At 32.3% G+C, this 106,061-nt stretch overlaps 14 protein-coding genes and 1 non-coding gene across 22 annotated transcripts; 8 read left to right on the forward strand and 7 right to left on the reverse strand.

Moving 5' to 3' along the window:
• The first annotated feature begins 652 nt into the window (after nucleotides 1–652).
• LOC137815178 (ATP-dependent RNA helicase DEAH12, chloroplastic) lies at nucleotides 653–7,528 on the forward strand. 2 transcript variants are annotated; one of them, XM_068618249.1, is made up of 3 exons: nucleotides 653–1,704; nucleotides 2,398–5,521; nucleotides 6,153–7,528. In XM_068618249.1, the coding sequence occupies exons 1-3, from the start codon at nucleotides 853–855 to the stop codon at nucleotides 7,367–7,369; spliced, it is 5,193 nt and encodes a 1,730-aa protein (XP_068474350.1). In that variant the 5' UTR covers nucleotides 653–852; the 3' UTR covers nucleotides 7,370–7,528. The 2 variants fall into 2 exon arrangements, with proteins under 2 accessions (XP_068474350.1, XP_068474351.1); XM_068618250.1 differs by having other exon boundaries at nucleotides 662–1,704; nucleotides 2,385–5,521.
• A 90-nt stretch (nucleotides 7,529–7,618) lies between these two features.
• LOC137815179 (uncharacterized) lies at nucleotides 7,619–8,514 on the reverse strand. Its single transcript, XM_068618251.1, has one exon. It carries the CDS (start codon nucleotides 8,369–8,371, stop codon nucleotides 7,790–7,792), a length of 582 nt encoding a protein of 193 aa, XP_068474352.1. The 5' UTR covers nucleotides 8,372–8,514; the 3' UTR covers nucleotides 7,619–7,789.
• Nucleotides 8,515–11,432: 2,918 nt separating this feature from the next.
• LOC137816265 (E3 ubiquitin-protein ligase RING1-like) lies at nucleotides 11,433–12,731 on the forward strand. The gene has a single exon (XM_068619342.1). It carries the CDS (start codon nucleotides 11,487–11,489, stop codon nucleotides 12,486–12,488), a length of 1,002 nt encoding a protein of 333 aa, XP_068475443.1. The 5' UTR covers nucleotides 11,433–11,486; the 3' UTR covers nucleotides 12,489–12,731.
• A 2,500-nt stretch (nucleotides 12,732–15,231) lies between these two features.
• Nucleotides 15,232–20,846, forward strand: LOC137815183 (probable glucan 1,3-beta-glucosidase A). 2 transcript variants are annotated; one of them, XM_068618257.1, is made up of 10 exons: nucleotides 15,232–16,004; nucleotides 16,105–16,220; nucleotides 16,324–16,443; nucleotides 17,676–17,861; nucleotides 18,261–18,419; nucleotides 18,913–19,082; nucleotides 19,184–19,339; nucleotides 19,576–19,928; nucleotides 20,304–20,483; nucleotides 20,580–20,846. In XM_068618257.1, exons 1-10 carry the CDS (start codon nucleotides 15,929–15,931, stop codon nucleotides 20,663–20,665), a joined length of 1,602 nt encoding a protein of 533 aa, XP_068474358.1. In that variant the 5' UTR covers nucleotides 15,232–15,928; the 3' UTR covers nucleotides 20,666–20,846. The 2 variants fall into 2 exon arrangements, 1 of the variants encoding a protein (XP_068474358.1); XR_011081717.1 differs by having other exon boundaries at nucleotides 15,250–16,004; nucleotides 20,272–20,483.
• A 1,527-nt stretch (nucleotides 20,847–22,373) lies between these two features.
• On the reverse strand, nucleotides 22,374–23,513 carry LOC137815184 (protein MIZU-KUSSEI 1-like). The gene has a single exon (XM_068618258.1). It carries the CDS (start codon nucleotides 23,307–23,309, stop codon nucleotides 22,623–22,625), a length of 687 nt encoding a protein of 228 aa, XP_068474359.1. The 5' UTR covers nucleotides 23,310–23,513; the 3' UTR covers nucleotides 22,374–22,622.
• A 15,863-nt stretch (nucleotides 23,514–39,376) lies between these two features.
• LOC137816122 (putative clathrin assembly protein At4g40080) lies at nucleotides 39,377–41,565 on the forward strand. Its single transcript, XM_068619212.1, has 3 exons — nucleotides 39,377–39,599; nucleotides 39,679–39,879; nucleotides 41,043–41,565. Exons 1-3 carry the CDS (start codon nucleotides 39,377–39,379, stop codon nucleotides 41,522–41,524), a joined length of 906 nt encoding a protein of 301 aa, XP_068475313.1. The 3' UTR covers nucleotides 41,525–41,565.
• Nucleotides 41,566–43,392: 1,827 nt separating this feature from the next.
• On the forward strand, nucleotides 43,393–45,670 carry LOC137815188 (uncharacterized). Its single transcript, XM_068618264.1, has 2 exons — nucleotides 43,393–43,876; nucleotides 44,395–45,670. Exons 1-2 carry the CDS (start codon nucleotides 43,817–43,819, stop codon nucleotides 45,478–45,480), a joined length of 1,146 nt encoding a protein of 381 aa, XP_068474365.1. The 5' UTR covers nucleotides 43,393–43,816; the 3' UTR covers nucleotides 45,481–45,670.
• A 3,411-nt stretch (nucleotides 45,671–49,081) lies between these two features.
• Nucleotides 49,082–51,990, forward strand: LOC137815189 (uncharacterized). Its single transcript, XM_068618265.1, has 2 exons — nucleotides 49,082–49,327; nucleotides 49,409–51,990. The coding sequence occupies exons 1-2, from the start codon at nucleotides 49,132–49,134 to the stop codon at nucleotides 49,690–49,692; spliced, it is 480 nt and encodes a 159-aa protein (XP_068474366.1). The 5' UTR covers nucleotides 49,082–49,131; the 3' UTR covers nucleotides 49,693–51,990.
• A 3,573-nt stretch (nucleotides 51,991–55,563) lies between these two features.
• Nucleotides 55,564–56,234, reverse strand: LOC137815185 (probable E3 ubiquitin-protein ligase XERICO). The gene has a single exon (XM_068618259.1). The coding sequence runs from the start codon at nucleotides 56,167–56,169 to the stop codon at nucleotides 55,792–55,794; it is 378 nt and encodes a 125-aa protein (XP_068474360.1). The 5' UTR covers nucleotides 56,170–56,234; the 3' UTR covers nucleotides 55,564–55,791.
• Nucleotides 56,235–59,364: 3,130 nt separating this feature from the next.
• LOC137815187 (uncharacterized) lies at nucleotides 59,365–64,399 on the reverse strand. Of its 3 annotated transcripts, none has more exons than XM_068618261.1 (15): nucleotides 63,940–64,399; nucleotides 62,754–62,890; nucleotides 62,532–62,643; nucleotides 62,249–62,392; nucleotides 61,925–62,029; nucleotides 61,633–61,716; nucleotides 61,422–61,537; nucleotides 61,187–61,288; nucleotides 60,978–61,091; nucleotides 60,827–60,883; nucleotides 60,675–60,741; nucleotides 60,471–60,524; nucleotides 60,258–60,332; nucleotides 60,008–60,043; nucleotides 59,365–59,819 (listed from the first exon to the last, which is right to left on the reverse strand). In XM_068618261.1, the coding sequence occupies exons 2-15, from the start codon at nucleotides 62,771–62,773 to the stop codon at nucleotides 59,706–59,708; spliced, it is 1,200 nt and encodes a 399-aa protein (XP_068474362.1). In that variant the 5' UTR covers nucleotides 62,774–62,890; nucleotides 63,940–64,399; the 3' UTR covers nucleotides 59,365–59,705. The 3 variants fall into 3 exon arrangements, with proteins under 3 accessions (XP_068474362.1, XP_068474361.1, XP_068474363.1); XM_068618260.1 differs by having other exon boundaries at nucleotides 62,754–62,887; nucleotides 63,940–64,303; XM_068618262.1 differs by lacking the exon at nucleotides 62,754–62,890 and having other exon boundaries at nucleotides 63,940–64,294.
• A 3,231-nt stretch (nucleotides 64,400–67,630) lies between these two features.
• On the forward strand, nucleotides 67,631–67,703 carry TRNAR-ACG (transfer RNA arginine (anticodon ACG)). The gene has a single exon. It is a non-coding gene; the product is annotated as a tRNA-Arg (tRNA).
• A 7,611-nt stretch (nucleotides 67,704–75,314) lies between these two features.
• LOC137815190 (uncharacterized) lies at nucleotides 75,315–81,394 on the reverse strand. Of its 3 annotated transcripts, none has more exons than XR_011081719.1 (15): nucleotides 81,199–81,394; nucleotides 80,408–80,567; nucleotides 80,048–80,305; nucleotides 79,682–79,856; nucleotides 79,208–79,269; nucleotides 78,929–79,092; nucleotides 78,693–78,790; nucleotides 77,860–77,918; nucleotides 77,609–77,743; nucleotides 77,283–77,524; nucleotides 77,038–77,185; nucleotides 76,465–76,540; nucleotides 76,295–76,345; nucleotides 75,600–75,942; nucleotides 75,315–75,415 (listed from the first exon to the last, which is right to left on the reverse strand). XR_011081719.1 is itself a non-coding variant. In XM_068618266.1 (14 exons), exons 1-14 carry the CDS (start codon nucleotides 81,258–81,260, stop codon nucleotides 75,728–75,730), a joined length of 1,905 nt encoding a protein of 634 aa, XP_068474367.1. In that variant the 5' UTR covers nucleotides 81,261–81,394; the 3' UTR covers nucleotides 75,480–75,727. The 3 variants fall into 3 exon arrangements, 1 of the variants encoding a protein (XP_068474367.1); XR_011081718.1 differs by having other exon boundaries at nucleotides 75,315–75,500; XM_068618266.1 differs by lacking the exon at nucleotides 75,315–75,415 and having other exon boundaries at nucleotides 75,480–75,942.
• A 1,449-nt stretch (nucleotides 81,395–82,843) lies between these two features.
• On the reverse strand, nucleotides 82,844–88,238 carry LOC137815193 (protein PECTIC ARABINOGALACTAN SYNTHESIS-RELATED). Its single transcript, XM_068618270.1, has 11 exons — nucleotides 87,723–88,238; nucleotides 87,293–87,343; nucleotides 87,089–87,179; nucleotides 86,510–86,586; nucleotides 85,942–86,030; nucleotides 85,468–85,587; nucleotides 84,694–84,810; nucleotides 84,469–84,612; nucleotides 84,257–84,380; nucleotides 83,975–84,166; nucleotides 82,844–83,595 (listed from the first exon to the last, which is right to left on the reverse strand). Exons 1-11 carry the CDS (start codon nucleotides 88,017–88,019, stop codon nucleotides 83,236–83,238), a joined length of 1,662 nt encoding a protein of 553 aa, XP_068474371.1. The 5' UTR covers nucleotides 88,020–88,238; the 3' UTR covers nucleotides 82,844–83,235.
• Nucleotides 88,239–91,268: 3,030 nt separating this feature from the next.
• Nucleotides 91,269–98,851, forward strand: LOC137815191 (coilin). Of its 2 annotated transcripts, XM_068618267.1 has the most exons (14): nucleotides 91,283–91,591; nucleotides 91,790–91,854; nucleotides 91,962–92,216; nucleotides 92,869–93,066; nucleotides 93,457–93,663; nucleotides 94,058–94,094; nucleotides 95,529–95,612; nucleotides 96,219–96,408; nucleotides 96,501–96,538; nucleotides 97,122–97,316; nucleotides 97,511–97,582; nucleotides 97,676–97,831; nucleotides 98,170–98,365; nucleotides 98,451–98,851. In XM_068618267.1, exons 1-14 carry the CDS (start codon nucleotides 91,400–91,402, stop codon nucleotides 98,639–98,641), a joined length of 2,076 nt encoding a protein of 691 aa, XP_068474368.1. In that variant the 5' UTR covers nucleotides 91,283–91,399; the 3' UTR covers nucleotides 98,642–98,851. The 2 variants fall into 2 exon arrangements, with proteins under 2 accessions (XP_068474369.1, XP_068474368.1); XM_068618268.1 differs by lacking the exon at nucleotides 92,869–93,066 and having other exon boundaries at nucleotides 91,269–91,591.
• Nucleotides 98,103–102,214, reverse strand: LOC137815192 (protein-tyrosine-phosphatase MKP1-like). The gene is made up of 2 exons (XM_068618269.1): nucleotides 99,548–102,214; nucleotides 98,103–98,857 (listed from the first exon to the last, which is right to left on the reverse strand). The coding sequence occupies exons 1-2, from the start codon at nucleotides 101,498–101,500 to the stop codon at nucleotides 98,840–98,842; spliced, it is 1,971 nt and encodes a 656-aa protein (XP_068474370.1). The 5' UTR covers nucleotides 101,501–102,214; the 3' UTR covers nucleotides 98,103–98,839.
• Nucleotides 102,215–106,061: the final 3,847 nt, after the last annotated feature.

Below are 106,061 nucleotides of genomic sequence, written 5' to 3' on the forward strand. Positions count from 1 at the left end.
AAAGTTTCCACACGAAAAAATACATTTGAATTTGGATTACAATATATATTTAATAAAATATTTTCTTAAAATAAATAAAATATATTTAAATTTAAATAATACAGTTATATTTTATACAATATTTTATGAAATTAATCACTGGATTCTCATGCGAAAAGATAATATCTTTTTATGTACACACCCAGAAAATGATATATTAATTTATTAAGAATAAAGTAAGAATTTAAATATCAACAGACAAGTTTAGAGAATAAAAAAATAACAAACATGTTTACTCATAAAAAATAATAAAAATATCTATTTATAACACTTAAAATGGGATAAAAAATATAAAGTTTAAAGAAATTAGATTATATTACTTAATATTCGGAATATAACTTGACTAGGTGATTTTTGTTAAATAAGGACAATGTATTCATGATTGTGTAACAGTAAACTATTTAAATTTTAAAATTAAAAGAACTATCCTTTAATCATTCTTATTTTTTTTTATATAATTTTTGTTACTAATATTATTTATTTTAAAATAATTTTAAATCTTATAAAAGATAAAAGATATTTTTAAAAAAAAAACTTTGGTTAAATTAAATAATCAGATATTATGATTATTTGTTCCTAGTTAAAATTCCGGTATAAAAAAGGAAGAAAAGGAAAAAGAAAAGAAACAGAAACTGAAGCAAAATGGAGTCAGAGAGACTCAGTGACTGAAAGAAAGCGCGAAGAGTCTTTGACAAGACAAAGACCACACACTCCGCCGTTGTTATAAAGCACCGTTCTCTCTCACTTCGCTTTCAATCGATTAGGGTTTCATATTTCAAATTTCAATTTCAATTTCATCGCTATTGCTTCCTCATGAAGAAAACTTCGTACCCTAACCCCACTTATCGTCGCTGTGATGCTCATTCTGACGCACCACCGCATGGCTGTTCCACTCCCCGCCCAATCTTCCACCGTCCCTTCCACCAATCGAGACCACGCTTTTATCCACATCCCGTCCGCCTCCACCGTCCTCCGGAGCCTTATTTCAAGGTGGAGCTCCGCTTCAGCCTTCGCCCTCCTAGCCGCGACGAGGTGGAGGCTCTGATCAAAGAATGTGAGCACGAGCCTCAGTCGTTCGCTTTCTACCCCGGAGACGACGTCGCCGCCGCGCTCAGTTACCGGAACTGGGAGGAGGCGTGTGACGCGGCCGCTTGGTTCTGGGAGTCGCTGCTTTTGGAGAAACACGGTTACACGCCGGCGCTGGACTCCAACGTTGCGGTCACGGGCGATCTCGATGGCCGCCTTCGAGTGTTGTTCACGAGGCACGTTCAGAGGGTGATGGAGGGGAGAGAGGTTAAGCGGTGGGTGGAGGAGAGTGAACGGTTGTCGAAGGAGATTGCGAGGGTTTCAACTTTGCTTCGGAATGGCTTGCATATTGACTTGAGTAGTCACTATATTGAGCAGAAGAAAGGACTCAATGTTGAGAAAAACCAGGTTGAGAGGAGGTTGAAGGAGTTCGAATCTGCGATGGATTGTATACTGAAGTATCTGGCGGAGGGTGATGACGAGGAGGGTGGTGGAAGTGTGAATGTGTTCAAGTTTGATGGATGTTTTGATTGGAATCGCATTCACTGTCTGATCAGAAGGGAGTGTCGAAGACTGGAGGATGGATTGCCCATTTATACTTACCGGACAGATATTCTTCGGGAAATACATTATCAGCAGGTATATCTCTCTGTTGCGATTTCAATTATTCTTTAAACTATGATCATTGACAGGAATACATAATTTATATCTATGACTTTATTTTCCCTTTATTGTTGTATAGTTTAAATTGGTAGGATGATGCTTACATGCCTGTATATAAGGAATAATTTAAAGCAATTGGTTTTATATAAACAATGTCTTGAATTGCCAATACGGTTGTAGCGTGGGAAATTGTGGTGAAATGAGGAATAATTTAATGCAATTGGTTTTATTTAAACAATGTCTTGAATTGCCAATGCGGTTGTCGCAAACTGTTTTTTGATATTTTGATTTTAGATGAAATTCATGGACATTGTATTAGGTCCTACACCGTTTTATGTTCCCTGTCTAACAACTTAATTTGATGTCAATTAGTATTTTAGTGTGTTGCCTTGTTTGGCAGGAATATATGTATGTGAATGTTTGAAAGTCTCATGTTACCTACTTCAATAATTGGGTTGTGGTTTATGTACTAGTTGGAAAAAATCTGTTAATGCCAGTTGGTTTTAGGATTAAATCTAACATTTTAGGATTAAATCTAACACTTCTCTTACGCTTGTGTATTTTTGACTTCTATTGCCAGTGGATTCTAGAAATTGCGATTCTATTTTGAATTTATATATCTTCTTTTTTGGATGTCATTCTAATTAGTATATTAGTATATATATACAGATAATGGTGTTAATAGGAGAGACTGGTTCTGGAAAGAGTACACAGTTAGTTCAGTTTCTTGCTGATTCTGGCATTGGTGCTGATGAATCCATTGTATGCACCCAACCTCGCAAGATTGCTGCCAGATCAGTGGCTCAAAGGGTCCAGGAAGAAAGCAGTGGATGTTATGAAGGGCAATCAATCAAATGTTCTATGTTTTCATCCTTGCATGAGTTTGATTCCAGGATAATATTCACGACAGATCACTGTTTATTGCAGCACTACATGCGTGATAACAATTTGTCTGGGATCTCATGCATCATAATTGATGAGGCTCACGAGAGGAGCTTAAATACAGATTTACTGATGACTTTGTTGAAGAATTTACTTTATAGAAGGGGTGAGATGCGGCTTATCATTATGTCTGCTACAGCTGATGCAAAGCAGCTATCTGATTTCTTTTATTGTTGTGGAATTTTTCGTGTGACTGGGAGAAGTTTTCCAGTGGATGTCAAATATGTTCCTTCTGACCATGCCGGGCATTCTGGTTCTGTTGGTGTTGCCTCGTATGTTTCTGATGTTGTCAGAAAGGCAACTGAGGTTCATAAAACAGAGAAAGAGGGAACTATCATTGCCTTTTTGACCTCTCAGATAGAAGTGGAATATGCCTGTGAAAAGTTTCAAATACCTTCTGCAGTTGCCCTGCCATTGCATGGAAAACTTTCATCTGAAGAGCAATTTCGTGTTTTTCAAAACTACCCTGGAAAGAGAAAAGTGATATTTTCAACAAATCTTGCGGAGACATCACTGACAATTCCTGGTGTTAAGTATGTGATTGATTCTGGTTTATTTAAAGACTGCAGATATGATCCTGGCAGTGGGATGAATGTACTTAAGGTTTGCTGGATTAGTCAGAGCTCTGCTGATCAAAGGGCTGGTCGTGCTGGGAGGACTGAGCCTGGTGTGTGCTATAGACTGTATTCAGAAACTGATTATCAATCAATGGACCTAAATCAAGAACCAGAGATTCGGCGAGTTCATCTTGGTGTAGCCGTTTTGAGGATCCTAGCTTTAGGAGTGACGAATGTGCAGGATTTTGATTTTGTGGATGCTCCAAGTTCTAGCTCGATTGATATGGCAATCAGGAATCTAATTCAGTTACGAGCAATTGAGAAGAAAAATGATGTTCACAATTTAACGCCGGAGGGTTGGTGCCTGGTAAAAATTGGAATTGAACCCAGGCTGGGTAAACTTATTCTTGGCTGTTTCAAAGATGGTTTGGGCAGGGAAGGTATTGTTCTTGCTGCTGTGATGGCCAACGCCAGTACCATATTTTGCAGAGTTGGCAGTGAATTTGATAAACAAAGATCTGATTGTCTTAAAGTGCAATTTTGCCATTGTGATGGGGACCTCTTTACTCTTCTCTCTGTGTACAAGGAATGGGAAGCTTTGCCTTTGGAAAGGAGGAACAAATGGTGTTGGGAAAACAGCATCAATGCCAAATCTATGAGGAGGTGCCAAGACACAGTTTTGGAGTTAGAAAGTTGCCTGGAACGTGAACACGACCTTGTTACTCCGAGTTGTTGGCGATGGGATCCATGTATGCCCTCTAGTTATGATAAGAATTTGAAGAGGGTTATACTGTCCTCACTTGCCGAGAATGTAGCGATGTACTCTGGCTGCAATCAACTTGGTTATGAAGTGGCACAAACTGGGCAACATGTTCAACTACATCCATCTTGTTCATTGCTTGTTTTTGCTCAGAAACCAAGTTGGGTGGTTTTTGGTGAGCTTCTTTCTGTCTCTAATCAATATTTGGTCTGTGTGAGCACATTTGACTTTCAATCATTATATGACCTTCGCCCTGCTCCCTTGTTTGATGTATCTAAAATGGTGGAGCGGAAGTTGCAAATGAAGACCTTGTGTGGTCTTGGCTGTATTCTTCTCAAGAGATTTTGTGGAAAAGCCAACTGTAATTTGCTTGCACTTATTTCACGTATAAGGAAAGCTTGTATGGATGAACGTATCTACATTGAAGTGAATGTTGACCAGAATGCAATCCACTTATTTGCCACTTCAAATGATATGGATGCAGCCCTTGTGTTGGTTAATGGTGCTCTAGAATATGAGAGAAAGTTGCAACGCGCTGAATGCATGGATAAGTGTTTGTATCATGGGTCTGGTCTTTCTCCACCTATAGCTTTGTTTGGTTCTGGTGCTGAGATCAAACATTTGGAACTTGAGAAACGTTCCTTGAGTATTGATGTGTGTCATGCCGACATAAATGCAATTGATGACAAAGAGCTCTTAATGTTTTTAGAGAAGAATACCTCTGGTAGTATCTGTGCTGTGTACAAATTTTCAGGCAATATGAAAGATGAAGATAAGGATAAGTGGGGCAGGATATTGTTTACGTCCCCTGATTTTGTTGAAAGAGCTACTGAACTAGATGGACATGAGTTTTGTGGCTCCTCCTTGAAAATTTTACCTTCGCAGTTGGGAGGGGATAAAATGTTTTCGTTCCCTGCTGTTAAAGCAAAAGTTTCTTGGCCTCGTAGGTCTAGCAGGGGATTTGCCGTAGTTAAATGTGATATAAAAGATGTCAACCATATATTGAGAGATTTCTACAACCTTGCAATAGGGGGAAGGTATGTTCGATGTGAAGTTGGAAAAAAGAGTATGGACAGTGTTACTATAAATGGGCTTGGCAAAGACCTCTCGGAAGCTGAAATACTGGATGTGCTAAGAACTGCTACAAGTAGAAGGATTTTGGATTTTTTCTTGGTAAGAGGGGATGCTGTTGAAAATCCTCCATGCAGTGCTTTGGAAGAGGCACTCCTAAAAGAAATTTACCCCTCTTTGCCCAAAAGGAACCCTCACATTAGTTCTTGCCGAGTTCAGGTGTTTGTACCTGAGCCTAAGGATGCCTTTATGAGAGCTCTAATCAGTTTCGATGGAAGATTGCATTTAGAAGCAGCAAAAGCTTTGGAGCAGATTGAAGGAAAGGTGTTACCTGGATGTTTATCATGGCAAAAGATAAAGTGCCAGCGGTTGTTTCATAGCTCCTTGATATTTCCTATACCAGTGTTTCGTGTGATTAGGGAACAACTGGATGGAGTACTTGCAAGGTTCAGGAATTTAAAAGGTACTAGACCATTTTTTTTTCTCTGCTCTGGATGCTTTGTAAGTTATAATTCAGTTTTCTAATGATAAGCATTTTTTTTACTCACAAATCTTGCATAACTGCTTCGGAATATTTTTTTTTGAAAAATATTGTTGATTCTTTCGAAGTCTATGTCTAGTTTAATAATTATTTTTTTAATCACTTTAGTTGTGGGATTCATGTGTAGCATACCTCAGTGGAAAAGTAGAACTATTATAATTCTTGTAGTCAGTTTAGCATTAGCAGCATGTATAGTTACTTTAAACCCCCTCTTCCAAAAATGGACTAAAGAATGAGTTTTGGAAGGAAAAATGGAAGAAAATATTGTTGAAATTTCATTGTTGGATCTCTTTTCTTTTAAATGTTTTGCAGTAGTTCATTTCATCTCTCAAATCTGATTTCTCCCTTGATCATCCCTTTTCAAGTCTTAACAAATTAATGGACTAACACTTATTATTTTTCTGTTGAAAACATTGATGGATTTTTTGAGGAATGGGGCCGTTCATATTTGTTGGAAGCTACATAGTTATATCGAGATAATTTCAATTGAACAATTTCAAATGTTTTCTTATTACATAATGACATCTGACAATCATTGGTTTTCTTGATTAAGGTGTTGAATGCAACCTGGACAGGACAGTTAATGGTTCCCACCGAGTGAAGATAACTGCGAACGCAACAAAGACAGTGGCAGAAGTTAGAAGACCTCTGGAGGAACTATTGAGAGGGAAAACTGTTGAGCATGACAGCCTCACCCCTGCAGTTCTCCAGCTCCTGATGTCCAAGGATGGCTTTAATCTTAAAAACTCATTGCAGCAAGAGACAGGAACCTACATTCTTTTTGACAGGCACAACTTGAATTTACGTGTGTTTGGTTCCCCAAACAAGGTTGCCTTGGCTCATGACAAGTTGATTCAATCCCTCCTTTCTCTCCATGAAGAAAAGCAGTTAAAAATCCATCTGAGAGGAAGGGATTTACCTCCTGATTTAATGAAGCAAATGATTAAGAATTTTGGGCCAGATCTCCGTGGACTGAAAGAAAGGGTACCTGGGGTAGATCTTATGCTCAACATAAATCGCCACGTAATCAGTCTTAATGGTAGGAAGGAGTTGAAACCCAGGGTAGAGGAAATAATTTTTGAGATTGCTCGTTCAAGCCATCATTTGGTTGGGACATTTGATAATGATGGTCCTAATTGCCCGATTTGCTTGTGCGAGGTTGAGGATGCATACCGGCTTGAAGGCTGTGGTCATGTGTTCTGCCGGTTGTGTCTGGTGGAACAATGTGAATCTGCTATTAGAAACCAAGGCACCTTCCCAATATGTTGTACTAACAAGGACTGTGGAGATATCATCCTGCTTACGGATCTGAGATCTCTCTTAGTTGGTGATAAGTTGGAGGATCTTTTCAGGGCTTCTTTGGGAGCTTTTGTGACTACGAGTGGGGGAACTTACAGGTTTTGCCCATCTCCAGACTGCCCCTCAATTTATCGAGTTGCAGATCCTGGAACTGCTGGTGAGCCATTTGTTTGTGGGGCTTGTTATTCAGAGACATGTACCAGGTGCCACTTAGAGTATCATCCATACCTTTCATGCGAGAGATATAAGGAGTTCAAGGAAGATCCGGATTCATCTCTGATACAGTGGTGCAGAGGGAAAGACGAAGTTAAGAGTTGTTTGGCGTGTGGATATGTAATTGAGAAGGTGGATGGGTGCAACCATGTTGAGTGCAAGTGTGGAAAACATGTGTGCTGGGTTTGCTTAGAGTTCTTCAGCGCTAGTGATGAATGCTATAGCCATCTGAGAAATGTTCACAAGACCATCATATAATAGCCATTTGTCCACTATTTTTCCGAGATATGTAAATTTAGCGTAGCGGTATATAACACTGTATATGGAATTAGCAAAATGTACAGTTTTCTTAAACTATTATATATATATATATATATATATATATATATATATCGTAACTGTTTTGCTTCTTCACCTGTATATCTAATATAAGTTGCATAGTGTATGTTGCTTGTGACTTTTCTGCAATGTATGCTTATTTGTTTTTTCAAAACAGTTCAATAAGGCTGCTGCAACTGTATTCATATATTAAATTAGCGGAAATAGAGAATTGATTACAACTCGATTTGCACGAAATGATATATTTTATTGGTTACAAAGTTATATAATATATTTGTGTATTAATAATTATAAAGCAAAAATTGAATGTGCAGATCCAAATGGCAGCAGATGGTCTATTTACAGATAGTATCTCCAAGAAAGGGCAGCGGTGACTCCAATTCCCAGCGAAAAAACCAAAGCCAGAACCCATGCAACACTAGTAGTTTCTTCTTCATATTCATCTCCCTCTGGTTGTTGATGCAGCCAAAGGGATTGTTGCAGGTGCAAAATTTGAAGCTCAAGCAATCTCACCTGTTGGCGATATGCAAACAAGTGCATGGCCTCCCCCAACAGAACAATTTTAAGACACTCCCTTTCTTTTTGCAGAAGTGCAGCTTTCTTTTCTGCCTCTCTGGCCCGTGTCTGAGATGCTTGCAGCGCCTTCAGAAGTTCCATTTTATTCCTTTCATCATCGCCATTTCCCGTCCTGTTAGCACCAGAGTGTTTGCTATCTTCCTCTTCTCCTTTGCCTGCAATGTCATACACCCTATTCATGGACAATATCACACTTTTATCTGGACCCATGAAAAACTTGGAAGGTGGAGGAAGATCACAGTTCTGCATGAGGTCAAACCCCGAAGGCTTGAGAGAAACTGAGAAACCCATAATTTCGTTTTTTCTTCTCTGAGTTTGACTGTCCTTTTTCTGTTGCCCCCCCATGAAAAATCCAATCCTTTTGTGATTATGAAGGGGTGCTTTTGCTGGTTCAGGTAGTTATGTGGGTTAATTTCTTGATGAACTAAAGTGGAGAATATGAAGTAGTTTGAGGCGTGGAAGGATAAGGTAGTTGGTACGTGAGTTGGTGGTGGAGTGGGAGCATTGAACTCGGGGAAAAGCGTGATTAAAAAGGCAGTAATTTTCGTGATTAAGAATTTGATTGCTGTGTAAGTTTGCCTCTAATTTGATGGCTCGGGAAATTCCTTGCGTGCGTGTTTGGTCCAAATTATAGATTAAATTACAACTTGCCACACTCAGAAGAAAAAAATGATTCTCATCACTCGTTTTTCTTTCTATCATTCAACCCTCTCTTCTTTGAATACATAACTCAATTTTAGATTTAAAATATAAAACAAAGTATGAGAATTGGCTTTTGAGAGACACGGATTTGTTTTGATTCTACGATTGAAGAAATAATTGAGAACAGGTCTAGTAGAAGACTTCCTCGAATCCAAAGCTAAGAAATGTTCTGCTTTTCTTGTCTGACTAAAGCAAATTATTTTAAATTTCTTCTCAAATGGTGATTTAATATAAGAATTTAAGATAAAATTAGGAAAATTTCCACGAACTCCCAGAAAGAAGAGACAAGAAAAAAAGTGCAATATAAAGATTTAAGGATGTATACCTTATAATTTCGTAGAAGTTGCTGTATATAACGACTTCTAATGACTTCAAAAAAAATAACTTTAAAATAAAAGTGATATTACATCTCAATATTTTATTTTATTGAAAATTTTATATAAATATAAAAATTAGTTATTTAAGTTTTTTTTTTTAAATAACTATCATCATTTTTAAAAAATAAATTATTTTTTCTCTGTTTTTTCTGGACTTGTACTCACATATTTCATCAGCTTGATGATCAAATATCATATTTGAACTCTTAAAAGTGAACAAAGTAAAGTTTATGATCAAACTTTTAATTAAAGTAAGTTTAATTATGTTTTTTTTGGGTTAGTTTTGAGTTTTACTCTTTACTAGGTAGACATGCTTTGTATCTGGCGTATATGACTCGAGGACTAGTTTTTGGTAGTTTAGGATCACTGTTGTGATAATTGATCAAAATTATGTGGTACATGTTAAGTTATCCTTATTTCTTTAGGAGTTGTATCTTTTTGTAAGTACTCATACTTCTAATTAGATAAGAGAAATTAGTTTTATCTTTCAATGAAACTCAGTTAAAAGATTTGGATGTTAAGATGATGTGGTTACAAGTTCCAAATTTATTTTGTATGATTGTTTTATTTAATGAAATAAATGTTATTTAATGAAAATTATTTAAAATTTAAACAATTTAAAAAGTAGGGTAATGTTAACAGTGTTGTTTGATGAATGGTGATAAACATTATATGTTTTAATGATTACAAGATATACATCACACAATTGATGATAAAACGTGAATAAATGAATGTGAATGTGATTGATACTTGAGATATTCAAACTATAATGATATAGCAAGTTAAATAGACAAGTATCATATGGTGAAAAATTAATTAAGTTTTTGTCTACTAATTTGATGGGTGACACTCACCAATACTCTCTTATAAATGTAAAAATCACATTTCATTCAAGGTTATGAGAATAATCTACACGAAGTGAGATAAATTGTTGGACTTTTAGAGATTTTGACATGTGGTAATCTTTAACCTAATATTAGTTTTATGGAAATCGTCAGTCTTTAATTATTTTATTCGATGTAATTTGTGATAAAAAATTATTAATTATTATTATAGGTAATATTAAAGAAAAAACCCATTAGACCTGTCTGTAATACCATTAAATATAATTGGAGATGTTACATTACATGATTTTTATTTCTCACACTAAGCATTTACTCATCAAGTAAGTTTTTCTATATTTTTTCTTTTCCTCACTAAATGACCATAACAATCCTTCATAACTCAAAATAAAAGATTGTGTCAACATAAAAACATTCCAATTTCTCTGTTTTCATTTTAACAGAATACAATGGATCCATTAGTTAATTCAACATACCTTTTTAACAAAAAACCCATTAGACCTGTCTGTAATACCATTAAATATAATTGGAGATGTTACATTACATGATTTTTATTTCTCACACTAAGCATTTACTCATCAAGTAAGTTTTTCTATATTTTTTCTTTTCCTCACTAAATGACCATAACAATCCTTCATAACTCAAAATAAAAGATTGTGTCAACATAAAAACATTCCAATTTCTCTGTTTTCATTTTAACAGAATACAATGGATCCATTAGTTAATTCAACATACCTTTTTAACAAAAAACCCATTAGACCTGTCTGTAATACCATTAAATATAATTGGAGATGTTACATTACATGATTTTTATTTCTCACACTAAGCATTTACTCATCAAGTAAGTTTTTCTATATTTTTTCTTTTCCTCACTAAATGACCATAACAATCCTTCATAACTCAAAATAAAAGATTGTGTCAACATAAAAACATTCCAATTTCTCTGTTTTCATTTTAACAGAATACAATGGATCCATTAGTTAATTCAACATACCTTTTTAACATCTCAATAATTTCGGTACCAACATGAATAAAAAGTTTGTTATTGGTACCCTTTTCACCTGAACATACCGAGAATAGTCAAGTTTGTAAGTAATTTGAATTCTCAAAACTTTTCCCATATACACAACATTTTTTAACAGTAATCTCACATTTTTTATACAACTATATTATAATCTCAATATTATTATTTTAACAATTTTTATATTATTTAATTATAAATTTACTCTTTATTATATATATTAATATCTAAATCTATCACATAAAAAATTAAATTATATACAACTGTCAGTCAAGTGAGGATTGTCAAAGTATATTTCCCTTTAAACTTAAACATTAGAGATACATTCACACTGACAAAAAATCACCTTTCTTTAATCTGCTACCACATAAGAGAACACGGAAACGACCCAACAAAAGTCCATTGACTTGGATCAAAACAAATTAAAACTAGTCACTGAGAAAATTGTCCCATCAAATTGGCCAAAATTTGACATGCACAAAAGTCTACATAAGTTCTAGGGAGGACTTCAAATTTCCATGCTTGTGTGTCTTTTTTCCTCTTCCATTCATGTTCTAAATTTTTTCATGACTAGTTTCCATTCTAGAAAACTAGTTTTCCCCTTCCTTTGTTCAAGTGATGGTTCTACCATGAGGAACAGAACCAGTCCTATAGCTTCTCCTCTGCCCTCACCAGTTTCATTTCCATGCTTTTCACCACCCCTCCGTGAAGGACATCACGACCACCTACACTTTCAACCTACCATTATAATTGTCATAAGTGGCTTATCTTGTGTCATTCTGTTTATCATCTTCTTGTCCAAAATCCTAAGGTACTATTACTTCAATAGATACAACATTAGCAGAAGAAACCCTCCAATACTATTTGACATTCGAGGAGATTCTCCCTTTTTTGATGATGAGGAACATGAACAAGTTATGAGGCAGCACCCCTTATGGTTCAGCCCCACAGAGGGTCTCCAACAATCCACCATAGACTCCATCACAGTTTACAGATACAGAAATGATGAAGTGTTGGTTAAAGAAACTGAGTGTCTTGTTTGCCTAGGTGAGTTTCAACAAGAAGAGAGTCTGAGACTGTTGCCAAAGTGTAGCCATGCTTTCCATGTCCCTTGCATTGACACTTGGTTGAGGTCACATAAAACTTGTCCCTTGTGCCGTGCCCCTATTGTTCATGACACTGCCAGTGTTGATGGTGGAACTGAGTCTGATTCAAGTGTTTCTGATATGATTGAGGACATGGAAGAATGTAGTAGTGGTGTAGTGAGGGTTGGTGATGAAGATTCTAGTGAAGAGGAGAGAGGTGATGGAATTGAAGTTTTGTCTGAATGGGGTGAGGTGAGTGATCATTCTTCAATTCTATTTAGTTTTGTTTCGGATGTTGGTACACAACCACAAGAATTTGACCATGAAAATGAATCCAAAATGAAGAGGTCTTTCTCAGTGGATTCATCTTCTGCTATGGAAAAGAAGGCTTCAAATTCAGGTGCAAAAATGATGTTGGTATCACTAAGGAGTTGATGAAAGTTCAACTACATACAAAGTGGCTTCAATTGAGCATGAATTACATGGTAAAACTATAAATGCTTTTATGACTGAAACATGTCCACATTTTGTCATTTTTATTTGTTGCTACTTTCCTTGTTTTAAGGAGTCACTTAGGAAGTTTTAGCAGCTTTGTTATCTCTGTTTGTATTCTTTAAGTTTTATAAATTGTAATATTTCTGATCCTTTTTAAAAATAGATCTTCATCTTTCTCCTTTAGTATTTAGTATCTGTTAAGCAAATTCTAGTTTTCTTTTCTCTTGAAAAAATTCCAACACACTGCCATTGAGGACATATTCACCAGTCAAAGTTAAGTCTAAAAACTAAAAAGGTGTTCTGTGAGAATTTATTGAAGCTTTTAGATTTTAAGGTAAAGCATACTTCTATATTAGTCTTCCCATATTTCATTTTCAAAATGCATGTTGCAGTATGTTTAATATTGAGAGAGAAAAATATCTACAGTTGTTAAGTTGTTATAGAGTATGAAGTTCGGACACGTCTCTTAAACGGTGTATTCGTGTTGAACTCATGTATTGGACACGACATGTGTCTGTGAAGTATGTAATTCAAAAAATGTTTGTTGAATTTTTTATAATTCTAACAAGATTCTAACACAATTTAAAAAATGAAAATACATTAATTTTTTAAAAACTTAAATTTATTGTATAAATTTTTTAATATGATTATAAAAATAAGAAACAAATCCTTTTAAATAAGCATGAGAAACACTTTATTCTAAAAAAAAATTAAAATATATTTGTATTCATAAATTTTTATTGTCAAATTATATAATACATAATTATATAATATATAGATACCTATCAGATTTTAGAAATTATATATATTTTTGTGTCCGTATTATCCGTTAGTATTACGCTAACTTAGGTTATAGACATTTATATATCATTAACACTTGTTTTACACTATTTTCCCCCACTTTTTTACCGTGTTATATAATTTATTAATGTTTTCTGGAGGTAAAAGAAAGGAAAGAGGTGGCATAATTTGTGTAGAAATTAAGAAGAATGCAGTGTAATTTAAGTTGACCATAAAGTCAAATTATATAATTTCTGCCTATGATCCCTTGACCCAACTTTACGTTCTTATTAGTCTATTCTCTCAAATATTGTGTTTTTCTTTTTCTGTAAAACAAAAACTCTTTCTGAGTTTTTCACCTCATTTTATCTCCAGGGATATTAATATTCGGGAAACTAGCATTTAAACTCTTAAACTTTCCTTCTTTTTATATATAAACACCTTATTTTTTTTTAATTATTCTGAAATTTTATTTTATCCATAAGTAGATATTGTTAACTTTAATTTTGTTCAAATTAATTTTTTGACCTTTATTCTTTTTCTAAATAGATACATAGAACTTTAATTTATTCTTAATTTTTAAATAGTTTTTATCAGCTTTCAATTAAATAATTTTCATTAAAGATCAACAATTTAATAAAATATTATTTTATTAGTTTATTTTTTAACTATTAACATATAATAAAATAATATTTTAAAAATAGAAACATTGTAAAAACTAATTAAATACGCCATTTATTTGTACATTTCCGCAAAAAGTTTATTTGTTGTGACATTATTTAATGAAAAAATATTTTACATGCAATGGGCTCAATAAAAAGAAACATGATTCTAAAGTGAACTTATATAGAATTATTATTGTTATTATTATTTAACTCAAAGTTGTTATATTTTTTTAAAAAATTAATAAATTTTAAGAAATAATTAGAATAAAATTAAATTTTTTGGTATCTATTTGTAGGTAAGATCAAGTTTGAGAATAAATTAAATCAAAATTCAAGTTTTAAACATCTACCGATTAAAAGAGTAAAATTTATGAAATTAAATGCTTATAAAGAATCTGAATAAGTAAAAAATGTGACGAATTAAATTAAAATTAATAGCATAATATTATTAATGGACCAATACTTCAACAATAGGTGAAAATAATCAGTTGGAAGCCCACAAATTATTTCAATAATAAAATGTATAAATAATAAAAAGCAGATTCTTCCTGCACCCTTACATTTTTCTTCCTGCACCCCACAATTTTGTTAATCCCGAAATTGACCTTTACCTTTTATTTGAAATCGGGATTTGGGAGTATGCTACGGATTAGTGAATCATGTTACTTTTTGGATGAGGGGTATTCCTGAAGCAAAATTTACATAAATTATTGATTTTTTGATTGCTAAATCCAGAAACTTAATTTCTATTACGGATTAGTGAATCTGGAATGACTTTTTTTCAATTATGGATTTCCAGAATGAATATTTTCAATTAATGATTAGCGGATCTAAAATGGTTCTTTTAATTATGGATGTTCTGCCTTTTTTTTATTTTGGGTTAATATGATTATTCATGTACTACCGGAAACACCAATGCAGAAGGTTACTGGAAGTGTCAATCCAAAAATTTATCAAATTTTATAATTCAGAATGAAAAAAAATAGTTTTTATATAGGAACAATTGTGGGAGTGCAGTAAGGAAGAAAAATGTTGGGACACGGCAATGAAACTGCAATAATAAAAACATAACAAGTAATAAATTGAACAGAAAATGATATAATAAAAAGAAACACACGTTGATTAATCCTCTAACTTTACCCCAAATCCAAAACTTTGATTTGATGAGAATCCAATTTTTGACAACACAACCCAAAAAGAATAACTTTTTTATGTGTTTCGCTGTAATACGAAACACTAACTGTATTGAAATCTGTGTGCAAAGTTGAAGCTGTTATGAATGCCCTCAAAGGAGGAAGAGATTCCTTGTACCATTTTATCTTCATTTCGTGCATTAGCGTAACTATTCCAAGAGGGAAAGAAATTAGTTGCAGAACTCTACCATGGAACATGTAGAATTGTAGAGACAAAAAAGCAAAGCAAAGGAACAAACATGTCCTTTTCTTCACTTGTACCTTTTACTTTGCCTTTCCTAATTCAGTCCCTTCTTTTTCTTCTCCAAGTCCAACTCATGATCATCAAAGCCAGATCCTAATTAATCACTTAATTATTTAATTACAATTAATATTCGAAGAACCCCACAAGCAAAGTTTCCTTTTTTAGTCTACAAGGTTGTTCTTTTATTTCATCCTTGTTTCATTGGCTCTGTTTTCACACAACTCGGGACATTCTTTTTCCTTTTTAATTTTTTATTTCAATTTTCTTCTTTTAACTGAGTTGAGAGAAGCAATCCCAAAACCCAATCACCTTCTTATGTTTGTTCACAAAGTTGAATTTGGTATTAACTGAGTGATAAGGAAGGGATTTCATAGATTCATTCACCCTCCAAGGTGCTTTAGCTCAGAGTTCTCTCATGTACATAATTGAAGTTGAGATTTTTCCCATGATGGATTCTACATTTTTGCTTTCTGGGTGCTTTTGAAGCCCACATTCTTGATGGGACTTGTTTTCACCAAATGGGCATGTGCATTCTTACTCTGCTGTTGTTTCATCACTTCTGGGGTATATTCAGGTAAGTTTGCTCGGTTAGCTTCAAAGTTTCATGCCTTATCCAACGTGTTTAGTACATTCTTTTACTTGCCTCTTGTGTTGTGTTGAATGGCCTTGCCCAGTGGAGGTGTTACATGGGGGTTCTAAAGTGAGAGGAGTGAACTTGGGAGGGTGGCTGGTCATCGAAGGTTGGATCAAGCCTTCACTGTTTGATGGCATTGCCAATGGAGACATGCTAGTGAGCTACTTCGCATTTTGTTTATCCTTTTTCTTTGAAATACACGAACCTTTGGGGGTACTAATTACTTTTCTTTGCGTGCTGATATTGAAAAAATATGTAGGATGGGACAGAGGTGCAATTTAAGTCAGTGACGACGCAGAAGTATGTATCTGCCGAGAATGGGGGAGGAATGAATGTGACAGTTGACAGGGATGTCCCATCTTCATGGGAAACCTTCAGGGTAAGATGAGATTTGTGTTCTTCCTTTGATATTCTATTTCTGAATTATATGTTCGAATGCATCTATTTATGTATAGTAGTAACAATACGACAAATGTTTAATCCACACCCACTTGCTGAATTTGTCCATTTCCTTGCTTCATATATGTTTGTATTAAGTTGATTTATCCGTTTGAAGAAAGCCTTCTCATTTCGTAATATATCTTTTTAAAATATGTGAACTTGAGTTGAGTATCCTTCAAACTGGAAGTATTTTATGGCATACTGCTGACTTAAGCTGAGCTTCCACTGAAACTGACATGGAGTACTTCAAAGAACCAATGTAATACTAAAAAATATGGAACCATCCAATCTAATGTTAGCTGAATAAGTTATGCTTTTGTTGACCTGGAGACAAATCCATAAAAGATAAAATACTCAGATGAAAGACTGTAATTAGAGCTTATTTTTTCATATGATCTGCAACAAATCCTTTTTTAGAAAATGAAGTTGACTGATAATTTGAAACACTTTATTCTCTTTTCTTACCTGATACATGACTACTGGTGGTTAATAGTTTGAGTGCATTAGATTAGTACATGGATGAAATTCTAGCCTGACAGATTATCTTTATATAGTAATAGAAATTAAAAGAAAGAAAATGTGATTTTGAATAATCTTGCATTACTTTCTAGTCTTTGGTTTTGTTTTCAGTTTCTTGTAGGATGTAATACTGGTAAGACAAATGTTGTCAGGCTTGGTGGTGAAAGCTACTTTGAAAGAAATTAGAACTTCAAACTTTGTTCTAGATGACTGTTGATTCATTAACAACTTTACACCAGATTACAACTGAACAGAGAAACAATTTTTTTACTGAAATAGAACAATTTTGAAATATTATTGGTCAAATCACAGTTGTAAACAGGTGTCTTTCTGCAGTTGTCAAGTAATATTTTCCGTTCTAGATTGACTGAAGAGTTTCTTTCAGGTTCTTGATCAGTTCTAGTACAGCTACATCTGTATGCTAGTGGCTGTAATTCTTTGTAGGCATCTCTTTTCTTCTAACTTCTCAGTTTCACGTGCTATTTTACCTTGGGGGGTGAGGGCTACTTACTTTTTCATCTTGTAATGAATAAAACCAATACTTTAGCAGGACTTCAAACATAACAATGGAATTATAAGAATTGATCTTGCTGGAGTGATGTGAGGAACTTGAAGTTGAAGCTTTGTTATTTCTCCTTATTTATGTTGCAGTTATGGAGGGTATCTGAATCAGAATTTCAATTTCGTACCTCAGTGGGCCAATTTCTTACGTGTGATGGTGGAGGCCATTCTGTCTCTGCAACAGCAAAATCTCCTTCAACATCTGAGACATATGAAATTGAGCGGAGTGCAAAAAATAGGATTCACCTCAAGATAAAGGGTGGTGCATATCTTCAGGTATTCATTCTTCTGACTCCTACAAAATTAGAAGTCACTTAGTTACATGCAAAATATAATGTTGTGTTTCCACTAGGCTCTTTTATCATCATGTTCAACTGATGAATGGAATGAAAACTAGTATGAGATTTCAAACTATGTCTGGTCCAGTATAAACATTTCAATTTCAACATTTTCACGGATTTTGCTTCAAGAACCATGTTAAGATCTAATCGGAAGCTATTAGGTACAGAGTTTATAGATTAGTGGGTATGATTTTTCCGAGATTCTTATAACACCAATGCCATATTTAAGGATTTTTAAGATGGCACGTAATAGTAGGTTACTGTGAAAGATCATATTGAATTAAACTTTTAACAGATTCATTTACATGACTGAATATTCTGCATTACTATATAGGCTACAACAGATGGCCAGCTTTCGGCAAACTACCCTGGAACACCAGGATGGGATGATAATGCTGCCACGTTTGAAATGACAATTGTGTCAAATAGCTTGCATGGAGATTACCAGCTAGCAAATGGACATGGGCATAATCGGGCAAAAGACGTTCTAAGGGTAAAATCACACTTTACAAATATTTTCTGTATTATTATCTATCTATGAGGCGCGTGTCTGTGTCGGACACAAATATCAGACACGATACTCGTAGTATACATTGGTATTGGTGAACTGTCTAATTCAAAAAATATTTTTCTAAAAACTCAAACTTGTATAAATTTTTAGTATGATTATAAAAATAAGGAACAAATCCATATCAGTGTCTGTGCTACATAGTTATCTATGGCAGGATTATGCTTTTGTTGAACATGATTTGTTTTTATTTTCTGGAATGATTTTTATGATAATCCTATTGCAAATGTCACACATTCATGTGTTCACCGTAATTTGTTCTTTTGGGGTGCTGGGGGGTCATTCTTTTGTGCTACAATTCAACTTATATAAATTTCATTTATGCAAATTCTTTTCTGTCAGTGAAAGTGATAATACTTAAAAAGTAAAATATCAGATTGTGTTCCCCATTTGATTGTTCAGCTTTCTGTAACTGCAGAGACATAGAAATAGCTTTATCACGATAGAGGATTTCAAATTTCTATATAAACATGGAATAAATACTGTGAGGATACCAGTTGGGTGGTGGATTGCTTTTGATCCTGATCCTCCGGGTCCATATATCGGAGGCAGTCTTGAAGCTCTAGATAATGCATTTTTATGGGCACAGTAGGTTTTGATTTTGCTGCGTTATCTTCAGTGTTTAGCACAATTGGAACTTTGTTTTTCCTTATGATAACATGCCTAATTATGAGTTCATCATGTTGCAGAGAATATGATATAAAATGCATAATTGACCTTCATGCTGCTCCTGGTTCCCAAAATGGAATGGAGCATAGTTCAAGCAGAGATGGATTCACGGGCTGGCCAACTTCTCCAGATTACATTTCTGAGTCATTACATGTTATTGATTTTTTAGTTTCAAGGTATTTTTTAAATGTGCAAACATATTCTGAGATAGCGTTCATATTATTGACTGACCCTATTCTTCCTGGTTAAAAATATTACTGTCAACAAAATCATGATAAAGAAAATATCATTTATGTTCTCCCCTACAACTGGTTCCTAGTAGGAAGAGGAAAAGCCATTTATTGGCTTTATGGTTTAGCAAATGCTTTGTGAAAGTGTTTTTACCATACTTAACAGACTTTCTCATTTGCAGATATGCAAAACATCCTTCCCTGCTGGGAATTGAGCTATTGAATGAACCATCAGCTGGCACAGTTTCATTAGATGTTTTGATTCCGTATTATAAGCAGGGCTACCAAATTGTCCGCAAGTACTCGTCATCGGCTTATGTGATAATCTGCCAGAGAATTGGTGTTGCAGATCCTTTGGAACTATATCAAGCCAACATAGGATCTCACAACATAGTTTTGGATTTGCATTTCTACAATCTCTTTGACCCATTCTTTGTTAATATGAGTGCTGTAGATAATATTCAATACATATACAAAAGTCGGGAGGGTCAACTGCAAGCCTTAAACAATTCAGATGGCCCACTTGTTTTAGTTGGTAAGACACATACATCTATAATCATAATTATATAATATATAGATTCGTGTTTCTGTGTCCTACAAATCCTTTTCAACCAACCATGAAAAACATCTTTTTGTTCCAACAAAAAACCGAAACATACTTAGTGCACATAAATCTTTATTTTCAATTTATACAATTCATAATTATATAATATATAGATCCGTGCTCCCGTATCCTACATTTTAGAGATTATATGTATTTCCGTGTCGTATCAATCTCAGTGTCTTTGTTCATAGCTATCAACACTCAACTACAAGTCAAGTAGAGATTTGTGGGACCAAGATGGTTCTTGGACCATCTAATAATTTCTCCTTTCTAGGTGGCCATAACTTAAAGTGGACTAATTTTCAGGAGAGTGGGTTAATGAGTGGAACGTGACAAACGGATCCCAGAAAGATTATCAGGACTTTGGAAGGGCACAGTTAGATGTCTATAATGCAGCTTCCTTTGGATGGTGTTATTGGACAGTAAAAAATGACAGAGAACACTGGGATTTTGAATGGAACATTAGGAACAGCTATCTTCAATTGGGTAAGTAGTATACATTTGGTTGCAAACTGGCACTCCTCTATTGTATCTACATTTGAGACATTTAGAATATCCCAATGCACCTATGTGTTTTTGCAGGTAACTCATCCAGCAAACGGAGCTTGAACATTCTAGGATTGTTAGGATTGGCATTCACCTGGTTTTGTTTACTTCAATTTTTGTGACACCTTTTTTCCCGGGACTGGGTGCATGTTTTATGCAACTGTTTCTTGGTTTTTTATTTACTTTGCCATCTTGTCCAATGTTGCTGAATATTGCAGAATTTCTGCATAATGCTTATTCCATAATTTTCATAGCCTCATTTCGTGCAAATAAAGCTGAGAAGTCTGATATTCAAAGTCCTCATTCTGTATTGGAATGCTAGTTGGTGTACTCAAAAGTACTTTTATTCATGAAGTAACAAATTCTTTGTTTTGTCATGGAACTCAACAATGTGCATTACAATTTCAAAATCCCAACTTTCATCACATTTGTCTCTTTTCCACAGAATAGTTTCAGACTATTTCTTTCTACACTCCATCAGTAAAATATTAAAATATTTTTTCCTAGTTAGCTTTTCTTTAATGAAAGAGAGTATAAGATGGTATTTTTGGGTGAAGAAAGAAAAGGCCATAGTTGCATTGTCAGGTTGGGGTGGCCCATCTGTCAACACTGGTCGGCCCTTAATTGGACTGGGCTGAAAAAGATGGGCCCAGGTGTTGGGTCTGGTACAGTACTATTGCAGTGCACCATCATAAAAGCCACTGTTCCACTTGCCTTGTTAATAGCTAGTATCACATGTGATCTATTCCTTGAGGAATCTATAACAACTCACACATGCAATTAGATACCCATTTTTTATGAGATTTTAAACTCATCAGTTGTATACAATTTTTGGAATTGTCAAAACATCATTTTCCTTTGAAGAGAATGTCCACTATGGCCTCTTTCAGAAAAATCTTTCACTCATCCTTGCCTTCAAAACACTCCTCTTTGAAATATTAACAAAGATGGAGAATTATATAAACTAATAATTGTGTTCTTCAAAATTTAATACTCAACTCAACATGTTTTGGGATCTGATTTAAATATGACTTTCTAAAGCTGTATGCACAGGTACAATTTCTCCAAGATATCTTATTAGTGATAATTAACAAGGAGAATATTATGACCTGTCAACTAATTTTGTATAGACATGATCAAAATGCTCTTGTATCCGAGTTGTTGTTTTTTCTTAGAAAATAACAGAGTAAAACTTTGAAGTTAGAGTTATCTACTTTTATGCGACAGGGCCATAAAAAAGTTGACACCACTCAGTAAAAGAATAGGGAGTGAAAAGGTTGTCTTTGAGCTTTCATTATATTGTGATAATAAAAACCTGAAGGCAGTAATAACTTTAAAGTATCATAAAAGAATAAGGAGTGAAATCATATCTAAAATCATGAGAGGGTCGCAAGAACATTGTCCTAAATAATATAAAAGGAACCCAATTGCATATTTTAAAAAAACCTTGTGAGATCAAATTCAACAATGTTTAGCTAAATGAAGTAATAGACCTGATCTTTTTCTTTTAAGAGAAACTATTAGTGTAAACATTCTATAAATATCCATCATCATCCTTTTTCTATCTTCTTGTCACTTATATTAATTATTACATCTCCTTTTTTTCTCTCTTTTTTTTGTGTGAGATGAAATCTAAAAAAAAAACTGAAGTAGAGAAAGTTGGTAATAGGTAACTATATCCAGGACAAAGTTTCTTACACTATTCATTGATTTTTTTTATAGAATTGTTACCTGTGTTAAAATGTTAATTTTGTAATAAATATTTTTAAATTATACTCAGTAATTTTTCATGAATTGACAGAGAACATTAAAGTTAAACTCAGAAACTGCTAAACTGAAATAAAAAAATATTATTAAGTAGAGAGACAGTTCTTAATTTCTGCTACAATCAACCAAGAGAGGGGAAAAAAAGCCAATAGAGACTAATAGGCTTGAGGCTACCTCTCCCAAATTGTTACATTTTCTGTACATAACCAACAAAAAATAAGAAGACTTTTGAAAACTATACACACAGAACAAAGGATAAAACCATGCAATGCACATCTGGGGTAAGCTTTTGAAAGTTGAAACTAATTAAGGTCACTTGGACCTGAAAAAGAAAATGCTAAGCTCTTGGCCAATGCTTCCTTCTGGGTCAATCAAATGAAAAGATTCAGAATTGGAGGAGCCACGAACCCTCTGAAAATTGGCTCTGAGGTACATAAGCTCGTCCTCTTGATGCTGCAGTTCCTTGCAACTGTTTATAACACCAGTCCCTACAGCAACAGAACTCATCAAACTCAGTGCTTCAAAGTCACCATTTGAAGGCCTACGCTTAACAGCATACCCCACTTTCCTCCCATTGCAGTACATGCTCCAAAGGGGTGTGGAAAAAAGATTATTGTTGTTGCTGTTGTTACATGTTGAACTCTCTAGCACAATTCTGAGAGTTCCCCCTCTCATTTCCTTAGCCAAAACGCTTGTTGGAACTGCCAACTCTAGCAGCAGAATTGGGTTGCTTGAGTTGGAATTAGCCTGGATGCAAAAGCTGACCTTTCCTTTGCGGTATCCAAAGATAGTTCCAGTGATTGTGGAGCAAGTCATGAGTTGTTGCTGTTGTTGTGGATACTTTTGTAATTGGCCCTGTTCTTGGAGGAAGAAGGTGCAGTTGCAAGTGGGGATTAGAAGCTCCATGATGGAGCGTAGTAGCCTCCATGATCTTACTTGTTTCTGGCAATCTACTGTGGTGACGGTGCTGCCACCAACCGTGGTGGCGATGTAGGCCATTATTATATATATATATGTGTGTGTTCTCCCTTAAACTGGTTTGGTTGCACTTTGTGTACCTCTTGTGTTGTTGTGTGTGGTTGAGGAGTTGCTTAAATAAGAAAAGTGCATGTGTGTAGTTAGACGATAATGCATAATTCTAGTCACTTTTCTCTTTTTTCCTTTGCATGTTCTACAGTTGACCTCATGCTCCTCATCAACACTACTTCTACAGGAATCTAGAGTTTGATTTGATTGGTTTGAAGCAGTGCTTGCTTATATATTTTTGTCATCAACTGAAATGTTTTATCCAAGAAAAAGGTGTATTAGTATATATGTGTGTGAGATAAGATAATTAATGAGGTGAGATAGAGAGAGAAAATAGTATTATACAAATGATATAACTAATGTTAATATCCATGGAAGTGGATTATGATGCATCCAATGCAATAATGTCTCTTTTTGTCCTGCTTACTTAATTATGTGGATTTTTTTAATATTTTCCTTTCACTTTTGGCATAGTATATGATATATTCCTTGTATATTTAGTGGGTTTATTTTTGTTTATCCACGAAAATACTTGAACACGATGTGTCAACCATAGCTGAAAATCTTATATATACAGAATAATTGAGGTGTCCCAGCTTTCATTCATGGCTTATTATTTGATTAACTTTTGTGTATGATTGAGGAGGAAATTTGGGGATGCAGATTTCCGTACCACCATAAGAACAATATTCTATATCCAATCATTCGTGTGCTAGATTTTGAAAAATTATGAGTTGTACTCTATCTCTTTTGATGGGTGATGAATAATTTACACACATAAACATGATATTGAAAACTGATTACATGATTTCAAAGCGAATTATTTATAATATTAAATGTAAAAATAAGGATCCTGAAGTTCAACACTCGATGAAGATCGAACCGATACAACTAAATTGTGCAAATAAAAAATTAATAAGACTAAACATTAGGTAATATACTTATATTTATGATTCAAAAATTCTAATCCGATACAATAATAAATGTTACATGATAATTATATAAATAGACACAAATTTTAAGAATCATGTCCGTTCTAATTTAATACTAAAGACACAAGTACCGAACACTGAAATTTCACCTGAGCGTTGGACTGTTTTTTACAAGTACAGTTCGAACTTGGAGTTCACGGAGACAGAGCAGTACTATGTTACGAAGTGGACTTTAAGCCTAACTCAACCCCATAAAACCGGCTAATAGAGTTGAGGATTGCACCCACTTATATACAATGAATTGTCCTTATCTCTAATCGATGTGAAATCTCCATCAAAAGAAGATTACGAAGACTACTTAAAAAAAAAAAAAAACAGATGGACCGAAAAAAAAATCGTTGTTTTAATCCCGATCCGAATAGATAACAATAAATCTATTAAAACAAGTATTTATCATCCTGCACAGCAAATACATATCAGTATCTGTATATACAGTGGACGGTGGAAATGGATACACGTGATTGTAAAGTTGTTGGCAAAATAATTTTAAATTTTAAAATATTTTCTAATTTATATATTTTTTAAATGTTCAAGTATGATCCTAATTTAAATTTTTGAGAAGAACCAAGAAAAAAGAAAATGGTTACTTCAGTAATGTTGCAATCAAAACACATTAGGAATGATTAAAAGGTGTGATGAGGAATCATGGCAAATTCGAGTACATACGAATTGGTCAACAGCACATGTTAGACAATAAGGACCAAGACAGATTCAGCACTCATAGGTTCAGTCTTTTTCATTCCAATTGCTACCATTCTAGGCTGAAAGGGAAATTGTGATTTTGAAGCCCTAATATAAAATTGTAGTAAAATTAAATAAACATTCAACAAAATCTAAAACTAATTTTAATCACGTTGCTTATCAGCATATATAAATTATTTTTCTCACTTTTATAAAACAAGGTCTATATAAAGTAGATTATAACTAATTACATAATAATTTCAACGCCACGCTTTAAATATAAATATGTGAAAATAGATTCAATGCATCAATTTGAAAAACTTATAACTAGGACCAAACTAAACAAATCTGATTTTTTTTTTCTATTCCATTCAATATAAGATACAAATAAATCTAGGTCATATTATTTTTAAACAGTAATTATATTTCAAGAATATATATATATATATATATATATATATATATATATATATATATTTGAACGGGGTTGGGGTACAGAGAACTATTGAGAGAGGATTCTTCTTCTACCCTTAGTTGATCGGATTGTACTTCAGCTTCCTTCCTCTCGCAAGCTCCTAACTCTTACTTACTCGTCTCACTTTTTGGTCTTCTCATAGTCCAGACTCGAAGGGTACCTGTAGAAGACACTTTGACGCTCAAGTCAGTAAAGGTGTTCGACGCTCGGTTAGGGAATTGGACCGTATTTAGGGATGCATTACCTAGTTCTTAATTGTGGATCCTGATTGAACGTAATTGAATTTGTTCTGTCGGTCGACCCATTGACGTGGGCCAAGATCTTGATCAATCCAGTGGTGGAGACCGAGACATGACATCAGTCATACTGCCCCTTACCGATACAATATATGAGTTGTCTGGATTTGTGGTCAAACCGGTCGTCACCGTCATAATAGGTTTCAACAAGTATATCCAGTATGATGTGACATCAAACCGCACATTACTATCTTAATTACAAATATTTTTATTATTAATATATATATTAATAAAAAATGATTTCATTACCATTTATGATTCTATGATGTGAAACATCATTAATAGTTTATTTATGTCTTTGACAATCAAAATGAATGATCATAATGAGCAAGATGACCACACTAGAAAGAACAAAATACAATTAGTGACTCAGTATTCATATACCATATCATTATCAAAACATTATAACTTATACCTAATTTCATTTCATTATAGTATTTTACTTTATCCATCAAGTTGCAACTTTGAGCCCTTATGTAAGAATTAGAAAGAAGGTCCTACAATGCAGAAGAAATAGTGGTTTGTGTGGGATAGTTGAGCCAGCAGAAGACGGCACTACATCTTATGTCTCTGTCCTGTGTGTTCACAAAACCATGTGACAACCCTAAATCAATTTCTTGTTCTCCCTTTACCCTCCCATGCGTCCCCTTCCCAAAACAACACAATCAACATAAATTCCTCTTTTTCCTTCTTTTTTAACCAAAGGGACCCATTCTTTTTCTATAATGTTCCCCATTCAAATTCCTCATCTAGCCCATCACTGCAAACACAATCATTCCTTTTACTCATTCATTACTCATTTTCAAAAAATCTACCAACTCTTACTAAACTTTTATTTTTATAATTTAAGTTTAACTCAACTTCATAAAATCAATTATAAAATAATGTTCGCACCTGTTTATGTACGATAAAATGATTTAATATCTAATCGATGTGTTATATATTATGAAATAATTTAATATCTAGTGGTAATTATTTGTTTAGGGTTTAACAAATTCACACCCATTAAACATTTTCTTAAGTTACTAAACAATGGATCATTTGTTGTTTTTAATATAACTAAACATCCTCAAAGATTCGGCAGATTTAAACAAATCAAAGTGATGTGTTTCTGAGCTAGAGAGGAAGAAGGAGAATTCAAATTGAAATTATAAGAAATTAGTGTGGACCTTGGATGTTGTTTGCTTTTTGGTTGTGTAATAGACACCAAATTTTGGCACTTTGTGGAATTAGTGCAAAGTTTCGATGGTGTGTTTGGCACGTGTACAGGAGACAAAAGAAGGTGGGATGTTTCTTTCTTCGTTCCTATATTTTTATTTATTTATGTATTTTAATTTTTGAAATATTCAAATTATTTTTTGATAGTTTTGGGTGATTTTGAAATAGGGAGAGTTTAGTAAGTAAAATGTATTTCTGGAATAGAAAATAAGGAAGACAAAAAAATCATTCTGAAACACAATTTTTTTACTTATATATGAGTTATAATATGTATGTAATTCCCCATCGTCATTGCTTGCTCTCAACCGTGTCCATGAAAATACATAGAAGAAAGAAGGAGAGTGGTATGCATTGACTTTGGGATTTTTAAAAACTCTCAGGTTATTTTGTAAATTCACATGAATGTAGGGTGCAGGAAACAAGTATAGGGGTGCAGAAAGAAAATACAAGATTGTGTGGGTAGTGAGTTCATGCTTTAGTTGGGCCCTTGGCCCAATTGGTGTATCGCGGTCCATTTGGATTCCCAACAACAAGACCTAAACCCAGCAATAAGACTTAAAAAGAAGATAAAATAGATAATTTTATATATTTTTATCAAAGTGAAAAAAATATTTTATTTATTTATTTTTCTGAAAAAAAAACTGTTAAACTGGAGGAAAAGGAGGTAATGATATTATTTAATAAAAGAAGAGAGAGATAAAATAATAAATGGTATTAAATGAAGTGTTTAAACTGTTGGAATATTAAAAAAAGAAATAGAAGAAAAACTGTCACAATATTAATGGAGAGAGAGAGAGAGAGGATTGAAGAGTTAGATAAAACCTTACTCAGTTGATGAGAATTTTGTTGCAGAAAATTCAAATCCTTAAAAATACCGAAGATTGTATTTCCTTAAGTTAACCTAAATTTCTTAACCTTAAATAGATAGATTTATCTTACTCTTCAATTTCTTTAGTTTTTTCATTAATTTTAAATTAGTTTCTTTCACTGCTTACTTTTCTAAATTAGATTAATGCTAAAATCTTACTCTTTTAAATATTTCATTGTTATTTATAAAAAAATATAATTATTTATAAATCTTCTTATTTAATAAGCATTTTTATTGATTCTGGATGTTTTGATACTTTAAGTAATTGTAGAGCGAGTATTAGAAACAGACATGTTTGAGAATTTTTTTTTTAATTAAACCCACATACAACCTTTTTTATTATATAATTGAATCTTTAAGGAAAATTCACTATATCCAATCGAAAACTTCAGTCCTTAATATATATAACATGAAAAAGAGTATATTAAACTTCCCTAGCGTGAGACTATATATTATAGGTGGTCCATATTATAGATGGTCCGATAGCGGGTGACACGATAGGCCCAACAAATATTCGCTAGGATAGACTCGAAATGACTCCGATACCATATTACGAAGTGGACTTTAAGCCTAATTCAACCCCATAAAACCGGTTCATAGGGTTGAGGTTTGCACCCACTTATATACAATGAAAGACTCTAATCTCTAGTTGATGTGGGATCTCCAACCGTTTAAGTTAAATTTTTTTTAAAAATTCTATTTTGACTTTAAATTTGAGAAATAACATTGTTAGGGTCAATTAACGTATTCGAAATATTATTCATTTTTAAATTATGATTTAGCTTAAGTAAATTTCTTTAGATTTTTTTATTTTGACTTCAAATTCGATAGATAACATCGTTAGGTCAATTAACGTATTCAAAATATTATTCATTTTTTTATCAACAATAAAAAAATTAATAAATATGAATCACTTCCTGAGTAGTTCAACTCTTGTACATAATTGCACTTTATGCTCCTCCTACTTACCAAGAAACGCCTATCATAATGACAAAACCGCATACCCTGACAAAATAAAACTTGCAAAAAAGACATTAAGAACCCAACTTCAAACAAACCAAAGGGTTCAAACACCAGTTAGAGTAAAAGATCGAACCAAATCGAGACTTTGGAATAAAACCAAGACCAAACCCTTAATTGAGTCATTGTGAACATTTCACGCATCAGTCACGTCATTTTTAAAGATGACATTGTTCTTATGTTTCCAAATTTCACTCACTATTCTAACTCAAATTGCACTCCAAACATCATTAACTGAATGGAAGTAGATGTTTTGTCACGATTTTATCTTTAAAAAATGTCTGAATGAGTTAAAGTAGGAAGGATAAATCATTATTCGCCTTGATTCCATGTGACGTAATACTATATTGACGGTACCGGAACAGTTTATATAAGGGAAGATGTTTTTGTAGCTTAGCATTCTCCTGGTGTCCCTTCCTTATTCCTTATGCTTCCATTTCACTTCCTCTTTCTTCCTTTCTTTATTAACAAGTTATTCATCATCACCTTTCACACCATCATCAAACACATCATCTGCATGAATTCTGCACACATCATGGAGGTGTCCCTGCACCATCTCCTCATTCTGCTGCTCTCTCTCGGCCATTCCTTAGTCTGCGCCAAATTTCACTGGAGTCCAACATACCCTGCAACCTACGAGGAGATGAGCCGCAGTGACAACGTGAAGGCCTCACTCAGCCTCTCCTTCTCCTGTCTCTTCATCTTCTTCCTCTTGTTCCTTTTCCATAAACTCCGGGAGCGTTTTTGCCCCCTCCCGACAACAATCACCGAAGCGATCAAAAGCTGTCCCACCTTCGATTTCTCCGAGATGAAGGAACTGAGCGTGGGGAACGGGGCAGAGGAGTGCGCGGTGTGCTTGGTGGAGTTCCAAGACTCCCACACCGTGAAGATGCTGCCGCTGTGCCAACACGTTTTCCACCAGCACTGCATCGATCAATGGCTAGCCTCTCGCCTCACGTGTCCCATTTGTCGCCAGAACCTCATAACACATCATACTCAACTCAACATCACCGAAGTCCCATCACCAGAACAAGAACAACAAGAACAAGAAGAAGAAGAAGAAGAAGGTGGTGAAGATGAAAGTGAGGTGGCAAGGGAACAGGTTTAACGATGAGTGGCTGAAGAATTTCGGAGTTTCGCCACCGTCACAGATTCGTAGGCGTTGATTGTCGTTTTTGTCTCTTCTCTTTGCTCAATTAATTGCTCCTTCTAGTTAGCTTCATGTACATATTCACCTGCATATTCTCTCTATAATAACCATATCTATTATATTTCTAAACTACTCATCATAAAATAAAAAGCAATATTACTTGTATAATCGTTTGAATTAAAATATCATTAATTGATCCAAATGTTTGTATTATTATGAACAAAAATTATCATTTTCCGAATAAACGTACATCATATGTAAGTGTAATGTTAAGGTGTTTGTTTTAGGAGGTGGGATAATTTTTTTTTTATATTTTTTTACTAAAATGAAATTTATTTTACGAAAATTATGTATATAGGTAAGTTGTGTGAAACTGACACAATTTTTCTCAACGGTTAAGGTAACGGTAAAGTTGTGTCAACATAATTTGAATGTATTTCACGTTAATCCAATTTCACTTTAATTGTATCATTAAAACATGATTTTTTTCACATTGTATTATGAAAATATGATCTTCAGAAAAAAAATTGTATCATATTGACATGATTTTTTTATATCTTATATCTGTATTTTTTTTTTCATAAAGAAGAATCCATTTTGGTAAAAGAAGGCAAAAATTGCTTAAGGTGGAGTAGCACTATGAGTGGTCCATGGTGTAGACGATTTTGAATGGTGATTGATGTTTGAACTAGGGTTTGTTCCGAAGCAGGAAATTTGTGAAATAGAGTGAGGTGAAGGTTATAAGATAAGGTGCATGAAAACAAAAATGTGATGGGTGTGACTTTTATTTATTCATGAGGTGCACCTTATTAATAAATCATGTCACGTGAAACCTATGATCCATTCGATTACATCACTTCAACTATCAATTATCAATTATCAATTATCAATTATATATATAACTCCATTAATAATACTATTTTATACCACTTTTTCACTTAATTAAGAAAAAATTCATTCTAAAAGTGTCCTAATTTTATTTCCTTAGACACACTCAAACTCCATCTGCACCTATTTTTTCATTTATCAATCTATCAACTTCATCTCATCATATGACAAGTTTCTTAATATCATACTTAAGACTACGTACTATACAAATATCTATTTTTTTTTTATAAAATGTAAATATATTGAAAGTAGAATACAATCAAATCATAAAACAATCTATTAAAATTATACTCATATTTTTGTTAGTTTTTAATTAATTGAATACATATAACAATATATTTAAATACAATAAACAATATTGTTCAATTCTTGGTTTTTGAACTGAAAATCAAATCAAATCAATCATTCAAAAATAAATAAATAATTGTTTGATAGATTTTTAGTTGTTTTTTTTGGATGATTTGATTTTGAACAATTAATCCTGACTATTATATACTTTTTAAATTTTTATTTGTTGATAATTAAAATAAAGTGTATATAAAAACTATATTTGTTTGGTGGATTTTATTTCTTTCAATGAAACTTTCTATCTTTCAAAATTATATTTTCTATGATCTTTAATTTTTAATAAACTTAAATTAATGTAGAAATAATATTGGAGAAAAAGTACACTAAATGTTGGAAAAATAATATTTAATTTTAGAGACGTTATGAGTCTTTAAGTTGAAGGCTTTGGTAAGAGGGATATAGATTAAAAAACGGTTTAGATATTTGGAGTATTAGTGATAATTTAGGAGTCAATACAGTAGATAGTGGGGTGTTAATAGAATTCAATAAATCTCTTTGGAGCCCAAGAGAAGAGTACAAACTTTTTCTCTCTCATTCCTTTCATTCTAATTACATTCCTCACACCATCTTCAAATCCCTTTATGTAACCTTTATTTTAATTTTATTTATTTTAAAATAAGTTTTTATTTCATTATTTATTTAATTAATGAAATAATAAATTATTTTTATTTATCAAAAAATAAATTTATCCAGTTAAAAGATAACATTAAAAGAAGTTACAAATGATGTATTTTCTTTATAAAGACAGAAAATACACATCATTACATTAAAAAATACAATTTATAATTTTATGATTATTTTAAAAAAGAAAAATAATATAATTAAAAATGCATATATATATATATATGTGTGTGTGTGTGTGTAAGAATAGCATTAAAAATTTATATAACCGTTGTTTGTAAAAAGATAAGTTATTTAATTATTTTGAAATAAAGAGAAATTATTCTTATTTATTAAGAGGTAAAATTGTATAATTAAAATATCACTCTAAAAAATTAATAAATGATGTATCTTTTTATATAATGGTATGAATTTCACATTTTAATTTTTTCAAATAAAATTATTTAAATTTAGTCAACCTAAATTTAGGTTGAATTGCAAAATTAAAATTGAGCACATCGTACCAAATAATAGATACACATGTATGTTGAATTATTAAATATTTATTTTCTCATCAAATTTAAAAAGTATTATTTCTTTAATCATTTTTTATAATTAAATTATTATTAATATTTCTTATTACAATTCTTTATTTTGTAAGGGTGTAATTTCACCATTACTTAACAAAAAAATGACATTTCTATGCATATTTTTATTCTTATTATTTGAAAAATTGTAAAATTTGAAACAAAAAAAGTATATACTAGAATGTGGAAAATATTAACATTGTATATATTAAATTCGAGTTTTTTTTTTCTTTTGAGAACACGATTCTTTTCAACCTACTTGCTTTTTAGTTTATGACGTGTTTTTTCTTCCTTAATTATTTTTTATGATAACATTATTTAAATTTAGTCAATTACATAAATAGAACTTCTCAAACTAATAATTTGAATTTGTTTAAATATGTTAATTTTTACAAACTATACTGAATTATTGAATACTAAAAAACCTAACTTTTAAAATACTAACTTCCATGTTTCATTATTCTAAAGTCGTCATTGATTATGGTGTTCATTAAAATAGTGTTGGTGATCACTTTTAGGTTGTCATTCAGGATATCTTTATTGAAAGTATTATCCATCAATGATTTTGAATTTTTTTAACACTTAACCAATCGAAGTCTTGCTTTTTTATTAATTAGCACACGTCATTAGATAATTTTTTTAAATTTTATTATGGATAAATTTTTATTGTGTAAATGGTTTTTTTATCATGAATAATTATTTAAAAAGTAAAATTGTAAAAAGTTATATATAAAAATTTATATTTTCTCTACATTGTTATAAATATTTATTATTGATATTGTTCTCAAACAGGGTTGAAACTCAATAGAACGATTGTCTTTCTTTTCGGTAAGTTGGTCTACTCTCCTCTCCTTCATCTCGAATGAACTCCTTCATCTCCTATCCCTTCTCCACTTCTCGTCTTCGTAAACTCCGAATTCGAATGGTACCTGCAAAAGATACTCCGACGCAGAAGTAAGATTTAAATGTTCGACACTCGGTATTTTTAATACTGAATGATGACATACCTAATTATTGGAATGTGCCTATTTATATCATTATCATGGATCCTTTGGTAGTGGGTCAGACTAAGGACATTAGTCGTAGTTAATAATATATTACCTAGTGCTTGATTATTGATTAGTTTCATTAATCTTATTTGGAGACGTGATGGTTTTGGTCAGTCTTGATCGGATATGGATCTCTACTCAATCGTACGGACCCAACTGGTATAGAAATAAAAATATATTATTAAATTATGAACAAAATTTATTAAAAATAAATATTTTTATTTAATCATAGATATTTTTTTTTCTTTGATACTTGTACTGTCTAGGCCGAAAGGTCAACCGAAAGGTTGTACCAAAAGTCTCGACCGAAAGGTTGTACCGAAAGTCTCAACCGAAAGGTTAAATATAAAAAGTAAATAAGTAAAATTAAATTAGTGATTATAGCAAAGCCCATAAGATGGGCCCAAATGTACAGGTGTGTGTTTTCAAAATGTTAGGTGCAAAAAGAAAAGACCCAAGTAACTCTTAAGCCCAATAAGAGAGCCTTATAAATAGAGGTTCAACTCAAGAGGTAAGTAAGATTCAATTGATCTGATGAACATAAAACTATATCTGACTTTGGCATCGGAGCGCCTTGCAGGTACACACACCCACCTGTGAGGAGAAGAAGCCGAGAGCCCAACCCGAGAAGAAGCCGAGAGCCAAACTCGAGTAGGAGTCGCGAGAGCCCAACCCGAGAAGAAGCCGAGAGCCAAACTCGAGTAGAAGCCGCGAGAGCCCAACCCGAGAAGAAGCCGAGAGCCCAACTCGAGGAGAAGCCGAGAGAGTCCAGCCCAAGTTCGGAAGATTTGTAAAGGAGTTGATCTTATCAACCTTATTCTAGTGTTCTTGGTCCTTGTTGTAAGAACATTTTGGCGCCCACCGTGGGGCCGAGAAGTAGCTGAAAAAGGTTGAAGACAAGATGAATCAAATGAGAAGAACAAGGTGGAGAGCAATCTGGGGAGCAGAGAGATAATCAAAATTCCATGTCAATGGCTATGCTCATGCAGTTACAAAGAGAGTTCGAAACACTAAAGAAAAGCAATGAAGAAAAGTTAAGTATGTTAAGGGCAGAGAATGCATACATGAAAAGGAAGTTGAATGAAGAGACGATTTTAAACACATCGTTTGAAACTGTTCAACCAAGAACACATATCCACCAAAGGGTACATAATGAGAAAAGATTTGAAACTACAAGGAAGAGAATACCAGAGACTTCTGGTATCTTTGTAGGAATATTTGTTAGGAGGCATCCATTTTCCGAAGCCATTATAGAAACCCCACTGCCCGAAAATTGGAAGAATTTTACCATGGAGAAATATGATGGAGGTACAGATCCTGATGAACACATTGCAGTATACACAACGCAGATAAGTTTGTATACGTGGAATGATGCCATTTTGTGCCGAGTATTCCCAACAACTTTGAAGGGAGGGGCTGAGTTGGTTTACTCGGTTGCCACCGTTATCCATTGATTGTTTCAACACTTTGGTAAAAAAGTTTGGAGCTCATTTTGCTACAAGCCGACCACATCATCTGACATTAATTGCCTTAGTGAATATAAGGCAAGAAAAGGGAGAATCCCTAAGAACATTTATGGAGCGCTTTGGAAAGGTAGCACTAAATATCCGGAATCTCAGTCCGAAAGTCACCATGCATCATATGATTACAGCACTAAAACCGGGACCATTTGCCGACAGTCTTTGCAAAAAATCGGCAACCAATCTTGATGAGTTAAGACAACGTGCATCAAAGTTTATGCAGATGGAAGAGTTGAGAGAATTTCGAGGGCGGATGAAAATGATAAGAAGATAAGTGAAAAGGAAGGAGGACATTCGTTTAGAAAAGAAAGAGAATAATTTCGTAGCTGAAAGTTTCAACAATATACACCGTTGAGTAGTAATGGAGCAAGAATCTTACAATAAGCAATGGCAATAAAGATAATCTCACCACCAAAGAAGGAAAGAACTTCAGAAAGAGCATATCAGAGTAAACATTGCCAATACCACAAGAATCATGGTCGTCATACAGAAGAATGTGTAGCTTTGAAAGATAGAATTGAAGAATTGATTCAAGTTGGGCAGTTGAAACGCTTTGTTAGAGATGGAGGGCTAAGGAGCAGACAAAGTCCAAGGCAGTTAAACACTCATCATTGTATGTAAAACCTTTCGGTCAAGGATGATTTTTCATGTACAAAGAAAGTCTTATTCAAGATTGAAACACTTAATGAAGAAGTTATTCATATGAAGAGTCAAACTGTTAAATCCATCAATGCTTCGCATACTTCAAACCTCTCGGTCCAGGATGTTTTCACTCCAGGTGAAATCCCTCCCGAGAGTGTATCTCGTTCTTCAAACCTCTCGGTCCTGGATGCTTTCACTTCAAGTGAAATCCCTCCCGAGAGTGCATCTCGTACTTCAAACCTCTCGGTCCAGGATGTTTTCACTCCAGGTGAAATCCCTCCCGAGAGTGTATCTCGTTCTTCAAACCTCTCGGTCCTGGATGTTTTTACTTCAAGTGAAATCCCTCCCGAGTGTATCTCGTTCTTCAAACCTCTCGGTCATGGATGCTTTTACTTAAAGTGAAATCCCTCCCGAGAGTGTATCTCGTTCTTCAAGCTTCTCGGATCAAGATGTTTTCACTCCAGGTGAAATCCCTCCCAAGAGTGTATCTTGTACTTCAAGCCTCTTGGATCAAGATGCTTTCACTCCAGGTGAAATCCCCTCTCGAGTGTGCTTCATTCAAATCAAATCTCAATCAACGGAGTTCTTATTTAAGAAGTCGAAAAGTTATAGTCCGAAAGGTTGGCAGAAAACAAAAACCGAGAGGTCTTCTCAAAAAACCGAAAGGTTCCAATACAAAACCGAGAGGTCTTATCAAAAAACCGAAAGGTTCCAATTCAAAACCGAGAGGTCTTATAAAAAAACCGAAAGGTTCCAATACAAAACCGAGAGGTCTTATCAAAAAACCGAAAGGTTCCAATACAAAACCGAGAGGTCTTATCAAAAAACCGAAAGGTTCCAATCCAAAACCGAGAGGTCTTATAAAAAAACCGAAAGGTTCCAATACAAAACCGAGAGGTCTTATAAAAAAACCGAAAGGTTCCAATACAAAACCGAGAGGTCTTATCAAAAAACCGAAAGGTTCCAATACAAAACCGAGAGGTCTTATAAAAAAACCGAAAGGTTCCAATACAAAACCGAGAGGTCTTATAAAAAACTGAAAGGTTTTATTACAAAAACCGAGAGGTCTCATTTTTTGCATGGCAGAAAACAAAAACCGAGAGGTTTTATAAAAAACCGAAAGGTTCCAATACAAAACCGAGAGGTCTCATTTTTTGCATGGCAAAAAACTAAAACCGAAAGCTAGGATCCGACACGTTGGTTATATTAGGTGATATATGGTGCGGTGAACGTGAACAATCACATCTTCACTTTATCTTTCATGCACATTTGTGATAAATAAAGATTATTCACTAGCAAATAATTGGGATACGTGCAAAGTAAATAGAATATTATATATAACTTGATGTTATACATCCAAAATAACCATCAAGTGGCTGGGACAAAACATGTTAAAGAACCCTGGAACTTTACTTGGGAGTTCTTACAAAACAACAAACTAAAACAAGCTATTCGGCGTCGGCATGCCTATCATCATCAGCACCACCATCTTCATCTTCATCTTCATCATAAGGAATTTCACTGATGGGCATCAGTTCGTCATTATAAAAATCTTTGCCCATGTCGAAATTTCCAGCATCCAATGGAATCTTGTAAAAATACTCGGCTTGCTGGAGAGGTTTTTCAAAACCCAACTTGTGTTGCTGAACAAAATAACCCTCAGCTCGAGTAACCCTTGAATTCAACTGGTTTATCACAGATTCTAAACGAAGATTATTATCAGCTTCAACTTTCTTCGCAGCAGAAAGATCAGCGAAGTTTCCTTTCAAACGTTGAATCTCCTCGTCAAGGGATAACTTATGAGCCGTTAACTCAGTAATCTCATCCTTCAGACTCTTTCTCGGCTTCATAACAATCCTTAGCCTTAGACAACTCTTCAACTTGGGAAGTTAAGGATCTGATCTTCTCATTTGATTCAGTTGCTTCCTTTTTCAATTTTTCAAGTTCAAAAGAAGAAACAACATCCTTAGTCTCTTGTCTTATTGCTTTGCCAATTAGTAAAGTCCGACTAGCAAGCTCAATCACCGAATTTGTAAGAGAAGGAATAGTAGCCTACGAGAACATGTCACGAGAAGAAGCATTGGGACTAGTATGCACAAAATCCGAAAGGTAAACGCCTTCAAACAATTGTTATCAATTTTCAACAAGTTATAGGCCGAAAGGAAATCCGAAAGGTAAACACGACTTCAAATATTATGTTATCAATTTTCAACAAGTTATAGGCCGAAAGGAAATCTGAAAGGTAAACGGCTTCAAACAATTATCAATTTTCAATAAGTTATAGGCCGAAAGGTTGACCGAAAGGAAATCCGAAAGGTAAACATCTTCAAAAAAAAGAAAAAATTATGTTATTCAAGACTCTTACTAGATTCAACCAACTCTTTATTCAGCTTCAAGATCTATAGCTTCTTCACTTGAACTCATATCACTACTAGCTTTATTCTTCACAACAGAAATGATTCTTCACAACAGAAATGATGGCAGATGAAATAATTGAATGAATATCCTCATTCATCTCAATTACTTTCCTGATAGCCTCGTTACTCATATCCAAAAATTCTGTAAATTCATCAGAAATAGAAACAGAGCTTGAAGAAGACATTATACCTTTTGAGAGTATTCAGTTCAATCTTTCTGAATCAATAAAAACAAAAAACCCTTCCAAACGAAGCGTTACGATATCACAATTATAACTCATCATGTCAATCGGCATAATCAAGAAAAGTATACGAAACAAGGCAATACTTTGATACGAAAGGTATTAAATACAAAATTTGTCCTTTTCATTAGGCATAACGTCTTTTTCAAATCCTCATGCCTGGGGGGCTAGTGTACTGTCTAGGCCGAAAGGTCAACCGAAAGGTTGTACCAAAAGTCTCGACCGAAAGGTTGTACCGAAAGTCTCAACCGAAAGGTTAAATATAAAAAGTAAATAAGTAAAATTAAATTAGTGATTATAGCAAAGCCCATAAGATGGGCCCAAATGTACAGGTGTGTGTTTTCAAAATGTTAGGTGCAAAAAGAAAAGACCCAAGTAACTCTTAAGCCCAATAAGAGAGCCTTATAAATAGAGGTTCAACTCAAGAGGTAAGTAAGATTCAATTGATCTGATGAACATAAAACTATATCTGACTTTGGCATCGGAGCGCCTTGCAGGTACACACACCCACCTGTGAGGAGAAGAAGCCGAGAGCCCAACCCGAGAAGAAGCCGAGAGCCAAACTCGAGTAGGAGTCGCGAGAGCCCAACCCGAGAAGAAGCCGAGAGCCAAACTCGAGTAGAAGCCGCGAGAGCCCAACCCGAGAAGAAGCCGAGAACCCAACTCGAGGAGAAGCCGAGAGAGTCCAGCCCAAGTTCGGAAGATTTGTAAAGGAGTTGATCTTATCAACCTTTTTCTTGGTCCTTGTTGTAAGAACAATACTACTTATTTTTATATATATTTACTTGACAAATGCTTTCTATAATAAAATATTTTATTATAATAATAAAATAATAATCTATGAAGTTGGAAATTGAATGTAAAATCAAACCATCATTATTTTTTGTTGTTGTGGAAGTAGTTTTTTTTATTATGCTTGATAGATAATCAATCACTAATACTAATAATACACAGTTGTTGGCCTTGAAGAAATTAAGGAGCCATAGTTTGCTATCTTGTACTGTCTTGTCTCTTAGCGTGTACGCCTGTGTCTCAAACTCTATTAGTATGACCAAACTCAAAGACCTCATCGGCATCATCAAGGACAAAGCTTCGCAGGGAAAAGCCGCCGTCCTCTCCCAACGCGCCACTCTCTCTCTCCTACGCGCCACCAGCCACGATTCCTTCACCCCTCCCACTTCCAAGCACCTCTCCACGCTCCTCACCGTCGGTGATGGATCACGCGCCACAGCCTCCGCCGCCATGGACCTTCTCATGGATCGCCTACAGAGCACCCAGAGCTCCGCCGTCGCGCTCAAGTGCCTCATCGCCGTCCACTACGTGTTAAAACGCGGCAGCTTCATCATGAGGGACCAGCTTCCGTACAGCGGCGGTGGCGGCGGCAAGAACTACCTTAACCTCTCCAAATTCCGCGACAGGAGCAGTCCCGTGTGTTGGGAACTGTCCTCGTGGGTACGATGATACGCTAAACACGTGGAACAGCTTCTCTGGGCTTCCAGGATCGTGGGCTTCTTCCTCGGCGTCGAAGCTGACCAAGACTCAACTCAAGGGTAACACTTCTCAAACTCAGTCTTTATATCCACCAATGAGATTTTTGTTGTTGTTAATGTTCGAAAATTCTAAATTCTAAATTTGTGATTTTTTTTATTATTATTATAGTTATATATTTTTTTAAAATATTAGTAATATTTACTCATATATTTTTTTAATATTTTGATTATCATTTAAAATTTATTAACAATATATAAATTTCTCATATTAATTCTTAGCCATTTAAAGTAAAATATCATCAAATTTTATATTAAATAAATTTCATTAAATATAAAAAAAGTTTTTAAAAGTGTGGATCCCATATATATATATATATATATATATATATATATATATATATATGTATGTATTTTGATTCAATTAAATCTTATAAACTTAACACATATATTTAAGTATCAACAAGAAACAGGTTAAGTAATTAAAATGTATAAAAAAAGTAAACATTCAAGATTAAAATGAAGCCAAACATTTCAATTTTTTAAAACCTTGGTAAATTAAAATCACAGAAAAAAGAAGAATGAAAAATAGTTTGATGCATACCAACTACCAAACCCTATTAATATATATTATTATATTATTAAATAGGTTGTAAAGCGTTAGTGTCTTGTTTTATATGGTCTCAAAGAATATTTTTCATAAAATAATGAAATAGCATTCACCAATATTGAAACCTGGTCTTTGAAATTCAAAGGTGATGATGGTTAGCCACGAAGCTACTCAAATTATTTAATTGAATGTGAAAATAGTATCTCAACATTTTTTTTTTCACACCAATCTTTTAAGTTTAAAATATATAAGATCAACGAATTTATAAGTAATACAATATTTTGATCGAGTTGAGAATGCATTTGAATTTTGAAATATATAGATGAATAGATAAGTTAACTTAAAATATAAAGTTTTTAACATAAAATTTGTTACAGGTAGTTAAAATAGTATATTTATATTTTTTTTTATCACATCAATCTTTTAAGTTTAACTAAATATATAAGATGTACAAATTTGACAAGTAATACACTATTTTGATCGAGTTGACAATGCATTCGAGTTTTGAAACATTACATTTAGGTAAACAGACAAATTAAGTTAAAATGAAAAGTTTAATGTAAAATTTGTTATCGGTGTAATTTAAGATTGTTAGGTGGGTCATGGATGAAAGCAGGAGAAGAGAGAGCTTCAGGTCTTACCAACAGTGAGTTGTTGAGAGAGACAAAGGCTTTGTTGGCAGTTGTTGAAGGGATTGGGGGAATACCTGAGATAACATCCATGGAAGGGAACAAGCTAGTTTATGAGATATCAAGTTTGGTGAAAGAGGATGAGAATGTGACGTTGGACGAGGTGTTTGTTAGAATTAACGAGTTGAGAGAGCGTTTTGAATTTATGAGTTTTGGAGAAATGGTGGAGTTGGTTTACGTGTTCAATAGATTGGAGAAGTGCAGAGAGATGGTGATGGTAGGAGAGAAACAAAGATTATTGATGGATTTAGTAAGAGAAATGAAGGAGAAGGCTGAGAAGATGATGTTTAATGAAGGTAAAACGATGAGTACGCACAGGGCAACAAAGTCAGATAAGTTTGAATTTCCAAATATTTTTATCAATTCTGTTGATTTGGTCAAGTTTCCCTCTGCAAGATTACAATGTTAATTATTTTGTAAATACAAATTGTACAACTTTTCCCTTTTCTTGTGCTATCATGCATCTTCTTTCTTAAAAGTTCATATAAGCTCCACACTTAAATTAAGGTGAATTAATACTAGAAAAATATTATTTATGTTATTTTTACAACTGTACATTGAAAATCACTACTTTATAACTTTAATTTGATTAATGAAACTTCAAAATTGATTTATTGCATTAAAATATTATTTTTCATTCTAATTGTAATATGTTGCAACTTAACATATCAATACTCTTAATACTATTTTTTTTAAAATATAATACAAAAAGATTTGTTGAAATCATGGTAGTAAATATTATGCGATTCACGATATGCATTGCACAAAACGATATAGTTCAACCCTTCCATGATACAAATCAATTGAATAATAATTTTTACTCCCATAACACAATTGTATTGTGAAAATCGTTGAATCGCATAATCGTTTTGTTTCATATAGCGTGAATCAATAGAGATTTAAATATTATACTCACGTGAACCTCCTCTCCTACATGAACCTCTTCTTCTCTCCTTCAATAGCGATGATTATCAATCTTGTGACAACGATAGTAATTTACAACTTTATTTATTTAAATATGTATAGATCGGGGCAGAACAATTCAATACTCTTAAATATCGTTTGACTGACTAGTGTAAATACATTTAAGTAAATTGGAGATACATGACTCATTAAATATAAAGTTCATTACAAACTATATTTTTATTACTACATTAACAACCTCCAAATATTAAATATTCATTTGAACACTTCCAACCAAAAATGAATAAAAAAATATTAATAAAAAACACGACATTAAAATAAAAATCAATTGTCCAACCCGATAATATAATCCCTTACAAATACAAAATAAATTAGTTTACTATTCATATTCATACCAAGGATTCAATTTTCAAAAAAATCCTATTTTTAATCTTTAATTTTACCGTTCGTCACCGAAAACAAGTCGGAGAATCGAATTCTAACTCTTTTTATTTTCATTTAAATTATATTGATTATTATTTTATTTTTTTGTGTATTATTAAAAATATTTTAAAATAAAATCATGAGAAACGATAATCAATAAACATTTTAAAATTATATTAGTTTAAAAAAAAAGAAAAAAGATACGTATAAAAGATATATACAAATTTTAAAATAGTGTTTTAAATTACTGAATTATAAAATATAGTTAGAATATGTAGATGATGAATCATGTTCATACATTGTAACACATGTCCAAAGTGAGATGAATGTTACGTGCAATATTAAGACACAAATTATTTAGATATTTTTATTTTATATATTTAAATTACTAAAATTCTAAAAATCATTTAAATCAACACTTTCAACTTTATGATTCAGTGTATAATATTTTTCAAACAAATTTAAAATTTCATTTTAAAGTTATTTTATTTTTTACTTTTATGTAGCATAAATTAAAATGATTATTATTATTACTTATAATTATATTTTTAACATTTTTAGTAATACATTGGAAATTATTTTAAGGTTATACACTGTAACAGTGCGCATGGCCGTAGCTAATATTACCCAGTAAAAAACTGAACATCCTCGTAAAGAACGACATCGTCTTGGGTACTATGCTGTCTTATTCATAAAGAGAACAACTCACCAACGATGTAACCTATGACTTCGTCTTTACCACCATTGACATAGTATAATGAAAAATTTATATTTTTATTTATTTGCCCTCATTTTTTAATACACGCTGTTTACATTAAAAATCTCTTTTTTAAAGTTAAAATTTTGTAAAGGGTTGAGATCTTAATTTTAAGATTTTTGTGAATATATTTTAATGAGAATTTGTTATGAAATTTAAATATTAATTTAAGATGTTGAAACGGGTTTATGCGTGACTAAGTAATCATAAGATATGTTCAAATGAAACCAAACTGCGAATAGAAAAACGCGTGTAGAAAGAAAGTGTTTGTTTTTTTTATCGTTAATGGTGAGTTTTTGCGTTGGTGATATTTGTATAAATACGCATTTGGAAGAGGCGGTGTTTGAGAAGAACATCATCAACAGAACAAAAACAGCCAAAGAGGAATTCTGCAACGGAACTTCCTTTTTTCGGCTTTCAGTGTATCTGTTTCTGTCACCACTGCAACAAAAACCCTTCTTTACCCTTTCTTTCTCTGCTTTTACCCTTTAACGCGCATTCCTTGTTGTTTCTCACTGGAATACGATTTCGATCGGAGCGAGGGGGTTTATACAATCAATCTCGTTTCATTGGATTTGGATTTGGATTGAACTCTTTATGATGTGCTGTGCCGGTGGACATTACTGTTCTAAGAAGAACAGTGATGTTTGTGGCCAGGTAATTGCAAGTTTCATCTTTTTGCCGTGGTTTCGTTTGCCCTTTTAGTTAATCTTGTTTTATTGATTCTGGGTGTCTTCTGTTTGATGAAAAAGGATTGCATTTTATTTGCTTTTCAGTTAGGGCTGGTAATGGCCATTTAGTACACTAATTGGCCCTTTCACCTTGTGTTCATATGGTTTCTGTGCTCTAAATATTTTGCTATTTAAGAAAGGATGAGTTTCAAAGGTATTTTTAGCAAATATGCTGGACTGTTTCATAGGGTAAATGGCACATGCATAGACTCTCAATTCCTTCATCATTTGATTTTGTTCTTGACAGAGGGAAAGGGGTTTTAATGGGATTGGAATGGATGCAGAATTAACCAATTGTATTTTGGGGATTTTTTTGGATGTATATGATATGTTCATGATGTAGCTTTAGTAGGCTATAGTTATTGATTATAACATCAGTGTTCTTGTGCATGATGTTGGGGAGATTTTCTGATAAATTTCAATGTTGATTCTTTGATGATGCAGGAGACAAACATGTCAAGAATGTGCTGCATTTTGCGTGGGTTGGATGTGAAAACATTAATATTTATTTTTGCTGTTGTGCCAATGTGCACATTTGGCATATACTTGCACGGACAGAAGATCTCCTACTTCCTTAGGCCTTTATGGGAAAAACCTCCAAAGCCTTTCAATGTCATTCCTCATTACTACAACGAAAATGTGTCAATGGAAAATCTCTGCAAACTTCATGGCTGGGGAGTTCGTGAGTTCCCAAGACGTGTGTACGATGCTGTGTTGTTCAGTAACGAATTGGAGATACTTAACTTGCGCTGGAGAGAATTGTATCCTTACATAACACAGTTTGTTCTGCTTGAATCAAACTCCACATTCACTGGTAGGCCAAAACCTCTGGTTTTCAAAAGCAATCGGGAGCAGTTCAGATTTGTGGATTCCCGATTAACATATGGAACCATTGGTGGGAGATTCATCAAAGGTGAAAACCCTTTCATCGAGGAAGCATATCAGCGTGTTGCATTGGACCATCTCCTTAAGATAGCTGGTATCACTGATGATGACTTGCTGATTATGTCTGATGTTGATGAGATTCCTAGTGCTCACACTATTAACCTCTTGAGATGGTGTGATGATGTGCCTTCAATCCTTCATCTTCAGCTGAAGAACTATCTATATTCATTTGAGTTTCTTGCGGATGATAACAGCTGGAGAGCTTCTGTTCACAGGTATCAGAGTGGTAAGACAAGGTATGCACATTACCGCCAATCTGATCACTTGTTGGCAGATGCTGGTTGGCATTGCAGCTTTTGCTTCCGCCGGATCAGTGATTTCATCTTTAAGATGAAAGCTTATAGTCACAATGACAGAGTCAGATTCTCTCATTATTTGAATCCCAAGAGAATTCAAGATGTAATATGCAAAGGGGCTGATTTGTTTGATATGCTACCAGAGGAGTACACCTTCAAGGAAATCATTGGTAAAATGGGACCAATACCCCACTCATATTCTGCAGTTCATCTTCCTGCTTATCTGCTAGAAAATGCAGACAAGTATAGATTTCTCTTGCCTGGAAATTGCTTGAGAGAGGACAGATGATCCTAGGATGCTAATTGATGATGATGATACACTTTTATTGACACAGATAATCCTCATACGGTTTGTAAGATTATTTTGTTCTCCAGAATTTTTTGTTGTGTTAGGACAAATTCTTTGATCTTGGGGACAATTGTGTACATAGTTTACACTTGAACTTCTTTAAGTTAATCTATTATTCTGTTTAGTTTCATTTCAGAGTACATGTTTGTGGTCATGAGGTTGTGTATATTTTGGATTTGTGTGGCTAATTATGTTATGAATTAGTAGTGATAGTGATCATTAACTCAATTGGATTAATCATCATAGTTCTCATTCAAGAATGTTATTAGTGATAGTATCTCATTTTAAGATTTTTATTCAAGAAAACTGCAACATTACCTATGTTTTCATAGTTGATTTCTAGACTTACCAAGGTTTTGTTTAAATAAAAAAATAGAATTTATTATAAATAAAAATTAATTTATGCAAAAGTTTACGAATCAGTTTTGAAGACATTTATATAAGGAGAGTTGTAGAAAAAATAATACTACGAGCATATATACATTTTATGTGAAATTAGAACATTGATTTAAACACTTGTTGAATACAAGATTAGATGGGTTTTGCTGAGAATTACCAATAATCACATTATTAATGAGCTTAAATATTATTTAATAGATCATAATATTTGTTTTTTAAAAAAAAAAAAATTTGATTGTAACCTAGAAGAATGTTTTGAAAATTCCAACAAATTTTTTAGAAATTAGTTTATAATATAATATAATCTAATTTTAGGGAAATTCGATCTATTGGTATCAATTACAAATCAAACAAGTAACACAAATTAAGGAAAACGAAGAAAAATAGAATTAGGTAAGAAATAACAATTTCACAATCCTTAAAGATTAATAATTTTAAAAAACTTATCATTTTAAATAAAAGAAAATAAAAAAAATGAGAATAGAAAATATTTTAAAATTTTTTAAAGCGAGTATTTAAAAAAAAACATATTTTTTCACTCACAAAACAAGTCAAAACTTCTTATACAAATTAACAAATCACTTAATTATACTATAGGTCTAATAATACTGTTAACCAACCAACATGGGTAATCTGTCGTTAAACTTAAGAATGAATATTAATATGATCTTAAAATATTAATTAACTCTAATGAATGTAAAAAAAATATATTCTGAAATGAGTGCATGTATTTAAGGATCAAAATTAACTCATACAAACCAATATGATGAAAATAATTAATGGTTGTTTAAGTTAATAATAAGTTTAATGTTTTATAATAAGAAACAGATTAAATTAGTATTTTTCCGCGAATAAAAGATGAAATTGATTAATGATATTAATTTTTGATATTTTAAACAGTGAATGAGTGGAGTTTGGTGGTGGAAATTGATTAATCCCTCATATGATGGTGGAAACATCAGAATTAACGAATGAGATGCTTTTCCATGGACTCTTACCAATTCAGAATCAGATTTCTTGTTTATTCCTACACCCAACCCATGCCAGTGGGCTTTGGAATTTTTTGCCACCAATTATATTATTATTGTTTGTTGTTGTGGTGCCTGTGGGCTTTGAAATTTTTAGCCACCAATTATATTATTATTATTGTTATTATTATTTGTTGTTGCTCTCTAGAACAGAGTAAATTTTATATTTTTAATTTATTATATCTTTTTTTTTTCTTGGAGTTTCATATCAGGTGAGAGAGTGGAAGATGAAAGTCACAAAACAAATCAATAAATTAAAAAGTAAAAAGAAGAGAAAGAGTAGTAGCATTAGCATTGCATGCAACCTATACTTAAATAATATGACATCGACATGAAGATACTTATAATCTCTAAAATGTAGGATAAGTGAATACAAATCTATATATTATATAAATTGATGTAGAATACGAAAATACAAATCTACATATTATATTAATTGATAGTAAAAATTTATGTGCATAAGAATGTTTCAGGTTTTTTTTAGAAAAAATGATGTTTTTCATGACTAGTTAAAAAAATTTATTGTTTATTTTTATAATCATAACAAAAATTTATACAATAATTTTAAGTTTTTAAAAAACTAATGTATTTTTTTTTTAAAATTATACAGAATTGTTAAAAAATTGTTAAAAATCAAACAAATATTTTTTGAATTCACACGTTACCGGCCATAGTATATATATATATATATATATATCCAGAGACACACAATTTAATTTAAGAGTAATGTTCGATTCTAGTAGAAATGCAATGTACATATATAGAAATGGTGTGAAGTCTGAAACATATATTGTGAGGAACTGAAAAGAGGAAAATGGGAAGAAAAAACATGGAGGATTTAGAATAAAGCTGCTGCAATAATTTAATAGCGCACTCTTTAGTCCAACCCTACCTTTCTTCAAAATTCCCTTGAAAGTGGAGAAATTAAATTCCCATACATGGTTATCACGGTACAAGTATGAAGTGCCTATAAAAGGGTCAACAAAGATTGAATCAAAATCACACTAACATCAAACTAAGCTTGAGTTTGCAACGAATAAGCATGCAAAAGAAAATGGGGTTTAACCAGTACCAGCAGTGCTATGGTGATGAGAGGATGAGGATGGATGCTCGGTCTGAGGAAGAGAGCTATTTCTTCCAAGAAGAGTCTTGGAGCTACGACAACAACCACCACAACCAGCACCCACCCATGCACATGAACACCCTTGGTGCTTATGATCAGCAATTCACGCAAAAACAGCCATGCAATGTGGGGGGAATGTTTCAGGAAGGCATGCACAGTGGCCATGGCTATGCGCATCATGGGGGTGGCAGAAGGTTCCCTTATGGTGGCAGTGGAGGTGGTGGTGGTGGTGGGAGGTTGAATTCTGGTGGCCAACGCCATGAGTATTTCTCGGAGGAAACTAAGTATGAGGAGTCTTACAGAGAGGAGCATAAGGGTGAAATGAGATACCATCAGAATAACTGGGGTGGTGAAACTAGCTATGACAGGAACATGAAGTACAAACCACACAAAGTTCAGTGGACAACAAAGGGAATCTGAATTGCTTCTAATGCCAATAAAACAGTTCTGATAAAATGTGTGCTTTGATGTTTTCTTATTTGAATAAGTTTAGCCCTCTGTGTTTGGGTGTTACTTCTAATATCATTACAACCTATTATGCAATAATATGAAGTTGTCTATGATTATGATGTTCAACGAGACTATTATAATACTATTATAATATTTTAAGAATTAATTTTCAATTTTTAAAGCATCTTATTCAAATTGACACAAATAATAAGATTTAATATATGAAATCACATAATTAATAAATAATTTATTGATAATGCAAGAGTAAATTGTTTTAGATTACAACTACTGATAAAAATAGAAAAGTGAAAATAATCTTTTAGTGAGATGGATGAAAATCTTTTGTGCATTCCTTGAAATTAGTCATTAATTATTGGTGGGAAAGTATTAGTTGTATCAACAATCTTGCTTTGTTCAAAATTCCATTCAGATTGAAAAAAGTAAATTCGGATTGAAAGATGCAATCATGCAATAATTGTTATCTATCCAATTAAAATGCATAAAGTATATTGTAATATACACTATATAAGGTTCTCTCCATCATTTGAAATAAACAACAAAACTAAACTTGAAGCTTCCACACCAAACATCATGAGAAGGAGCCTTGTGTTTCAACAGAAATACTATGATGACAGTGGCACATGGATGCAGACTCAGTCTCAGCAGCAGAGCTACACCTTCCATCAACACTCTTGGAGCTCTGATAACCACAAACCATTTCCAGAGATGTCAAAGCATCACCATGGAAAGTTAGGAGCAACACCCAAGAAGAGATTTGGTGGTTTTGGTATGGACTTTGAACTAAATTATATAGTATTTTACACTTTAAAAAAAGTTATTGATTTATATTTTTTGTCTTTTTTTTTAGTGTTTCAAGAAGGCATGCACATGCAGAGTGACCATGGTTTTGGACATGCGCATCATGGGGGTGGTAGGAAATCCTCTTATCGTGCTTTAGATGGTGGTGGAGGTTCCAAGTTTAATTCTGGTCATGAGTATTTCTTGGAGGAAACCAAGTGTGAGGAGGTTTATGCAGAAGAACATTATGGTTCAGTCACTGCTAAGGTGAAAGAAATGAGATATCAGCATCAAAACTGGGGTGACAGGAACAAAGTTATGAGCATGAAGTGGTGGACAACAAAGGGGCTCTAACATACAAATTACTTCCTCTGCACTTCTTTTATGCTATATCAATACAGCAATAGTAAAGTGTGTGTTTTGTTGCTTTCTCATGGAATAAGATTCCCCTGTATTTCATATTTCAAGGTGTCCCAACTCTTATACAAAAAGTAGTCTTATACAGATACTTCAAGGTGTCCCAACTCTTATACAAAAAGTAGTCAAGACAAACCTGCTCAACACTTGACCTACAAACATACTTCAAACTGTGCAAATCACCAAACCAATCCTCAAATGAAAGATATGATAAGCCACATCAACAGAAATCATCATCTACCTTATCAAAGTCCTTATATCACGTCATAAAGACAAACTAATTGTTTTGGACTAGTAATGTAATACTAGAGAAATGTACACAATCGAAGTGCATCTTTGACTTTAAATCAAATTTCATCGAGTTGGATCTATTGCCAACCTTGTTTTGCTTCAATTTTGTCTTGAAATTCAGTTTGCAATTAAAGTAAAGGAATAATGATTTGGTAAAAAAAATTATCTATGAATAGTCTAGGTCTACAAACTAATGTGTTTGTTTGTAATAGGAAAGAGGTGCGATGCACTCATCCTAACAATGAAATGATCAACTTGAATCCCGAAAAGTTTTATGTGGTGAATTTTCAAAGGATGAATCAAATGAGGTGTTTGCATGTGTGGCTAAAATTTCATATAAGAGGGGATAATGCAGTTTTGTTTTACAAGCAAAAATAATCTTGTCACATCTAAAGTCCCCTTTTTTCCATTACTTTTTTTACAATGATTCTACACTCCACCACTATGTTGTATAATTGGAACTAATTTTTTTTTAAAATACAAAATGGATATTCACTTAAGCAATAAAGCAATAATAAAAAATAGAGTAAAATAGAATAATAACACCGATAATATTTAGTGTGGAAAAACTTCTTTAATTTCAAAAATAAAAACGCCCGATACTTAGTTCAGAAAACATCTTCACTATAAGATGGAATACAAAGTTTATCTAGCATCTCATTAAGATTTCTAATATCACCATTAAAATAAATATATATTATCTCATTTATTTCTATATTGTTATTCTCGTTTGCTTACTTCTCTCTTCTTCGGAAGTTTCTTTTATACAAAGAATGAGAGGAGAACTTATCACATAAAAAGATAGTAAATAATTAAAGTTCATCATATTTTCAAAAAAGTTATAATTTCAAAACTTTTGAAATAATCATCATTAAATATATTTAATGAATCGGTTATCAATTTTCATGAATGAATTGTTTCTAAAAAACAAGTCTTCTGAATTGCATAATCCAGGAATAATTCCCTTCAACCATCTCCAACAACTACAGCAGAAAATATAAAGAAATCAAATTGAATGGTGATGACAATATGCAATTGCCAATTATTCTGGTGTCCACTCCAACTAGCTTTAAGAGATTCCTGTCCATTATATATTCCAGTTCTCAAAGATCCACATTTAATTTTCTTCATTTTTGCTTAAAGCTCTTTATTCTGAGAGAGAGGGGTATTAGATTCAGCCTTATCATCACAGAATTTTTTGTCTTATTTTGATAAATGTCCTATCATCATAGAATAACAGCATATATGTATATAACCCACCAAAAAAGCAGAGTAGCAATATATTCACTTATAGTTGGTGTGTGTATATATAAACATAGACATGGTGACAAAAACAAACAGATACAGAAAGAATGATGAAGGTGTAAGTAACAGAAGAAGGTGGCAAAATGGGAAGCCAATACAGAGGGTGGTGCCCTTCCAACGATTACCATGTCCATGAAGTAACAGGACCTGCACTACGCAAACGCTCTGATCGTCCCCTACATCAGAAGGGTCGTGTGGCCTTCAAAAGCATCCTTGAAGAGCCCATAACAGTGGCAGCAGAAGCAGCACCTGTCCCTGATAATCCTGTGCCACAAACTCATCATGAGACCCCAACTGCTACCAACCATGCAAGTGGTTTCAGGAGCGTGGACCAAAAAGCTGATGCCTTTATCAAGAGGGAGCATAGAAGGATTGAACTTGCCAGGCTCAAGTCTTTGGGACAAGTTTAGTTGATGTTATGAGGCCATGCATGTGCAGGGTTGTCATATATATTGGCTACTCTGCAACTATTCATATACTCTTAAGGCCATGTATCTATCTTCATTTGAGTCTCTTTTCATTTTCACCACAATAATGCTTCAAGTTATAGTTAATCAGCTTCCACTATCTCTGTTCACAAATTGAATAATAGAATCAAAGTCTATTTCTTAACATGTATAAGAATTATATAAGAAGAATGTGTTAGACAATTACATCATGATGAGATTTAGACTACAAATTTTGTAAAAAGATGTCCATCCACTGAACATCCTCTTCAGGTAGCAGACCTGCATGCGTGTTCAAATCCTAAGTAATACAACAATTTTTTAAAAAACTGGTTCATCATGTTTATATTTCAAACGGGTGGCAAAAATTAGATTGATTCTTCCGCACATCCAAATATTCTTCTTTCACCTCCATAATAAAAAATGTCCCTCTATAAGAATTACCCGTAATCTAGAAGTTTTTTTTCTAAATTTTTATAATTAGTAATTATATAATCTAAATTTCAGATGCATGAGATATAGAAGTTTTTTTCTAAATTTATAATTAGTTTTTTTATTATATAATTTAAAAACCTTTTTTCGGATGCATGATTAGTTTCCGAATTAAATAATTCAAAAGTCTTTTTCAATATGAGATTAGCTTTGAAAGTCTTTTCTCAAATGCGTGTCCGGATTACATAATCCGAAAGTTATTCTCAAATCCAAATTTCCAGAGCTTTTGAATTATGTAATCTGAAAATATTTTCTCAAATGCGTGTCCGGTGTCCATATTACATAATCCGAAAATTATTCTCAAATCCAAACTTCCAGAACTTTTGAATTATGTAATCTGAAAGTTTTTTCTCAAATGCGTGTCCGGATTACGTAATTTGAAAATTACTCTCAAATCCAAACTTCTAGATTATATTCTAGAATACCATTTTTAAAAACTATAAAACTATATTTCAGTAAACTTTTTCCAAATTCAAGATTAACTTCAGAGTATGAGAGTGGCAAAAAAAGATTAACTTCAGAGTATGGGAGTGGCAAAAAAACATATGGAGATTATGGAGCTGCAGGAAGAAAAAGTCTCAAAATTAATGGGACACCTCAAAATGTCAACTTTACTTTGTAGCCCCAAAGCCCACTTTCCACCCACAATTCATTTCATGTTTTAGAATGAGTAATTTTTTAAACGATATCTGAATATAATTATAAAAACAAAAAACTTATTTTGTAAATCCGAGGTTGAAGTAGTTCTTAATCCAGTTTTAAAATATTTTTTAATCAGTTTTTCAAAGATAAAAACTATTTTCTAATCTATATTTTATACTTTCTAAGCATAATGCGTTAGTTGTTTGTTATTTTCGTTCACTTTTTCCCCTCTCTACTATTTTTTTTTATTCTTATTAACCCATTTTCTCCAACCTTTCTAATCCAATATTACAAATTCATTTAAGTTTTTAAATTTTTTTAATCTTAAAACTAAAATAACACTAATGGAAGCCTTAATAAGTAGTTAGTCGTTAGATTTATTGCACCCTACTTCACTTGAGTAATTTCAAAATATTTGTGTCACCGTGCTTATTTAAAAATCGGAATAAATATTTTTTAATGTATCTTATTTGAACTTAAATATTAAATTAATTTATTTCTCAAATAATATTTTATTTTATTTCTGTCTCAAAAAAAATGCCATTTAAAGAACTTTTTTTCATGGTGTTAAAATACTTTTTTTCACTATGTCAATCAATATTAATATTTACAATATTTGTTAAGAATAAAATATAGAACAACAATTTATTTAGGAAGTAAAAGTTAACTTTTTATTCAAAAACTAAAAGTAAAATTTGATAATTCATTAGAGAAAAATATAATTTATTTATTTCAGATAAATATCAGTACCTTAATTTGCGTAAACTCAAAAATTAAAAATGGTTTCTTAACTCAAACCATGTAAAAATATCATTCAAAAGTCAACTTTCTGAACCCAAATAACACTGTGTTTATATTTTATTTTATATTTTTTTGGGTGGAAAAGGTGAATTCTATTTCCATTTAAATTAACTTGAAAAAACTTTTCACTAACTTTTCATTTAAATTTACTTATTTTCTGTAATACCACTTTCTGTCAATCAAAATCATACCCTCACTACTTAATAAAAAAATAAGAAAAAATTAAAGCAAAAATTAAGATGCAATATTTAAATTAATAAAAAAATGAAGAAAAAAAAAACTTTACATTCAAATGAGTAATGTGGGGGAGGGGAATCATATTTAAACACATTTTATTCTTATGATATTATATCAAGTCAAACATGATATTGATCTATTTTTAGAATACTATAAAGGACAAAGAAGTACTTTTCTGATGAACAATTATTAATATCTCCCTTAAATTCATAATGCAATAATTGTACTCAATTTTTTTCCCCTTCTTTTTACAATATTTCTTAATAAAAAATACTAAAGATTATAGGCAGGAATGAAAAATCAAATGCTAAATATGACCAAAAGATTTTTCTTTCAAACTAAGAATATATCAAAATTCAACGATCCAAGATAAATGAGAAAAAAAGTGTTCTAATCCAATCTTACAAATCATTTATACAATATAATATAAAATCTTTAAACATAGCTTTTATGTTAATATCGTTTATGTTAATAGTTAATATAAGATTTTCGAAGAAATAATTTATGTTGAGTTGATATAAAATTTTCAGCGCATAGTTTATGTATGTTGATAGTTGATATAAGAGCATAGTTACGCATAGTTTATATTGAGATTTTCTAATAGATTTATTTTGATTTATATTAAAAAATTATTTATATTATGTTGAGATTTTCTAATAATCTTATTTTAATATAAAAATTATTTTTATTTTATCGAAATTTTCAACACTTTTCTTTCAACAAACTACTCACATCTAAACATTCCAACTCTAAAACACCCTCATATATACAAAATTTTACTATAATAAAATCATTTTAATAGTTTTAATCATTTTAATACCATATTAAAATATACTCGTTTTAACATGATATTATAAATACTTTAAAATCGTTTTAACACGATATTATAAAAAAAATCATAAAATAAAAAAATAATTGTTATTATAATTAAAATAAAAATTATTGTAACTAAATTAGATATTATTTTAGAACTATAAAAGTTTTAACCAAATTTTTAATATTAATTATTTAATCAAAATTTTTATTATTAATTATTTAATCAAGATTTTTATTATTAATTATTTAGGTTTTTATTATTAATTATTTAATCAATATTTTTATTATTAATTATTTAGGTTTTTATTATTAATTATTTAACCAAGATTTTTATCAAGATCTTTATTATTAATTAATAATTTAATCAAGATTTTTATTATCAATTATTTAGGTTTTTATTATTAAGTATTTAACCAAAACTTTTATTATTAATTATTTAATCAAAAATTTAATTATTATTTAATCAATTTTTTTATTATCAATTATTTAATCAATTTTTTTATCAATTATTTAATCAATTTTTTTATTATCAATTATTTAGGTTCTAAAATTTTTTTATTATTAATTATTTAGGTTCTAAATTTAATGATCTCTAATTAACAATTTTTTTTCTTATGATTTTTTTTTATAAAGTTAATTCAACAACCTATTTTTTATATCATCATTATCACCTACAATATTATTATTTTAATATTTTTCATATTATTTAATTACAAAATTACCTTTTATTATATATATAATATTATATATGTATTTATATCTTGTTGATAAAACTCAATTGTGAAAGTATGATTTCTCTTTAGAAATTCTGAAATTCAACTCGAAATCGACTCGAAACAAAGAAGGCATAATTTTCAAGTTTCAAACACTGCCACTTACAAAACCAAACCAACCAAAGACAACCTCATCCGTCATTAACAGGTTTACAAAAAGCAAGAACTAACTAACTCTGCTATAACTGTGTATATATATATATATATTTGTGTATGTGTGTGATGTGACATGTCTAATCCATGGAACGACACAAGGGGCATGTGACGTGTTTGTTATCGAACCATTTTTCCAAACAACCTCTGTGGAAGTAATGTTTGCAAGGCAACTCGCTAACCTCTTCGTTGCCTTCAAAACGACACAAACAAACGCAGCACTCCACCATTGTCTTCTTCCACAATGCCTTGTACTCTGTTATCGACACCCTCCTTTCTCCCGAACTTTCACGACACTCCTGTTCACTGTTCCTTCTAGAACCTCCATTTTCACTGCCACCAACAACTTGCATCATGGATCTGAACATGCTCTTCAACACACCCACTGAGAGAACCGTGTTTATCACAAGCACCGGAAGCACCCCTTCAGATGCACTAGGGAAATTCGACAGACCCATCACAGAGACACCAGTTAACAAACCCGCTTCTTGTTTCTTAAATACTACAAAAATGTTGTGTTGGATTTTATTATGTTATATAGAGAGACACACTGTACTACAGTGAGCTGTGTTGGTTCACACATCCTAACTACACTGTGGTAACCATAAGCCTACGCTTAACCGTGGTTGGGTGACCGGAGGAAGCCTTTAATTTACGCGTGGCAACACGTGGAGAATTCTTACGAAAAATTAATAACGGTTCAGAATGAAGATTGTGTGAGGAGGACACGTGTCCACGGCGATATGCGGTGGCATTAATCCGAGGTTTCTAGATTTTCTGCTGCTCCATCGTCCAAAGCTCTTAACCCTCGCCAACGCTTTCATTGCCCACAATCAATTATCACACTTCAGATTTTTTTTCTCTTTTATCATTCACTGTTTACTGTACTCTGTTTGTGTCTGTACGATCGTGGAAATCTAATATATGCTAAAAATCAATAATTAAACATTAGATAATATATTTATATTTTTAATTATGTGATTTATGTTTTCAATTTTACTTAATAATAAAAAGTTTATAATAATTATATAAAATACAGATTTTAAGAATGAGTTATGTCTATCAAATATTGAAATCTCAAAATTTGAATAGTGTCTTTGTAAATATTATCTAAATTTAGAGTTCACAGTATCGAGAAGTAAAGAAGTAAAAGAAAGTATCGAGAAGTAAAGAAGTAAAAGAAACGTGAGAGAATTATGCAAATAAAAAATGAAAAAATAAACAAATTGATCGAGAAGACCATAGTTCTCGAGTCTATAATAATTACATAAAACACAAATTTTAAGAATTAGGTACGTCATCACATAGTACTATCATGTGTTAAATATCAAAATTTTATATGAAGTTTGAAGTGTCTCTTACAGATATCATCTAAACTTGAAATTCACTATATTAAGTAGAAAAGTAAAAGAAGTGCAAAAGAAATACTCAAATAAAAAATGAAAAAATAGACAAATCAACCAAAAAGTAAGACAATAGTTCACAAATCTCATGAAAAAATAAACAAATCAACTGAAAAGTAAGACAATAATTCAACTAATTCTAATCTCATTTAATAGCATTTCCCATTCTTCATTTTAGTCTAATTTTAATATAGTATTTTAAAGATTACTTCAACTGAGAATTTTAACCTATATTAATTTATATTTTATGATAACAAAACAAATATAATTTCTGTAGTTTTAATAAATAAAAAACTACTGTTCATATGATTTTTCATTTTTACAATTTATGTATAAGATGGTCGTAATATTGTTTTTCTTATTTACATGAATTTGTTAAAAAATATTTATTTTGTGAGTAACATTATACGTATATATAATTTTTAGTGTTGTATCTGCGTACACGTGTGCGATGTTTCTTCTTAGAAGAGATGTGACATTACTGCCAAACAAGATACAGCGGCAACGCGGTTTTTACAAAAAGCTGATTGTCAGAATAATTTTGTTATGCTTTTATTCATGTGTGATTCCTTTTATTATGACAAACTGTAAAAAAAATGGAAAAAAATGTTTTATGTTTGTTTATCTCAGGAAATTTTAAATTAGTATTAAAATTACGCAGACATGATGTGTTTATTTTATAAAAAATAATTTTATAATATATTTATTAAAACTACATGAAATTATTCGTGTTACATCGAATTTTACATAATTTAACATATATATTGTAATAATATTATTTATATTTTGAAAACATATTATATGCTAAAACAAAGTGATGTGATGAAATATCAATCAATTTTTTAAATAACTTTTTATTGTATGTGTATAGGAACATGTTATAAGTTAAAAACAAAAACAAAAACATTACAGAGAAAGTATTATATAATGAAAAATTGATTTAAATCAATACAAATAGAGTTATAACATCATGATAATACTTTTCGTGTTCTATAAAAAAACATTAAATGAAAAATAAATACAATTAACATCTTGTTAAAAGTAATATATAATATATTTTTTGCTTAATTAAAAACATTTTTAAAATTATAAAACTAGAATTATTCACGTCATAAGCATGTAGTTTATGTTACGTTGAAGAATTTAACGTCTAATCCTTAAAATTAGCATCACTAATATGATCAAAAGAAATTTTGTTCATATTCACTTGCCTCTTGCCGTAGCATTGAAATATTTTTGAAAAATGATTAAAACATGTTGCTTTTATTTGTAGAAAAGGCAACAGATGTATGATAACAAAAAAAGAAAAAAAAATGAAATCTTCTTTGGTGTTTGGTCTCTGGGTGCTCTTGATAAGACCCGTAAGAATATTCTTTCACTAAAACCACTCAAGAAAGGAAGGGAAAAGTGAGAAAAGAAAGAAAGAGAAACGTGTCAAAATATAGCAGTTTTGTTTATTTCACATGTTATCATAATTCTCAGGAAGAGTTAGTTTCCTTTTCAGAACTCCATTTAGTGTTATTTACCTTAAGAGATGCATAAATTTAGTCTCCTACCACTTGAGAATCGAATTATTTACCTTATTTCACTGATATGTCTTTTACCAATAATACTGTAATAAAATACCAACCTTCAAAAGCAGATAATACTTTGAACATTGTAATTTTCAACAGTCCCAGTTGAATGTGGAGCATGTTTTTCAAGTTCTGTCAAACATGTCACCATCTTAACCAAACCAATTCATTCTTTTAGAAGTGACTCGTTATTTATTAAGCTTTCATCAGTGGTGATGATTTCATATTGCAATTTCAACATTTCTGATTTTCCCACTGGTGATAGGTGCTAATTGGCTCCATTTTCTCACCTTCCACTGTATTGGTATGGAAACATCATTTTGGTAGGAAATATTCAAACTCACATGTCCAAAAGTCTGTAGTTGTTTTCTTGTTCCTGAAAGCATACACTTGTTCAAATATTGAAGAATCTGGTTGAGTTGTCCTCATTGCAGAGAGTTATTAAAATGTTGGATTGATACTTGAACAAGTTGAGTTGATTAAACTGATGGCAATCAACAACAAAAACAAAAGCGTCCCCACAGGAACCATAAGGAAATGAATCTAGATAGTTCACAAGAGTTGAACATGTGATGACTACTTGTCTTCGTGTGGGTTTCTTGTGTCGACACATGGAAAGCAATATATTTTATAATGGAAAAATAACAAAAATGGACATTATTTGAATACTGTATGATGATATCAAATTTTAAATTTTATTACATTATCTGAGACATAGAATAAACAATAAGAACTGTAGGGTATGATGATTTAAGGTTGCACAAGCATATTTCTATTTCTAAGTATAAGGACTTGGATCATGTCACAATCGACTTATGCCGCAATAATAATTTTCTTCACTTGATTAGCTCAATTTAGGTACAGCAATTCTCCGTGGAATTGATATTTGATCTCTAGCAGAACTCTAGATTGTGATTGCAAAGGAATATATACCTTCTTCTAAAAAATCTGTGCCTAGTTATGGTGGTAAGTGGTAACGATATGTGTGTGTACAAGTTAACTTTGGCTGTGGTACCCCTAATGAGCAGTGGAATTAGATGTGTCAATTCCTATGGACTTGTAATACGCGTCTTCTGCACTTGCCAACCGAGTCTGAAACATGGTCCACTCCTTTCTGCATCTCTCCCTCACCTAGCATCAACAACATTTCAACATCAACAAATCTCATTACCAAAATCAGTGGCAAAAAGACTACTTCCATTATGACACACACCATGTCTACAATAGACTTTTAATGTGGGAGAAAAAAAGGCAAATTCATATCATGAGAAGGAAAGTAATTGAACTAGTAATGGAACTGGTAAAAGATAGTGACATACCCCCTGCCATGGTGCCTTTCCTGTTTGAGTTTCACCCTGCAAAGAAAGGAAATATTAAGAAGCATTTTACAATGTGATTTTTGAGAGAAATTTATAGTCTTTACGTGAGGGGTGGTGTTGGAGATCCCACGTAAACTAAACTAGACATTAAGATATTTCATTTTTTACGAGTGGGTGCAAACATCACCTTATAAGTCGGTTTTACTTAACAAAATTGTTTAGTTTGGAGTAATCATGGCAAAGAAAATACCTGATTCCCTAGAGAGGGAAGACCTTGGTGAACAATCCACTGAGAATCAACAACTCCAATCTTCTCATGTGCAGGCTATATCAGAAAAAGGACAATAGTTTAAAGCTCATAGAATCATGTATAGATTGCATTTTATTTTCCAATTTTTTTCTTTTCATTGCATGTGCTTATCCTGAGGTCACACCAATTGAGAAAATGAGAGAATGGACTCACCTCCACACATCTTCTAAGAGCAAAATCAAGACCCCACCCATGGACCAAGTCATTCTGAAAAGTCACGTGGTACAAGATAACTTTAGAAAGTTCTTAAAGAAATATTAAACAACTCATGGAACAAACAACTAGCCAAAGACTCGGAACAAACAACTAGTCAAGGGGCATCTTTAAAAACAATCAAGACTTGATTAACCAGAAAACCTGAATCATATGCCACACGCAGCGCCATGCATCACGGGAAAACACGGGAGCCATGATTTCAACAAATCTGCATTTGTGTAACAGTGACAACAGAATTATATACAGATCAGTAGACAAGATAATGTAATGATAATACATCAGCAGTTACTTACGCTGCACAAGGAGGCAAATGAGGATCCGAACACCATCCTGGTTTCTCCATTGTCACTCTAATAGAAATACAAGAAAATAAACAGTTAATGCATATTCTTTAAAATAATAACAAGCACTAGAAAACTGGTGCAGTATTCCAATCATACTTACTTGTGAACTTCGCGATCACCTCTTCTTTTTGTCATTTGCCATGTCAAGCCCTTATTAGGTTCCAAACCAGGCTGTGAAATCTCCAAGCCGTGCTTCCTCACCAATTTTATGTACCTACACATGAAACAAGAGAGGCACATGAAACTTAGCTTAAAAACAAAATACAATAAAAACTTTTAAAAAGTATCCCTCTCATATCCAATACTCACTCTTCTGCATCGAAATGTTCAACACCTAGGTCTTCATCCCATATGAATATATAGTCATACGGTGCCACAATGTCAGGATGCAGAAACCGCTTGGCATACCACCTAACAGGGAAAAGCTAAAATTGTCAACATAGTAGCATATTTGAAATTAGATTGGCAATAAACAACATTTATTGCAGAAATCACAACGAAATTCTATGATCTAAAAAAAATAATGAACAGCTTGGCTCCTTACCATTTGGTCTGTTTGCGAGCACTCACATGAATAGCCCGCTTTGACCATTCAAACTCATCCCATTCAGTTGTTCGGCCATCATAGTGAAATAGAAGGACACTGAAATTCCCCGAAAACTGTTCGAGCAAAATTTTAGTTAAACAAAATTTTAGTTAAAAGACAAATAAGCAAGCATATGCAAACAGAGAGAGATGAATGGACTGGTTAAAACCTTTTTCACGGCTGCATCAATATTCTTTTTCTGCTCATAGCCAACAGTGAAGGTTACAAGGTATTTTGGCTTGGACGTTAGATCCTGAAAGTGTTAACTTAGTTAAAAGCTCTGTGTCCACTTAATATTTGTTTGTTTTCTTTAATAAAAGCAAGCAAATAATCTGACCAAACATATGAAAAACTTCTTTTTCTAGTCCTTTTTACCACCATGTAGCACTTAAATGAAGGGTCGATATAAATTTAGCTTCATTCTTTTAATGCACAAAAAATGACAAGGTCAGGATACACACCTCACTGGGCTTACCCCACAATCTACGCAGATAAAAGTCCGATTCAGCTTCAACAATACCAGGAGGTAATCTTTCTGCACCTCTTGGATTTGATGGAACCCAAATCTGAATAGAAGCAAGAAAATGAGGAGCAAGTGATTGATCAATAATTAGATATACAGACTCACTAAGTAGCCATTCTTGGAAGTTGGAAGCTTTTATTAATATTGCATTTTTGAACAAGAACCTTGAAAATGAGAGTGTAAAAAGGCATGGATCATTAACTGCCTAGAATTCCCATTGTCTTAAAATGCCTTAATAAATATAAGAGGATACAGTTTGTACCTTTGATGTATCATTTAATGCTTTAACTTGAGATGAACTTCTCTTGTTACCATTATTCATAAAAGACCATGCCTGGCGACCTGTATATCTGTCTTCAATATAGGAAAGATCAATGGAGGGAAGCAGGCCAGATGGGAGATTCAACTGCAAATTGTTAAGTACTGTTAGCATAACATTATCATGTTCAACAACATGAAAGTTTCATGATGAAACCATTCACAAGAATTTGCTTCTGCACAGAGTATGATGTAAATATGAGAGGAAGGAGATACTCAGTCTGCACCTTTGTTATTGACAATGTTGGAACTGATACTCCTATAAAGAATCCGAAAACTATACCAATAAAAGTAGTCACAAAAAACCTCATAATTTCACTTGGTTTTCTACTAGCAGAACTGCAGCAAATGAAATGGAAACGTTCAATGTCAATTGAAGGGAGTTGATGACCGTAACTAGAAAAATTTCTTGTGAGAAAAACAAAGTTAGCTATCACAAACAATTAGACCTTCGAGTGATGATCCCCATTTATGTTGGAACTTCTGTAAAATGTATGTTCATAAAACTATATGCAGGAACTATTCTTCACAATTTATCAATTGGCAAGTATCCCCCGTATAAGAAACAGCTACGCTAGAAACCCTGCTAAAGGAACAAAGAAGAAAGAACAAGAAACATAAAAAATTTGGAACCAGATAATGATTCTAATTTCAAGACAACACAAGGGATAATTGTTTTATGAGAGAAAAAGTTTGCATAAATTGGAACACAAAGCATACAATATGACCTCAAATCCCCAACACAGCCAGTGGCATTCACAAGTAGTATTACTTTACTCCTATTCATGAAGTTGTTCCACAACCCAAGAAGCATGGCAACGTATCATAGCACCATTGTGTTGAAGTTTTCAACCATATCAATAGAATGGCAGCTATGAAAGCAAGAGCACCTCTACAAGGCACTGTGGGCTAGTGTACTATAAATTGCCAAGAAGCAAAAGCAAAGAAACCAAATTTAGCTAACAGCCATTGAAGAAATACACCGAGTTATATATGAACCATAAGCAAGAAAAGCATGTGCCTTTCCCTCAATAGCCTCCGAAATTAACTCAGTTAGGTTGGACAACTCATGTGACATCTTTGACAGAAGATGATACGGATTACACAGACCAATAAAGAGGATAATGACCCACAACTTCCTGGCTAAACAATTGCAAAACCATGCGGCAGTTCCTATGTGAATATAGAAACTGCCATTAAAACATTCAAATAAAAGGAAAGAAGAAAAAGGAAAGAGAAAATATAAAACTTACCATATGTGAATTATTTTATTTTCTTAGTAACATAAGGATTTACAAAAAAAAACTCTCTTGAGGAAACTAATTATAAGCTTTTAAACAGGCACAATTCTCCAGCGTGATAAAGACGCAATGATTGTGCCAGACAAAGACTGAATTCATAGATCATGTAGCAGCATCTTCGTCTCTAAACTGAACCTGTATTTTAAACTACGACCCATATCCTAAATTTATCATTCTTTTTTATCTTTCTTTCAGAAAAGAAGGGAAAAAAAGGGAAAACCGTTACACGGGGTCATGTTTTAGGGAAATTCAATCCTACTAATTGAAGCTTCCAACTTTAGTTCATCGATTCTGCAACAGTAAACACAATAAATAAGAGAAAACAAAAACTTACCAAGAACCAGTCGAAGATCTGGGCAAATTTGGAAGCTTCTCTGGTAAAAAGCAAAAAAAAACACCCCAAATGTGAGGAGTTTGATGGTGTTGATCGAAAACAGAGGTGGATATTATAGAAAGAAAAAAGATAGATTTTTTCAGAGGCAGACACGTATAGAGAAATTAATGAACAATGGAATCTTCTTCCCTCTCTCGGTTTGGGTTTATAGCACTACCAAACAAGATCTTTGGAGTTTAAACAGCATGGAGGGTCGTGTTGTGGTCCTGTATTTTGCACCCTTTTGAGGTTTTGGGTTTTGAGTACCCTATCTCTTCTTCTACTTCATCATACAAAATAAAATATGTGGAGACAGAAAAAACATAAACGGTGATCGGTGGTTGTATTTGAAAAAAATTCAAATATAATAAAATAAAGATAATAAAAAAATAAATAAATAATGATGTTATTTATGGGGTGCTGTTTGGTTAATTGGTTTAGGCAAAGATTAAGGTGAAATGAATGAGTTAATAAATTCCGTGAGGTTGTTTCTGTTCCACAGTGAGTGCCATGTGTTGTCACTAAACCAAACAAGACAAAGACCACTCTCCACTTTTTTAATTATTTTTTATTTTTTTATTCTATCAATGAATCTTTAAATATTACAGAATGTTTGTTATTTTAACAGAAAAAGAATGTTTGTTAAGAATAGTTGTTTAGATTTACTAAGGTGTAAATAGTTTATTATTGCATTCTTTTTTTAATAAATTTCTTATTTCCGACATTATTTAAAGAGCTAAGAACGTGTTGAGTTAAGAGTGTTTTCGTACATTTTCATTTCACATTTAATGTATATTTGTGTCTTTTTGAAAACCATTATTATTTTACGGTGCGTATTCTTCTGAATAAATACTTATTCTTTATCACTAAAAATCTTATAAATAATTTCATGTATTTATATTATTCTAAATTTATGATAAACAATTTATACTGTGGTACAACATTATTTTATTTGTACGTAATTTCCTTTTGAAAATTACTGAAATATTATCAAATAAAAAATAAAATATATTTAAAGGAAGAAACGAAAAATTTATAAAAAATGCTGTCTTACAAAAATAGCTACGATTGAATATTACAATTGTTTAATAATTACAATTAAAAAGGTTTTTGTTCAATATAACTATTATAGTTTATTAGGATAATCAAACTATTTGGAGTAGCTTTAACAGATTCTATAAAAAGAATAGAAAAAAAATATATAAATATTTGTGTCAGCGTTTTTAATATATACTGTGTAATCGTTTTTTGTGTTCACATTTTTAATATATAATATAATATAAATTATAATTCTATAAATATTTTATAAAAACATATTTTTTCACATTACTTATTGAAAAGATAAATTAATAAAATACAAACCAATTAAATAAAGACTGTGAAATAATTCATGAGATATTTTATATTAGAAAACATAAATGAAAAATAATTTTTAAAAACACCCTATTTGATTAATTATATCATATTATTCAAATTATTATCAGTTTAAAAACAATTTGTAAGAATGGAGTGATGGTATCATTTTCACAAGACTACATGATCTACGTAAGGACAACATTTTGAACATTTCTAATTAATTATATAATGATGGATAATGTTCAAATTAAAAAATTGATAAACTTTTTAAAGATTTAATTAAATGTTAAGTTTTTTAAAAAACATTTTATTAAATACTTGAAACTTTTATATTTTTCGGGTGTGAAGTAAGCAAAACTAACTTCATATTTCTTACTATATGAAGAGAAGTAGAGATAACATAATTAAATGGCAGGAGCTTCATTAAAAAAATATAAAATTTTGAATACTTAATAAAAAAAATCTAATAAAAATTTAATTAAAAATAAATAAATTTACATGAGACTTGAAATTTAATTAAGTAATTTTTAATATACTATAGACGAATTAATATTTAAAAAAAAAACAAGACAATTGTTATAAGAACATTACTTAATCATTGTTTGTTGTTTTGTTATTATCAGAAGATTGGTTTTATCTAGGTTTGAGGTTTGTGAGTGTGTGTTTTGGTGATAAACCATGCACATCAAAAGAGCTACCAAACAACATCATAAAGCTAAAACCCAACTATTGCACCACACAAAAGCTCATTCATACCTTCTTTTATCATCCCTAACCTTTCAACCAAATCGCAACATAACACCACCTACCACATGTTTCCATGGCTTTTTTCGTGTAAGTAAAGTGCATTCAACTCTTCAAACAAATATGACCACTTTTCATTATTTAAACAATCTTCTATTTTTCTAAATTGGTATCTAATTAGCTACCGAGATTTTTAACTACCAATTATTTAGATTCTAACGCAAAAATCTTAGCAGCTAATTAGATACCAATTTAAAAACTATTTAACAATGATAAAATAGATAAAGAATTCATTATCTATATATAGATATAGATACTATAGATAAACGGATATACCTAAAAAAAAGCATTTATTCTTTAATCGTCTCGGAACAATATCTAAATAGATAAAAGAAATATGTTATGTATGAGAATATAGAGTACAAATTTATCTGAGTATTTATTTCCGTGAATATGGAGAATAAATACTCACACAAATGAATTTTGTCTCAGAACCAGATTTGAGCTGGTGACACAAAAATTTTCAGTCCAAACTAATTTAGAAACCATTTAATAATAATATAAACTAATTAGAAACCAACAATTTTTTTAATTTTCAAGAGTCATTATAGCAACTAATTATTTTTTGTCTATAAAATTGATTTTTATTTCATAATTTTCTTGTAATGAAATTTATGTAATCATGTTTACAAAATAAGTTAGAAAATTATTAAATAAGTTAGAAAATTATTAAACCTAAAAGCCTAAATAATATACTAGCAACAACATTTCTTTAGAATGTTATATATTATTAAATTAATTTTTTATAATTTCTTTAAAAAAAATACCAGTAATAAAACGTTAGATAAAAATAAATCAATTAACCTAACATCCTTCTAATTCTATAACTTAAGAACGAATGGTTTGTGTCATATAATATTAAAATGAGTTTATTTGAATATACATCTATCAATTTTATATTTTAAAAGCGTAAGTTATAACAGATAAGAAAATCTTGAAATTTTATGATGATAATAAATAAATAAAAAAAATATTATTATTTTAATAGTTGTTGTTTTTACCCAGTTGATTTACAGTTTCTTAAGTAGTTGAGTGAAATGTAAGTAAACTTTATGATAGGTAAATAGGTTATAACAACCAAGTACTTTGTGTGGTTCCACCATAGTACACTTTCTTTTAATTTCACCATTTTCAACTACAAAGAGGGGACCAACTTATTAAATGATCTCAAATACTCAACAAATTCAAATCACTTCTATAGTTAGGCATAATAATACCATAATTAATATTCATATTCAAGAGTCAAATTAATTAAGAATACTCAAAGAAATTACCATAATCTACTTTTTCAATAAAAATTAAAATTGCAAGTATTTAAACAATTATATTACTGCAGCCCCTTAGCCATCAAACACATTATTGGTTTGAACATTACAAAATTAACAGCTTTTAAATTCAGAAAGAAAAAAAAAATCATTTAATTTATATGTTTCTACATTTTTTGTTTAGTAATTAGGTATAATGAATGTATAATGCAAATAATTATCAAAGGGACTCCATGGCCCAATGGATAAGGCGCTGGTCTACGGAACCAGAGATTCTGGGTTCGATCCCCAGTGGAGTCGTTTTAAGTTTTTGTTATTTTTCAAACATTTTGGCATATATGTGAATAAATATAAAGAACATTTTTATAAATTAATTTATATATTTTTTTAATTAACTCAAAAAAAGGATCCCTTTATAGTACTATCTTGAATTAAGTTGAGGTCAGATTACCTAGAAAAATATCATCCATTTTATTCTAAATCTCAATTATTTATTAATTGTTTTTACAAAAAAAAAAAAAAAACTTTTTCTAAGATTGAAAGTGACGGGGTGCAGGAAGAAATGTTTATAGGTGCAGAAGAAGTTGCCTTACGGAACTTGTCTATAGTTAGCTTAGTTTTGCTTCTATTTTCATAGTGGACAATTTCTTTTTACACCCCTGCTCTTTTTCGCCACTCCATAAATATTAAAATCCCCACTTTTTTTTCTTAAATTTAAATTTTTTCTTCACTATGCAATTTAGAAACGTGTCAGCAATCTGAAACTTAAACGTAAATAGGATTATACAATTTAAAATAATAATTTGAAAGTCAATTTTAATTTTCAAACTGTATAATCCAAAATTTGAATTTTTTTATAAGAAAAAACATTTGAATTGTGTAATAATGAAATAGACTTATATATTAATACTAAATTACAAATTTTGAATTTTTTTTATAAAGAGTGGTGGAGATTTAAACAAGAGATGCAAAAAAGAAGGACAATTTTGATTTTTGGACATTCATGAAAGTGAAGGAAGAAACTATTACAAAACAAAATAGTCTTCATGCTTTACCAAAAGAAAATCAAATCAAATGAAGGAGTTTTGAACTTTTCATTATTTCTCTCTTATTTTTTTAATTTCATTTCTTTATTGTATTAAAAAATATATACAAAACAACCACTTATTACTATTTTAACAACCTCTATCTTCTGCTATATTCGAAACTTCATACTATGTCCGATTATTACATCTAAAATTAGTTTTGATCAGTATTATCTAAATAAATTTCGTTTTATCAAATGCACATAAGTTAGTATAAATCAAAGTCGTTTTTAATAGAATTATTTTAATTAAACCTTTCTGGTGTAAACTTTAATTCAAATGCGTAATGAATAATTACATGTCTAAAAATAAATTTAAGAATAAAAGATCATTTTCGTTACAAAATGAGTAATTCACTCACAATTCACATACAGATAAAAGAAAAACTTAACTTTAAAACGTACGAAAATAATAAAATAATTATTGGATAAAGTTAAGTCTAGGAAGAGTATTAATCAAATCACACAGTTTCCTAGGTGAATAAATAATATAGAATCTTAATTTCTATAATAAGACAATGATGTCATAATCCAGATTTGACCAAAAAATCTTATCCATGCACTAGATCTGTGTTTTGACTTTTCTGCCTACCTTTTCTTATACTAACTATTCAAACCAATTTAATATATAACTGGAATAACCACTGCCACCCAAATAAATTTCATTTTTAAATACAACCTAATCTAAAGCTACTAAGTCTCCAATGAATTGGATTATAGATTAAGGAGGTTAAATCCTAGATTAACCTCATGTTCATGTAATTTTTTTTGAAGTGTCCAATTTCTCCTTTGCTCACTCTTCTAAGTATTTGGGATTTATTTTCTTTTTATGTTTAGTATTCAATTATTTATAGTGATGATAAATCTCATATATTACACTGATAATTCGATTAGGTATAAGTATCGGTAACTCAAATAGTGCACTACAAGACTCTGTCATCTTAACATATCGAATATTCGACCAATACACTATAAATCCTCATCGTCTTTTAGTAATACACTACAAAATCTTATTATTTTAATGTTTACTAATACACTAATCTTATACTGAAACAAAACAAAGTCTTAAAAAAATAAATTTTATTTCTTTACCATCATGATACCTCAATTAAAATTCTTAAGATAGTTCTCTCTTGAATTCTTTTATCAAGATAAATGGCAGTTTCTCTAATCCCAAACCCAACTAGTAAACATTATACTTATGTTTCATATACAAGGAAATCAATACTTATTTCTTGTGAGTAGGATATATTTTCAAGTTTTCTAATTTATGAAGAAAATAAATTAAAAATACTCAATAATGCATAACTTTATTTGTATTTGTTCTCTATAAAAAAAAAGAAGTTTTTTTAATAAAATAAGCAGGTCTTTTTATGTGTTTGTAATTTATTTATTTTAAAAATAAATAATGTTACGTTTTTAAAGAAATGAACTCTATCTACTCCTTAAATTATTTTTTAAAACTTGTCATGCGAATTATATGAAAATCATATTGAAATTTACCTAATAATTTATGAGAATCAATGCAGCAGTGACAAAGAAAGTATTGTGTCAAAACATAATCTAATAGTAACGTCGTGCATCACAAGGCAAATTGATAAAACCACCAAAGATGCAGAAAAATCAGCTAAGAAGAAATTTTGGTCAAAACCTACTTTCACACGGTTAACAAAAGACAGAACCAAACATCACATCGCCTTCACATTTCTCATTGGACAATATTTACATATTATACTATAATGACCTTAAATTAAATTAAATTTATGTATTTTTTTTATTGACAAAAAAAATGTGTTATAGTATTCAACTTTTATACACAACATCAACCAGAAACATTTTAACACATAAGACTACCACAAGAACTAGCTCACTTCAAAGATAACAAAAAACAATCTACCAACCAACCTCAACCCTTCAAAAGTTTTTAATCGTATACAAACCGGAGATTATAGACACCAATTCAAGATTTAATATCATTATTAGATAAGTTTTATGTTGCATTAACATAACATGTCTTAAAATAGGGTCACATCACACATAACACATACTTAAGTAAAGAAGAATTTTTTTTATTGGTCTAAACATTAATACGATGATAATACATTGATAACTGACAACTTTTTATAAAATCACGTTACAACTTCTAATACTATTATTTTAATATTTTTTCATATCATTTTATTCAAAATTTACTCTTTATTATATATATATATATATATATATTTATTTCTAAACTCGAAACATCAATCCAAAACGTTGTTAAATATCATTATATTTTCCTAACAACATTTGTATTCACAAGAGAACAAGAAGTGGTAGAAAGAAAAAAAAAAAAAAAAAGATACCTAAATATTAAAGGTCACATTCATATGTGAGCATCAAATATATCAGCATCTGCATATTTGTTCTTCAGCAACAACCATCGATGAACCTATCATAATCATAATAGCACCACATGTACACGTAAATCACAACATGCCAACACTTCTCACTCCCCTTGTTATCATCAATGCTTCAAGAAAAAGTCAGCCATGGAATATCCAGGTTTTTGAAGCATCTGTTAGTTTAAACCAGTCATATATAAAATGTAATTCTTGGCAATATCAAATATGAGGACAAGATGATCCTAAAAAACAATAAAAAGTAACAGCATGATATTCCAAAGAAGGTGCACAAGGAATAGATAGAGATGTTGAGCATATCCAATAGAATGGAATTTGCATGCTGTGATCAAACACACGACCAAACCAAGAAAAGTTGAAGAGAAAACGAAAAACTACTGTTACAAAATTTGGTGACTGAGAGGGAAAAAAATGAATTCAGAGCAAATCTTTAGCGGCGGTTTGCATGGTGAACAAGACGTTGTGCCACGTGTTGGTGCGCGAGTGGGCCTTCAGACTCATCCCCAATCCGACATTGATGTCGGCCAAATCGTCCCTGTCGACCATGAGCACATCCTCCGGCTTCGCGCCGTCGAGCATCCAGACCAGACACCAGCAGAACCCTTTCGAAATCTCGGAGTCGCTGTCGGCGCGGAACCGCATCCGCCGCCGCTCGTCCATCTCCGCCACCACCCATACCTGGGTGGCGCAGCCGCCGACGCGGTTGGCCGGGACCCGGTCGGCGTCGAGGAAGGGCGGGAGGAGGGAGGCGTAGTGGAGGAGGCGTTTGACGCGGTCGATGGGTTGGGAGAGAGAGGTGAACTCGGCGGCGAGGTTGCTAAGCTTGTGGGCGACGTTGGATCCGAGTTTGGGTTTGGTGCATGGGGCGTTAATGGCGTTAATGGCGTTGGATTTTGAAGGAGTGAAGGTGTTAGGTTTTGGAAAAAGAGGGGAATTGAAAGAAGAAGACGAAAGGGTGAATAGGGTTGTTGGAGAAAGCATTTTTATAATTCAAAAATAATATTTATTGAATTGCCATTGTTGCAGATGAGAGAAAGGAATGAAAATGGAAGAGAAGCTGAGAAAGGTAAGAGACAAAGAGAGAAGCCCAATTCTTTAACCCGCCAATTATTCAATATCTCACTTTTCTAAATCACAAATAATAGTTTGATAACTCTGAAATTTGTATGAAATTTTTTATGTGATGAATTTGGGAATTAGGATATAAATATATATGATAAAAAATAAATTTATAATTAAATTATATAAAAAATATTTAAATAATAATATTAAAAAAAATTGAGTTCTCAGTATATTATTATTCTTTCTAAATATCCTTTTTTTCTTACTAAATTTAATCATTTCTACTATAAATATTTTTAAATTATTTAAAAATTTATTTTTATGACATATTACATTTTATACTACCAAATTTAATCTAAATATATTTTTGTTAGAGATTATGTAGACTCGACACGGATGATCTGATAAGTCCAAGTCAAACAAACCATAACTAGGCTACGATAGATTTGAAATCGGTCTGATACCAATTTGAAAAATAAATTTTAAACCTAACTCAACCTCATAAAATAATACAAATTTAAGAAGTGAACTTGAAGTATCACTCAATCTCATAAAACGGGTTTATAAGGTGAAGTTTGCACCCACTTATATATTATAAAATGTCTTAATTTTTAGTTAATGTGATATCTATGTATTATTCTTTAAGAGATACAATTTAAAATATGTTATTAAAAAATTAATAAAAAAATTATATAAGTATTTATTACATTATTCATCCAAAATATACTATATAAATAATTTACTATGATAATATATATTGTATTTATATATTTACATATTTTTAAATATAATGTATCTAAATTCAAAAGAAAAAAAACTACAAATATTTATGTACGTAAAATCAAACAACATCCTCAACGTAGAACTTATGATATTGTTTGTTTTTGTATTAAATTATAATTTCAACTATCGTAAAATAATACAATAAAATCAAACATGTATTATGATTTATCAATATTTATGATTCATTCAACTCATTACATGATATTGAACACAATTCATATAAATACTTAAGACAGCTTTTATAATATTTTACCAATCTCAAAGCTTAACATATATAAGATCTAATTAAATGTATTACATGCAAATGTATTTTCATTGGGTTGTTTATCTAAACTCTCACAATACCATGACTAAATCTCATGTTTGAGTGGTTAATAAAAAAATTTATAAGATTTTCACAACCTATATTTTAATCTTCTATATGTTTAAAGTTATCAAAGGAAATATGAAATCTCATTGTTATATGGAAAAGTTAATGTGATATAATAAAACTTTGTAACATTAACTTTGATTAAATTAAATTTTTATCGTTATGATATGCAAACTATAAATAATAACTAAGATATGATTTTTTTTATTTAAAAATATAATAGAATATTATGCTTTGATTATGAATTAACTCACTTATTTAGTCATGGATATAATTTAATGAATAGGAAGATTGGTGTTTAGATATTATGTTCTTGACTGAGGATAATCCATACCAAATTAATTTAATCCTCTTAAATCTTTCTCATGATGCAATGGCTTTCGTCACTTCTTTGAAATAAAATATCAAGTGCTTGACTTTAACAAAGAAAAAATTTCTTTGATGTAGTCAAATGCATTTAAGTGTATATATAATAATTTTTTAATGAAAAAGTTGATTTATTTTTTTAAATGGGTTTTTTTGTAGGGAATGAAAAAGCTAGCATAGGAGAAGAAATAGAGTGTGATTCAAGCACAACATTTTTTTTTTATTAATTAGGTTTAGAATTTGGCCATTTTTTTGGATGATTAATGTTTCACTAATAGGTGAATGATGTCATTGAATTGATTTGTTCATATAATCACAAAAAAGGAAAAAAAAAATACTCTTGTCAACAATCTTCGTAATATTATACAAATTTTCTACTTACCTTTACCATAACATTTCTTATGAGAAATTTGATTTAATATTTTTAAACAATTAAAAATTAATATAATCATCGAATAGAAAAGGTATATTTAGAAGGGTTAGTATAAAAATAATATACAGAAAAAAATCATATAGTTTATGAAACTTCAAAAGTTTATTAACATAATTTACTCACCGAATTTGTCAAATGACTAGATAATTATTGGAAAATGTAATGATCACTATGAAAAACAGTAACAAATATGAAGACAAAAGTATTTTTGAGAACCATATAATTAATTGCTCCAAACCAATACAATTTACCATAAAAGTAAATATGTTTGTTTGAATAAATAAAAAAAAGTAAGGGTTAGATATGTTTTTAAAGTTCTTTTAAGTAAAATTGTTTTTTTTTTTTTGTCTTTAGTCCAACTTACATTTTTTTTTAATACTTTTTCAAAATTTTAAATATCATAAATACTTATAGTAAGATTTCATAAGAAATTCAAACAGTTCATTCATTTGATTATATATAAGCTACTTTTGATTATTTGATTATATACTAGAAATGTATCATTTTCAGACTTTTTTTATGCGGCAAAAGAATTTATAATGTGAATTAAAATATTAAAATAATTTTTTATTATAATTATTTAAAAAATTTAAAATTTAAACTAAGAACAAAAATCAACTTCTTATCCATCATCTCGTCTCAACTTTTATTTTGACATGACATTTAAAGAAAAATAATTTTATATTTTTTTAAACTTTAGATAATGATCAATGTATTTAGCTTTCTAATTGGCATTTGCATAGACCAAATTGATTACGGGCACTATCAATAGCTAAAAACAAGAATTAAAGTTACTTTTTAATGTTTGTAGTAACATTAATCAATGTGTTGATTTGAAGAATTAAAACAATAATTCACTCTGCTTTTTGAAGTATGCAACAAAATAGGTTACTTCAGTGTGAAGCCATTTGGTACTTCCTCCACCTTCTAGTGGGTGCTCATTAGGAAAATCACTAACCCTTTAATTTAACAAATACAATGTGTTTTTCCTTCATCCCACTTGTGTGTAATACATGACCGTTGGTATAAGAAAATCATTCAATATAAATCAATTTCAAAGACAAAAAATAATTAGTTGTTATAATGGTTAAATTAGAGATATTTTAGAGACAAAAAAAATAGTTTCTAAATTAATTTATATTATTCTTAAATAATTTCTAAATTTGTATTTAATTAGTTAACAAGGTTTTTCCTACCAAATTTAGAATCTAAATAAACTATCTAACAATAATAGAAACTAATTTATAAAATAAAAATTATTTTAGTCTAAAAAAAGGTTGCTAATTTAGTCAATTATTTTTTATTTTTAAAATTGGTTTCAATTCAATGATTTTCTTTTAATGCACATTTTGTTTTCATATTTTACAGCTCAAATATAGAGAGATTTTTTTTTATCAAGACACTTCAAAAGTCAAAAGTGTCCCAACCCTTATATTGTTTTCATATTTTACAGATCAAACATAGAGAGATTTTTTTTATCAAGACACTTCAAAAGTCAAAAGTGTCCCAACCCTTATATTGTTTTCATATTTTACAGATCAAACATAAAGAGATTTTTTTTATCAAGACACTTCAAAAAGTCAAAAGTGTCCCAACCCTTATATTGTTTTCATATTTTACAGTTCAAACATAGAGAGATTTTTTTTTATCCAGACACTTCAAAAGTCAAAAGTGTCCCAACCTTTATATAGATAACCTTTATATAGATACAGAGAAATTCAACCCTTATACAATGAATCCCAGATCTAGCTCAAACATAGGGAGTGGAATAGAATAGGAAAAATTCAAGCTAACCACTGAAATGCCGTTTATCTACTTAAGGGACTAGTTGCAATTCAGAACAATCAGTGCACTTCCATGCATTTCCACTGTTTGTGATAAAGTCCCTTCAGTTATTTCTACAGCATCTCCACTCCACACTTCACTGCCCTCACAAGAACTCAAGTCTCTGCCAGGAAGGAACTTAGCCAGATCAGATGCCTGTGCAGATATCACCGTCTTCTGTTCACTTAGATTGAAGAAAGCAATATAGACTTCTCCTACACAGAGATACAAACTCCAATGAATTCTTTAATGTGACATGCTACTAGTTCAAACTCAACCAGTGTCTGGCAAATATACATAAATGTAGTTTGTCTAAATTTCATGGAAATCTTTACATGTAATACATCCATTATTCTTAAGTGTTCGTTTTCTGAATTCGAATAAAACCAGATCAATCAATTTCAATTGGTTCAGATGATTTACTCCCTCTAAAATTGAACCAGGCATTGATTTTTTTTTTTCTATTTAAGTGCTTAAATCCCCATGATCAGTAATTTCTGTCGGATGCTTGAATGAAGTTGCAGAAAGAAAACAATCAAAATTTATCTGTATTTTTTGCTAACAGACCTTTTCTTCCTGTCCCAATCCACGAGCGCAAGCCACCAGAATTAATAGTATCTGCAAAAATGAGCAACTTGCATCATGAATATTAAATCAGAGGAAAAAACAAGATAAACTCAACAACTGCATGAATAAAAAGTCATTCTAGAAAGTGGTGTGTATTTACAAAATTTCACCTTCGCTAGACTCCACTGTTGCACACAAACCAGAATAACTATTGACCAGGGTCCCATTAGGATTCAATTCCCACATCTGTTGAAGACTCAAAAATCAATTTCTAACAGAATACACAAAAAAATATATATGTAAAAAATGCATATCTAAATGTTATTGTTGGAGATCCTACGTCGACTAGAGATGAGGAGAACATTTCATTGTATATAAGTGGTGCAAACCTCATTCCATGAGCTGGTTTTATGAAGTTGAGTTAGGCTTAAAGTCCACTTTATAATATGATACCAGAGTCATTTCAAACCTATCCTAGCGAGTGTTTGTTGAGCCTATCGTGTCACCCACTATCGGGTCGCGCATAATATGTTATCCCATGCACGAGCTGTCACTCTCGGCATGAGAGGGGTGTGTTGGAGATCAAAAAACTTGCGAAAGTAATATTAAGATTGGAATAAAAGCGATGTGCACAGCACAAGCAAGATTATCTTTGAAATTGTATAAACCCCAGACAAGATTGCAAAAACTATGCACTGGAGCTACAAGCACCCTTGCAAAGCCTAAACATAGATTAAACATACCTGATTTGAATCCCACCTGCAGGGAGAAAATGTCCCTCTCTTGAACTCTTTAGAAGTGAGCTTGCGTTTCGGAGAAGCATCCAAGCAAAATTTTATTCTGCTTGGTGCAACTAAATGATGTTTCCCTTGATACATACTCACTTCATCTCTGTATCAGTATCCAATCACCAATTTCTGTTGTTAACAACATTATTATTCACATCAGGGTTAGGAAAAATGGAGAATAGAAAGATCAGCAAGATTACAATGGGAAGTAAAGTTCTCTTTTGTGCACACAGAAAGGGGCAAGATGCTTGTTTCCTAAACTCCTTTTCCAGCATATTCTTTCAAGATATTGGTTAAGGCTTTCACTAGCCCAACCCCTTGCCTTTGACTCGGTGCACCTTGTGAGGCCTAATGAATGCCTGAAAGTTGTTTTTATTTCTTTGGCACTTCTTCTCATACTAAGATCCTGATCTTCACTCTTCACACTTGTGATAAAAGGAAACTGCCAATGCAGCAAATAAATATGATACTAATTTGATGAAAATATTATTCCCTCCACCCCAAAAAATTTAGATGGCTCACATACCTCCATATTATTTGAGCTAAAAGAATTAATCTCGAGAAGGGTAGGATTTGTGATAATATCATATGTGGTAGGATCAATCTTCCGAACATCCCCACCATACATAAGGGGAGACTTTGCCATAGACCAAAGAGTCATCTGAGGGATAAAAAGGCATTCACTCAGTCTATTGATGATGCATATACAGTTGTAAGCAGATTAAAGTTAACACATGAATATATCAGAAAAAAACTTAGCTGTGCTTCTAGGAATACCTGCGTCTTCTTTTCTTCCGGATTGAGGTAACTAAACCTATGTGGACCTTCATTTGAACCTTCCAAAAACAAAGAAAAAGTGAAAATGCAGTGTCATAAACATAATCCGTTTTCCTGTCAGTCTAAATTTAAACAGCTTGTGGCAATTTTCCACGATGAGATTACAGAACATCTTTTGAGTTTTCTAATCGACCAGTTTCAGTGAACCTGCAATGTCCTCATCATAGTAGAGTGAATGCTTAGAATGCCACAATATTCTGGTTTCATATTAATGAAAACTGAAGTAATTCTGGTAGTAGAATCGAGATACAAGTAGTGTATCGGAGAGCTCATATTATGAATCGTAAATTGTTTCGTTATTGTGAATCGTAAGATTCATAAACATTAAAAAATTTAATATATACTTAAATATATAAGATATGTATACATGCAAGATACAATAAATTATATATATGTATATATATACCACACAATTTCACCAAAACAACCTCTATGGTGCATACATGTTATTAAACAAATTATGTCTATCTTTTTTTATTTACTCATTTTTTAAAATCCACACTGATTCACACAATACGGAATCGTTTCGTTTCGGGATTTAACGATTCTTTGTGCGAATCACATGATACAACTAAGATTCAGGGACGAAAAAAATTCTTCACACGATTCGTATCGTGGGAGGGTGAAACTGAATCGTTTCGTACGATACGTATCGTGAATCGTAAGATACTAACTACTATTCAGTCTGTAACCACGTTGTTTATAGCTAACTGATTAAAAGAACAAGAGTTGTGATAAAGGAAAGAGAAAAAGTAGCATCCCAGCCTCATTACCAGGATCAGTTAGCCATCCAAAGGGTAGCATGTCCAAATCAGGCCAGGATTTCCCCATTAAACCTTTATTTCCTATCATATTAGCATTTGAGAAATCCCTGATAGAATCAAATAAGTAAAATTGTATGATGTAATAATAATGGAATAACAGATAAGGGATTCAGAAATAAAATAATAGCGAGGTACTCTGAAGACAGATACAAATGTGTTGAAGTAAAATATAACGAAGTAACCACCTTGCAATATCAAAATGTGATTTGACATCCTTCCATGTATCCCAGTCATCTCCTGTTATACGATACATATTGACCAGTCCAATGACATCCTTGGCCATGGCTGGTGTCACACTAGTTCCTGGAGACAAAGAATATACAATGGGGCGATCAAACTCCTTGAGAACCTGGATTGAATGACACGTAATTAGTAGCCTCCAAAGGATCTTCCATGACATTACCAATCTCAGTTTTCAGATGAGAATAAGAGGGACAGAGGGTAGAAGAATTCCAGAATAATACCTCTGACACATAGCTTATTTCATTTAAATCAAAGTCATCCCCGAATACACAGTCATGTTTTACTGCATGGAAAGTAGAAAAGCTGTTAAAATAACTGCTAGTGGAAGGCATAACCCCTGAACTACATGCTATAGTTTTGAGTACTTTCCCTTGGTTTCTCACTTCAGCATAACCCCTGAATTAAAATATGAACAGATAGGCAATCTACAGTGATGTGATATGATATGAAAATATTAATTGAAGTTTATTTATAAGACCATTAAACACCTAGTCTACCTAATGAAGTGTCAACAATAATCTTAACAAAAAAAGGGTATACAACTATATCAGAAATAAATACAAATGCTTCACTCATCCAAACTTATTGGTGCAGATGCAATAAAACTTTGGAACTCTTCAAGATTTCTGTCAATGACATGAATTTGTTGTGATAGACCATTATAAAATTAGAATGTAAAATAGTAGTCCAATTACCAAAATCAACATCCCATGAAGCATACTGCTCATAAAGGGATCTCAGAAAAGCTTTCCCTGCTCCCAGCTTTGTATTCACACTCATGAAACCATGAGGCATCCATGCACAAGCCCTTTCTGGGATTGCTATGTCTCTTGCATACCACACTCGACCAGATTCTTGATAAGCACCTCCCTAAGAAATTGAAAGATATCAATGACAACCTTTAGATTAATGTATACACAACATCCTCAGTTCCTGCTTTGTAATGTTATATTTCAGAGAAAATGCCTTACATGGGGCATCCATTACGACTGATTTCTGTCCTTACGGAAGAAAGAAAGAAAGAAATATAGTTAAATTATGGCATAAATACAAAGCAATACCGTTTTTGTATCAAGGATAGGGGTGTTCGCGTTTACAGCTTGTGTGCTAATCCCTCTCATGACATGAATCCCAAATTTTAAACCCATTCCATGTACTTGATTAGCTACTTCAGCAAATCCTTTCCCATTTTCAGAAGAAGGCCACCTTCCTGGATCAGGAAGCATCCTCCCCCATTCATCAATCACATCAAATCCAAGAGAATCATGATAAGCACCCTCAACTTTCCTTCTATACCAGAGGTAATCCACCACAACATACTACAAAGGGTTGCAGGAAAGTGATCATATCTATATCTAACAAAAGTACTAATAGCATATCCAAACTCATTCACAAGCTATGATTCCTCACAGAAACTATACCTCATATCCATGACCATGGAGACGCTGAGAAACTATTCCAGCACTCTGTAAGAACTCTTCTTCAGATATTGTCCAGGAAAAGGAATCATAGGAGTTCCAACCTCTTGGTGGAATGCTAGCTTCCTGTCGGCCACTCTCGGATACATTTTGAGTCCACACACTGATATGACAGAACAAGGTCACAAAGATTTATACATCCAGAGATTGCACTAGGACATGATTGTGCAAATTAGAATTCAATTTAATCCAATCATCATTACTACTTTCTGCAATTAGTTAGAACAAAATTGAAGCTTGCTCATAAATTTAAAACTTGTTCCACAAACATAGTCCCAATTGAAGCTTGTTTATAATTATTCAAGAAACTATTCATGCTAATCAACATAAATGCTCCAAAAGTGTTGTTCCGAACTCAATTCCGAGAGATAACATCGCTAGGTTCAACCGCATCCAAGTATTGTCTGCTTTGGAAATTGGTGTTCCGTCACTTGACTTTAAAATACACCTCTGTAAATTGAGAGAAGAGTATCTAAACTGCTCTTGGTCTCGACTCCGGAGCGATACGAGACTATATTGGCACGGAACAATTGTCTTGGGCAAAGTGAAATTGAGATGCTGATTTTAAAATTTATCATAGATATATGCAGCTTTTATCATGCGGTGATGAAATACTATATTTGAACTTCAAAAAACAGCGCAAAAACTTGATAGGTTTTGAAGAAAATTTTGCAATGAACAAGAAAGCATGAGATGAGCGATGCGATTGGTGATCAGAGTCCGTGTTAATATACCTCTCAAAACATAGAGAAAGGAAGATAAAAAGGGAGATGGAGGATAAGGAGAAACACTTCATTGCTTTTGCCGGCGCCCCTGTTGCGTCACCAAGTTCAACGGACTTTATATGCCAACAATATATCCACTACTTTAGTTCGTTAGTTGAGACTTCGGAAACTATTATTCATGTCTTTAACATTCTCATTGAAAGCTAACAATTTGTTTGTAAAATAGGTTATTTATATGAATATTAAATATTTAACATTTTAAACAATTATTGACAGGGTGTGTTAGACATTCTTTCGTTGATGTTTAAATTTTATGAATAATACTGTTAAATTGAAGAAGGGATTTAAATTCTTTGGCTGGGCCTAACACGAATTTATACACTAGAACATATAACAGAAAATAAGATTTTAACATAAAAGCTAAAATTTTACACCATAACACACTTTATGCATCTTTATTGCAATAAAAAAAGGTTGAAATATATATCCTACATAAATTACAATTATTTATTTATTTATTAATATATTAATAATATTTTATAAATACAATCTTTCTCATCCACGGTTTAAAAAGTTATATAAAATTGAAGAAGGAAAATTAAAACTAAAGAAAGAAACACATACAAAACACTGACCTAAAAGTGTAACTTTCCCTTTAAATTGAGTAACTCCTAATTACAACTTTCAATATTATTATTTTAATATTTTTTTATCATTTAATTTTAAATATCTTTTATATATATATATATTTTAAGTTATAATTATCAATATTATTATTTTGATACTTTTTTATTATTTAATTTTAAATTTATCTTTTATTATATATATTTATTTTTAAACTCATCATATAAAAAATTGTACATATCCTCAAATTATCATTTTCCTATCAACATATATTTAATGCACTAGTTAAAGATGTTTTTGCTTGCATTTCAATAACTACAACGTTTTTTTTTTCTCTTTTTGGCATAGTCAGTGGTATAATGAAGAGTAGGGGGCATAAGAACACTTAAATTAAGAAACGATTGTGCTACTTCTTTATGGAACGTTGAATGAGGTTTGTTCCGCACCTGCAGATTCCTTGCCCAACATAGAACATTCAGAAACGACCCTTTCATTTTTGTATGGTTACGCTCTCTTCAGTCCAGATTCAGACAATAGGCACTACACACTAAACGCACACAGTAATATTTAATACATAAGTATATACTATGTATGGTTTGAGATCTTACCAAAGTTTTCTCATAAACTTCAAAGTTGTTTTTCGTACACATGTATATTGTTATTTTCTCTGTTACTTCTTTTACTGTATCGAATACATCAAATCCAATGTAACATGAAACCCGGAGAAAGAAAAGAATCCAAATTCAACTATCAGATAACCATTTACAGTTTTCCAGTTTCCAACCACTGGCTCGAGAAAACACCATGTTTCTTCATAAGCGACTGAAATATCATATCCATAAGTTTTCTTGTGATGAACATACTTCATACATTTTAGCTCCTCTATTAAAAGAAGTGAAAATAATAATAATAAATTATTTAGAAGATAAAAAGTTCAAAATTTCTATAGCATCTTTAATTACACTCTCCTACGTAATCATGAAAAGCTTTTATCAACCTGGCCCTCACATTTTGCTGCCAATGCATCGTAAAATCATAAAAACCTAGCAATGTGATTCATTAATGATTTGCACAATTTTGTTGGTACAAAAAATAATCATTTTTTTCCTGGAAGAAGAAAAGCGATCAGGGAATTGTTACATGTTAGATGAAAAGACACAATCCACCTGGTGTCTCGGCAAAGAGAATACTCAGAATAGGAAATCTGTTCATTAAAATGATAACCAACAGTCCAATCTCATTCCCTTCAAGCCATTATCTCTGCTTCAAATTTCTATTTACTGCCCCTTCTACCTCAAAGCTTATATTGACAGGAGCCCACACGTTTACCCTGGAGATAGATAGAATTCATAACTTAAATGGCATATTTCTCCCAATTGCATCTTGAGTAAAGTCCCAGTGTCGTTGATAAAATTGCGGTAATCAGGCTCTACACATGCATGGAGTCAGAGGGTTCTCCCAGAGGTCATAGTTAGGGAAAGTCTCTTCTGGCAACCCCGTCCGCGTCTGGTGAGTAACAACAACATCTTCTACAAAAGTAGCCCAACCCATGTACGGGTCCCCAAAAGACTTCGACATTAGCCCTTTGTCAGGCTTAATTGACTTTAGACGGTGACCCATGTATCTACGGGCGCCAATAATCAGCTTGGCAAAGTTGCCTCCATGGGTCATCACGAATACATCTGACTTCAAGCACACTAAGAAGTCAAGAGCTGCTAGGCTTGTCACATGCTTTCGGAAACCATCTAACTCATCTTTGGTTGCTAGCTCCTCCTTCGTAACCTGTTGTCGAGAAAAGATTAATCACATTGCAAAAGAATCAAAGGAATTCATACATGAATTGTGACAAGAAGATGAAGTGGAATTTTTTTTTTCTTTCCTAGAAAAACTTACGGAGAAGCCAGTTCAAACAGACTTATATTTGCTATATTATAATGGATAAATAAATTTTTTAGAGCAGGAGAACATTGCATCATTAGCTTGACTCCTTGATAGCCTTAACTGACATTAGAATTCCATGTCATGACATGACATCACCTCATTCACTACATAATAATGAATGTCATTTTCATCAAAAGCAAGAGAAAGGTTCAAAAACTTCAGGGCTTCAAGGAAGCACCGTGCTCGTTTTCTATAATTTGTGGTAGTGAAGAAGCCTTACCAGATTAGGGAACATATTTCTTAGTGGAGCCATCCGGTTCTGTCCACCATACACCTGGCCAGAAGCTACGTAAATTTGAGTTTCCTTAGTATAGCCCATAGCCCGAAGAATAACGGCCACTTCTCCAGGCTCTAGAGGACATCGTCCTTCCTTACGCTTCTGCAGAGCTAATTGCCACAGGTGGGAACCATTCTGCATTTTTAACAAAGACAATGTGATCAAAATGCTCCAATAGAAGGTTCTTAGAGCTCATGTTGATTTGATAAAAAGTAGGATGGCCACCTTGTACCGTCGAGGCCACTCCTTTTTTCTATACTCAGCCATTTTGACTTTCTCCTCTCTTGTCCCCACAAAATCACAGAATGATAATCCCACCATTCCTTTCTCAAATCTAAGATGCAAAGCCCTGTTTACAGTAAAATGCTTAAATCGCTTGGACACTATAACAAAACCCCCATAACTCAATCAAGATTGTGATCACAAATGTCACATACATATAAGGATTTGAACTGCCAGTTTGGTTTCTCATTCTCGATGCCAGTGAATCAGCCATCTGCTCTATATCAGGAAGAAATTTCAGCGCATGATAATTAACTCTACATCTCAGCTTGTTGATTTCAGGAGGAACATTATCATATCTGAAACAAGAACTGAAACATCATGACACAATCAATTACATACAAGAAAGACATAGAACATATATATCATCCTTGGCCTACCCCAGCCTGTCAACAAACGGTTTCAGAGCCATAATCTTCTTCTCCTTGATCCGTGGCAGAACATTATCAATGTAAAATTGTGCTGGTGCATATTTTGGAATGTTTTTTACAGTCCGTCTGAATGACAAGATACATTTGCTTTGTTAGTCAACACAAGTGTGTACTATATCACAGAAGGCATCAAATCAATACCAAACACCAACTATCGGAAACCTCTTGCTTGACATCGTTGGTAACAATATCATAAAGCTAAGAGAAACATGTAAGAAGTTAGATGATCGAAAGAATAAATATAGACAGAACATTATTTGTGTCTTCTCTGGCCATAAAACCCCCTCCCCAAAAAAATCATCACCAGTTTAGGACATGTTTAATTCACATGTAATTTAAATTCATAATTATCATTTGTCACAAGAACCAGCAATTCCACCAAAACCAAAGATAGCTAGTCTATGGATGAAACAGAAAACCGACAAAAAGCTAACTAGCTCTTTACATATCTATGTGTCTCTTATCTTCAAAAGAATCAAATAAAAAAGCACGGGAATCTCTAACTTCAAATTCATAATTTTCATGATATCAGGTCAATGGTCACGAAACCCAACACTTTAATCAGTACACCGATAAAAACAGAAAATAAAAGAGTGGTTGAGGACATATTACTCCATGTTTAAATTTTAAGGGGAAAAAGGGAAATATTTATCCATCTGGTATACCCACTAGGGATTTAAGTTTTCAAAAGATTAATAAAAAATACAGGAATCTCTATCAAACCTTATGCTAGAAAATAGCTCTGATTTATCAGTAAACCATGTTGGGATATCACGTACAATACGAACGTCATACTTAAGGTAGTCAATGAAGTGATCCACATCAAAAATGTCTTCAAATTTCCTGAAATCATGGAATTGCATCATCATGGTTAGAATGGAGGTCCGTCTTCAAAATCTACCACCCCAGGCAAGAAAACTAACAGATGACTAGTTAACCATGACTTTTACTTTCTGTCAAATGTATTTTACTAAGAATATCATTAGACAACTTAGGATTCCACTAAAACCATGATAAAAGAGGGATAAACAGTGGGTCTAATGTGTAAATGATTTTTCATGAGAGCCAAAATGCAGAGTTTTTCATGTAAGGATTAACCAAGAAAAAGGTGTCAACTGCAGGAACAAAATTATTAATTTAACCTAACTAAACTTGTCTAAACAACATGAAAAAAAAAAATTGGAAAAGAGATCTCACGTTTGGTCTTTCCAAATCTGATCCTGCTTCAAAACCGGCAAAATAAGAGTGGCATTCATTATTTTGGCTACAGCCACTGCATTGCATATCTGCATTTTAAAAGATTTGGAAAAGTAAATAACTGAGAAAATATTACATGATAATTTTATTAAACCTTCCACAGACTGTCATTCAATGTGTGAAACAAGAAAGTGAAATCAGAACCATTTTGCATGAAGACCTATTTTGAACAGAAATTCTAGTGGCATTGCAATTTGCTAGTGCACCAAATTGGATATAGTATAGTATTGGGATGGCATGGCACCTTAACAAAGTAAATCAGTCTCCTTAGGTGATTCTATCAAAAAATACTGTTCTTTTCTTAGTGTATTTTTTTACTTTCTAATTATATCATACATTTCGAAGAACATTATGTTCACATATAGTTTACAATTGGAAGGAAATTCTCCAGCCAATGGCTATGAAAGAAAAAGCAGGCAAACAGTAAAATGTCACGTTCAAGGTCAATTTCAGTAAAGAAAAACAGTCTAAGATAGAGAATATCACAATGAAAGAACATATCTCATACCGCAATTCTTTGCTGATTTAGACCACCCTCAGCATGGATGAATATATAGCCATTTGTTTCATTTTCATGAGGAAGCTCTACATGGAAGTATAAAAGTACTGTGAATAATAGCAGTAATACTAGAAACAACATACACACTGGTATGAACCTATTCCAAGTAACATAAGAGATGAATGGTAGAATATTACATTAAGAAATTAATGAAACAATTAATTTGAAGATCACTTTATCAAAAGCCATTGTTAAAAGTAAAAAAAAAAACTTAATAATTTGGCAGAGTTTTCCTTTTTAAATGAAGGAAGAAGAGAGTGGTGAAAATTCTTAAAGTCTATTCACTGCACTACAAAAATCACATTGCAGTGATAACTAAATGGTAACATCACAGTCTTGAGGGACAAATTTTAATCGCTCTGACTTGATGCTACTGGCAACTGCAAAATATGTTAAGTTGTGACAGCTTCTGGATGAAGAGATATCGTCATTACTTAATTTCTTAATACCCTGTTTTGGCATGGCTTGCAATGCTGATGAGATGTTAAATAAACAAATATATTAATGAACAGAGAAAACCATGGAAACCTGATAAAACACCATCCCGGCGCTCAGCACAGGGCCTCCAAGATGTTGTGGATGAGAAAGGATTTTCCCAAAGAGATGGCGATTCCTTAACCTGAAAATAATACCAAAGAGGACATGAGAAGAGAAAAAACACCATTGTCATTGAATAATAGAGAAGGAGGAAATGAAATGAAAACCGAAGCAGTGGTCCGTATGAGAACTTACGTGTGGGCAATGAAGAACAATGCCGTCCTTTTTACACAAGTAAGGGGCATTCTACAATAAATTGAACACGAATTCAGTCATTAGGAACTTGCCAAAAACAAAGAGTAAGAAATATGACTGCACCAGCCGAACTACTCCATTTCGTACGAGAAAAAAAAATACACGCATTACATGTACAGCTAATCGTAACTGAAGTTACTCAATAGCTGAACATTACAAATCAAAATCAAAATCAAAATAAGAACAATCTATTGACTCCACATACAAATTCCAGAGTAATTTAATTCAATTTCAGATAAACAAAATAACAGTAGAAATTACAGATGAGAGATTTCGTTTTCCACACACTACAGGCGAAAAAGGATACAGTGCATTATTAGTAAATCTCAACGCATTAGTAAATCTTAAAACGCAGGCAGAGAGGACTCACGAGTTTATGGAAGATTGTGAATACGGATACTAAGCCAACGAGGAGAAGAAGGAAGGTGAAAAACAGTGAGATCCTGGAGTGGTGAGGCGAAACCCTAGGGTCGTCGTTTAAGAAGGAGCAGACATGCCGGTCGCGCTCCTTGGACGAGTGGCGATCGTGCTCGTCGTCGTCGGCTAGGTGGCTGTCCGGAATGAGAGGGGATGAATCGCCGGCGCCGCCAACGGCGACGGCGTCACGCTTCATCGGAGAATTGGAGGCTCGGCTGCCGAGCGAAGAGGAGTGGCGGAGCTCCGCCATGCTCCGTTTGGGAATGGAGTTCGTTCGCTCTATCTCGTTCTCTTTTCACTTTCTCTCTCTATCACTAAACTGAGAAACAGTATGAAGTGAGTGGTTGTTCCTCTTCTCTTACCAACGCAGGAGAAAGCAACGTTTTCTTGTTGTGGGCGAGTCCCATGTGATTTCAGATCCACCTCCTTCCCCTATTTCTTTCTATTCTTTTCCACAACCAGCAACTCTATCATCATCATTATTTTATTTTATTTTTTATTATTATTATTTCTTCTAAGTCTCTTAGATATTATTTGAAACTTAAAATTTCATAATAAAATGTTTTGATAGATTAAGAGAAAAATATGCCTATAAACTAATTTCACATAGACTCTTAAATAATGTAGAACTAAATTAAACATCTGTGAAAATTAATTATTATTGTAATGTAATATTATTATTATTGTAGTGTAATGGGTGAATATGATGTTGTGCGCTAATGAGTCGTCTGCTGATTTTGTCACGTAATCAGCATGTAAATAAAGGACAATATTTACTATGGAAGAATGTTGGTAATAAACTCAGATACAATAAAGATAGACCAGAGAGAACTAGTATATATGTATTAAGAGGTACATGAAAAAGATAAATACACACTAGCTAAGAATATATTTATTCTTGGCTACACTAAATGTTTTAGACTTAAAATCGTTAATACTCTTATTTATATTTTTTTTTACTGTTTTTATAAAAAAGACAATAACATTCATGATTTGTATGAACCAACTTTCAAAATGGAAAGAAATAAATTATCTGTATCTAACACATACAACAATTCATGATTATCTTATATTTACTCACATCTTCACCCAATATGGTAAGAGAGTTATTGTAATTTCATTGTTTGTCTTGCTTTATTATTTTGGGTTGAAGGGGGAAGATACATAAGTTTCTATTTTTGTTATGAAAAAAACTTCTACATATAAGGCATTTAAATTTTCATCTATACATAATCTTCATTCTACTTATAGTTAAGGTAAATATTTCAATTTTCCATTAGTCTTGCTATGTGAAAATATATCATATGGAAATAGAATGGATGACTAAAAAAACTAAAGTGTTTGATTCATAAACACACAAAGTATGAGATATAACTATACCATATACCATTATATGCACAAGGAAGATATTTGATAGTTTCTTTTGTCATCTTTTAATGGCACAATTTTACTCTAATAAATAAAAAATAATTTATTTGTTTATTTAATAAAACAAAACAAAACAAATTTTATCTTAAAATAATTAATTACATATTTTAGAATTAAAATTAATTATGTGTATTAAAACTACACAATTTTAAGTTATATTAAATAACTTTTACAAAATTAGTTAGCTTATTAAAAAGGTTAATTTTTTATGTGTTGTAAAATTGTATAGAAAAACTTATATGTATTTAGGTTACTCAGAATATTATAGGAGAACGAAAAAAATTCTTAAGATCCAATTAACATTTTTTAAGCAAGCAAGAGAAATTATAGATATATTTTTTATTTCTAAAATATTGGATCCTACTCATATTCCCAATGTTAATCCAACTAATGGGATTTCGTGTTTAAGAAAAATAATTTGTTGACATTTTAAACTTTGGTTCCTAAATCTTCTTCTAAAACAATGAAATAGTTTAATATGATAATTGAACATTAATATTAAATAACATATATATATATATATAAAGAAAAAGATTTACAAATTTTTATCTTAATATTTTGGATTAGAAATAATATCAATCTTTTATATAAATTTTATTTTACTCATCTTTTATTAAGGTTGAATTTTTACGATTTTTTTTTCTCAAAGTACTCAATAGTAGTAACATAACCCATAGTTGGAAATTCAATGTATTAAAAATCTTTCTCCAAGTATGAGTCTAACTGTCCTATTTAATATAAAATGTTAAGTAACATATAAAAAAAAGACCAATAAATCTCTTATTAATATTTTAAATTGAAGGTAGTTTCATTTTTTATATGGAATTGACTCATTTTCATTAACATTAAGCCTTTCCTATAGATTATCATAAAAACAAATACTTTTGTACTTATGAAATTATATATTTATATTTTCATTAAATATATTTTTAAATGTTTTTATTATAATTATTTACTTGTCATGTGAAATTAAATTCAAATCTTGAATATGATATTTTGAATATGAAATTTAAGATTCAGGTTCTTACTGTATCATATTTTAAATGTACGTTACTATTATTGATATTTAATTTTTTCAAATTTAAATTTTCTTATATTAATTAAAAAACTAGTCAAAACAAAATTATATTATATATATATTTAAATTAGATTAGTCAACATGAGAAACACAAAAATTAAATATTTTGTGGGTTATGATGTTGGTTTGACACTATATTCTATAATGCGATGATGAAAAAAAAGTGTATCTAAATAAAAATCATCATTATTTTCGTGTTTGTTGGTTTTTTTACTTTTTATTTTCCTTCTAATCTAATATGAGTTCTCAATGATTATGACTTTTGTGTTTTAAGTTTTAAGTTTTTTGTTTTATTTTTTTTCTCATCTTATTTTATTTTACAATCTTTGAAAACTCTTCCCAAAATCAACATGTGTTATCATTCAAATATTATGATTTTATTTTTGGTTGATATGAAATATTTATCATAAAACAAAATAAACTTATTAAAGTGATATGTGTTTTCATCTAAATATTATAATTTGGTTGATATGAAATATTTAACATAATCATTCCGAAATGCACGAGAATTGAAAAACAAAGACAATTTTTCCTTATTATTTTATTTAACTTATAATGTTTAATGTTTCGTTAATGCTTTAATGCAATTACTGAAGATATTTAAAGTGCTGTTTTATCAACATAATAGAATTTTTATCACTTTAATTTTGATTAGAAAATAATTAAATTAAGATTTCATTTTGTTCTTCTACCTTCCATATAACGTGTACTATGTTAGTAATAACCATTGTTATAAGAGGAACAACATATAGTATCTTAATTCAATTCCTTAATTCTTTCACCTATTAAGTGCATTTACAATAATAATCATAAGAATAAAAAGGTTAAAAAATTTAAATTCAGAACTTCATGGAATGTCTAACAGGTTTTTAAATTTAAAAAATGGGCTAACATAATTTAAAATCGAATTAAAAAACAATTAAATTTGGATTTCACTCTCAAATAATTGAAAAAAATAATAAAAAATAAAATTTTATATATATATATATATATATATATATATATATATATATATATAAGTGGGAGAAGCGTTCACAGGCTTAGCAAGGGTTTAAGAAGCGAATCGGAGAGGAGCAATCAACGGTGGCCGGAAAATCCGTCTCAGCGGCGTCGCACTGAAGGCGATGGCGGAGATGGTGAGACTTCGCGTGGTGTTCGAGGATCGTGGCATGCTGAGTAAGTCAAAGAAGAAGGAAGGATTGAACCGTTGTTGGTTTCTGCTTAAACCCCAACACAGCACCATTTCTGATGTTGCCTCTCATCTGCACAACGCTTTCCGTCTCCACCGCACCTGTCCCCGTGGCATCATCCTCTCGGTATGTCTGCAGATGCATGCTCCATCGTTCTTCTGCACATCTTCATGTTCAACAATCATGAAACAGATTTCTTAGAATTTTATATATCGATTTCACGATTCGATATGTTTATTGAGTTGCCGAGTATATCTCTTTGCCGATTGAAATTTGTTGGACAAGTGTGGTGATTCCGTTTTTTCTTATTGTATTTTAATGCAGATGGATGGTTTTGTCATACCATCTTTTGAGTCTACTTGCATTCTGAAGGATAAGGACATTATCTGGTGAGTTTATACTGTTATTTCTGTGTTTTTAAACCGCATTCTATGATGTTCCTCTCGTTTCAGCTTCTGCTTACGGTGTTATATCAATGTGTGAATATATGTGGTAGTGTGAAAAGAAAAGGAAACACATGGACTGATGATAAACCTGCAATGCTGTCACCTGCGACTCGTGGGTATGAATCTATAGACCTTCCAAATGTTCTTGCCATCGAGGGTCTTGAAGAAGAGTCTGGAGCAGAACAAACCATGTCCCAAGAGGATAACGATGACAAACTAGAAGATGTTGTTTGTGTGGAATCTGAATCGGATGGGAAGGCAACCTCCAAGAAACGAAAAGCTTCAAAGAAGCTCAAGAGCCCTAGGTTAGTTCTGTCCTCAAATTTTGAATTGTTGGTGCTACAAAGCTTTCAGAGTTCTGATAGATTTTTTCCCAGGATTTTTAAGGGGTATTTTCTTTTCTGAATGTTGTGGAATCTAGTTTTTGTTTTCTTTTTTTGCTCCGGCCAGAAAGTACTGAAGTTAAAACAGGAGCAAAAGGATTTGTACACAGATTACTATTATCACGTTGACAGAACATATTTCAGAAAGCATCAGTACAAAAGTTACATAAACAAAACTAAATCTGATGGGCTGGTCAGTGGTTAGACATCCTAAGCTCACAATACCACAAGCTGAATGCCATGGAATCCATTCAGCCAAAAACTAATCCCGTTTGCGGTAATGTGAGCATAGGATTCCGAACACTACCCATCTGTTTTAGTTTTGTTCATGTAAACTTTTGTATTAATGCTTTATGAAATATGACATGTCTATGTTATCATAGTAATCCATGTATCGATCTTTCTGCTCCTATTTTAACTTCATTTGGTTTTTAGTGCATGATTAAGTAGGGATCTCCCTTTTCTCTTCAGAACCTTTTTTCTTTTTCCTTGTTTTTGAACTTTGGAAGTATTTATTTGACCATGTAAACGTTATCTGGGTTGTTGACTTTATTCCCTTATCTTTGACATTCAGTCAGAAGAAGATTAAGTTGTCTAATACTGAAAACCTGTCAGTCATTCCTGAGGAGGAAAATGAAGACTCTGTTCATCACCAATTGAGTATTGTCAAGGACAGGAAGAAGTCTTCCAAGTTATCTAGCGATCTAAATAGGTCAAGCAACCTTGATAAACAGAAGAATGACAAAAGTGATTGTCCAAGTGACGAAACAAGGTTCATTTTCATCACTTGTGATTTGTATGACATGTCAACTGTGTATCTTTTCCTTCTATGATTGTTCATTGCACAGTGCATATTTGGTACTTTCTGGGCAAGGCAACTAGCTGATATAATTTTATTGACAATTTTTTGCGTGCATGTCTGTGATCATTTATCTTGGTTATTTTTTGTTTATATGTTTTTGTTATCATAGTAATCTATGTATCGATCTTTCTGCTCCTATTTTAATTTCATTTGGATTTTAGTGTATGATTAAGTAGGGACCTCCCTTTTCTCTTCAGAACCATTTTTCTTTTACCTTGTTTTTGAACTTTGGAAGTATTTATTTGACCATGTAAACGTTGTCCGGGTTGCTGACTTTGTTCCCTTATCTTTGACATTCAGTCAGAAGAAGATTAAGTTGTCTAATACTGAAAACCTGTCAGTCATTCCCGAGGTCCACGAGGAGGAAAATGAAGACTGTGTTCATCACCAATCGAGTATTGTCAAGGACAGGAAGAAGTCTTCCATGTTATCTAGCGAGCTAAATAGGTCAAGCAACCTTGATAAACAGAAGAATGACAAAAGTGATTGTCCAAGTGATGAAACAAGGTTCATTTTCATCACACTTCTGATTTGTATGACATGTCAATGGTGTATCTTTTCCTTCCCTGATTGTTCATTGCACAGTGCATATTTGGTACTTTCTGGGCAAGGCAACTAGCTGATATAATTTTATTGACAATTTTTTGCGTGCATGTTTGGTGATAATTTATCTGGGTTATTTTTTGTTACTATGTTTATGCTTGTAGATTAAGAGGAGAGCTTTGATGGAGTAGAAAAACAATATTCCTTTTTGTTTTATGTATAGATTGTTTGATTCTTCAGTTCCTCTTATTATTTTCATGCAATTTTAAATCCTTGTCCCTTATGACGAGGATGTTGATTTCCGGAATATCAGAAATATAAAATGTTTTTCCTTATTTTTCTCTGATATGTTGTATAGGTTTGTTCAGCCTCAAGATGAAAGTGGAACTAAAAAGGTAACACTTAATTTCCTTATCCTGTTTGCACTGAACCAAGTTGTTAAACTTGAGATTCTACTTATACTTAAAATTCATATAGATACATATAGTATAACATAAATAAGAGAAAAGAACCCATATAACTCTAAATATTTAATTAAGCTTAAATTTATAATGATGGATTAATAAGCATAAGAAAGTCAATAGCTAAACCTATATAGAACTCGTAACTCGCAAGACATAAACAACAAACAAATAAACTTATAATATTGTATTAGTGCCTAGTGATTACTCCTAGTACAAAACACACACATGAACACCTAGACTAGACCTCTAAAATAGATCAACCAAATTAAATCATAATCACTCAAGAGATCCTCAATTCTTCTATCTAGCTAGATGATCAATGAAACGCGATGGGGACCAAGTGAACCACATAAACAGAGCTGAAGAGGCCAAGGAACCAAACAAAGAGTCAAATAACCTTAAAAGTGTGAGAAAAGTGTTGGTTTAGTGGTTTCGGCAACAATTTGGGGCCATGGTTTAGAGACGCCCAAAATTTGTGCCAGAGGTTGACAAATACATATAAATGACTTAGAGATCCCAATAAAAGATATTACCAAATAATAATATATAGGTGGGTGTAAACCTCACCTTACTAAACCGGTTTTGTAAGATGGAGTTAGGTTTAAATTCTACTTTCTCAAGATGGTATTGAAGTCATTTATAGTCTATCATAGTCAAGTTTGTTGGGCTTATAGTGTTACTCGCTATCAGATCCTCATGTATCCCAACACACGAGATGTCTACTCCTTGGTTTAAGAGGATGTGTTGGAGATCTCATGTCGACTAGAGATATAATCAAATATTAATATGTAGGTGGGTGCAATCCTCACCTAACCAAACGAGTTTTATGAGATATTGAGTTAGACTTAAATTCCACTTTGTTAAGATGGTATTAGAGCTTATCGAAGATCTATCTTAGCGAGGTTTGTCGGCCCCCCTTATTCCCAATCTTGATATCCTCAACGTGAGGGGTTGTGTTGGGGATTCCACATTGTTTAAAGATATGACGAAATTATAATATGTTTGCATCCACCTATATATTATAATTTGATCATATCTCTAGTCGATGTGAGATCTCCAACGTCAACAAAGATGTTTTCCTCTATTCTTATTGTTGGTGTTACAGAAAAGTTGGTTTTGGGGCTTGTGTTTTATGGGGTTATAGGTTTCAGAAGCCCTACATGCGACAAAAAAGAAACCTGACCCAACGTTGGAAGTTGACACATGAAAACGAGACCCATGCAAACTTGGAAAACTCTCTAATTCCACTGATTTTATTCTGTTTTAATGGTGAATACATACTTTGCTAGTGCATCTCTTAACTAAAGAAGGGGGAGTGACAAGTATTTACACTTTACTTTTATTGATTTTATTTTATCTTTTCAGTTGCCTAGTAGAAGTGCTCGGCGGAAGAAAGCTAAAAGAAGATGGCTGAGGGAACTAAAGTTAGAGAAGGAAAAGCAGGAAAAGGTAAACTAGTTTTATCATACTGCTGCAGATATTACCTTTTATGAGATTGGATCTTATGAACAGTGTTCTTAAATAGTTTCTACTGTAGTTCTATAGTGCTATTGTATTGTAGAATTCCTTGGGTTTGCAATCATGATTTTGTTCGCTGTTATGGCATAATGATCAAGGAAAGTCTCAATACCTTCATTTATGTTTGTTCATCTCTTGCATCCTCTTGACATCTTTGGCGAATCTTGGTCCGGCTAATAGAATTTTTTAGTTAATTTTGGGAAACTTTCTGCATTTGACATACACATATATTTCAACTGTTACGAGACTTCTGCTATTTGCCTGCACATTATTCTCTATATGATATATAATGAATTGTTCTCTTGCTTGCCATTTTCCATGAACTTGACAGCACTGCTTATGGATTCACTAGCTCTATTAGATATTGTTGAGTTATCGAATTTTTTTGGTTAGTAAGATGCCTAGCCCAGGCCACATAATTTGCAAGGGTTGAAATCATTCACCTGTTGTCTTGGAGGTCATTTGTTTATAAGCTTACTGTTCACAAAATGTATAATCATTATCTGAAAGGAAATGTTCTTCTCTTCAAATTGTCAGCTCCCTCAGACTACAGTGCTTGAAAAAGACGGACCAGTATTACCTATCAAAGATAATAAATGTGTTGTTTCTGATGTACATCAACAATCTAGTGAACATGATCAATCTGATGAAGAGAGTGAAGAAGATGATGACATTGTTCCTGTGGAAATTAGACCAGGGCACATTCGGTTTGAGCCCCTTAAAAAAGGTCTGAATGCAGATCTCATCTATAAAGTTTGATGAAGTAGAAATTAATTGCTTTCATGATCTAATATATGTTTAATGGTCTATTTAATGCAGATCAGGATCAGGCAGTACCACAGAATCAGTTTTCAGTGGTTGGTTTGATTTCCCTCAATTAAAAGATTCGCAATTTCAGCTGTGTTTTACTCTCAATCATAAATTAGTCAGTAAATAAGTCATATTGTTAATTTTGCCAAAAAAAAAAGTACCATGCATTATATTATCATTTGCATTTGAACTTCTGGGTTTTCAGACTTTAGCGTTTGATGAAGGATACAGAATATTCCTCTTGGAAGTGACTTTTGATTGGAAAGTACAAAATTTACTAAACAGCCTTTTCTTAGAAGCCTGGTAGGTATCAGGGAGAGGTGGGAGGAAGCTAACAAGATTCTTAGGATTATTTTTCGATTGATACTTTTAGAGGAATCAATGTGACTTGTTATAAATTTTAGAGCATTTGAACCATGTAATGTAATCCATTAAGTTCTAGAACTTACTATGTTGAGTAATTACTCAAAATTTTTGGTGCAAATTGTATTTCCATGTTAGTCTTGTATTATTGTCAAAATCTTGCATAAGATAGAGATTAATCTTCTTGGTGTTTGAATATCAGGAGATATGCATTTATTTTTGCCCTGATATTTCCATTGATTTGTAAATGTTATCTGGATCTTTCAGGAAACATTTCAGTGGAATGGAATCACTAACAAGAAGAAGGGCCAGAAATGGGGTAAAGAGAGAATGTCATTCCATAAACATGATGAGTACGAGCATTCTAGTCAAGAGTATCCCACAGTTCAAAATGCTGAAAAGGAACCCACTATCAATGTAGTAGATTTTGATAAGTTTCGCCCGCATACCGGTTTGCCTAAGGTATTTTTCTTTCCTCCCCCCCTAATTAATGTGTACTTATGGCAATTCTCATTCTGCTAAGAATAGTTGACAATTAGCCCATGGCTGTGAGTTAGGAGTCCTTTCAACTTATCTGTATTCTGTGCTTTGAGTCTGTAAATTATGTTGCACGGCACTCTTTTGGTGCTTTTTAATAACTTAATCATACACTGCAGGAAGGTGATGTAATTGCTTATCGATTGATCGAGTTATCAGCATCTTTCACTCCCGAAATTTCCTCATTTAGGGTACGTACATATCAATTTTGCTTTTGAATTACATTACAAAAAATCTTGCGTCAGAAGTTTAATTTAATATGTATTTCAATTATGCCCTTGCAGGTTGGGAAAATATCTCAGTATGATGCTAAATCAAACAGGGTTTGGCTGGAACTGGTTTTAGACTATCCATTTGACTTTAAGAAAGAATCAGAGGAGGATGCATCTTCTTTTGAACAGTCTGATGCATCCCTTTATCGGGAGGATGGTTCTTTAGAGGTAAAGTTACTTCATTTTACTTATTTTTCCCAATTATTCCATTTTTGTGTCATAGTTAATATGATAGGGGGAAATTCAATATGTCCACCATGGTAAATAATGTACAAGAGGTGTCTGGTTTATTTAAATCGAATGAATTCATAAAACGCAGGTTTGTATAAAACAATTAATTTCCATACATCTTGTGCCAATGCATGTGTATTTTATTTTATCATACTCTATATCATGAAGAAGCTATAAAACCTTGACTGAGATTGAATGTCTGAAAAACTTTTCTTTCCAATAAAACTATATGCTGATTGTTTATTTGCTTGGAAATGACTGTTTTCCTTCTACAGATAGATTATGCATCACTTGTTGATGTTCGAATGGTTAAGCATGGCCACCCTGATTCGAAAACTGTAGTTGTTTCTAGGGATGCATTCGTCAAACCAACAAAAGCAACTAATGGTAGCACTGATGGAAAACTTACGGGTGATCAAACTACCGTGGGAAGTTGCCAGCCAGAAAGGGAAGGTCTTATCCCTGCTAAAGGTAATTACACTTACGATTCTTGGAGTGTTGGTGTGTAGAAACATTAAAACATTTTGACGCGCTGAACATGTGGATTTCTTTACAGAAAATGGGGAAGTAAACGTGTGGGAAGAAATTAACAAGGAATTAGAAGCAAAAAAGGCCAAGTTGTCGCAGGATAACGGCTGGAGCACCAGAGGAGAGAGCTCAAGCACGCGCTCATGGTCCCATAGAGCCATGAGATGTAGTGCGTTGGGTCCCACAATGGCATTTCTAAGGTCCAACAATGGACTTTAAAGAAACAAGCTTGTACCACAATGTCACCTTTCCGCAGAATTTTGTATAACTATGAAGAAATTACTGAAACCAGCTTTTTGGTATATATATGAACAAATTACCGAAACCATCATCTGCAATGCTGGCTGCGTGTCCTGATCTCAGTATGTTATAGGCAAAACATTTGAAGTCTTATTCTTATAATCCATCTTTCAGATGTTATGAGTTGCAGTCCTCCTGAAACCCAAGTAGAAAATAGAATCAACTTCTACACATAATATGAGATAGGATTACTCACCATCTCTTTTAACACAATTTTCTGATAAAGTTCTGTTAGTTGCTAAACCGTATTGTATCTAAGCCCTGAAAACTAACACATGTTACATATAGGTTTTGAAATTTCGTTTTGTTTATTAATGGTAAGCAGCAACTAGTGACAGATGATGCATCATCATTCTACAACACCGTAACCTATTTCTACTAACTTTGTACACACCAATTTTATCACATTCTCGACCAGAAAATCATTGAAGCCGTAAACTAAGAAAGACAGACTCCATATTCACTTAGGAGCTTTAAACAACTGTTATATGCACAGTTCAACTACAATTATAGGTATGTACATAATCTATGTTATTCAGCACTCACGGAATAGTCTCAGCGTGAATGCAATTCTACATCCAACATTTACACAAATCGGGCTCAACTCGCATCTCATTTTCTTCTCCTGTATCTCAAGCTCGGCCATCATTTTACATAACTCTGTGCCACTATCCTCTTTATAATTTTTTTCACTCTTGGGTTCTAGACCTGAACTAATGATGTAGTAATCAGAAATTAGCCACGTTCCCTTGTTTTCACCTTGCAAATAGCATCTTCACCACACTATCATCTAAGTTAGGCAAAAGAGAAAGACAGTGATCTTACCAGGTTCTTGGGGATGTGAGAGGTCTCACTGGCTGAGGATAGCAACATCAGAGGTGGTGGATGACTTCCCCTGCGCTCTGCAATGGAAAGGGAAGAACCTTTTAAGGGCAAATTAGAGTTTGCCCCTTCGAATGAGTAATGAGCTGAAAATGCCTCCAAGGGTGAAGAGACAACTTCTTTGTGAAGTGAAGAGGAACTTTCTGAGAAAGATGTATCTTTAACATAAAAGGGTTCAGCTGATTCAAGGCCAGATGGTGATGGCTGCCGAGAAGACACAAAGGACAAGTCTGACCAATTGGTGGAGGAAGGTGAAAAGGTAAATGAGCTGCCGTAATCAGAACTTGAAGGTGAAAGTGTTGGAGACTTGGAATTGAATTTTGGGCTGCAGCTTATAAAACAGGGAAAGGGATTTGATGTGCCAGGAGGAGACAAAGGCAATGATGAAGAAACACCATGAACAGAGAAATCCATGGCTTCATGACTATCTTTTTCCCTACCTAAGCTGCTATTTGGATAGCATTCAAAGGAATCTGGTGATCCACAGGGATGTATAGATGATGGTGACAAAGGCTCATCTGCAGCATGTTGGTTTTCAGCTTCCACAATTACACTGGATTGATCATTGCATGGGGTTGAATCAGCTTCACTGGCCAATCTGGGGGATGTGAGTAATCCACTAGCGAACTTCCGTCTCAGTCTTGCCCAACCATGTTCTCTAGCAGGAAGACAAGTTTCCGATCCTGGATCAGACAAGGAAAAAGGTGGAACAACCCCACCAGCAAGTGCCTTGTGGAAAATCTCAAAATCCAAATCATATGCACAAACTTTTCTCCCCATGTCTTCAGAGGGCAACACTGGTTCTTCCTCCATGACCCCACCTTTGTCAGAATCACCAGAAAGAGCAATCCAAAACCCAGGTGGTTCTTCATCTTCATGGATGCTCAGAATTGGACCCTTTGCCTTCTCATAACGGATCACCTGAAAGGCTGCACTTCTTGCATAGCATGACATCACTGAGCTACAATGTTTCCCATTCCAAACATAGATAGCAGAAGGAATATGAACAATGAAGGCCCCACGAGAGTCAAGTGCTCGTGCACCTGGCTGGTTTACCAACTTGGGGACCAGATGAAGAGGGTCATAGGGGGAATGAGGAGTCATCCGGTACATCCTGAGAATAGAATTTGGACTTGCAGGCATAGCATGGACCCGTTTCTGGCACTGCAAAAGTTGACTGGCAAAACCCATGTTTGGGTTGGTCACAGCCCTTGCAATCTTCACAAACTGAAAAGCATCTTCAAAGCTCTGCCCCTCCCTCCACATGATATAAGCAATTACCAAAGTCGTTGATCGAGAAACCCCCTGACAGCAATGGACAAGGACACGCCCACCTTGCTCTCGAACATCCTCAAAGTAATCAAACACATCATAGAGAATACATGTGATGTCCTCCGTGGGGCTATCCTGCAGCCAAAGTGTCCTGTACACAAAATCACCTTTGAAATACTCAGGACAAACAAACCCCACACAGTTGAGCACATGAGTGATTCCATTTTTCCTGAGGAGTTCATGGTTCTTGGCCACTGTGTCACTCCCCAAGTATATGTGCTCAGCAATTCTGGAACACTCCTTGTCAAAGAAGGCCAATTTCTCCCTCTTGAACAGAAAATCCTGGGTGGGTTGACTTGAATCATTGCCTCTGACAGAGCCTCTGGGAGTCTGAGGAAGTGGCCAAACTCCAAGATCATCAGATCCAGCACTAGGCCACTCCTCCACGTTGCGCTTGTTGATCGAAAGAGGCTGAAGGGGTGGCAACAGTGGTCTTGCTTTGCTATTTGTGGGTGGCTTTCGGCTGTGAGGAGACCTATCAGACCATGAAACCGAACGAGAGTAGATTTTCCATGCAACACCGCTACCCCCGGTGGCTTTCTCCTTCCCCTCCTCCCCTAACATGTTGCCAAAAAAGGGTACTCTATAAGATGAAAAAGACAGACACTTGATCCACACCCATTAACGCATTGCTATTCAGTCTCGAGTACAGAGGGTAAAATAGAAAAGGGGTTAAAGTTCAGAAGCGTGAATTGGGAGGTATTTGCAGTTTTGAGTCTACCCTCTTGCGTTCCATATTCCCACCTAAAACACTTGACCCTGTCTTAGTCTCTGACTCTTTCTTTGGTACTATACATATGCATGTTGATAAAAGTGAAGGGAGAAGGAAAATTCGAAGAATAAGCCAGCAGTCAACACAGGAAAAGGTGGTTACAGAAAGAGAGTGCCCAATCTCGCCGTCCTGCAGGAAAGAGAGAAGAGGTTCAGGGTGATGTTCCCATGCAACAGCAGAACAGAACCTTGTCCATAAGAACAGAACAAAAGATGACAGAACAAAGAGTGTGGTTGTGTTGTAGTTTAGTTGGTTGGAGCAGTCGAAGGCATTGAGGCAGAGCAAGTAGCTAGCCACCTAAGAATTCCTCACTATCATCAGTCATGGTCTTACGTTTGGACCACGAGGGAATGAGTCAAAGTGCCACGTCAGGATGAACAATTTTTTATTTCTTTCCTTCGCAAGAGCAGTGGCAAAACTGAATTTCTATTAGGATAAAATAATTGTTTTTTTTTTTTAAGTTTATTAGTTTTCTTTTTAAGATTTTTTTCTATTTTGTTTTCATATCTATGTAGCATAAACACTTATACGGGATACAAACACAAAGATACCTATAATCTTTAAAATATAAAATACGAGATACGAATCTATAAATTATATAATTATGAATTATATAAATTGGTAATAAAGAAAGATTTATCTGTTCAAGTTACAATTTTTTTAGGAAAAAATGTTTATCATGACTAGTTCAAAATGATTTGTTTTTTATTTTTATAATCATATTAAAAATTTATATAATAAATTTAAGTTTTTAAAAAATTAATGTATTTTTTTTTAAGTTTGTGTTAGAACTAACTAGAATCGTAAAAAATTCAATGAATATTTTTTTGAATTTGACACTTTCTTAATAGTGTCCTACAAATGTTAGTGTATGATCCAGACACACCATTTAAGAGGCGTGTCTGAATCTCATAACAGATAATAATTATAGCTATTTTTAATTACTTAATAAAGTAATATTTTATATTTTAATTATTTCTATATTACAATATATGAATAATCTAAATTTACAAATAAACAAATCTCTTAAAAATATTTAACTCTTTGGCTCATTATTTTCCCACTAGCTTCCTTTATTTTTGTTAGTTGTGTTGAATCTAATATAATTCTGTTTTTTCTCAAATTCTATATTTCATTTATCCCTCTTTCTCTTGTTTTTATTTTCACTTTTTTCAGTTCTCCTCCTCCATCCAAATATATTTTAACTGTTTATGACTAGTCAAATTATACAGTTGGACTTTATTAATTTTTTACAAACTAGAAAAACTAACTACCACAACAATTTAGCAGAAAGATTAAAATATGAGGTAATCTCATATTACACATTTTTTTAAGGATAGAACATTATAGCACCTACTTATAATTATAACATTGATATGAGAGAGAATTCACGTCGTAAAATTAAAATGAGTAATCATTGACCATGGAGATTAATTGATTAAGATTCAGTCAGATTAGTTAGAGATTTTAAATTCATTTGTTAATGTGAAACCTGAGTTTTTCTCAATAATTATTAACAATCATTCTGTCTAATGTCAATAGTCTTTAACAAAAAATAAGTGTGAACCATTAAAAAAAAGTGAAACGTGTAAAATGTATTAGTCATTTCAAAGTTACAGTCTCAACCAAGCTCCAACTCTCCACTGCTTCCCTATACTTAATACAGTCACCTTGCATATATATATATATATATATATATATATATATATATATCACAATTTAGATATTTATTTAATGGTGATGTTTAATTAATTTGAGATCTAAGATGTGAGAAAGTGTGGTCAAAAATTCGTTTGATCGAGTATATCCGATTATTTGATTATTCAGTGTTTGAGGTATTGTCTTCTTTAGAAATCGATATTCTATCTCAATGAATTAAAGTATATAAATTGTTATTAAACTCGATTTCTGAACAACGTAGAAATATAAATTGTTATTGAATTCGTCTATGGTATGGTCTGTTTTAGAGTCATAATTTAGCTCGAAGAAAACACAGAAAATAGGTTATGGTATCTTAATGCATACATAGCAAGCACAGTGAAGGATTCAATTTTTTAATGAGTCCACCACCCTTGCTGGCAAACCAATGATATATATGTATACATTAAAGGTGAGTTGTGAGTAGTTGAACATAAGGAAAATAGTGTAGAATAGGAAATTGGGAAGTTATTGGAAAATAGTGTATGAAAAGAAATAAAAATAGAAAAGGGTCAAAGAAGGTGGCGATGGAAGAAGAAGAAGCCTTCCAAAGTAGCCGCCGTAGAATTATCTTCACAATCACGTCATTACATTACATGATCATCCCATAATGCATTACCATCAATATTACTATTTCATCCTTGCAAAATCTTCAACCACCCCACTTTTGTCCTCTTCCTATATCAGATTAGTAAAAAAAAAATTAAAAATTTCAGATTAATTACAAACTGTTAGGTCAAGTCGTAAGTACGAATACTTATTTGAATGTCGAATAACCTTTATAGGTATATTTTTATGGGATCGAAACTTAAAATTAAAAGAAAGAGAGAAATCAATTGTTCAGTCAGTTCTAGTTAATATTTTGGCTCAGAACACAAATTAAATTAATTTATAATATATTTAAGAACTAAATATAATTTTAATTTCTAAATTTAGTACTTACAAATTAAAAAAATATTTTTCAAAATTTGAGAAATTAAATATTATTTTATTTTAAGAGATGAAGAAAACAGTTAAAGCTAATATTAATGTTGTTATGAGATGTTTGTACACTATGAAGTAGTGAAAAAAAGGTATAGAATAAAATAAGTTGTGGATAGACAAATTTAGATGATTGTGAATTGTTTAAGAAATGGCTGTTAGTATTAGTGGTTTTCAAAATATATATAACATTTTTTAAGCATTTGGTAATTGACATTGACAACTTACCAGTTTCATTTTTTAAGTAGCTTCTGAAAAACAGGCCCAACTAAAAAAAATATTACGGATAGTCCAGCCCATTAAGATAAGGCCTTTTGGTTTTGTTAAGGGGAAGATAAGAAGCCTGGGCTTTCTCTTTCTGCACCACATGAATACTATCTGCACTCTCATACTAACAGCAAAAAGACTAGAATATCCTTCTCATTGCATAACAGTGTGGGCGTGCAGGAAGAAAAACGTAGGGGTGCAGGAAGAAGAAGCCCTGAAAAATAGGCCTAACTGAAAAAATATTACGGAGCTTTATTTAGACTAGCCCATCAAGATAAGGCCTTTTGGGTTTTGTTAAGGGGAAGATAAGAAGCTTGGGCCTTTTCTTTCTGCACCCCATGATTACTACTTGCAGTCTCATACTAACAGCAAAAAGACTAAAATATGTTTCTCATTGAAAATTTTATTCTAATTTTTTAAAAAAACTTATTTTAAAAGATTTTCAGAGTATATAATCCAAAAATAAATTTTATGAAAGATAAAATGATTATGGGAAACATGAAGAAAAAGTCTAAGCTTATGGAAGGACATTGTTATTGGCACACCCTCCAAACTACTATAATAACAACATTTTCCAAAACATATTGAAACCTTAGTTTATGTACAAAAATTAAATATAAAGCCATAGTTAAAGTATGTTTTATATACCAAATATATTTCAATATAAATACAACATCTCAGTATACAAGATTTGATGAGTTAAAATGTTTTTATTATTAATAAATGGTTATATATTTTTAAATGGTATGCAAACTAAATTAAATTTATCAGAAATGTTCATTGAACAGTTCTTATCAGTGGGGCAGAGTCATTTGATAATGGCTTATTGATGATGCAAATTTTTCAAGATGGTTACTGAATTTGAAAGCTTCCTTGAAATAATGTCCCACTTTTTAGGAAAAGTTTCGTAGTAAAAATGGCATTTAGAAGGAGTAATGAAAGCAATGTTTAGATTAAAGTTAAACATTATTTTTCTTTTAGTATTGTTCAATGGATTTTGCTAAACTGCTACAAAATCTTAACAAATCTTTACCAAACTCGAAACCAAATCAATAGGAAGAAGACAAAGAAAAAGATTACACCTGTTATTACGAGGAAGGATCCACGGAGAAAAATAATAAATATATGTTGCAATGTGCATTTTTCTATGGAATAAACAAACAAAGAACATTTCGTGTTAACTTTCTGAAACGATTGAAAAGTACAATCCTAGTTACTCGTCAACACGACACAAACAAAATGCGAAATTTCCCATGAAACCTCTCAAATGTGAACATAAAGAACCATTTAACATGTATGAAAAATTCAAGCATCATTATGTATGAAACATATTTATACTTGTAGTCAGAGATTAAACATAAAAAAACATGATTTTTTTTATATACTATTAAAAAATATATTAATCAT

Source organism: Phaseolus vulgaris, chromosome 1, assembly GCF_000499845.2.
Source record: "Phaseolus vulgaris cultivar G19833 chromosome 1, P. vulgaris v2.0, whole genome shotgun sequence".
NCBI classification, from domain to species: Eukaryota; Viridiplantae; Streptophyta; class Magnoliopsida; order Fabales; family Fabaceae; genus Phaseolus; species Phaseolus vulgaris.

What these genes read in the sequence shown, in the direction of transcription:
- LOC137815179 (XM_068618251.1), bottom strand. Translation starts at nt 8,371, where the DNA reads ATGGGGGGGCAACAGAAAAAGGACAGTCAAACTCAGAGAAGAAAAAAC.
- LOC137815178 (XM_068618249.1), top strand. Translation starts at nt 853, where the DNA reads ATGAAGAAAACTTCGTACCCTAACCCCACTTATCGTCGCTGTGATGCT. An exon ending in GGGAAATACATTATCAGCAG is followed by an intron (nt 1,705 to 2,397) that starts GTATATCTCTCT and finishes ATATATATACAG; the next exon opens with ATAATGGTGTTAATAGGAGA. An exon ending in AAGGTTCAGGAATTTAAAAG is followed by an intron (nt 5,522 to 6,152) that starts GTACTAGACCAT and finishes TTCTTGATTAAG; the next exon opens with GTGTTGAATGCAACCTGGAC.
- LOC137816122 (XM_068619212.1), top strand. Translation starts at nt 39,377, where the DNA reads ATGACCAAACTCAAAGACCTCATCGGCATCATCAAGGACAAAGCTTCG. An exon ending in TCTCATGGATCGCCTACAGA is followed by an intron (nt 39,600 to 39,678) that starts GCACCCAGAGCT and finishes CTTCATCATGAG; the next exon opens with GGACCAGCTTCCGTACAGCG. An exon ending in GACCAAGACTCAACTCAAGG is followed by an intron (nt 39,880 to 41,042) that starts GTAACACTTCTC and finishes GGATGAAAGCAG; the next exon opens with GAGAAGAGAGAGCTTCAGGT.
- LOC137815190 (XM_068618266.1), bottom strand. Translation starts at nt 81,260, where the DNA reads ATGAAGTGTTTCTCCTTATCCTCCATCTCCCTTTTTATCTTCCTTTCT. An exon ending in TTCATGGGATGTTGATTTTG is followed by an intron (nt 79,270 to 79,681) that starts GTAATTGGACTA and finishes CTTTCCATGCAG; the next exon opens with TAAAACATGACTGTGTATTC. An exon ending in AGAGAACTTTACTTCCCATT is followed by an intron (nt 77,186 to 77,282) that starts GTAATCTTGCTG and finishes ATACTGATACAG; the next exon opens with AGATGAAGTGAGTATGTATC.
- LOC137815183 (XM_068618257.1), top strand. Translation starts at nt 15,929, where the DNA reads ATGGGACTTGTTTTCACCAAATGGGCATGTGCATTCTTACTCTGCTGT. An exon ending in ATTGATTTTTTAGTTTCAAG is followed by an intron (nt 19,340 to 19,575) that starts GTATTTTTTAAA and finishes TCTCATTTGCAG; the next exon opens with ATATGCAAAACATCCTTCCC. An exon ending in GAACAGCTATCTTCAATTGG is followed by an intron (nt 20,484 to 20,579) that starts GTAAGTAGTATA and finishes GTGTTTTTGCAG; the next exon opens with GTAACTCATCCAGCAAACGG.
- LOC137815191 (XM_068618267.1), top strand. Translation starts at nt 91,400, where the DNA reads ATGGCGGAGATGGTGAGACTTCGCGTGGTGTTCGAGGATCGTGGCATG. An exon ending in CGCATACCGGTTTGCCTAAG is followed by an intron (nt 97,317 to 97,510) that starts GTATTTTTCTTT and finishes CATACACTGCAG; the next exon opens with GAAGGTGATGTAATTGCTTA. An exon ending in AGGTCTTATCCCTGCTAAAG is followed by an intron (nt 98,366 to 98,450) that starts GTAATTACACTT and finishes ATTTCTTTACAG; the next exon opens with AAAATGGGGAAGTAAACGTG.
- LOC137815187 (XM_068618261.1), bottom strand. Translation starts at nt 62,773, where the DNA reads ATGGGGATCATCACTCGAAG. An exon ending in GCTCGCAAACAGACCAAATG is followed by an intron (nt 61,289 to 61,421) that starts GTAAGGAGCCAA and finishes TTTCCCTGTTAG; the next exon opens with GTGGTATGCCAAGCGGTTTC. An exon ending in CTCTTAGAAGATGTGTGGAG is followed by an intron (nt 60,333 to 60,470) that starts GTGAGTCCATTC and finishes TTTCTGATATAG; the next exon opens with CCTGCACATGAGAAGATTGG.
- LOC137815184 (XM_068618258.1), bottom strand. Translation starts at nt 23,309, where the DNA reads ATGGCCTACATCGCCACCACGGTTGGTGGCAGCACCGTCACCACAGTA.
- LOC137815185 (XM_068618259.1), bottom strand. Translation starts at nt 56,169, where the DNA reads ATGGGTCTGTCGAATTTCCCTAGTGCATCTGAAGGGGTGCTTCCGGTG.
- LOC137815189 (XM_068618265.1), top strand. Translation starts at nt 49,132, where the DNA reads ATGAGAAGGAGCCTTGTGTTTCAACAGAAATACTATGATGACAGTGGC. An exon ending in GAAGAGATTTGGTGGTTTTG is followed by an intron (nt 49,328 to 49,408) that starts GTATGGACTTTG and finishes CTTTTTTTTTAG; the next exon opens with TGTTTCAAGAAGGCATGCAC.
- LOC137816265 (XM_068619342.1), top strand. Translation starts at nt 11,487, where the DNA reads ATGCTTGTGTGTCTTTTTTCCTCTTCCATTCATGTTCTAAATTTTTTC.
- LOC137815193 (XM_068618270.1), bottom strand. Translation starts at nt 88,019, where the DNA reads ATGGCGGAGCTCCGCCACTCCTCTTCGCTCGGCAGCCGAGCCTCCAAT. An exon ending in CAGATTTGGAAAGACCAAAC is followed by an intron (nt 85,588 to 85,941) that starts GTGAGATCTCTT and finishes CCATGATTTCAG; the next exon opens with GAAATTTGAAGACATTTTTG. An exon ending in AGTGGCCTCGACGGTACAAG is followed by an intron (nt 84,167 to 84,256) that starts GTGGCCATCCTA and finishes TTAAAAATGCAG; the next exon opens with AATGGTTCCCACCTGTGGCA.
- LOC137815188 (XM_068618264.1), top strand. Translation starts at nt 43,817, where the DNA reads ATGATGTGCTGTGCCGGTGGACATTACTGTTCTAAGAAGAACAGTGAT. An exon ending in ACAGTGATGTTTGTGGCCAG is followed by an intron (nt 43,877 to 44,394) that starts GTAATTGCAAGT and finishes TTGATGATGCAG; the next exon opens with GAGACAAACATGTCAAGAAT.
- LOC137815192 (XM_068618269.1), bottom strand. Translation starts at nt 101,500, where the DNA reads ATGTTAGGGGAGGAGGGGAAGGAGAAAGCCACCGGGGGTAGCGGTGTT.